The sequence below is a fragment of the Eretmochelys imbricata genome, chromosome 3, assembly GCF_965152235.1.
Source record: "Eretmochelys imbricata isolate rEreImb1 chromosome 3, rEreImb1.hap1, whole genome shotgun sequence".
NCBI classification, from domain to species: Eukaryota; Metazoa; Chordata; order Testudines; family Cheloniidae; genus Eretmochelys; species Eretmochelys imbricata.
In genome coordinates, this window is record NC_135574.1 from 3,786,900 (window position 1) to 3,891,936 (window position 105,037).

At 51.9% G+C, this 105,037-nt stretch overlaps 1 protein-coding gene and 1 pseudogene across 2 annotated transcripts; both read left to right on the top strand.

The window, feature by feature from the left end:
- The first annotated feature begins 24,870 nt into the window (after positions 1-24,870).
- LOC144261874 (uncharacterized) lies at positions 24,871-82,089 on the top strand (annotated as a pseudogene).
- Positions 82,090-83,125: 1,036 nt separating this feature from the next.
- On the top strand, positions 83,126-102,550 carry DRC1 (dynein regulatory complex subunit 1). Of its 2 annotated transcripts, XM_077811484.1 has the most exons (17): positions 83,126-83,271; positions 84,293-84,380; positions 86,144-86,256; positions 87,653-87,836; positions 88,827-88,964; positions 89,891-89,977; positions 91,826-91,948; positions 93,284-93,423; positions 95,000-95,134; positions 95,528-95,763; positions 96,403-96,545; positions 98,027-98,116; positions 99,044-99,130; positions 99,519-99,715; positions 100,311-100,454; positions 101,311-101,413; positions 102,383-102,550. In XM_077811484.1, exons 1-17 carry the CDS (start codon positions 83,126-83,128, stop codon positions 102,437-102,439), a joined length of 2,211 nt encoding a protein of 736 aa, XP_077667610.1. In that variant the 3' UTR covers positions 102,440-102,550. The 2 variants fall into 2 exon arrangements, with proteins under 2 accessions (XP_077667610.1, XP_077667611.1); XM_077811485.1 differs by lacking the exons at positions 83,126-83,271; positions 84,293-84,380; positions 86,144-86,256; positions 89,891-89,977 and having other exon boundaries at positions 87,545-87,836.
- The last annotated feature ends 2,487 nt before the right edge of the window (positions 102,551-105,037 follow it).

Below are 105,037 nucleotides of genomic sequence, written 5' to 3' on the forward strand. Positions count from 1 at the left end.
CGGAACATTCCCCACATGGGCTCCCCACCCCAGATCCGACGCTTCGGACACCAGCTCTACGGATGGGTGCCGGCCCCTGAATGGGACCCCATGGAGCATGTTCCCCAGGGAGGACCACCATCGCAGAGAGGCGATCACCGGTTCGGGCACAGTGACGACTTTGTCCATCCTGTCTCTGGACTGGGAGAACACTGAGGCCAACCAGAGCTGGAGGGGCTGCATCCTGAGTCTGGTGTGGTGAACCACATATGTGCATGCCGACATATGACCCAGGAGGTGGAGGCATGCTCTGGCTGTGGTCACGGGGAACCTTCTGACTGTGCTGATGAGCTCCCTTAGGGTCTCGAACCTGTCCGGTGCGAGGGAGGCCCTGGCCAATGTCACGTCCAGAACTGCCCCAATAAACTCTATGTGCTGCACTGGGACTAACGTGGACTTGGTGTTGTTTACCCACAGGCCCAGAGTGGCACATGTGGACAGGAGGAGTGCCACGTGATCCTGCACCTGCGACCTGGAGCTGCCCTCGATCAGCCAGTTGTCGAGATAGGGGAAGATCTGGATCCCCCGATGTCTGAAGTAGGCCGCTGCCACAGACATACACTTTGTGAATACCCTGGGACCAGTGGGCAGACCAGATGGGAGGACTGTAAATTGGTAGGTTTCCTGTCCAACCGTGAAATGGAGGAAATGTCTGTGTCCCTCCAATATATGAATGTGGAAGTTTGCGTCCTGCAGATTGAGGGCAGCATACCAGTCCCCGGGATCCAGGGAGGGGACGATGGAGGCCAGAGAAACCATGCGGAACTTGAGCTGCACCATGTACTGGTTCAGGCCTCGCAGGTCCAGGATGGGCCTGAGCCCCCCCTTTGGCCTTCGGGGTAAGGAAGTAGCGGGAGTAGAACCCCTTGCGCCTGAACTCCACTGGCACCACTTCCACCGCTCCTAGGCCAAGGAGCTGCCCCACCTCCTGCTTGAGCAGGGTCTCGTGAGAGGGGTCCCCCAGGAGGGAGGGTGGGTGGGCGGGCGGGGTAGAGGTAAACTGGAGGGTGTAGCCCCGGGAGAGGGTGTTGAGGACCCATCGGTCCGAGATCAGCTGCGACCACTCTGGGAGGGAAGCACACAACCGGCCGGTGAAGGGAAGCTTTATTGCGGGTGGATCCCTGGTGTGACCTGTTAAGTCGCCCCTGGGCATCCCGTCTAAACGGATGTTTTCCAGCCTGTTTACCCTTGGAGGGTCCAGGCTGGGGCGCAGACCGGGACTGCCTCTGCAGGCGTTTCTTGTAGTCCCTCGACTTTTTATAAGGGGGAATGGGTGGCCTGGGTGGGAGTCTGCTGTGGTTTAAACTTGGTCCTGGCTGGGACATAGAGAGCAAGGGTCTTAAGCGTCGTATGGGAATCTTTCAGGCTGTGCAGTTTCTCATCCGTTCTGCAAACAAAGCCATGCCATTGAGTGAAAGGTCCAGTAACGAGTTCTGCGCCTCGCTGGGCAACCCAGACAGCAGGAGCCACGACGCCCTCTTCATGGGCACCGCGGAGGCCATGGACCTTGCCGTGGTATCCGCAATATCGAAGGCTGCTTGAAGGGCAGCCCTGGCAGCAGCTGTACCCTTTTCCACTAGAGCCTTGAACTGCTTTTTGTCACGCTTTTGAGAAAAGTCCTTGAGTTTGGGCACACGGCCTGACAAATTGAACCCCAGGAGAGCTTGGTGGTTCGCCACCCTTAGTTGGAAACTGGAGGATGAATAAACTTTTTTCTACCAGATGGATCCAGCCTCCTTGAGCCTTTATTTTTAGGGGCTGGTTGGACCTGCCTTTCCCTGTGGTTGACCAGCTTGACCACCAGGGAGTTGAGGGCAGGGTGGGTGTGCAGGAATTCATGCCCCTTGGCGAGTACAAAGTATTTCCATTCTGCCCTCTTAGAAATGGGGGGCAAAGAAGCCAGGGTTTGCCACAATGTGTCGTAAACTTTTGCCACCCCTTCATGGAGTGGAAGAGCCGCCCTGCCCGGAGCCGAAGCTGAGAGGACGTTGAAGAGGGAGTCCCAGGGTTCCTCCACCTCCTCGGCTTGAAAGTTGAGGCTTGATGCCACCCTTTTCAGCGATTCTTGGGATTTAGAGTCCTCCTGTGGGACAGGTGGAGGAGGGACTGTGATTTCCTCATCCGGGGAGGATGAGGGTGCTGTACTCTCTACCCACTGGTGCCGCAGGTCCCACCACTGGGTCCCCTTCTGGGCATGGGACCAGGGATGAGCACCCGACCAACTCCTTCCTGGGAGACTGAGATAGAGAGGCCGTCAGCCTTTCCGAGGCTCTGGCCACAGAGTGAGCCACCACCAGGGGCTGCATCAGGGGCCACGGGGCCCAGTGGTACCACGGTGCTGGCCAAGGAGTCCAGTGCTACTGCACCAGGGGAGCAGGCTGTCCAGCCTGACTAGCCTGTCCCAATGACTGACTATTGCGAAGGGAGGCCGGGCTGGCATACGACCTGCTGCTATCCTGGGATCAGGAAGAGTGGTGGCATTGGGAACGGTGCCGACCATGATCCTGGCATGGAGGAGCGGGCGTACCGCTGGTAGCAGCTGCTCTGCGATCGGCTCCGGCGGGCAGATCCGCGATGGCGAGGTGCCGGCGATGGACGCCTGGGACTGCGGGAGCGGTGCCACAAGGGGGACCTCGAGCGAGATGAAGAACGGGAACGGTGTTGATGCCCATACCGTGATGGGCTATGGTAGCCTCCCAGAGACGAGGACCTCCGGTGCCGACTGTCCCGGTGTCGACAGGACATGCTCTTCTCACGAGGTCTATGGTCCCTCGAGGCAGAGCAGTGCCTGGAACCCCTGACAGTTGGTACCCAGCCAGACAACCTGGTGGGGATCGACAAGGACCGGCACAGACTGCGCACGGGGCGGTCGCTGAGCGGGGAACGATGTCGGGAACCTTCCCTAGACTGTGAGCGGTACCGACCAGGCGATGACTGCGGGGGTCTGAGCGGTGTTGCCTCTGGACCAGGGAGCCAACGGTGGCAGTGTCCCTGGTACCGGCAGAGACATAATGTCCCGGGCCGCCTGCAGGGCCTCCGGTGTGGAGGGCACACGGACATCCAGGGAGGTTGGCTCAGTGTGGGCCGGGCTACTCCGCTCAGCTTGAGTCAAAAGCTGGGAGGCCAGTGAGGACCAAGAACTGCCCAGCGTGGGTCTAGTCTCTTCCCTGGTCTTGCTCCGGTGTCTCGGCGGAGAAGACCTCTTCTTAGCCTTCTTGGAATGCCCTATGGACGGGGAGCGGTGCCGGCTGGTGGAGGGCACCGAAGGGTTGCCACGCACCAACGTTGTGGTGCTCGGTGCCGACTCGGAGTGATGCCGGAGTCAGGGCCGACTCCGTCAGAATAGCTCGGAGCCGAATGTCCCGCTCCTTCTTGATCCGAGGCTTGAAGGATCTGCAAATCTTGCAGCGATTGGTCTCTCCCAGACTGTGTAAACAGTCCACGTGCGGATCACTCACTGGCATTGGACGTTTGCACGTGTCGCACGACTTACAGCCCGGGGCGTACTAAACTAACCCTAAACTAACCCAAAACAACTTTGACTATAGGTACTACTAGCTATGAACTAGCAAAGTCCAAGAGGGAAGCTACAGCGAAGCTGGAGTAGAGCAGTCCCGACGCACCTTCGCCGGCGGCAAGAAGGAACTGAGGGTGCAGGGAGCACGCAGGGCCCCTTACTCCGCATCATGGCTGCGCCACTCCAGGGGTCTCTAGGGGCGCTCCCCTATGGGTACCTCTAGGGGAAAAACTTCCGGGACCACTGCACGTGGCGAGCACGCACACCTATTGTGGAACACACGTGATCAATCACTGGAAGAAGAACTGTCTGTTATGTGACATAATTCCACTCTTCCTGTTATCTTCACATGTGCGTAATGAGTCCCTAGTACATGGGGGAAAGTTATTACCTGACTCCTTCATGAGGACAATTGCTATTTGTCTTCTAAACACGGTATTAGCCTCTTGTGGTGTTCCTACCGTACTGACGTCTTTCTGCTGCAAAGACGTTTCTGCAAAGTAACGCTTGTCTTTAGAGAAAGGATCGTAGGAACCAGAGGTGAAAGTGGGCCGGTCCAGCATGCCGGTAAGAACCGGGCACCTGCCCGAACGCGTCTGACGTTACAGTGGTGCTATGGCAGTGCTTTATGCTTTAATATCGCTGCCCCCTCTACCTCCCCCTGCTTCAGCGGCCCTGCCATGGGGTCCGGCGGCGCTGCTGGATGATACTGGCAGGGCTGCCGACAGTGGGGGAGCAAAAGGGGCAACTGCTCTGGGGGCCGGCGATTTATAAGAGCTTGGTGCTCCTGGCCACCGCAGCAGCAGCTGTCAGGAAGGGCTGGCTGGGGGAATCTGGCCTCCCCGCACCTTCTGCCCGAGACCCCACCCTTTCTGGTGGCCCAGAGCCCACCCCACACACCTTGGCAAGGATGCCGGCGCAGGGCATACTGGTAATCTCCGGTATTTACTTTCACCCCTGATAATTACACAGAAATAACAAATGATAATGGCAATTTGGAATTCAATATCTTTAAGATGAGTGATCTGCAGTTGTGGTCATCGCTTTGTCTGGTATGCTGAATCTCCAATCAGATGAGGATTTGCTAATTAATCGTTGGATGAAGTATCTGAAATTCGTAAAGAGTACAGTAGTGGACTATATAAATGAGCTTTTCTTTCCTTTTTTTTATATTTTACAGTTTCTGTACGAGCTTAGAAATCCTTTCTCTCTCTATTTAATGAATGATTGCCATGTCTTATTGCTCATATATAAACACACTTGCTTTCATATTATTGTCTCGCTCTTACACTGTGTATCACCTGCTGTGCTGTGCCCCATGTTGCTAATAACACCTTCGCACTCATGCAACGTGCTACTGTTTCGTATCCGCATTCTGTGACGTCGTTAGCCAGACTCCGATCACACAAGTTCACTCAAAGTCCATTAGGAAGCATATTCAGTACCAGTACCCGCTGTTTTCGTTTTTCTTTGTAGCTAACAGGAAGGTATAAGTCTCACTGTTACATTTCCTGAAAATATTTTCACAGTAACCGTTATTAACAGTTCTTTTGTTTTCATCAGTGCTGTCTGTAAGTGTAAATATATGTACAAATTCTATTGGTAATGGGATGATTTCAACAATTTTACAATGATTTCTCCAAAAACATTCCATTGCCATATTCTCATTTCTAGTGTCTCACTAACACACCAGAGAAAAGCGTATTGTGAATTCATTGATCAAATCATTACGGCATTTCACAGTCTTCCCAGTAGCATTTTTTTTTTTTAAAACTCAGTTCTTGGCATGTCAGGAGTTACCTTCACATTCCACTTTCCTTTGCATGCGCGGAACTCTCTGAAAACCCACAAAACGGAAAATTATATCCCTGCTACCCACAGGGCCGGCCCACAACATTTTGGCACCTGAGGCGGGGAGCTCAAATGACGCCCCCATACCTCCTTGCTTGGGCCAAAGCTTTGAAAGTTCTCAATTCTGCCTTCTTCCTGTTCTACTCCTCTCATGGTAGGGCTCTGCTACCTGCCCCAGTAAAGGAGAACTAACCACTTCAAATGCCTTGTTCAAACATTTTAAGTAACACTTAACTTTCAAACGCCTGAAAAGCAAATATAACTTTTCTTGTCTGCATAGTAAACATTGGCATTTGTATCTGTTTGAATAATCAAAGTGGTGCTTTCCCTGCCTTCTTGGTTGCAAAGATTTGAACTGCTTCCTGCTGAAGGTCCACAGTCTGGGCCAGCTCATGCTCTGGTGAGATGGTTGCAAGGCCGACCACCCTCTCCTGTGTCACTGTGGAGTGTAGATGTGATTTTATTAACTTCAGCTTGGAGAAGCTGCGTTCTCCACTGGCAACTGTTACAGGAAGTGTTAGAAGTATGCAAAGAGCAACAAAAGAGGGTGGTCATCTTATTTGTGCACATATATTCCAGAACAGCCTTTGGAGTTGATCCTGCTGAAATGTGTCTTGAAAGGGCTTTCAGTTCATCACCTAAATCACTCGCATCAATATTGCCCATGTCATCAAGTGTCAACACTGTCTCTAGTGCCCTGCATTGCTGGTGTAGGTCATCTTCAGGGATAGTGATGAGTTTTGGAATATCATACAACATCCCAAATATACTGCTGTGTTCCTTGAGCTGCATGAAACGTTCTTCAACTGACTGTATTGCACAATCTAGCACCTGGTTAAAGAATTCAACTTTGAATTGTTGTTTGGGGTCTCTTATGGGATTATCCCGTGCCTCATAATCAAAATGTCGTCGTCTTCGGTGACTCTTGTATTCTTGAATGGGTTGGAAAATAGCTTCAGTGTGAAATTCCTCTGTCAATTGGTGTGCACTCTTCAGAATGTTTTGAAATCCCTCATCTGACCAGTAAGACCATAGGTGTGACTCTGCTCTGTCCAGTTGTTCCATTGCTCCAGATATATCAAGGTCAACACCTTGGAATCCCTTGCTTACAACATTTATTTCAAACAGTATGTAATGCCTCTACACTAGGCCTTTAGGTCGAATTTAGCAGTGTTAAATCGATGTAAACCTGCACCCATGCACACAGTGAAGCCCTTTATTTCGACTTAAAGGGCTCTTAAAATCGATTTCCTTACTCCACCCCTGACAAGTGGATTAGCGCTTAAATCGGCCTTGCCAGGTCGAATTTGGGGTATTGTGGACACAATTCAACGGTATTGGCCTCCGGGAGCTATCCCAGAGTGCTCCATTGTGACTGCTCTGGACAGCACTCTCAACTCAGATGCACTGGCCAGGTAGACAGGAAAAGAACTGCGAACTTTTGAATCTCATTTCCTGTTTGGCCAGCATGGCAAGCTGCAGGTGACCATGCAGAGCTCATCGGCAGAGGTGACCATGATGGAGTCCCAGAATCGCAAAAGAGCTCCAGCATGGACCGAACGGGAGGTACGGGATCTGATCGCTGTTTGGGGAGAGGAATCCGTGCTATCAGAACTCTGTTTCAGTTTTCGAAATGCCAAAACCTTTGTCAAAATCTCCCAGGGCATGAAGGACAGAGGCCATAACAGGGATCCGAAGCAGTGCTGCGTGAAACTTAAGGAGCTGAGGCAAGCCTACCAGAAAACCAGAGGGGCGAACGGCCGCTCCGGGTCAGAGCCCCAAACATGCCACTTCTATGATGAGCTGCATGCCATTTTAGGGGGTTCAGCCACCACTACCCCAGCCGTGTTGTTTGACTCCTTCAATGGAGATGGAGGCAACATGGAAGCAGGTTTTGGGGACGAAGGAGATGACGATGAGGATGATGATGAGGTTGTAGATAGCTCACAGCAAGCAAGCGGAGAAACCGGTTTTCCCGACAGCCAGGAACTGTTTCTCACCCTGGACCTGGAGCCAGTACCCCCCGAACCCACCCAAGGCTGCCTCCTGGACCCGGCAGGCGGAGAAGGGACCTCCGGTGAGTGTACCTTTTAAAATACTATACATGGTTTAAAAGCAAGCATGTGAAAGGATTAATTTGCCCTGGCATTTGCGGCTCTCCTGGATGTACTCCCAAAGCCTTTGCAAAAGGTTTCTGGGGAGGGCAGCCTTATTGCGTCCTTCATGGTAGGACACTTTACCACTCCAGGCCAGTAACACGTTCTCGGTAATCATTGTAGAACAAAGCATTGCAGTGTATGTTTGCTGGCATTCAAACAACATCCGTTCTTTATCTCTCTGTGTTATCCTCAGGAGAGTGAGATATCATTCATGGTCACCTAGTTGAAATAGGGTGCTTTTCTTCAGGGGACACTCAGAGGAGCCCGTTCCTGCTGGGCTGTTTGCCTGTGGCTGAACAGAAATGTTCCCCACTGTTAGCCACGGGGAGGGGGGAGGGTTGAGGGGAACAGAAATGTTCCCCGCTGTTAGCCACGCGGTGGGGGGAGGCAAAATGTGACCTTGTCACGAAAGCACATGTGCTATGTATGTGATGTTAACAGCAAGGTTTACCCTGAAAGAGTGTAGCCACTGTTTTATAAAATGTGTCTTTTTAAATACCGCTGTCCCTTTTTTTTTCTCCACCAGCTGCATGTGTTTCAATGATCACAGGATCTTCTCCTTCCCAGAGGCTAGTGAAGATTAGAAAGAAAAAAAAAACGCACTCGTGATGAAATGTTCTCTGAGCTCATGCTGTCCTCCCACACTGACAGAGCACAGACGAATGCGTGGAGGCAAATAATGTCAGAGTGCAGGAAAGCACAAAATGACCGGGAGGAGAGGTGGCGGGCTGAAGACAGGGCTGAAGCTCAAATGTGGCAGCAGCGTGATGAGGAGGCAGGATTCAATGCTGAGGCTGCTGAAGGACCAAACCAGTATGCTCCAGTGTATGGTTGAGCTGCAGCAAAGGTCTGGAGCACAGACTGCCACTACAGCTCCTGTGTAACCAACCGCCCTCCTCCCCAAGTTCCATAGCCTCCACACCCAGACGCCCAAGAACGCGGTGGGGGGGCCACCGGCCAACCAGCCACTCTGCCACAGGGGATTGCCACAAAAAAAGAAGGCTGGCATTCAATAAATTTTAAAGTTGTAAACTTTTAAAGTGCTGTGTGGCATTTTCCTTCCCTCCTCCACCACCCCTCCTGGGCTACCTTGGTAGTCATCCCCCTATTTGTGTGATGAATGAATAAAGAATGCATGAATGTGAAGCAACAATGACTTTATTGCCTCTGCAAGCGGTGATTGAAGGGAGGAGGGGCGGGTGGTTAGCTTACAGGGAAGTAGAGTGAACCAAGGGGCGGGGGGTTTCATCAAGGAGAAACAAACAGAACTTTCACACCGTAGCCTGGCCAGTCATGAAACTGGTTTTCAAAGCTTCCCTGATGCGTACCGCGCCCTCCTGTGCTCTTCTAACCGCCCTTGTGTCTGGCTGCGCGTAACCAGCAGCCAGGCGATTTGCCTCAACCTCCCACCCCGCCATAAACATCTCCCCCTTACTCTCACAGATATTGTGGAGCACACAGCAAGCAGTAATAACAGTGGGAATATTGGTTTCGCTGAGGTCTAAGCGAGTCAGTAAACTGCGCCAGCGTGCCTTTAAATGTCCAAATGCACATTCCACCACCATTCTGCACTTGCTCAGCCTGTAGTTGAACAGCTCCTGACTACTGTCCAGGCTGCCTGTGTACGGCTTCATGAGCCATGGCATTAAGGGGTAGGCTGGGTCCCCAAGGATACATATAGGCATTTCAACGTCCCCAACAGTTATTTTCTGGTCTGGGAATAAAGTCCCTTCCTGCAGCTTTTGAAACAGACCAGAGTTCCTGAAGATGCGAGCGTCATGTACCTTTCCCGGCCATCCCACGTTGATGTTGGTGAAACGTCCCTTGTGATCCACCAGAGTTTGCAGCACTATTGAAAAGTACCCCTTGCGGTTTATGTACTCGCCGGCTTGGTGCTCCGGTGCCAAGATAGGGATATGGGTTCCATCTATGGCCCCACCATAGTTAGGCAATCCCATTGCAGCAAAGCCATCCACTATGACCTGCACATTTCCCAGGGTCACTACCCTTGATACCAGCAGATCTTTGATTGCGTGGGCTATTTGCATCACAGCAGCCCCCACAATAGATTTGCTCACTCCAAATTGATTCCCAACTGACTGGTAGCTGTCTGGAGTTGCAAGCTTCCACAGGGCTATCGCCACTCGCTTCTCAACTGTGAGGGCTGCTCTCATCTTGGTATTCATGCGCTTCAGGGCAGGGGAAAGCAAGTCACAAAGTTCCATGAAAGTGCCCTTACACATGCGAAAGTTTCGTAGCCACTGGGAATCGTCCCAGACCTGCAACACTATGCGGTCCCACCAGTCTGTGCTTGTTTCCCGAGCCCAGAATCGGTGTTCCACAGAATGAACTTGCCCTTTTAGCACCATGATGCATGCATTGGCAGGGCCCATGCTTTCAGAGAAATCTGTGTCCATGTCCTGATCACTCATGTGACCGCGCTGACGTCACCTCCTCGCCCGGTATTGCTCTGCCAGGTTCTGGTGCTGCATATACTGCTGGATAAGGCGTGTGGTGTTTAATGTGCTCCTAATTGCCAAAGTGAGCTGAGCGGCCTCCATGGTTGCCTTGGTATGGCGTCTGCACAGAAAAAAGGCGCGGAACGATTGTCTGCCGTTGCTCTGATGGAGGGAGGGGCGACTGAGGACACGGCTTACAGGGTTGGCTTCAGGGAGCTAAAATCAACAAAGGGGGTGGCTTTATATCAAGGAGTATTTCAGGCAGGACTTCACGGAGGGTTCCAATGAGAAATGGTGCACCTAAGTTATTGTTCTTATTGGAACAAGGAGGTTAGTCTGGCCTCTGATTGATAACATGGCTAGATTTACCTCGCTGCACCTTCTCTGTGAGTGACTGCAGTGTGACCTAGAGGAATGAGTCCCCTAGACAGGGGATGGGGGGGGAAGCAAATGAGTACAAAACAAATCCGGTCTATTTCTTGTTTTGATCCACTCCATCTATCTTTTACATCTTTGGCTGGCAGCAGACGGTGCAGAAGGACTGCATGCCATCCACATCTCATGGCTGCCCGGCAGAAGATGATGCAATACGACTGCTAGCCATCCTCATCTCTTGCCTGCCCGGCAGAAGATGGTACAATACGACTGCTAGCCATTCTCATCACTTGCCTGCCCAGCAGAAGATGATGCAGTAGGACTGCTAGCAATCCGTATCGCCTGCCTGCTCACCATAAGATGGTTCAATAGGACTGACTGCAGGACGAAAGAGAACGACCTGGTCAAGTCACTCCAAATTTAGTCCCTGCGCCCATGTCTGCCCAGGCGCTCCTGGCCGATGTGGCCAGGAGCACCTCGGACATGACGATGACGGCTACCAGTCGTACTGTACCGTCTGCTGCCACAAGGCAAGGGGTTGCTGCTGCTGTGTAGCAATGCAGTACCACGTCTGCCAGCACCCAGGAGACATAGGGTGACGGTTACCTGAGCGGGCTCCATGCTTGCCGTGGTATGGCGTCTGCACAGGTAACTCAGGAAAAAAGGCGCGAAACGATTGTCTGCCCTTGCTTTCACGGAGGGAGGGAGGGAACGGGGGCCTGACGACATGTACCCAGAACCACCCGCAACAATGTTTTAGCCCCATCAGAGTGCTCCATTGTGACTGCTCTGGACAGCACTCTCAACTCAGATGCACGATTGTTTGCCGTTGCTCTGACGCAGGGCGGGCGACTGAGGACACGTCTTACAGGGTTGGCTTCAGGGAGCTAAAATCAACAAAGGGGGTGGCTTTACATCAAGGAGTATTTCAGGCAGGACTTCATGGAGGGTTCCAATAAGAAATGGTGCACCTAAGTTATTGTTCTTATTGGAACAAGGAGGTTAGTCTGGCCTCTGATTGATAACATGGCTAGATTTACCTCGCTGCACCTTCCCTGTGAGTGACTACAGTGTGACCTAGAGGAATGAGTCCCCTGGACGGGGGGGAAGCAAATAAGTACAAAACAAATCTGGTCTATTTCTTGTTTTGATCCACTCCATCTATCTTTTACATCTTTGGCTGGCAGCAGACGGTGCAGAAGAACTGCATGCCATCCACATCTCATGGCTGCCCGGCAGAAGATGATGCAATACGCCATCCTCATCTCTTGCCTGCCCGGCAGAAGATGGTACAATACGACTGCTAGCCATTCTCATCACTTGCCTGCCCAGCAGAAGATGATACAGTACGACTGCTAGCAATCCGTATCGCCTGCCTGCTCACCATAAGATGGTTCAATAGGACTGACTGCAGGACTAAAGAGAATGACCTGGTCAAGTCACTCCAAATTTAGTCCCTGCGCCCATGTCTGCCCAGGCGCTCCTGGCCAACATGGCCAGGAGCACCTCGGACATGACGATGACGGCTACCAGTCGTACTGTACCGTCTGCTGCCACAAGGCAAGGGGTTGCTGCTGCTGTGTAGCAATGCAGTACCACGTCTGCCAGCACCCAGGAGACATAGGGTGACGGTTACCTGAGCGGGCTCCATGCTTGCCGTGGTATGGCGTCTGCACAGGTAACTCAGGAAAAAAGGCGCGAAACGATTGTCTGCCCTTGCTTTCACGGAGGGAGGGAGGGAAGGGGGGGCCTGACGATATGTACCCAGAACCACCCGCAACAATGTTTTAGCCCCATCAGGCATTGGGATCTCAACCCAGAATTCCAATGGGCAGCGGAGACTGTGGGAACTGTGGGATAGCCACCCACAGTGCAACGCTCCGGAAGTCGACTCTAGCCTCGGTACTGTGGAAGCACTCCGCCGAGTTAATGCACTTAGAGCATTTTCTGTGGGGACACACACACTCGCATATATAAAACCGATTTCTAAAAAACCGACTTCTATAAATTCGACCTATTTCCGTAGTGTAGACATACCCTAAGCCACACAGAAATTTGAAATTGTTTGTTTCTGATGGTTCCATTTCCCTCTGCTACTGTTCTCCCACAAACAGTTCCTGTCCTAGCATTATCCTCCGTATTGGCAACTATGGCATCATCTAGCTTCCCAATTTGGTGTTCGATAGGCTTTATCGCCTCCACTCGACTTTCCCATCATGTGGCACTCAGTGGTTTCAGTGTCAGAGAGGATGTTCCCAGATGTTGCTTCAAAATTTGCCATTGATGAGTTGATGCAGAGAAGAATACAGAGATGCTTTGAATTACATTAGAAAATTCAGCAGCCTCATGAGAAGCTGATGCTGCATCACTGACCCCCAAGTTCAATGAATGAGAACTGCAAGGGACAAAAAAAGCTCAAGCATTTAACTCTTGTATCCATGTCTGCACTGCTCTGTTCTTTCCTCTCATGTTGGCACCGTTATCGTAGCCCTGACCTCTCCTGTCAGCGATCGCAATTCCCGTCTCTTCCGGCTTTTTAAGAAGCACATTTGTCATACCAGCTCCTGTAGTATCATCAATGTCAATAAAGTCTAGAAAATGCTCTCGGACCGTCACCATTGCAGGGACATTTTCACTAGGTTCTGTTGTTGTTACAAAATGCACCATTAAAGTCATTTGTTCCGTATGGCTGATGTCAGGTGTGCCGTCCAGAATAACAGAGTAATATCTTGCTGACTTCAGATCTGCCACAATCTGCTGTTTGACTTTTGTTGCCAGGAACGGTATGATCTCATTTTGAATTGTTTTTCCAAGGTAGTGGTGTGTGTACATTTCTTGGGTGGTGACTCTTCTTAGATGCTCCTGGAGTACAGCATCAAACTCAGCCATCAGCTCCACAGTTTTAAGGAAGTTTCCATTGTTTGGCACATACAGCTGATCTGAAGTGCCACGCAGGGCTAGGTTTTGGGTCGCAAGCATTCTCACCATGGCAACGAGCCTTTTCAGAACATTTTGCCAGGAAAGAGACTCTGAATCTTCTCTTGATGCTGATGATCTATGGTGGCCTTTAACCTTAGTCTCATCTCAAGCTCTTTCCACCTATGGAATGCGCTCTGGTGATTTTCTGCCTTCTCATGGCATGCCAGATTTCTAGCCAGATTTTTCGAGTCCTTTGTTCCTGTAGAACCCAATGTGGTGGGAACATTAGACTGGAAGAGTTTGCAACAAAAACAGTATGCAGCATTCTGGGTTTTTGAGTACATAAGCCATGGCCTCTCCACTTTGTCCCCATTGGGGATTTCACGCCAGTAATGTGTTGGATGGAAACTTCTGTTTTCATTGTCTTTGGGGAACATGAAGTTTTTCACTTGCTGTGGCCCGTTCAGTACAAGGAGGTGCCTCAGGCTACTGCTCAAGCGGGTCCACAGTCCTGGATCATCTAGACTTAAGGAACTAAACTCAGCAGCCGCTGTTTCTTGCACCTCCACCACACTCTTCTCTGATCTACACTCTTCTTCGGGAATGTGCATGGCTACATCCATTTGAGATGGAGATGTGGATGCTACAGTAGCTGCCAGGTCACCTGCACTCTGACTGACTGGAAGATCAGGCCTCTCCTCACCACTCACATCCTCCCTGGGGCGGGAAGGCTCACCGTGAACATTTGTGTCTGTGTCTCTCAGGAGAGCTCCTTCCTGCTTAGACAGGAAAGCTTCCTTTGCTTGCTTTCTTTTTCTGAATGCTGCTCCCGAGGGGCATTTTCTTCTTTCACTCCTGGCTGCTGTTCTGGGCCCGCGATAGTGGCTCTCAACACTCAGTTGAAGGGGACAAATAGGCAGGCTCGTAGCAGGGCCTGAGCGAGGGAAGATGTCAGCGTCTTAAGGGCCTAACTGGCTCCTACTACTTCAGCTGACGGCCTGTTCTCCTCAAGTGGGTCCAGGGAAGCAGCAGGACACAGGAAGCTCCCTGAGAACCTGGAGTTAACAGTCCAGGCTCCTGCAGGTGCTAGCGAGGTCCATAAGAGGCTCCTCCTCCTCTCTCTTCCTGCAGCTCCTGCTGCTTTCTGTGATTCCCTCTCCCCTTTTCTCCTGCCTGCCTGTTCTGGCTCTTGTGCCCTCCTTCCTCCAGCCCAGCAGTCCCCCCTCTCTGTGCATCTCCAGCAGAGAGAATCCAGATGCACCAGCAGCAAAGACAATTTTCTACATTCTGGGTGCTAGTGTGGCCCTTAGAGGTTTTTAAGGTCCGTCTTGACAAAGGCCTGGCTGGGATGATTTAGTTGGTGTTGGTCCTGCTTTGAGCAGGGGGTTGGACTAGATCAGGGGTCTCAAACACGCAGCCCGCGAGGCTATTTCCTGTGGCCCCCCCCCCCCACCGGCGGCCTGCGCGCCGCCCTCCCGGCCTACCTCCAAGCCAGGGGTGGGCAGCCCATGGGCCGCATCCGGCCAGCGGGATTGCCCCCCGTGGCCCCACGAGTCCTGCACCGCTCCCTGCAGCGGCTGGCATCACGTCCCTGTGGCCGGGGAGGGGCAGAGGACAGTTTGTGTGTTGCCCTGGTTTCCAGGCACCACCCCTCCCCCGCAGCTCCTGTTGGCCGGGAACGGGGAACCGTGGCCAATGGGAGCTTCGGGGAGGTACCTGGAGGAGCGGCAAGCAGCGCACGGAGCCCTGTGGCTCCCCGCCAGGAGCTGCAGGGACATGGTTCCAGCTGCTTCCCGGAGCGGCGTGGGGACAGAGCCAGGGCGGGCAGGCAGGGAGTCTGCCCTGGCCCTGGTGCACAGTGCTGCCACCCCAGAGCCACTCTAGGTAAGCAATGCCGGGGCAGAGCCCGAACCCCTCCTGCACCCTGCACCCCAACTCCCTGCCCTGAGCCCCCTGCTGCACCCTGACCTCCTGCCGCACCCCTCACCACACCCCAACCCCCTGCCCTGAGGCCCCTGCCGCACCTTGCACCTCAACTCCCTGCCCTGAGCCCCTGCCACACCCTGCACCCCTCCTGCACCCTCTGGGGGCTGGGGGGGCGCGGAGTTGAGGTGGGGACTTAGGGGAAGGGGTTGGAATGGGGGCAGGGAAGGGGTGGGAAGAGGCGGGGCGGGGTTAGGGCCTCATGGAAGGGGTGGAGTGGGGATGGGGCTGGGGGCAGCAATGGGGGGTGTCAGTGATGCGGCCCTCGGGCCAATGAACGAGTCCTCATGTGGCCCTCGTGGTCATTTGAGTTTCAGACCCCTGAACTAGATGACCTCCTGATGGTTCTTCCAACCCTAAACTTTTATGATTCTATGAAAACTTAGCCTTACTCAGAAATAATGCTATGGAAATGTAAGAAAGTTGTAAGAGACAAGAGTCTGAAACCCAGTAACACTACTTTGTTGTTCTCTGACTGCAGAGGTGTTAACAGGGCGTTGCACATGAAATGATCTTTAACAATATGTTCTGACTACTTCCATTAAAGAAATCCATTCCACCTTGGTTTAGGAGAGAGACCGCTGATTGACCAATAAGAATCTGGCGTTGCAGGTCCCCATAGTGCAGTCTATATTTGCTTCTCCATTGTCAGTGCAGGTTTTATTTTGGTGAGTTTTTCCTGCACAGATGCAGGAATGTGGGCTTGCGCAGCCAAAAGTTCTGTGGCCACTGCTCATGAGCCCAAGCCTTCATTGTTGCAGGAGATTTTTGCCCTGGGGAAGGATGTAAGATGACAGCAGATAGTACACTTACTGGATATTTGTGAATCCGCTTCTACACGCAAGCAATGACGTGTGAACATGGGACACTGAGGGCTGGATTCACAGGCAAGATAAGTGCAGCAAAATGCAGTCCTCATTGGTGGATCAAATGCAAAGGAATTGTTGAAAACAGGACAGGAAACCAGTCATACCGGAAGTCACATGACCCAACAAAATAAACTTGTGCTATAAAAAGCTTCTGGTCAATCTGTTCCGCTCCAGCTTTCTTTTCTCTCTCTGCAGCAGTTTGTCTTTGGTTTCTTCATGCACCGCTACAGACTAGGGACCGAATGGCTTGGCAGCAGTTCGGCAGAAAAGGACCTAGGGGTGACAGTGGACGAGAAGCTGGATATGAGTCAACAGTGTGCCCTTGTTGCCAAGAAGGCCAATGGCATTTTGGGGTGGATAAGTAGGGGCATTGCCAGCAGATCGAGGGACGTGATCGTTCCCCTCTATTCGACATTGGTGAGGCCTCATCTGGAGTACTGTGTCCAGTTTTGGGCCCCACACTACAAGAAGGATGTGGAAAAATTGGAAAGAGTCCAGCAGAGGGCAACAAAAGTGATTAGGAGACTGGAACACATGACTTGTGAGGAGAGGCTGAGGGAACTGGAATTGTTTAGTCTGCAGAAGAGAAGAATGAGGGGGGATTTGATAGCTGCTTTCAACTACCTGAGAGGTGGTTCCAGAGAGGATGGATCTAGACTGTTCTCAGTGGTGGCAGATGACAGAGCAAGGAGTAATGGTCTCAAGTTGCAGTGGGGGAGGTTTAGGTTGGATATTAGGAAAAACTTTTTCACTAGGAGGGTGGTGAAGCACTGGAATGGGTTCCCTAGGGAGGTGGTGGAATCGCCTTCCTTAGATATTTTTAAGGTCAGGCTTGACAAAGCCCTGGCTGGGATGATTTAATTGGGGATTGGTCCTGCTTTGAGCAGGGGGTTGGACTAGATGAGCTCCTGAGGTCCCTTCCGACCCTGAGATTCTATGATTCTATGATTCTCTTGCTGTCTCTTCCTGCACGGCTCCCTTCTTCTCAGATGCAGCTTCTGGACTCCAAAAGTGGTGCTGCCGGCAGCTGGCCTTTTCTCTCTCTCTCTGTACCTTCCTATAGCTGCGGTTACCTCACTCGCATGTGCGCCATCTTGACCATTACCTCAGCATTCTGATTGACAGGTCTGACCTTTAAAACAACGTGTGACTGGTATGAGTGGTTCTGACCAGCAAGAGGCTTAACTAGTGACCTGTCACCCCTTCCTTTACTGCAAATGCTCAGGAGTATTATACTGTTGGCTGTCAGGTCTTTGCCTGGGCATGTTCGAAACCGAAAGTGGTCTTTTAAAGCTTTTTAGCTCTGTGCACATGTGCACAGCAGAGGATTGCGCAACTGAGAGCCAATCATGCTCTCCGGTGGGAAATTATCGTTCGGTCTTTGCCAAGGGTTGCCAGGTCTCACAAGATAATAAAGCTGCACTGCCTTTCAAAACAAGCCAGTCCCATTTCAGTTGGTACCCTGTCCGCCCCGCCAGGTGAGACTCAGTGGGGAACCTTCTTCTCGTCCCCTTACTCCAGCATCGCTTGTTCTGGACCAAACAATCAGTGCTCCTCCGGCGATACCAGGCTTTTAAAAATACAAGAACATAGACGGTACCAAACAGCAATCCTTACCTATTTTGTGAAAATACTCTGACCCGTAGCTGAATTTTAATGCACTATTCCATAAACATAACGTCTATTAAATGTTTCAGTAAAGAATCTCTCTAAAAATCATAGTTGCCAAAGAAAATCCTGTACAAGCTTATGTTTAGACAGACTTTGATGGCTAACTGGGTCTTTAGGGAATCCATTTTAGCAAACAAGGTAGAGTACCAATCTTTAATATTCATTTCACATACCCTGGCCACCCCGCCAGGCAAGCCTCCCCCATCACTGCCCTTGGACTTTTCCCCCTTGCATGCTTGCACTGGGGTGTGCAGGAACCGCTTTGGCCTGGTGAATCATGAAGAGCTGGGCCGGGAAGGGAAAAGCAAACTATGGGAGATCAGCGAGGATGCGTAGAGTGATGGGACGCCAACTTCAGTTAAAGGACTTCCTCGTTCTCTTCATCGTCTGTTGCCTCACTGTGGTACATTCCCGTGTGAAACGGTTGAAGCATATCCTGGGTTGGAACAAAATCATTACAGTACGGCCCCAGGCTTCTTAACTGGTACCGGATATGCAGTATGCTGCTCAGAGTCTTGTGACCCATCCTGTTCCAGTGCTTGGACTTCACTATGTTCATCTAAGAGAACACTCGTTCCACATCAGCACTACTCAGAGGCATGACAAGTAGGGAAGGCACAAACAGGGCTAGCTCTTTAAAGCACCGTTTACTGCTGCTGGCTTCAAAATTGTAAACCTCCACCCAGAACTGCTCTCTGTGTGTTTGTCCTCCATTTCTGGCAGCTGATGGCTTGATACTGGTTATCAAAGGCCCCCAAGTGACCTTTGAAAATTTTCATCATGGAGATGTTCACTGCTTGCGGTTTTGCCAACGGATGGACTGAACACTGACATAGAGTTCCACAGATTAATATTTGCTGGTAGTCTCGACTGCACTTGTTTAGCAGCTTCAAGAAGGAAGTCTTGGCATCTAGTCTTTGTAGTCTCTTCAACAGCTTTGTCAACCTTTGCATCTCCTAAAGCGATAGTGAACATGGCGCCGAAGTTAACCGCACACAGCAGCAGGTGGCTGGCTGGGTCACTCAAATCGACTTCAAGGAGTTTAGCGTCCGATACAGCGATCCTTGTGGAAACAATACTCCAGATAAAAGAGTACGAAAGAAAGACTGGAGGGTGTCCAGCATCTTGAAGGCATTACCACGAGATTACAGTTGGAACAGTTTGTTGATTCTGGAGCAGGGGTCGGCAGCCTTTCAGAAGTGGTGTGCCAAGTCTTCATTTATTCACTGTAATTTAAGGTTTCACGTGCCAGTGATACATTTTAACCTTTTTAGAAGGTCTCTCTCTATAAACTACTGTTGTATGTAAAGTAAACAGGGCTTTGGAGCTGTGCTCCAGCTCCAGGCAAAAACCTGCAGCTCCACTGCTCCGGGCTCCAGCTCCGGGCTCTGCTCCAAAGCCCTGAAAGTAAACAAAGTTTTTAAAATATTTAAGAAGCTTCATTTAAAATTAAATTAAAATGCAGATCTTATCAGTTTAGTGTGATCCTTGCCCTTGCTTTTCCTTGCTGAGTTTTCTAGTGTCTGGCACATGTTTGGATACCTTAAGCTGCACACAGGCTTCTGAGTGATCAGTTGTTAACCGGCTCCAAGAGGGACAGAGGACAGATTTCATGTGTGAAAATACCTGTTCACACAGGTATGTGGATCCAAATGCTGAAAGCATTGCAAACGCAATTTTCTTCAAACAGTTAAATTTCACTGGCAGGGATGTCCAGCAGGTCAGAATAGAGGCCCCATGATCTCTCTCGGTAGCTTCACATGCACTCTGTCCACAATTGTGAGCTCTTTAACTGAATGAGCTGCATTTTGAAATCTTCAACACCCATCCACTGAAATAAAGTCGCTTTCGTTGAACTTTTCAGGTTAAATTAGAAAAGAAAGCATTGGGCCAAATTGCTGGAAATCTTGAACTCTGTCAGAAAATTCTGATTCCAGTTCTTGCACGTACATTCTAATCTCATCGACATGGACAGTGCAACGTGTCGATAGGACTTTTATGTGTTGGAAGTAGCGGAGAATTGAAGTTCGAATATCCCAAGAAAAAACTGCTAATTTTACAACAAATGCCTTCCAGGCTTCATAAAGATCCAGAACCGTTTGCCCTGCACCCTGGAGACAGAGGTTGAGTTCGTTTAGGTGAGCAGCGATGTCAGTTAGAAACATGAGCTTACACAGCCATTTGTCATCATCCAGTTCGGGGTAGTTTTGTCCCTTTTCTGACAAAAAAGCCTTGATTGCATCAAAACAGTTTACAAAGTGCACCAAAATCTTGCCATGACTTAGCCACCGACTGTTGCTGTGAAGTGGAATGTCATTGTCAGCACTGTCCATCTTTTCTAGGTGTGCTTGAAACTGTCTGGGAGTCAAAGCAGATCAAGCAACAAGGAAATTCACAATTTGCACCACTGTATTCATTACATTATTAAGCTCTGAATTAGAAATTTTAGCACACAGGTTTTCTTGATGGATGTATACAGTGAAATTTGACTGTCGGGCAGCCAATTTGATCTTCAAGTAACTTTACAAATCCCTTCTGTCACCCCACCATGGCCAGAGCACCATCTGTTGTCACACAAAATATTTTTCTGTCACCCCACCATGGCCAGAGCACCATCTGTTGTCACACAAAATATTTTTCTGATGTCAACTCCTTGTTCTTCAAAATGGTTTACAAAACTTTCCACTATATCTTCCCCCTTTGTTGTGCCATGCAGGGGTTTTAAGCAATAAAGTTCTTCTTAGATTTCATCGGAAGCACAATGTAACCTTTCTGCCTTTTTAAGGTAGGGGTGCTGAGTTGCGCCCCCTCTTGCCCCTGTCTTGACCCTTCACTGCTAGGGCCAGTGGCCCACAGCTGGGGGCGGCTGCAGAGCTCCGGGCTGAGGCCAGGAGCAGAACCCCTGGCTGGTATCCCAGGCTGGCAGCAGGCTGAGCAGGGCTGGCGGCCAGGACCCTGGCTGGCAGGGGGCTGGCGGCTGGTATCCCAGGCCGGCAGCGGGCTGAGCGGGGCTGGCGGCTGGGACTCCAGGCCAGCAGCAGGGCTGAGCAGGGCCAGCGGGGTGGCCGGGACCCTGGCTGGCAAGGGGCCGGCAGCCGGGACCCCAGACCAGCAGCAGAGTGCCACGGAAAATCAGCTTGCGTGCCACCTTTGGTACGTGTGCCATAGGTTGCTAACTCCTGTTCTAGAGAATTCCTGCAGAATTGGTTTTATAAACTGTAAATACAATTTATTCACAGGCCTGGGCGCCAGGTTTGTATCATATTTGGTGGTGCCCAGAACAGGGCCAAGTCCTGCCCCCCACACCTTCCTTGTAAACCTATATGTATTTTTTTAAATAATGTAAGAACGGACTGGAAACAGTAAGCGTGTAACAGTTTCTCTATATTGCACAATATCACTATCATAAGAAAACTTTATTTAACTAAGAATATCAACTGAAAGGGGAACTGTCAGGGTGAAGGGAGGTTACCAGTGGAGTTCCTCAGGGATCGGTTTTGGGACCAATCTTAGTTAATCTTTTTATTACTGACCTCGGCACAAAAAGTGGGAGTGTGCTAATAAAGTTTGTGGATGATACAAAGCTGGTAAGTATTGCCAATATAGAGAAGGACCGGGAGATCATACAGGAGGATCTGGATGACCTTGTCAACTGGAGTAATAGTAATAGGATGAAATTTAATAGTGAGAAGTGTAAGGTTATGCATTTAGGGATTAATAACAAGAATTTTTGTTATAAACTGGGGACTCGTCAGTTGGAAGTAACAGAGGAGGAGAAGGACCTCGGAGTATTGGTTTATCACAGGATGATTATGAGCCGCCAATTTGATATTGTAGGCATATTTTTAATATTTGTAATTCTGTTTATAATATTTGTAATTGTCCTATTTGAAATAATTGTAATTCTGCAATATTGATTTGCGGCTCTTCATAGGTGTTGACAGTGTCTGTGTTAAAGCTTGCAAACCATCAATTGACTCTAAGTACCTTGTAAGTTGTTAATTAACTCTAAGCGGTACTATGTAATTAAGATGGACACTTGCAAACCTAAACCGCTCAATTAACTCTACTCTCTCTCTAAACTGATACTTTTGTTTGTAAACTGATACCTTGTTACTGAGATTGACACTTATAAACGTAAACCGCTCAATTGACTCTACTCTCTCTGAGTTGATACTTTCTCTTGCTTGTTATTGAGATTGACGCTTATGAACGTAAACCACTCAATTAACTTTACTTTCTCAAATGGATCTGCTCAATGGACTGTACTCTGTAAACTGATACTTTGTAATGGAGATTGACGTGTTTTTTGTAACAACAACCGCGGAAAGCCGTTAATTGGCACGGCGCTCATAGAAATATCATATCAAGACTCCCACCCCCTATAGTTTGTATCAGGAATGTTAAAAAAGAATGTTAAAAGACAGGGAGTCACAAATAATATAACACCTCTATATTAGAAAGATTAAAGGAATGTTAAGAGACAGGGAGTTTCAAATAAATAACAATACTCAGTGAAATGATAAATGTGTTTTTATCAAAAGTAAAGAATGTATCTGAATGAATTATTGGTTTTGAATAATCAGGGAAGTGCTAGCCTAGGAATTTGGTGTCAATCGGCTGAAGAAGGCGCCAGGTGGAAACAACCAGAGAACCCCCGGAGGGCAAACTGGAATCCGCCCGAACGATTCAAAGGATGAAGAAGCTGATGAGCACCTGACAGCTGTCCTGGAGCCGTCATGACTAACAATGTGATGAAGCAATTTCCATGGACTGGCATAGGCATAAATTCCTATAAAAATGGACTCTAAGAACTGAGAACTTTGAGTCTCCAGTTCATAGAATATAGAATCTCAGGGTTGGAAGGGACCTCAGGAGGTCATCTAGTCCAACCCCCTGCTCAAAGCAGGACCAATCCCCAATTTTTGCCCCAGATCCCAAATGGATTGAACTCACAACCCTGGGTTTAGCAGGCCAATGCTCAAATCACTGAGCTATCCCTCCCCTCCCCAAAATATTATAAATAATGAGATTGGCCTAGAATATGACCTAGAATCATAGAATCTCAGGGTTGGAAGGGACCTCAGGAGGTCATCTAGTCCAACCCCCTGCTCAAAGCAGGACCAATCCCCACTTTTTGCCCCATAGCCCTAAATGGCCCCCTCAAGGATTGAACTCACAACCCTGGGTTTAGCAGGCGAAAGCTCAAACCACTAAGCTATCCCTCCCACCCAGTTCTGCCACCACCCTCCAGGAGCGTCGGATGCGCATCTGACACGGACTCGGCTCCACTCTCGTCTACAGGCTACCTGGCCAGTACTCTGTCATGAGCAACTTCTAGGCTGCTAACTATAACCCCTATGTAGAACTTGTATGAATGAATGTGTATATCTATAGATAAGTAAGGAATAAGTAGTGACACGACAGTGTGAGTTTTTTTTATATATATTTTTATTATATTTACAATAAATGTGGCATTTTGCCTTGTCCCTTTAATGAGATCCTGCTGGTTTTTATTTTCTTGGTATAACAATGTGGCCGTGAAAAAAGCGAATGAGGTCTTGGGATGCATCAGGCGAGGTATTTCCAGTGGAGATAAGGAGGTTTTAGTACCGTTATACAAGGCAGTGGTGAGACCTCATCTGGAATACTGTGTGCAGTTCTAGTCTCCCATGTTTAAGAAGGATGAATTCAAACTGGAACAGGAACAGAGAAGGGCAACTAGGATGATCCGAGGAATGGAAAACTTGTCTTATGAAAGGAGACTCAAGGAGCTTGGCTTGTTTAGCCTAACCAAAAGAAGGCTGAGGGGAGATATGATTGCTCTCTACAAATATATCAGAGGGATAAATACCAGGGAGGGAGAGGAATTATTCAAGCTCAGTACCAATGTGGACACAATAACAAATGGATATAAACTGGCCATCAGGAAGTTTAGACTTGAAATTAGACTAAGGTTTCTAACCATCAGAGGAGTGAAGTTTTGGAATAGCCTTCCAAGGGAAGCAGTGTGGGCAAAAGACCTATCTGGCTTTAAGATTAGACTCGATAAGTTTATGGAGGAGATGGTATGATGGGATGACATGATTTTGGCAATTAATTGATCTTTAAATATTCATGGTAAATAGGCCCAGTGGCCTATAATGGGATGTTAGATGGGGTGGGATCTGAGTTACCCAGGAAAGAATTCTCTGTAGTATCTAGCTCGTGAGTCTTGCCCACATGTTCAGGGTTTAGCTGATCGCCATATTTGGGGTCGGGAAGGAATTTTCCTCCAGGGCAGATTGGCAGAGGCCCTGGGGGTTTTTCGCCTTCCTCTGCAGCGTGGGGCACAGGGTCACTTGCTGGAGGATTCTCTGCACCTTGAAGTCTTTAAGCCATGATTTGAGGACTTCAGTTGCTCAGACATAGGTTAGGGGTTTATTACAGGAGTGGGTGGGTGAGATTCTGTGGCCTGTGTTGTGCAGGAGGTCAGACTAGGCGATCATAATGGTCCCTTCTGACCTTAAAGTCTATGACTGTATTGTTCCTGTCTATACATGATAATGACCCAGCTCTTTTGAATATGGAAACAACCAAGCACTCTTGGATCAATAACCCTCAAAAGCAAATATTTTCTAAAATTAAAACAAAATATAGCCCCTTCTTTTGCGATGTTCTTCTAAGGCCTGGTCTACACTACGAGTTTATGTCGGTTTTAGCAGCGTTAAATCCGAATTAACCCTGCACCCGTCCACACAATGAAGCCATTTTTTCGACATAAAGGGCTCTTAAAACAGATTCCTGTACTCCTCCTCAATGAGGGGATTAGCGCTGAAATCGACATTGCCGTTTTGAATTAGGGTTAGTGTGGACGCAATTCGAAGGTATGCAAGATAGCTATTGGCCTCCAGGAGCTATCCCACATTGTGACCGCTCTGGACAGCACCCCAAACTTGGATGCACTGGCCAGGTGTACAGGAAAAGCCCCGGGAACTTTTGAATCTCATTTCCTGTTTAGCCAGGCGAGCTCATCAGCACAGGTCACCATGCAGTCCCAGAATCGAAAAAGAGTTCCAGCATGGACCGAACGGGAGGTACTGGATCTGATCGCTGTATGGGGAGAGGAATCCGTGCTATCGAACTACGTTCCAAAAGATGAAATGCCAAAACAGTTCAAAAAATCTCCGAGGCCATGAGGGACAGAAGCTACAGCAGGGCCGCATCACAGTGCCGAGTGAAACCTAAGGAGCTCAGACAAGTGTACCAGAAAACCAAAGAATCAAACGGACGCTCCGGGACAGAGCCCTAGACATACTGCTTCTACGCTGAGTTGCATATGATTCTAGGGGGGGCGGCCACCACTACCCCACCCCCGTCCGTGGACTCCGATGATGGGGTACTCTCCGCCAGGCCTGAGGATTTTGAAGATGGGGAAGATGAGGAGGAGGAGGAGGATGAGCTTGGGGAGAGCACACAGCACACCGTTCTCCCTGACAGCCAGGATCTTTTTATCACCCTGACTGAAATACCCTCCCAACCCAACGAAGCTGGAGAAGGGACCTCTGGTGAGTGTACCTTTTTAAATATAATACATGTTATAAAAGCAAGTGTTTTTTAATGATTAAGTAGCCCTGAGGACTTGGGATATATTCGTGGCCATTAATACTACTGGAAAAGTCTGTTAACGTGTCTGGGAATGGAGCGGAAATCCTCCAGCGACATCTCCATGAAGCTCTCCTGGAGGTACTCTAAAAGGCTTTGCAGAAGGTTTCTGGGGAGAGCAGCCTTATTCCGTCCTCCATGGTAGGACACTTTACCATGCTATGCTAGTAGCAAGTAATCTGGTATCATTGCATGAGAAAGCCTGGCAGCGTATGGTCCCGGTGTTTGCTGGCATTCAAGCAACATCCGTTCTTTCTCTCTCTGTGTTTTCCTCAGGAGAGTGATATCATTCATGGTAACCTGGTTGAAATAGGGGAATTTGATTAAGGGGACATTCGGAGGTGCCCGTTCCTACTAAGCTGTTTGCCTGTGGCTGAAAAGAAATCTTCCCTGCAGTTAGCCATGCTGCGGGCGGTGGGGGGTGGGTGGGCATTGGCCCTGAGCTGTTCGTGTTTGGCTAGCAGGGATCTTCCCTGATACCAACCAGGTGATGGGGGGAGGGGAAGAGCGATCATCCCAGAGAATTGGATGGAGGGGGGTAGTTTGGTTTCTGCTGCTGCACGTTAACAGGAAAACTGCAGCTGTAAATGGCCAACTCAACGGGCTTTGCTTGGTATGGGAGAGGAGGGGGCTGCTGTTATGAAGGTTGCAGAAGCTGAAAGACTATGGCTTACCTTGGCCGCCTGCAAGCCAAATTCTGTTGCCCGGCCCTGCGTGTGTGATCTCTAACACCAAAGCTGCAGACACTCAATATAAGATGCAAAATCACATGTGCTCTGTAATGTGAATAGTGTTGTTCACCCTGAAAGAGTATAGCCATTGTTCTGTAAAATGTATCTTTTTAAACACTTCACTTCCTTTTTTTCTTCCCACAGCTGCAAATGTTTCAAGCCTCCCTCCTCCGTCCCAAAGGCTCTCTCAGATAAGGCGGCGAAAAAAACGCACGCGCGATGACATGTTCTCTGAGCTCATGCAGTCGTCCGGCACTGACAGAGCTCAGGAGAATGTGTGGAGGGACACAGTAGCAGAGTACAGGATGGTGGCCAATGAACGTGAGGAGAGGTGGTGGCAGGAAGATCAGAGGAGGCATGAGGCAATGCTGTGGCTACTGCGGGATCAAACGGACATGCTCTGGCGTCTGGTGGAGGTTCATGAACAGCAGCAGGATCACAGACTGCTGCTGCAGCCCCTGTTTAACCGCACTCCCTCCTCCCCAAGTTCCATAGCCTCCTCACCCAGACGCCCAAGAACACAGGGTGGGGGGAGGCTCTGGGCACCCAACCACTCCACCCCAGAAGGCTGGCATTCAACAAGTTTTAAAGTGCTCTTTTCCTTCCCTCCTACCCTCCTCCCACACCCCACCCAGGCTACCTTGTGAGTTATCTCCCTATTTTTATATATCAATTAATAAAAAATACATGTTTTTTAAACGATAGTGACTTTATTTCCTTTGCAAGCAAGCTGTGATCGAAGGGGGGAGGGTGGGTGGCTTACAGGGAATTTAGAGGCAACCAAGGAGGCGGGTTTTCATCAAGGAGAAACAAAACAGAAATGTCACACAGTACCCTGGCCAGTCATGAAACTGGTTTTCAGAGCTTCTCTGATGTGCAGTGCTTCCTGCTGTGCTCTTCTAACTGCCCTCGTGTCTGGCTGCACATATTCAGCGGCCAAGCGATTTGCATCAACCTCCCACTCCGCCATAAACGTCTCCCCCTTACTCTGGCAGAGATTGTGGAGCACACAGCAAGCAGCAATAACAATGGGAATATTGTTTTCGCTTAGGTCTGAGCAAGTCAGTAAACTGCGCTAGCGACCCTTTAAACGTCCAAATGCACACTCTACCACCATTCTGCACTTGCTCAGCCTATAGTTGAACAGCTCCTTACTACTGTCCAGGCTGCCTGTGTACGGCTTCATGAGTCAGGGCATTAAGGGATAGGCTGGGTCCCCAAGGATAACTATAGGCATTTCAACGTCCCCAACAGTTATTTTCTGGTCTGGGCAGTAAATCCCTTCCTGCAGCCGTTTAAACAGACCAGAGTTCCTGAAGACGTGAGCGGGCAATTCGACGTTAATGTTGGTGAAATGTCCCTTGTGATCCACCAGTGCTTGCAGCACCATTGAAAAGTACCCCTTGCGGTTTATGTACTGGCTGCCCTGGTGGTCCGGTCCCAAGATAGGGATATGTGTTCCATTTATAGCACCACCACGGTTAGGGAATCCCATTGCAGCAAAGCCATCCACTATGACCTGCACATTTCCCAAAGTCGCTACCTTTGATAGTAGCAGCTCAATGATTGCGTTGGCTGCTTGCATCACAGCAACCCCCACAGTAGATTTGCCAACTCCAATTTGATTCCCAACTGACCGGTAGCTGTCTGGTGTTGCAAGCTTCCTCAGGGCTATTGCCACTCGCTTGTGAACTCTGAGGGCTGCTCTCATCTTGGTATCCTTGGGCTTTAGGGCAGGGGAAAGCAAGTCACAAAGTTCCATGAAAGTGCCCTTATGCATGCGAAAGTTTTGCAGCCACTAGGAATCATCCCAGACCCGCAACATTATGCAGTCCCACCAGCCTGTGCTTGTTTCCCAGGCCCAGAATCGGCGTTCCACATCATGAGCCTGTCTCCAAATTGCGGGGGAACGCGGTTTTAGAGAAAAGTGTGTTCATGTCCTCATCACCGTGCTTCCATCGCCTCCTCGCCTGGTTTTTCAGGTGCTGGTTCTGCATAATCTGCACGGTAATGCGCAAGGTGTTTACAGTGGTCATAACTGCTGCGGTGAGCTGAACGGGCTCCATGCTTTCTGTGCTATGGCGTCTCCTCCTCCTTGGGCAATCCAGGGAAAAGGGCGCGAAACGATTGTTTGCCGTTGCTCTGACGGAGGGAGGGGTGACTGACAACATGGCTTACAGGGTTGCCTTACAGGGAATTAAAATCAACAAAGGGGGTGGCTTTGCGAGAAACAGAATGGACCCATCAAGGATAGAATTCTAAACCTCAAGGATAGAACTCAAAACTGGGTTTAGCAGGCCGTTGATTTCACGGAGGGATGGAGGAAGGGAGGAGAAAATGAATACAAAACAAATCTGGTCTATTTCTTGTTTTGATCCACTTCATCCATTTTTATACATCTTGCTGGCAGCAGACTGTGCAGTACGTCCGCTAGCCATCGTTATCTCCTGGGTGCTCAGCAGAAGACAGTTCAGTATGACTGCTGGCCATCGTCTTCTCCTGACTGCTCATTAAAAGTCGGTGCACTAGGACTGCCGATAGGACTGAATCGCCATGAGACGAAACTTAAAAGGGTAATGACCTGGCTGAGCCACTCCCATGTTTGCCCAGGCACCCCTGACCTCATCGAGGTCGGTTAAAAGAGCACCCTGGACTACGTTAATGTCAGCTACCAGTCATACCGCACTGTCTGCTGCCAAAAGGCAACGAGCTGCTGCTGTGTAGCAATGCAGTACCTCGTCTGCCAGCACCCAGGAGACATACGGTGACGGTGAGCTGAGCGGGCTCCATGCTTGCCGTGGTATGGTATCTGCACAGGGAACCCAGGAAAAAAGGCGTGAAAAAAGGCGTGCCGTTGCTTTCATGGAGGGAGGGAAGGAGGGAAGGGGGGGCCTGACGATATGTACCCAGAATCGCCCGCAAGAATGTTTTAGCCCCATCAGGCATTGGGATTTCTACCCAGAATTCAAATGGGCGGCAGAGACTGCAGGAACTGTGGGATAGCCACCCACAGTGCAACGCTCCAGTAGTGGACGGTTGCCTCGGTACTGTGGACACACTCCGCCGACTACATGCACTTGGAGCATTTGTGTGGGGACACACACAATCGACTGTATAAAAACGCTTTCTACAAAACCGACTTCAATAAATTCCACCTAAGTTCGTGTGTAGACAAGGCCTTTTAGTTTTCAGGTAAAATGACACAGTTCTGTGCCTGGCTGCACTGACTGTGCAAATACTGGATTTAAATAATTAAACTAGCATTTAAGTGCAAAACAACCAGGAGCATTAACAGTATTTAGAGCAGCAACAAAGACAGACCATGAAATGAATTATATGATATACAATAATGAATGGCAGTTATAGCCCCATAAATAAAAAGAATAAAAGCAATAAATAAAATGAATAATATGTGAATAAATAAAATGATCGACTGCATATAAACGTGGCATATGATCAGATACAGCTTGAAAGTGTACACCAAAAGAATTTAACTTGCATGCAGACAAAATTTTAACTCCAAAATGCACACTAATATTATAAAGCACATGAATAAAGCTCGTATATTTCAGCAGAAATCCATTTTAGCACTCGGGGCAGCAAACACTTTTCATCGTCGTTCGGTTCTTGAGATTTGCAATGTCCAATTCAGCGGTAGAGTTCTTATGAGTGTGCAGAAAGGTCAAGTGATCTATACGTTCTTGGCTCATTGTCGTTCGCAAACAAACTTTCAGTCTGCGCAGGCACCGGGGTGATGGCTCAGCGGTGTCGGTTGTCGTCGGAATTCTGTAAAACAGTTTCAGGGGAATCGTAACTTCTGACAACGTGTCACTCAGGCCTTTGGTTTTTTTTCAGAAATTGCTTCACTTCACTCACCCAATTAAGCTGGCCATTTCTCGATCTGCAAATATCACTCAGCATTTCTAAATGAAGAGAGAGCCTCTCCGTGTTAATGTCACCATGGAAAGCTTCACTTATTGGGACGATGTCCTGTGTCGAACTGTTTACTCCATTAGTTACATGCTTCTCCAGTTCTATGGCGAATGTACAGCTGTCAATTGAAAACCTCTGTTCAGTGGCAGCTTTGCAAGCATCAATGATCCCGACATACATTTGATGAAAATACTCTTTGGGGTCACTGTAGGTGTGAGAACGGCTTCCGCGGTCGAGCCGTCTCCGTGGCTTGCATTTTCTTGGGAGTGTAGGATCATCTAAATAAAGATTTCTTGCCTTCTCTACTCTACCATGGTGTCGGGGAGCTGAGCTGAGTGCACTGCACGCTTGCCGTGGTCTGGCGTCTGCACGAAGAAAAGGCATGAAACGATTGTCTGCCGTTGCTTGCACGGAGGGAGGGGCGACTGATGACATGTACACAAAACCACCCGCGACAATGTTTTTGCCCCATCAAGCATTGGGAGCTTAACCCAGAATTGCAGTGGGCAGCAGAGACTGCGGGAACTGTGGAATAGCTACCGATAGTGCACCGATCTGTAAGTCGATGCTAGCCAGGATAGTGAGGATGCACGCCGCCGACTTAATGCGCTTAGTATGGACATACGCAATCGACTGTATAAAATCGACTTCTAAAAATCGACTTCTGTAATATCGACCTAATTTCGTAGTGTAGACATACTCTGAGAATGTTTCTCCATCAATTGTTATAGAAATTTGCGCGCGCTGCACATCAGAAGTTTCACATGATAGAGAAGAAAACTCAGTTTTTGTTTTTACCCCTCTAATTGGAAGAAAATGGCTCACGAGAACAGGGAATAGCTTTTGGTCCTTTTGGTTTGATGCATCCACGCTAAGTGTGATAAACGAGCACTTCTCTACAGCACACTGCAGTTCTTCTGTTGATAATGGAGCTAATACATTGCAGATTATTCCCTCAATTTTTGTGTGCGCAGACGAAAACTTGGGTTGGTAAAGTTTTTTAATCAATTGTGAGGTACAATCACTAGATCTGAAACTGTGTCCTTGGTGCACAGAATGGTAAGTAAACAGTCCCTCACTTGCATGTATTTGATCAGCTTCTGTGTTTTGCTTAACAAAAAATTTGGAAACACTTGGAGTTGCACTTAGTTCGTTCGGCGCCCGTGTGTTTTTTTGTTTGGAGATGCTGAGTAATGTCATTACGGCTACCGTGAGCAATGGAAAACTCGGCTCCGCATGTCTGACCTATAACCTGACTGTTGTCAGCTACTGAAGTCTTTATTTCAAAGACGTGAATTGTTTTTGTAGGTCATCAGTAAAAGAACATACACACTTCTGTGACATTTCTGGAGTAAATATCGAACTAACTTCCCGTGGCTGCAGTCTAGCCCTGTTTCAGGTTGCTCAGAGCAATTGCCACCACCGCTCCCTGTCGTAAATTTGACTGCAGAAGAATGTTCTTGTGAGCACAGTAAGATTTTGTAGTGTACATGGGTTACAAAATCTTAATCTACCCCATGTTTACCTTTAGTTTTGTTTCAGAAAGAGAAGTCATTTGGAGAGGCAGGGGGGTAGGTAGGGGCTGTGTGCGGGCAGGGGGGTAGCTCAGGGTGCAGGCAGGGGGGCACCGAGGGGCTGTGTGCGGGCAGGGGGTAGCTCAGGGTGCAGGGAGAGGGGTCGCTAGGGGCTGTGTGCCAGGAGGGCTCTCCTGTGGTCCCTGTTCCCTGAGGGCTCTGCCAGCCCTGGAGCCGGGTCCCCCAACCCGGCAGCTCTTACCGGCTGCTTGAGCAAAGGGGCTGGGAGCTAGGAGCACCACGGCTGCCTGCTCCATGGCTCCAGCCAGAGGAGCAGCTACCCTGCACGCACAGCCTGGCACCAGCTTCTTGCCTCTGATCTGGTGGGTGGGGGGAGAGAAGGAGCAGTGTGTGTGTGTGGGGGGGTGGAGCTGCCCCCTGGACTTCCCTGCACTTGCAGTGCAGCTTGGGGGGTGAGCAATTCTGCCTGGGGGAGCACCAGGGATCCAAGATTTAGCCCTGGCTCTTGGCTTCGAGTCCCACCGCTCATGGCTTGGGTGGGGGGGTGGGGGCAAGGATCAGGGTTTCAGCCCCGGGATCTGGGCTTCAGCCGGCGGTGGGGGTGCTAGGGATGGGGATTCAGCCGGGGAGGCAGCGCTGGGCCTTCAACCCCGCAGCAGGCTGCAGGGATGGAGACTTCAACCTGAGGGGGTAGGGTGCAGGGGCTTCAGCGGGGGGTGGCGCCGGGGAAGGCCTTAGCCCCACATGCGGGAAGGGGCACCTGGGCTCGGGGCTTCAGCCCCACAGCCTGAAAGGGCTGGCAGTGGCGAACCCCGTTGAGAAACCCAGCTCTAGGTTTCACAGGGGGAGGGGTGACATACACCCCTTCCCTGCCCCCCTACAACCCCTTACCCCTCTATCCCACAGGGCTGCCTCTCCTACCTGGCATTGTGCCTTCCCGCCTCTGCACGTGGCCTGAGGATACCACGTGCTCACCCGCCAGCCAGCCGCAAACAGAAGGCAGCTGGTGCTGTGCAAACCGCTGACAGACCGGCAGGGGGAGCGGAAAATATGGGACAGCTTGCCCATTTTTTAAGAAGAGGCGGGGCCCTTGCAAGAGAGCTGAAATAAGGGACTGTCCCGTTAAAAACGAGACTGATGGTCACCCTCCCTCTGCCCACCCTTCTGCAAGGGGTGTGTGTGTGGGGGGGTGCTGCAAACTATTTCCCTGCACCAGCCCCCCGTGTTTCAGTGTCTGGTACACAGGGCAGTGTCACCAAGCCATTCGTTGTCCGTATGAAACTGTAGTTTGTAGAGACGTCACTCGAGCTTTCTGGGTAGCCTGTTGGAAAACGAGGCAGCCAGGCAGGCGCGCCAGCGTCTGGAGAGGCTGGACGGACCGAGCTGCGGGGGGGCGGGGGGCAGCTGCTCCAGCCCGGTAACTCCTCCGAAGCTGGGGTGCCCCTCCTCCCCCACTGCCCTGCTCCATTGCCGTCTGCAGCCCCCGCGGCTCCTGCCTCCCCGCAGCCCCTGGAGCCGCCCCCGGCTTCTGTCTGCTGTGCGGGGGTGGGGGTGCTGATGTTGGGGTGTCCCCCTCCCCCCACCCGTGGACCCGGTCTCTGCTGAGCTGGGGTGGGGGTCAGGGGGAGCATGTCTGTGCTGGTGCCTCTGGGTCTGGGGTGGGGGCTCCTGAATGCCCTTAAAGAGACAGCGCACTGACATGCTCACCCAGGTGCACACACACTCCCCCCAAACAGGGCCGGTGCAAGGATCTTTTGTGCCCTAGGCGTGTACGGTAACACCCATTGTTTCATGTTCTGTGTGTACATAAATCTCCTCACTGTATTTTCCACTGCATGCATCCGATGAAGTGAGCTGTAGCTCACGAAAGCTTATGCTCAAATAAATTGGTTAGTCTCTAAGGTGCCACAAGTACTCCTGTTCTTTTTGTATAGTCTCTGTTAAGCTAGCTTCTGCTTCTTCAGGATATTTGTACTGTTTTTGAGGTGCAGGATCCGGTGCGGTGATAAGAACCTCTGCCACAATTTTTCCACGCTCAATTTTACTGGTAGCCCAAACATCCTTGTGCTTTAGGCTATTTCTAATATTTCTGCAGGCCATTTGAGCCATTTTATTTCTTCAGCAGCCTTGAAGGCAGCTAACAAATACCCAGCTTCAGTAATAATCAGCTTCTTTACATAGTGTACTATAAAGATCTGGGGGCATTTTCCATAATACTTTATTTACTAAATTGACTGTTACTTAGAGGTCTTTTAGTACCTCCATTCCTACAATACCATTATCATTTACCTCTATTAGACCAGTGGCTCTCAACCTTTCCAAACTCCTGTCCCCCTTTCAGGAGTCTGATTTGTCTTGTATACCCCAAGTTTCACCTCATTTAAAAACTACTTACGAATAAACTGCTTACGAATAAAAATAGAAAAGTGTCTCAGCACACTATTCCTGGGAAATTGCTTTTACTTTCTCATTTTACCATATAATTATAAAATAAATCAGCTGGGATATAAATATTGTACTCACATTTCAGTGTATAGCGTATAGAGCAGTACAAACAAGTCACTGTCTGTATGACTTTTTAGTTTGTACTGACTTCAATAGTGCTTTTTATGTAGCCTGTTGTAAAACTAGGCAAATATCTAGATAAGGTGATGTACCCCCTGGACTACCTCTGTGGACCCCCAGGGGTACACGTACCCCTGGTTGAGAACCACTGTATTAGACCAAACTGCTCTATTCCTTGTTTTGTCCCTCTCCGAAATTGAATTGGAGGGCTAAATGGGACTTTGCTTTCTGCCTCATTAAATCCTTGCGACATTTTTGTTGTTGCAGATAGTCCAAACAAATTCTGGTTCTTAGTGCTAATTAATGAATACGTGGCACCTGTATCCACCATCTTTTGTCCCAATGCTCCCTTATTAAACTCCACATAAACTGTGGGTCTTCCCCAGGTATCTTGATCTAAATGTGTCATCAAACCAGCAGGATTTCGTGCTGATGCTGGGGAAACTGAGAGCGCTCAGCCTCCCTAATCTGAATCTTTGGGAGGTGCAGGAGCCCTAGGTACAGTCCCCTCATGACTTGCCAATTCTTGGAGCAGTTCTGTGGTAGGCAGCCGGTTCCCCTGATCCCTAGGCTCATATTGCAGCAATTCTCTCCACAGCCAATTCCTGCCTGGGTCAAAAGCTTTTCTCTGTTCATTGCGATAGGGGACAACATTGGTACCTTTCCCGTCCTCCTTATTTTGTCTGTCCCCTTTCTGTCTACCCCGCTGACCCCTTTTCCCTTTGGACCATCGCTCGAGACAGTCACTGCTGACGCCGTCTCAGGGTTTTTCTTTGGGGGTAGAGCTCGCTCTCTTTCTGTGTTTCGTAATCATGGGCGCCAACTCCGTGGGTGCTCAGGGACTGGGGGCAAACAGGGGTACAGGCAGCTTCTCTGGCTGCAGAGGGTGGGGGTGGGGCTGAGGCAGCTTCTCCGGCTGCAGGGGGCACAGAAAGTGCCCCCCTCCAAAAGCAGCCAAATTTCTGTGAGCATGGAGCTGCTCGGTGCTGCCTGGGTGGGGGCAGGTCTGTCCTTCCACACTGTGCCTCTCCCCCTGCATCTTTCTGGCTCACTCAGTCCCTCTCCCCTGCATGAGGGTCGCTGCCTCCTGCAGGGCTGGGGGGAAGTAGTGGGGAAGGGGGAAGCCATTTCTCTTCTCCCCCAGCCCCTTTGCTTTGGAGACCCACTGGATGGGTGAGGCCGGGGGGGGGGGGCAGCTCACTTTTATTTAAACCCTCACCATTCTCCAGCGAGGCAGAGGGATTGCAGGGCTACAAGGGGCAGAGAGATGGTATCTGCCAGGATCTGGGCTTGCCTTCCAGCTGTCACTCTCGCTTCAGCCTCTGAGCATCCATGGAGTCCGCGCTTACGATGCTGAAAATTGCAAAACTGGCAGAACCCCCCACCACCACACACCTCGCTCTTAAGGCAGGAGGGGGCAGAAAGGCGCGAGTAAGTGGGCAGGAGGCGTTCAGGGGAGAGGGGCTAGGGGGAGGGGCAGAGTGGTGGGCGGGAAGAGGTGGAGTGGGGACAGGGCCTCGGGGGAGGAGGCAGACCCGGGGTGGGACACCCGCAGGCAGAACCAAAAGTCAGCATTTATGTTTCGTATACGTTCTTTGCTTTCTCTACTGTGTCACGAAAAGAAGTAATAGGGTGATCAGAGCCTTTCTTATAACTGGATTGAATCCTACCTCTTAAACTGCCTCCATCATACACTTGTCTGCCTATCTGAGTGAGCCCCAAATGTTTATACACTAGATTTTTCCTGGTTCTGGTCGTTCCCCTGGTCCTTGTTTTTCCCTCTGAAACCACATTACAGGGTTTTCATTTGCAAAGAAAAGCCTGAACACCCTTTGTTCTATGTTATTATTAATTATTATTACTTTATTTCTTTCTCACCCAACCTGAATTGCATAGGGGAGTCTGGAAAAATCCCCTGGGCTCATTCACTCTTCAGTCATAGCTGCAGTATCTGCCCCTGGCATTCCAGGCGTACTGGGTGAGTTGCCAGCACTCACAAGATTAAAAAAAGTAAAATAAGCCCAAAAATCGTGCCCAAAATGAGCTTGCATCACCAACAACAAACAAGCCCCAAACAAGCCCATTCCCTTTTTGGTTGGCACTGCCCACTCCCAACAAACAAGCCCCAAACAAGCCCCACTTCAAAAGGGGTGTTTAAAAAAGATTCCGTAATTTATTTGTAACCCTTCTGCCTGTCAGAGTTGGCAGCAACAAGGGCCGGGTTCAGGATCTAGGGGTTCCATTCCAATAACACAAAGTAAAACCGTCTCGAGCCCCCACCCAGTGACCTGGGACAAATATATACCACCCCCGCCGGGCGCCTCCAGGAGGCAATACTTCCCCTCTCGCAAACACATAGTCTGAGTGTAGCAAAAAGCCTTTTAATAACAGAGAGAAACAATGTGGCATTATGCTGGGGAAACACCACCAACAGGATTCATAACACAACCATGAGCAAAAAACCCACCCCAAGCAAATTGGGGCATGTCCTTTCCCTTTAGTTCTTGAGTCCAGCAACCCAAAATCACCCAAAGTCCCAAAAGTCCAACGACCCAAAAGTCTCTGTCCCTGGTCAGGGTAGCCTCAGAGTTCAAAAGTTTACCTGCAGAGTTTTACCTCCCAACCTGGATGGAGATGGGGAGGGTTTCAGGGGCACCTTACGTGGTCTAAAGCTGATGGCCCCACCTCTCCATGGGACTCCGCTCTGCCAGCCGCCCCATGAGCTGCTCTAGGCATCCAAAAAACTGTTCTGCTCCCCCCAGCCGTTCTGCTCCACTCGCCGTCCCGCAAACTGCTCTGCTCCCCCAGCTGCTCTGCTCGCCGTCCCGCAAACTGCTCTGCTCCCGCAGCCGCTCCGCTCGCCATCCCGCAAACTGCTCTACCATATAGCTTCAGGCTCCCCCGCTGCTTAACACAAAGTGATTTCAGCTCTTAGTAAGTTTAGCTCTTTTGTGATTTCAGCTTGTAGTAGGGGAGCCTCAGTGCTGGTGCACCATTAGCCCAAAGTGAATTCAGCTCAGCAGCCTGTAACTAGACTCCTAACAGTGGAGAGAAGAGAGGCCTTAGCATGTAAGGCCCTCACTGGGGGGCCCATGCCACCAAATATTAATACCTGTCCCCAGCCTCTCTCAATTCACAGAGTTTTGGAACCCATGTCTATTGCCTAGCGAGTGTTACTTAGTTGATGGCGAGTCCCTCCATCATAACAAAAGGCCAAGTGCAGTTCCACTGTCCTAGATTCCCATAATCAGGGTAATAACAATTTATTCTTCCTTCCCCAATAACAGAGACACTGGGGATCCCACAGCAGCCAAAGTGACCATTTGGGCAGCTATGGCCTCATTCTAGGCGTGGTGGGTGTGCCTATGCAAATGAGATCAGCCCCTGAAGTTTTTTTCCACAACTTGCCACACCTCACCACCAGATGTCAGGGTGGAGCTCATCCTGACTCTGCTTACGTATTGTTAGCAATAATGTAGAGTACACACAACAAAAGGGTATATTATAACTTGTAACCGTGCCCGATAGAGACTGCAGAAAACAGGGACAGGTTTCAATCATAGAATATCAGGGTTGGAAGGGACCTCAGGAGGTCATCTAGTCCAACCCCCTGCTCAAAGCGGGACCAATCCCCAACTAAATCATCCCAGCCAGGGCTTTGTCAAGCCTGACCTTAAAAACTTCTAAGGAAGGATATTCTACCACCTCCCTAGGTAACCCGTTCCAGTGTTTCACCACCCTCCTAGTGAAAAAGTTTTTCCTAATATCCAACCTAAACCTCCCCCACTGCATCTTGAGACCATTACTCCTTGTCCTGTCATCTTCTACCACCGAGAATAATCTAGAACCATCCACTTTGGAACCACCTTTCAGGTAGTTGAAAGCAGCTATCAAATCCCCCCTCATTCTTCTCTTCCGCAGACTAAACAATCCCAGTTCCCTCAGCCTCTCCTCATAAGTCATGTGTTCGAGACCCCTAATCATTTTTGTTGTCCTCTGCTGGACATTTTCCAATTTTTCCACATCCTTCTTGTAGTGTGGGGCCCAAAACTGGACACACTACTCCAGATGAGGCCTCACCAATGTCGAATAGAGGGGAACGATCACGTCCCTCGATCTGCTCGCTATGCCCCTACTTATACATCCCAAAATGCCATTGGCCTTCTTGGCTACAAGGGCACACTGTTGACTCATATCCAGCTTCCCGTCCACTGTCACCCCTAGGTCCTTTTCCGCAGAACTGCTGCCTAGCCATTCGGTCCCTAGTCTGCAGCTGTGCATTGGATTCTTCCGTCCTAAGTGCAGGACTCTGCACTTGTCTTTGTTGAACCTCATCATATTTCTTTTGGCCCAATCCTCCAATTTGTCTAGGTTCCTCTGTATCCTATCCCTACCCTCCAGGGTATCTATCAGTCCTCCTAGTTTAGTATCATCCACAACTTTGCTGAGAGTGCAATCCACACCATTCTCCAGATCATTTATGAAGATATTGAACAAAACCGGCCCCAGGACCGACCCTTGGGGCACTCCACTTGATACTGGCTGCCATCTAGACATGGAGCCATTGATCACTACCCGTTGAGCCCGACAATCTAGCCAACTTTCTACCCACCTTATAGTGCATTCATCCAGCCCATACTTCCTTAACTTGCTGACAAGAATACTGTGGGAGACCGTGTCAAAAGCTTTGCTAAAGTCAAGATACAATACATCCACTGCTTTCCCTTCATCCACAGAACCAGTTATCTCATCATAGAAGGCGGTTAGATTAGTCAGGCATGACCTTCCCTTGGTGAATCCATGCTGACTGTTCCTGATCACTTTCCTCTCGTGTAAGTGCTTCAGGATTGATTCCTTGAGGACCTGCTCCATGATTTTTCCGGGGACTGAAGTGAGGCTGACTGGCCTGTAGTTCCCCGGATGCTCCTTCTTCCCTTTTTTAAAGATGGGCACTACATTAGCCTTTTTCCAGTTGTCTGGGACTTCCCCCGATCGCCATGAGTTTTCAAAGATAATGGCCAATGGCTCTGCAATCACAGCTGCCAACTCCTTTAGCACTCTCGGATGCAACGCATCCGGCCCCATGGACTTGTGCTCGTCCAGCTTTTCTAAATAGTCCCGAACCACTTTTTCCTCCACAGAGGGCTGGCCACCTACTCCCCATGCTGTGTTGTCCAGCGCAGCAGTCTGGGAGCTGACCTTGTTTGTGAAGACAGAGGCAAAAAAAGTATTGAGTACATTAGCTTTATCCACATCCTCTGGCAGTAGGTTGCCTCCCTCATTCAGTAAGGGGCCCACACTTTCCTTGGCTTTCTTCTTGTTGCCAACATACCTGAAGTAACCCTTCTTGTTACGCTTAACATCTCTTGCTAGCTGCAGCTCTAGGTGCGATTTGGCCCTCCTGATTTCATATCTGCATGCCCGAGCAACATTTTTATATTCTTCCCTGGTCATTTGTCCAATCTTCCACTTCTTGTAAGCTTCTTTTTTATGTTTAAGATCCGCAAGGATGTCACTGTTAAGCCAAGCTGGTCGCCTGCCATATTTACTATTCTTTCGACACATCGGGATGGTTTGTCCCTGTAACCTCAATAGGGATTCTGTGAAATACAGCCAGCTCTCCTGGACTCCTTTCCCCCTCATGTTATTCCCCCAGGGGATCCTACCCATCAGTTCCCTGAGGGAGTTGAAGTCTGCTTTCCTGAAGTCCAGGGTCTGTATTCTGCTGCTTTCCTTTCTTCCTTGTGTCAGGATCCTGAACTCGACCAACTCATGGTCACTGCCTCCCAGATTCCCGTCCACTTTGACTTCCCCCACTAATTCTTCCCAGTTTGTGAGCAGCAGGTCAAGAGAAGCTCTCCCCCTAGTTGGCTCCTCCAGCACTTGCACCAGGATATTGTCCCCTACGTTTTCCAAGAGCTTCCTGGATTGTCTGTGCACCGCTGTATTGCTCTCCCAGCAGATATCAGGATGATTAAAGTTGCCCATGAGAACCAGGGTGTGCGATCTAGTAGCTTCTGCGAGTTGCCAGAAGAAAGCCTCATCTACCTCATCCCCCTGGTCCGGTGGTCTATAGCAGACTCCCACCACTACCTCACTCTTGTTGCTCACACTTCTAAACTTAATCCAGAGACTCTCAGGTTTTTCTGCAGTTTCGTACCGGAGCTCTGAGCAGTCATACTGCTCTCTTACATACAGTGCTGCTCCCCCACCTTTTCTGCCCTGCCTGTCCTTCCTGAACCGTTTATAACCATCCATGATGGTACTCCAGTCATGTGAGTTATCCCACCAAGTCTCTGTTATTCCAATCACGTCATAATTCCTTGTCTTCACCAGGACCTCCAGTTCTCCCTGCTTGTTTCCCGGGCTTTGTGCATTTGTATATAGGCACTTGAGATAACCCGCTGATCACCCCTCTTTCTCAGTATGAGGCAGGAGCCCTCCCGTCTCACACACTCCTGCTCGTGATTCCTCCCGGTATCCTGCTTGCCCACTTACCTCAGGGCTTTGGTCTCCTTCCCCCAGTGAACCTAGTTTAAAGCCCTTCTCACTAGGTTAGCCATCCTGCTCGCAAAGATGCTCTTCCCTCTCTTCGTTAGGTGGAGCCCGTCTCTGCCCAGCACTCCTCCCTCATGGAGCACCATCCCATGGTCAAAGAATCCAAAGCCTTCTCTCTGACACCACCTGCGTAGCCATTGGTTGACTTCCACGATTCGACGGTCCCTACCCCGGCTTTATCCTTTCACGGGGAGGATGGACGAGAAGACCACTTGCGCCTCAAATTCCTTTATCCTTCTTCCCAGAGCCACGTAGTCCTCAGTGATCCGCTCAAGGTCATTCTTGGCAGTATCATTGGTGCCCACATGGAGAAGCAGGAAGGGGTAGCGATCCGAGGGCTTGATGAGTCTTGGCAGTCTCTCCATCACATCGCGAATCTTAGCCCCTGGCAAGCAGCAGACTTCTCTGTTTTCCTGGTCAGGGCGGCAGATAGATGACTAAGTCCCCCTGAGGAGAGAGTCCCCGACCACCATCACCCACCTCCTTCTCTTGGGAGTGGTGGTCGTGGAACCCCCAACCTCAGGACAGCGCATCTCATGCCTTCCAATGAGCGGAGTCTCCTTCTGCTTTCTCCCCCTAGACGTATTGTCTGGTCCACTCTCCGCAATGGTACCTGTGGAGAGAACATGAAAACGGTTACTTATCTGTGTCTGCGTTGCTGGTACCCGGACATTCCTCCTTCTTCTTCTGGAGGTCACATGTTGCCAAGCTTCTTCACTGGTCTCTTGGGTCCGCTGCGCAATCTGCTCTACATCTTTAGAGCTTTGTTCCTGTAGAAGCATATCCTGACTTCTGTCCAGGAAATCCTCAGATTCTCATATGCAAGGCAGGGTCGATATCTGTTGCTCCAGACCTTCAATCTTGTCTTCCAATCTGGATACCAGCTTGCACTTTGTACAGACAAAGTCGCTTCTGTCCTGTGGAAGAAAGACAAACATGGCACATCCAGTGCAGGTCACAATAGCTGAACACCCCCCCTCCATATCACCTTGCTACTGTGAGGTTCCTCAGCGAAGCTGGAAAATGTAAGCCTCACTGGGCTCAGCCCAGGCGAACTCCCAGGCAAACTCCTGCTGTGTGCTGCTCAGCTGGTTCCCTGTCGCTCAGCTGGTTCGCGGATCTCTGGCTATTTTTAAACAGCCAGGCTTCCCTGAAACATACAAACAGAGACCCCCAATATCCGCCCCCTGCAGGCTACCACCCAATCAGGCACCTGCTCAGGCTTTCAAACTGCCCTCCCAGCAAACACACACTCGGATCCTCACTCAGCAATCACACACTCGGATACTCACCAATCCCAGGCAAACTCCTGCTGTGTGCTGCTCTGCTGTTCCCCGCTGCTCAGCTGGTTCGCGGAGCAATATATAGGGTTATTTTTTTCCTTCAACAACACTTATGGTGGGAAATTATACATCTATATGTATAAAATAAAACATTTTGAGTGAGTTTCAAGGATTTACAGAGAAAAACCCAACCCTTTAAGAGACTGGCTGTGAGATTGCTCTAGCTTTTCTACAACATCCAGCTCCGCCACCCCCACCATCACTTCCAATTACACAAAGGCAGAAGATAAGTTTTCTCAAATGTAAGATGACGAGTAACGCACTGAAGTCTCAGGTCACAAATTCAAGGAGTTCATAAAATAACCAAGAGGAGCTGGAGCTTATGCTGAATGATGGAGACTAAAACCATGTGGCCATGACAGTGAGAGGTTGATTTTAACAACTGATTGTTAATATAGATGTGCAATTTATACAGCAGTGACCGGGGCGGTGAGTTATATGGGCCCGTGGTGCCCGGTCTCCAGCAATATTCAGGGTCCGAGGGCCCGGCTCCACCAATGTTTGGGGCTGGGTCTCTCCCCCGGCCCCGCCTGCCGCCCCCATGCGCCTCCCCCATGTGTTCCCTTGTAACGATGCTGGTTCTGGTGGGACCCCACTGAGAGTGCCAATTGAGGACAAATTGCTTAAAGCAGGGCAGTTACAGCCCAAGGCTGCGGTTTCTGTGCACACCAAGGCAAACCAAACCAGCCCAACAGAGAAGACTTTGGTTTTACCCCACTGGCTGACCACAAGTCACACAAGCAATTCCCTTAAACACTCCAGTTTCCCAGAATCACTACCAGAGCCACTCGTTATGGGGATGAATAGTTATGAAAAGCAATACCCCAGTAGAAGAGAAAAGGTTCTCTCAATCCCAAAGGACCAAACCCCAGACCCAGGTCAATAAACAAACCAGATCTCACCCACAGATCACGCTGTTGCCAATCCTTTAGAATCTAAAATCTAAAGGTTTATTCATAAAAGGAAAAGATAGAGATGAGAGCTAGAATGGGTTCAGTGGAATCAATGACACACAGCAATGGCAAAGTTCTTGGTTCAGGCCTGTAGCAGGGATGGAATAAGCTGCAGGTTCAGATCAAGTCTCTGGAGAACATCCCCAGCTGGGAGGGGTCATTCAGTCCTTGGTTCAGAGCTTCAGTGTAGCCAAGTCTCTCCAGAGGTAGGAAGCAGGACTGAAGACAAGATGGAGGAGCTGCAGTAGCTTTCTATAGTCTCTTGCCATGTGGCGTCTCTTTCTTTGTCCCAAGGACAAGCTGCCCCTCACATGGCCTGGAAACACCTCAGCGTTCGGTCCCCAGGCAGGTCCCTGCACACCTGGCTGAGTCCCCAGGCATGTCTGCCTTCTCTCAGTGGGTCAGTTGTGTCGCTGATGGGCCTTAATGGGCTAGGCAGAGCTGACACCAACTTGTCTGGGGTGTCCCCCAGAAGCAGAGCACAAGTTTGAAATACAGACAGTCTAGAGCCAATACTTATAACTTTAAATACAAAAATGGTACATGCCCAGAGACAGCCTAATCCTAACCAGCAAACCAGAACCTCGTCTGAGACGCCTTATTTGACCCCCTTTATACAAGATTTGGTGCCACTACAGGACCTTGGTTGCAACAATGATCTATATGGTCCCAGTTTATGTCAGTAACGTCACACCCCGGCCCCCACTTGCTACCCCCTGAGCGCCTCCCCCTGGCCCCGGAGCATCCCTGCCTCAAGCTGGTGGCTGCCCCCTGCAGCCCCACGCTGCCTCTGCTCTGCTGGCTCCTGGCATCAGCTGCCACCGCAGGGTCCTAGTGTCCCCCCTCTCATCCACTAATGCCAGGGCAGGCTGACCCAGCCCCTGCCGTTGCATCTGGGACCCTTCCCTTTTCTGGCGGGATCCTCCACCAGCTCAGGGCCCCCCCAGCCCGCAGTCACTGCTCCCGCCCCACGCTGGGCAAGGGGCAGCCCCAGCCCCCACCGCCAGCGAGGTTACAGTGAGGGGCAGCAGCAGGGCAGGAGGCGCGCGTGTGATGGTAGCCGCCCCCCCGGCACCCGCCGCCCGGGACAGGGCCGTCCTTTGACATAGTGGTGCCCTGCGCAGCCCCCCGACGGGGAGGCAGGCTGGCCCCAGGCCTCCGCGGGGAGGGAGTGTCCCCAGGGCTCCAAGGTCTGTGGGGGGGGGCAGGAGCAGGCTTGCGGGGAGGGGCCCGACCCCTGCTGCAGTCCCCTGGGACGTAGCTCGGGGAAGGGGTGGAGTGGGGGTGGGGCCGGGGCGGAGCAGGGGCGGGGGCTATGGGGAAGAGGCAGAGCAGGGGCGGGGGCAGCTTTCCTGGCCGGCTCAGCCCCAAATTTTCTGGTGCCCTGCTCAGCTGTGTAGTTTGCGTGTGGGTAAGGACGGCCCTGGCAGGGGAGGTGAGGGGGCTTCCTCGACCTGAGGGGGCCCGAGGAGCTTGTGCAGTGACAGTGATGAGAGGTGAGCGTGCTGCCCCTCCCCCGGAAGTCGCTGCTGCTGGCGGGGAGAGGCCCCGGGGCAGCCTGCCTGCACCCCAAACTCCTCATCCCCAGCCCCACCGCACCCCAGAGCCCACACCCCCAGCCAGAGCCCTCACCCCCCCCCGCACCACAGCCCTCTGCCTTAGCCCTGAGCCCCTCCCACACTCCAAACCCCTCATCCCCAGCCAGAGCCGTCACATTTTTACATTATTTAAAAATATATATGCATCCGTTTACAAGGCAGGTGTGGGTGGGTGGGAGGAGACGGGGACTTGGACCTGGTCTGGGCACGACCAAAAATTATACAAACCTGCGGCCCCTGGCAGTGGCAGAAAGGGAAGAGGAGATGGAGGAGGGTCGCGCTTTACAACAAAGGAATCTATAATGTCCGCAAGGTGCAATTTGACAGTGAAGTGTGCATTGTCAGAGTTCTATAAATGACATTTTATAGCCAGCCAGCCAGTCAATTACTGTGCTCTTATTTAAGGGATCCATGGATTTACCCAGATGCTCTAATTCGCTCTGGAATGTAAGGTTTTTCCTCTGTCCTTTCCTCTTGTCCACCTTGATTGACCTCCACAGTCGTTTTAGTGACTGTGGTGGTGGTTATTGGAGCCGTGAGAGGTGGTCTTTGTAATTCCTCTAATTGTTCTCTACGCAAACCATAAGAGCCTAAGGGAAACTCCTTGGAATATTCGTAACAAGGGGGATCCAGATCTAGTAGATTCTCATCACCTGTCCCCATTTCTTTACTAATTCAATGACTGTTTCCAGATTTTACAGCTGCTATCACTGCCTTGCTTAGTTTTAACTGAGTTTTTAAGGCACATATCTGGCACCTGTCCCCTGTGTCCGTAGGTACAGCCCTCACTTCAGCTTGCCCATCTGATGCCTTTTGCTTCCATTCTACTACTTCTTGAGTTACCTTTTCCCGTTCTCTTTTCTCTTCATCTACCTCCTTCTGTGAATCAACAATTTGAGCTGCCTGTGTCAGATTGACAGCTCTTAAACTGTCCTCCCTGCCTTCCCATTAATTAATCCCTTGTCCCTCTCTTCTTTTTCTTCTTTTAACCTTTGCACCCCTGCTTTTAGCCTATCTGTTTCTGTATCCAGAACAATTACTACCATTTGCAAGCCCTGCAAAGCAGCCTGCTTCTTTGCCTTTTCACATGGAACCACTAAAAAAATTCGTTTTTCTTTAGGCTGAATCCGTTGTTCCCATTGCTTTGCAGGCTGTAATAGACGCTGTAACAAAGGTAAAGAGATTTTACCGGACAGCTGGTACCCAGTGAATTGCAAAGTGGATGTACTGTTTCCTCCATTGAAGAGACAGTCGTATCAGTGGAGCTGTCATCCCCTGCACCAGATGCTGAACTCTACGGCATCATGGGACGGGGATGTAGCTGAAGTACCCACAGTCTCCTCTGGAGAAGTTTGAAAAACGGTTGTTCTTTGAGATGTGTTGCTCAAATCCATTCCCATGTGTGTGCGTGCCGTGTGCACCATCGCCGGAAGGTTTTTCCCTCAGTGGTGTCTGTCGGGTCGGCTCCGGTGCCCCCTGGAGTCACGCTCTCAGGGTGCTGAATATAGGGGCCTGCCGATCCACTGCCCCTTCAGTTCCTTCTTTCCGGCAACTCCCAACAGGAGGGCGGGTTTGGAAACGGACATGAGAAACACATCTCGAAGAACAGCAGTTACGGAAAAGTTAGTAACTGGTTTTTCTTTTTCGAGTGCTTGCTTCATGTCCATTCCCATGGAGGTGGTTCCCAAGTCAAATCAGGAGGTGGTTCAGAGTTCAATGACAAGCAATTTTAATACTGCTCTGCCAAAACCCGCATTGTCCCTGGCCTGCTGAGTGACGGTGTAATGGGTTGCGAATGTGTGTAGCGAAGGCTGTCTTGCCACTCTACAGATATCCTGGATGGGGATCCGTGCTGTGAAAGCTGCTGAAGACACCTGAGACCTTGTGTAATGTGCCTTCAAAGCCGATGCTGGGATTCCCGCTAGGTCATAACACGTGCGAGTCCAAGAAGTAATCCAGGAGGAAATGCTCTGTGTTGAGACCAGGAGGCCCTTCGTCGTATCAGCAATTGCTACAAAGAGCTGCGTAGTCTTCCTGAGTGGTTTGTTCCTTTCGACGTAGAGAGCCAGCGCTCACCTGATGTCTAGCAAATGAAGTCTTTGCTCCCGGTCAGTCTCATGCGGCTTTGGGAAGAAGACAGGGAGGAAAATGTCCTGGTTGTTGTGGAATTGTGACACCACCTTAGGAGGAAGGTTGGGTGAGGGCACAGCTGGACCTTGTCCTTGAAGAAGACGGTGTATGGGGGTTCTGAAGTAAGAGCCCTGATTTCTTGTGACTGTCGCATCTCCCTTCTGCACTGAATGTGTTTGTTATAGGGCTACATTAACCAAACACCCAGGGATGTTACCCCAAAAACAGGCTTTGGGGTGCCCTAAAATAACCTGCCTATCGCCCCCTTAATCTGTCCCTCCTTGGGTATGGGTCTCCAGGGTAGTTAAGGAATACTTCAAGGACACAGATACACCTTCCAATAAGTGACTGACACAGGCAGTATTCTTTCCAAAACAAAGTATCTTTTTATTAATGTAACTAATAATCCCTAATACAATATAATCCAAAAACACGAATTAGACACAAATCCCTTATTATAAATTAAACAGCACTTGATAGTATATTGCCTTATACAGGCAGTCCTCAGACTTCCAACACAATTGGTTCCTGAAAATTGCATCTTAAGTCAAAATGTCACAACTCGATTTTCCCCTAGGAACAATGTCGGATCGAGTATCGTAAAGTCAAAACCAACGTTGTAAACTTTTTCACTAGGAGGGTGGTGAAGCGCTGGAATGTGTTACCTAGGGAGGTGGTGGAATCTCCTTCCTTGGAGGTTTTTAAGGTCAGGCTTGATAAAGCCCTGGCTGGGATGATTTAGTTGGGGATCGGTCCTGCTTTGAGCAGGGGGTTGGACTAGATGACCTCCTGAGGTCCCTTCCAGCCCTGATCTTCTATGATTCTAAAGTTAAAACCGATGTCATAAAGTCGAAACAGGATGTCAATGTATAAACATCGTAAGTACCGTTCATCGTAACTCGAACGCCATAAAGTTGAGGGCTACCTCTAGTTCAAAATGATTGTAAGTGGTTGCGGTCTATTACAGGTGGCCAGTCTGCAACAGGTTGCTGACAGCACTTCTTAAATTATACTTCGTTTTACACAGGTAAATTACAATTAACACACACATCTCAAACATACACGTACTATACTGTAGTATAATGAGGCGTAGCAGGCTTCTGCTGTCTGTTGGTTGTTGTCGTTGGTTGCTGGTGTTGCTTCTGTCGGCGCTCAGCTTGGTCAGGTCTCTTCAGCAGCTGTACGCGTCTTCTGTCCTCTCGGAACTGTCCCTCTCAGCTTCCTTAACTGCCTGTCTTTTATAGCTGTCCTGTTGGCTCTTACGCCTCTACTGAGCGTGTTCGCTTTCTGCTAAACATTACCTCATCCTTCGCTACCAGAAAAAAACGCCTTAAACCGGCCCAGGCCGGAGCTGTTTGACTTCTCCTTACCCTTGTATCACACGTGTTCACTTGCGTTGTTTTACCTCAAAGTCATGATTACCTCATCCGACCTTACTGCCCGTGCTCCAGATCTGACCTACTTCATGGCTGTATCTCATTTTACTCCTACTCTGTGGGGTTACCCCCAGGGGCGTAGCTAGGAGTGGAAATTTGGCCCCGACTTTCAGGTGGACGGGCAATGACAGACTGTGCTAGCTCATAGACGCCGACTTCTGCTGGCGCCCGTGGGTGCTCGACCCCCCTCTGCCCCCGGCCCCGCCCCTACTCCACCCCTGCCCAGGGAACTTGTAACCATTCTGCCCAATAGAGAGTGCAGCAAACAGGGACAGGTTAAATATGGAGGGGTTTTTTTCTTCAGCAGCGCTTTGGTGGAAAACTATAAATATATCTGTATAAAATAAAACATTTTGAGTGCATTTGAAGGATTTACAGAGACACAATCCCCCCCCTGCCCCCCAACCTCAACCCCTCCCCAAACCAACAGGCCACCCCCCCTGTACCAGAGGCAGGGGCACACCACGTGGCAAGCTGAGGCACAGGGGCAGGCAGCTGTCAGCAAGAAAACACGCAATCCCCCCCCCCCCCCAAAAAAAACCAAACCCTGGCCTGTATCCACCAAACCAGCCCCCCCCATCACAACCCCCCTCCCCCCCACTTCACCTAGTAATAATAGTAGCTCCCCAGGCAGGAGAGAAGGAGCATGGGACCTAACAGATAGCTCTTCTTACTGGCACAATTCCTCACCATCCTTGATTCTCACTGAGGTCACACTTCCTTGTCTGCCATTACAGTGTCTCTTAAGGTTTGGGGACGGTACATGCTTTAGTTGCCTAAGTTTCTGCCTAATCCAGCGTACCAAGACAAAAAGCATAATTTGCCATTACAACTTGAAATGCCAAGACTATCACAACAGGTTGTAAAATTGTATTAAAGAATCCTGTCGCTGTAGGAGACCATCTCACCAACTATGTTTCGTGTCACCTTTTATACGCTCAGTTGTTTGCTCAGTTTTCTTAGTGGAGTGGTGAACAGTAATCATAACCTTTTGTGCATTTTCCTGAGCTTTTTGCAGTTGTCTTTGCCATTCAGGATGATACATCAATTGCTTAACTAAACTTATATTTAGTCCCAAAGGTATTAGGTCAATCTTTGTAGATATTTGATACAGAACTCTAATTTCTTCATTACCAATTTCTGGTAGCATGAATTTGAAATCTCAACCAATCATTGAGGAAATATTAAAAAAAACATTTGTTTTCAGAAGGATTATGAGTTACGTTGAACATGTGATTAACTTTAAATAATTTACACCAACTTCTAACACATTAACACTTCATACACATTTATTTCCAATATATACAACAACTGATCCATTAAATGGGAAAGGATCTAATTGATAATGGCATTTTTCTCTTTCCTCATTTAAAGATAGATTTTATGGCAGGTTTGCATCACTATTACAAATATATCAAATTCCATGTTCTTCCATACAAGCCTCAAGTTGCAGTTTTCCATGTAAAGTTTTGTCTTATGGCCCATAGTTTATGTTCTATTGGTTGCATTACACGGTTGTTAACATTTAAACCCTGTACTACAATAGGAGATATCCATTCACTTTGGGCATCAGACATTGTGACTGTGTATGTGGGAATTCGATTTAGTTGAGGATTGTATGTGAAATTTACCATTTTCCACCAGGATTATAACTTTTGTTCAGCCCTAGTGGCATGTTTCCACATGATACTTAGAATCATAGAATATCAGGGTTGGAAGGGACCTCAGGACGTCATCTAGTCCAACCCCCTGCTCAAAGCAGGACCGATCCCCAGTTAAATCATCCCAGCCAGGGCTTTGTCAAGCCTGACCTTAAAAACTTCTAAGGAAGGAGATTCCACCACCTCCCTAGGTAACGCATTCCAGTGTTTCACCACCCTCCTAGTGAAAAAGTTTTTCCTAATATCCAACCTAAATCTCTCCCACTGCAACTTGAGACCATTACTCCCTGTCCTGTCATCCGCTACCACTGAGAATAGCCTAGATCCGTCCTCTTTGGAACCCCCTTTCAAGTAGTTGAAAGCAGCTATCAAATCCCCCCTCATTCTTCTCTTCTGCAGACTAAACAATCCCAGTTCCCTCAGCCTCTCCTTATAAGTCATGTGTTCCAGTCTCCTAATCATTTTTGTTGCCCTCCGCTGGACGTTTTCCAATTTTTCCACATCCTTCTTGTAGTGTGGGGCCCAAAACTGGACACAGTACTCCAGATGAGGCCTCACCAATGCCAAATAGAGGGGAATGATCACGTCCCTCGATCTGCTGGCAATATCCCTACGTATACATCCCAAAATGCCATTGGCCATCTTGGCTACAAGGGCACACTGTTGACTCATATCCAGCTTCTCGTCCACTGTCACCCCTAGGTCCTTTTCTGCCAAACTGCTGCCTAGCCATTCGGTCCCTAGTCTGTAGCGGTGCATCAGATTCTTCTGTCCTAAGTGCAGGACCCTGCACTTATCCTTGTTGAACCTCATCAGATTTCTTTTGGTCCAGTCCTCCAGTTTGTCTAGGTCCCTCTGTATCCTATCCCTACCTGCCACCATATCTACCACTCCTCCAAGTTTAGTATCATCCGCAAATTTGCTGACAGTGCAATCCACACCATCCTCCAGATCATTTATGAAGATATTGAACAAAACCGGCCCCAGGACCGACCCTTGGGGCACTCCACTTGATACTGGCTGCCATCTAGACATGGAGCCATTGATCACTACCCGTTGAGCCCGACTATCTAGCCAACTTTCTACCCACCTTATAGTGCATTCATCCAGCCCATACTTCTTTAACTTGCTGACAAGAATACTGTGGGAGACCGTGTCAAAAGCTTTGCTAAAGTCAAGAAACAATACATCCGCTGCTTTCCCTTCATCCACAGAACCAGTAATCTCATCAAAGAAGGCGATTAGATTAGTCAGGCATGCCCTTCCCTTGGTGAATCCATGCTGACTGTTCCTGATCACTTTCCTCTCATGTAAGTGCTTCAGGATTGATTCCCTGAGGACTTGCTCCATGATTTTTCCGGGGACTGAGGTGAGGCTGACTGGCCCGGATGCTCCTTCTTCCCTTTTTGAAAGATGGGCACTACATTAGCCTTTTTCAAGTCGTCCGGGAATTCCCCCAATTGCCATGAGTTTTCTAAGATAATGCCCAATGGCTCTGCAATCACAGCTGCCAACTCCTTTAGCACTTTCGGATGCAACGCATCCGGCCCCATGGACTTGTGCTCGTCCAGCTTTTCTAAATAGTCCCTAACCACTTCTTTCTTCACAGAGGGCTGGTCACCTCCTCCCCATGCTGTGTTGCCCAGCGCAGCAGTCTGGGAGCTGACCTTGTTTGTGAAGACAGAGGCAAAAAAAGCATTGAGTACCTTAGCTTTTTCCACATCCTCTGTCAGTAGGTTGCCTCCCTCATTCAGTAAGGCGCCCACACTTTCCTTGACCTTCTTCTTGTTGCCAACGTACCTGAAGAAACCCTTCTTGTTACTCTTAACATCTCTTGCTAGCTGCAGCTCCAGGTGCGATTTGGCCCTCCTGATTTTATTCCTACATGCCCGAGCAACATTTTTATATTCTTCCCTGGTCATTTGTCCAATCTTCCACTTCTTGTTAGCTTCTTTTTTATGTTTAAGATCCGCAAGGATGTCACTGTTAAGCCAAGCTGGTCGCCTGCCATATTTACTATTCTTTCGACACATCGGTATGGTTTGTCCCTGTAACCTCAATAGGGATTCTTTGAAATACAGCCAGCTCTCCTGGACTCCTTTCCCCCTCATGTTATTCCCCCAGGGGATCCTACCCATCAGTTCCCTGAGGGAGTCGAAGTCTGCTTTCCTGAAGTCCAGGGTCTGTATTCTGCTGCTTTCCTTTCTTCCTTGTGTCAGGATCCTGAAGTCGACCAACTCATGGTCACTGCCTCCCAGATTCCCGTCCACTTCTGCTTCCCCCACTAATTCTTCCCGGTTTGTGTGCAGCAGGTCAAGAAGAGCTCTGCCCCTAGTTGGCTCCTCCAGCACTTGCACCAGGATATTGTCCCCTACGTTTTCCAAGAACTTCCTGGATTGTCTGTGCACCGCTGTATTGCTCTCCCAGCAGATATCAGGATGATTAAAGTCTCCCATGAGAACCAGGGCGTGCGATCTAGTAGCTTCTGCGAGTTGCCAGAAGAAAGCCTCATCCACCTCATTCCCCTGGTCCGGTGGTCTATAGCAGACTCCCACCACTACCTCACTCTTGTTGCTCACACTTCTAAACTTAATCCAGAGACTCTCAGGTTTTTCTGCAGTTTCGTACCGGAGCTCTGAGCAGTCATACTGCTCTCTTACATACAGTGCTACTCCCCCACCTTTTCTGCCCTGCCTGTCCTTCCTGAACCGTTTATAACCATCCATGATAGTACTCCAGTCATGTGAGTTATCCCGCCAAGTCTCTGTTATTCCAATCACGTCATAATTCCTTGCCTTCACCAGGACCTCCAGTTGTCCCTGCTTGTTTCCCGGGCTTTGTGCATTTGTATATAGGCACTTGAGATAACCTGCTGATTGCCCCTCATTCTCAGTATGAGGCAGGAGCCCTCCCGTCTCACACACTCCTGCTCGTGCTTCCTCCCGGTATCCTGCTTGCCCACTTACCTCAGGGCTTTGGTCTCCTTCCCCCGGTGAACCTAGTTTAAAGCCCTTCTCACTAGGTTAGCCAGCCTGCTCGCAAAGATGCTCTTCCCTCTCTTTGTTAGGTAGAGCCCGTCTCTGCCCAGCACTCCTCCTTCATGGAACACCATCCCATGGTCGAAGAATCCAAAGCCTTCTCTCCGACACCACCTGCGTAACCATTGGTTGACTTCCATGATTCGACGGTCCCTACCCCGGCTTTTTCCTTCCATGGGGAGGATGGACGAGAAGACCACTTGCACCTCAAACTCCTTTATCTTTCTTCCCAGAGCCACGTAGTCCTCAGTGATCCGCTCAAGGTCATTCTTGGCAGTATCATTGGTGCCCACGTGGAGAAGCAGGAAGGGGTAGCGATCCGAGGGCTTGATGAGTCTTGGCAGTCTCTCCATCACATCGCGAATCTTAGCCCATGGTAAGCAGCAGACTTCTCTGTTTTCCTGGTCAGGGTGGCAGATAGATGACTCAGTCCCCCTGAGGAGAGAGTCCCTGACCACCACCACCTGCCTCCTTCTCTTGGGAGTGGTGGTCGTGGAACCCCCAACCTCAGGACAGCGCATCTCATGCCTTCCAACCAACGGAGTCTCCTTCTGCTTTCTCCCCCCAGACGTATCATCTGGTCCACTCTCCGCAATGATACCTGAGGAGAGAACATGAAAACGGTTACTTATCTGTGTCTGCATTGCTGGTACCCGGACATTCCTCCTTCTTCTTCTGGAGGTCACATGTTGCCAAGCTTCTTCACTGGTCTCTTGACTCCGCTGCGCAATCTGCTCTAAATCTTTAGAGCTTTGTTCCTGTAGAAGCATATCCTGACTTCTGTCAAGGAAATCCTCAGATTCTCATATGCAACGCAGGGTCGATATCTGTTGCTCCAGACCTTCAATCTTCTCTTCCAGTCTGGATACCAGCTTGCACTTTGTACAGACAAAGTCGCTTCTGTCCTGTGGAAGAAAGACAAACATGGCACATCCAGTGCAGGTCACAATAGCTGAACACCCCCCCTCCATATCACCTTGCTACTATGAGGTTCCTCAGCGAAGCTGGAAGATGTAAGCCTCACTGGGCTCAGCCCAGGCGAACTCCCAGGCAAACTCCTGCTGTGTGCTGCTCAGCTGGTTCCCCGCCGCTCAGCTGGTTCGCGGATCTCTGGCTATTTTTAAACAGCCAGGCTTCCCTGAAACAAACAAACAGACACCCCCAATATCCGCCCCCTGCAGGCTACCACCCAATCAGGCACTTGCTCAGGCTTTCAAACTGCCCTCCCAGCAAACACACAGTCGGATCCTCATTCAGCAAACACACACTCGGATACTCACCAATCCCAGGCAAACTCCTGCTGTGTGCTGCTCTGCTGTTCCTCGCTGCTCAGCTGGTCCGCCGCCGCTGAGTAAATTAATGATTACATTTATTTGTTCGCTTCCCTCCTTTTGTTCTCGTCAGTTTTTCTAACTTTTACTCATGTGCATTCCACAGTACCCTACTATTTATTTAATCAGTCAGACATTCCGGCATTTTTTTGACATCTATCCTGATAACTCCCTGGCTATTAACCTATAAATTTACTAGGTCAAGCCTTACATGATTTTCCTGTCTTATACCTATATTTATGGATAGAGGGACCCTTAACAGAATGTGTATTTATTCCCCCAATACTCCTGTAGTTACATACGTATCTTCTGATAAATACTGTATGATATCTGCATCTGTTGCTGTATTTAACAATGAAATTGTAGATTCAGTATCTACATAGCAGAGCATTTCAGTTTCTGCTGTATTAATACGGACCGGGACTAACAGTCTTTTATATTGATCAAGAAATATTTGAGATATCATTATTGAGGTGGGGGTTTCTCCCTCAAGCTCCTCAATTCCATTGTTTCTTCCTCTGCTCAGCTAATCTTATGAGCTCATCTTTTGGCATATCTATACTCATTACATTTCTTATCTCCCTTTCATCCATTAAATTTTCCATTTCCTCTTCATCCATATCTGGCATTTCCTCCAATCACGCTGCCACCTTATTTCTCTATTCTTTTTTCCCTTTTCTGTTTCTATTGAATTTGAAAATAAAAGCAGTTTAAAATTCTATTGAATTTGAAAATAAAAGCAGGGGACAATTTCCTGGCACAAGTGCTAGAGGAGCCAACTAGGGGGGGCGCTTTTCTTGACCTGCTGCTCACAAACCGGGTAGAATTAGTGGGGGAAGCAAAAGTGGATGGGAATCTGGGAGGCAGTGACCATGAGTTGGTTGAGTTCAGGATCCTGACACAGGGAAGAAAGGTAAGCAGCAGGATACGGACCCTGGACTTCAGGAAAGCAGACTTCGACTCCCTCAGGGAACGGATGGCCAGGATCCCCTGGGGGACTAACTTGAAGGGGAAAGGAGTCCAGGAGAGCTGGCTGTATTTCAAGGAATCCCTGTTGAGGTTACAGGGACAAACCATCCCAATGAGTCGAAAGAATAGTAAATATGGCAGGCGACCAGCTTGGCTTAACGGTGAAATCCTAGCGGATCTTAAACATAAAAAAGAAGCATACAAGAAGTGGAAGGTTGGACATATGACCAGGGAAGAGTATAAAAATATTGCTCGGGCATGTAGGAATGAAATCAGGAGGGCCAAATCGCACCTGGAGCTGCAGCTAGCGAGAGATGTCAAGAGTAACAGGAAGGGTTTCTTCAGGTATGTTGGCAACAAGAAGAAAGCCAAGGAAAGTGTGGGCCCCTTACTGAATGAGGGAGGCAACCTAGTGACAGAGGATGTGGAAAAAGCTAATGTACTCAATGCTTTTTTTGCCTCTGTTTTCACTAACAAGGTCAGCTCCCAGACTGCTACGTTGGGCATCACAAAATGGGGAAGAGATGGCCAGCCCTCTGTGGAGATAGAGGTGGTTAGGGACTATTTAGAAAAGCTGGACGTGCACAAGTCCATGGGGCCGGACGAGTTGCATCCGAGAGTGCTGAAGGAATTGGCGGCTGTGATTGCAGAGCCATTGGCCATTATCTTTGAAAACTCATGGCGAACCGGGGAAGTCCCGGATGACTGGAAAAAGGCTAATGTAGTGCCAATCTTTAAAAAAGGGAAGAAGGAGGATCCTGGGAACTACAGGCCAGTCAGCCTCACCTCAGTCCCTGGAAAAATCATGGAGCAGGTCCTCAAAGAATCAATCTTGAAGTACTTGCATGAGAGGAAAGTGATCAGGAACAGCCAGCATGGATTCACCAAGGGAAGGTCATGCCTGACTAATCTAATCGCCTTTTATCATGAGATTACTGGTTCTGTGGATGAAGGGAAAGCAGCGGATGTATTGTTTCTTGACTTTAGCAAAGCTTTTGACACGGTCTCCCACAGTATTCTTGTCAGCAAGTTAAGGAAGTATGGGCTGGATGAATGTACTATAGGGTGGGTAGAAAGCTGGCTAGATTGTCGGGCTCAACGGGTAGTGATCAATGGCTCCATGTCTAGTTGGCAGCCGGTGTCAAGTGGAGTGCCCCAGGGGTCAGTCCTGGGGCCGGTTTTGTTCAATATCTTCATAAATGATCTGGAGGATGGTGTGGATTGCACTCTCAGCAAATTTGCGGATGATACTAAACTGGGAGGAGTGGTAGATACGCTGGAGGAGAGGGATAGGATACAGAAGGACCTAGACAAATAGGAGGATTGGGCCAAAAGAAATCTGATGAGGTTCAATAAGGATAAGTGCAGGGTCCTGCACTTAGGACGGAAGAATCCAATGCACCGCTACAGACTAGGGACCGAATGGCTAGGCAGCAGTTCTGCGGAAAAGGACCTAGGGGTGACAGTGGACGAGAAGCTGGATATGAGTCAGCAGTGTGCCCTTGTTGCCAAGAAGGCCAATGGCATTTTGGGATGTATAAGTAGGGGCATAGCGAGCAGATCGAGGGACGTGATCGTCCCCCTCTATTCGACATTGGTGAGGCCTCATCTGGAGTACTGTGTCCAGTTTTGGGCCCCACACTACAAGAAGGATGTGGATAAATTGGAGAGAGTCCAGCGAAGGGCAACAAAAATGATTAGGGGTCTAGAACACATGACTTATGAGGAGAGGCTGAGGGAGCTGGGATTGTTTAGCCTGCAGAAGAGAAGAATGAGGGGGGATTTGATAGCTGCTTTCAACTACCTGAAAGGGGGTTCCAAAGAGGATGGCTCTAGACTGTTCTCAATGGTAGCAGATGACAGAACGAGGAGTAATGGTCTCAAGTTGCAGTGGGGGAGGTTTAGATTGGATATTAGGAAAAACTTTTTCACTAAGAGGGTGGTGAAACACTGGAATGCGTTGCCTAGGGAGGTGGTGGAATCTCCTTCCTTGGAAGTTTTTAAGGTCAGGCTTGACAAAGCCCTGGCTGGGATGATTTAACCGGCACAGGGGGCCGGGCGGTGGGGGGACCTTGGTTGGTTGGTAGTTGACAAAGCCCTGGCTGGGATGATTTAACTGGGAATTGGTCCTGCTTCGAGCAGGGGGTTGGACTAGATGACCTTCAGGGGTCCCTTCCAACCCTGATATTCTATGATTCTATGATTCTATGTTTATACACACACACACACATATGTGTGTATTTATCCTAATGCCCACAAGATGTTTCTTTCAAGATCTGTTGAGCATCGTAATACCTTGGGAATATCTACCCCTACTATCCCAAGTCCATTTACCCCTAGTTCCATCATTCCGAACTACACATACTTCACTTCTTCATTTCCTATGTCAACGATTAGTGGAATACTTAGTGGAATTTTGCTTCTAATTCCCTGCACTCCCCATATTTCTGCTGTTTCTTGAGAGATATATGGGAGAAAGTCTGTCGGATTATTATATATTATTCATACGACTACATTTTAGTCATGGGTAATTTTAGTAAAAGTCCTGGACAGGTCAGGGGCAGTAAACAAAAATTCACATCCCGTGACCTGTCCATGACTTGTACTATACCCCTGACTAAATAGGGGGAGAGCTGCAGTTGGGGGGGGGGGCGGGGGACAGGTGCTTGGGGGGGGTGGCGCCCCGGGGGGCACTGCAGGTGCTTGGGGGGACGCACAGGTGCTTGAGGGGATAGTCCGGGGGCGCCATGGCTACTCGGGTGGGAGCAGCCCGGGACCTCTGCTGATACTGGGGGCGGGGGTGTTGGTGGGGCTGGCAGGCTCCCTACCTGGCTTCTCAGAAGTGGCGACATATCTCTCCCTTAGCCAATGGGAGCTGCGGGGGTGGTGTCTATGGGCGGAGACAGCGCACGGAGCTGGGAGCTGAGGGAGCGACATGTTGTCACTTCCAGGGAGCCCGCCAAGGTAAGTGCGACCCAGAGTCTTCACCCCTTCCAGCGCCCCAGCCCTGAGTCCCCCACCCAAACTCCTGCTACTGTTGCAGTGGTGGGGAGAGCGGTGGCCCGAGACTGCTTGGGCAGCCCCAGAGCCAGCCGCACTGGATGCTGCAGAAGTCACGGAGGTCACACAAAGCACAGAATCCGTTACTTCCGTGACAGATTTGCAGCCTTAATTATTCAGTACTGAATATGTGTATCCCATGTTTAAATAGCATAGTTAACAGATCTTTCCATTATCTATGCTTATGTTAGCTATTGGTCTTCCATATTAGTCCTTCCATAAAGGAGTTATCATTTACGGTGGTTTCTCCACTATCTGATTGATGGGTGCTATTGTTTGAGATGGTTGGTCCACCACTGGATTTAGGTTAGTTGTTTCCACAACAGGTAGACTTTCAGAGAAGTCATTGAGATCTTGTTCTGTAAACTTTGGGAGTTCATACCGTGCTCTTTCATCCCATATTTCTTTTTGCACTCCTCCTTTCTGCATTTTTCTATCGGATTCTTTTTTTTTCCTGTGAGAGAGACACTATTATTACTATTTTGATTCTCCCTTCCACGTTTTTAATAGTGACAAATGGAACCACTTGGATATCTTTCTTTTCCCTTGTCAGATAGCTAATTGATACACGGTAGGACTCACGTTATGAACTGTTCTTACTGGTCCTATCCATATTGGGCTAAGCACATGACCCTTCTTTTTAACTTGTCTGTACATCACCTATTTGCCATTCTTGTGGGTGCAGGATTGGTCCCATTTTCCTATCCATTTGCTGGTTATTTGCTTTAAGTCCAAGTGCGACTTGTCTGTGCGTCTCAGCAATGGATCTTAACAATTGTTGCATCCATTGATCGGTTAGCACTTCAGGTTGCAACCAGGGATGAGCTGCCAGAAGCTGAAGAACCGGTTCCTTGAGTCGCTCCGGGTCTTCGGCGGCTGTTTGGCGGCATGTCCTTCAGTCACTCTGGGTCTTCGGCGGCTGTTCGGCAGCATGTCCTTCAGTCGCTCCGGGTCGTCGGCGGCATGTCCTTCAGTCGCTCCGGGTCTTCGGCAGCTGTTCGGCGGCATGTCCTTCGGTCGCTCTGGGCCTTCGGCGGCTCTTTGGCGGCATGTCCTTCAGTCGCTCCAGGTCTTCAGCGGCACTGAAGACCCAGAGCGAGTGAATGACGTGCCGCCGAAGTGCCGCCAAAGACCTGGAGCGACCTGGAGTAACTGAAGGACCTGCCGCCGAAGTGCTGCCGAAGGACTGCAGGGCCGCCCGGTGAGTAGAAATTCTCAGGGGAGCCTCCCCAGCTGAGAGCTCAGGCGGGACAGACAGGACGGTCCCGTGGGGTGCATGTGGCCCACGGGCCGGAGTTTGCCGAACCCCTTTAACAACCGGTTCTAAACCAGCTGCAAAATTTAACAACCAGTTTGTGTGAGCCGGTGCGAACTGGCTCCCGCTCACCACTGGTTGCAACCCATCTGGAGGTTTTCCAACCACCCACCATTATCCAGGCAATCTCAGATCTTGCCCAGTCATGACTTTATATTGAGTTACTCCATGTGATGCTACCCTCAGAGGGTCAGGTGGCAACCTGGAAGTATAAAAGCTCGCCCTCAGAGCTCACTGGGGGGCCCAGCCGCCGGGGAGGCCAGATGCCTCCAGCCTGGCTCGCGACCGGGGGCCCCCCACAGCCCAAGGTGCCCGCCAGGACTGGCCCTACTTGCCCTGCGGCCGCTACCCTGAGGAGTAGCCGGACCTGCCGTGCGCCTGCTACCCTGAGGAACCCATGGTGCTGGACGCCCCAGAGGACGCAGCCTGGACCTAGGTCCTCCAAGAGGGGGAATCAGGGAGTAGCCCGGGGGCAGCCGACCATCGTCTGTAACAGTGCCGGAGCCCATGTCAGTGCGTTGCGGCCAGGAGCCCCACTGACACAGCAGCGGGTCCTCTACCGCTGCTAGGGCCCCGGGCTGGGACGCAGTGGAGTGGGAGGGCCTGCGTCCCCCCTGCCACCCAACTCGTGGTGGCTGTCTGCCCCTCCCCCAGGTCCTTTAGAGGTCTGGGCCTGCTAACATTGAACCGTTTGCTCAGCCCCTGCCTGAGGGCCTGAGCTACTGATCTGGTTGTCCCGCCCTGACCCCGGGCCTGGGCCTATTTCTGTACACTGCTTGCTAGTGCTCAGCCCTTGCCGGAGGGCCTGAGCACCTGACTTATTGTTGCCCGGCCCTGACCTAGGGCCCGGGCTTACAGTGCTTGTTTCAGTTGCCACAAGGGCCGCCGAGGGAGACTCCCGCGACTGGACTAATTTCGCCAAACGTTATCTGTGTGTCGTGAGCCGGTGCGGCTCCCCACCGCCCCGGAGAGGGTCGAGCTCCGGCTAGCCGCTTTAAGGTTTAGTTTTTTCTACTTGTCTGAACTCTGGGGATGTCCAGCTACATGCAGTCTTTGCTTGATACCAAAATCTTGACATAATCCCTTTGTAATTTCCCCTTTAAAGTGTGGCCCCTGATCTAAATCTCTCTCTTTAGGGGTCGCCCACCTTGTAATAGCCTGATCAGCCAAACCTCTGGCTGTAGCTAAGGCAGCAATATTTCTCGTGGGCATTACCTCGACCCATTTAGTAAAAGGCTTTACTATCACCAGGCAATATTGATTTCCCTTTGCAGTTTTTGCAAGGGGACCAATGAAATCAGCGTGCAACCTGCCCCATGGACCCTCTATCAATTGGTGCCCTAATGGTCCTTTCACTACTTTAGTATCTGCATTGTTAGCTGCACGGGGTAAGCAATGGTTCACATGTTGTTCCACATCTGCTCTTAGATTTGGTCACCATCCTGCCATTTGTAGCCTATTAAGAGTTTTGTCTACTCTGAAATGTCCATTATCATGAACTAAAGGTAAAGCTGTCATTTCAGATCTAATCTCTGTTGGAAGCACCTAAACAGACACCTTATTATCCGTTTTAGTAGCTAACGCCAATCCTGTCTCATGCTGCCAAATTTTCCATCCCTGGTACCTTTCTTTCGACACTGACTTCTTTATCTGAGGGCTGGTCTTCACTATGGGGAGATTGTCACTGTTGCAGTTGATGCAGCAGGGATCGGTTTAGCAGCTCTAGTGAAGATCTGCTAAATCGACGGCAGAGCGCTCTCCAGTTGACCCTGGTACTCCAGCTCTCTGAGAAGAGTAAGGGAAGTCGACTAGAGAGTGTCTCCCATCGACGCAGCGTAGTGAAGACACCGGGGTAAGTTAACCTAAGCTACGTCGACTCCAGCTATTTCTGTAGTGGGAGTAGCGTAACTTAGGGCGACTTACCCCCGCAGTGCGGACAAGTCCTCAGGATCTTTTCTATGTCACGCTACTAAATCAATGTGTTCTATCTTACCTTCCTCTACTGTAGTTATTGGGGCTGATTGAAATTGTGGTCGCCATACTGTCCCCTCCTTGGCTCCTTTTTCATCCTGTTCATCGGCCTTACTGTTCTCCTGAGCTCCTGCTGCATTTTTGTTATGAGCTTTTACTTTGCCCATCAATAGAGGCTGTGCTCTTCGCAGGACTGGTGCAAGGATGTTTTGCGTCCTAGGCGAAACTTCTACCTTGCGCCGCCCCGCCCCCCGGAGCCCTGCGGCAGCTCCTCACCCCCCCCTTCCTCCCTGAGGCCCCCCCCCCCGCGGCAGCTCCCAGCTGCCACCCCCTCCGCTCCCCTCTCTTCGGCCCAGGGAGCCACGTTTGGCCACTTCCTGCCGTTCCCTCCCTCCCCTTGGCCCGGGGAGCTGCGTATGGCAACTCCCCGCCATGCGGCAGCTCCTCTCCCCTCGGCCCGGGGAGCTGTGCGGCAGCTCCCCGCCCCGGCTCACCTCTGCTCCGCCTCCTCCCCGAGCATGCCACCGCTTCTCCCGCCTCCCAGGCTTACGGCGCCAATCAGCTGGTTGGCGCCGCAAGCCTGGGAGGGAGAGAAGCAGAGCGGGGCGGTGCTCAGGGGAGGAGGCGGAGCAGAGGTGAGCTGGGGCGGGGAGCGGTTCCCCTGCGCGCCCCCCTCCCCTCCGTTACTTGCTGCAGTCGGCCCTCCCCGCGCCCCCCTGCCCCAGCTCACCTCCACTCCACCGACTCTCCGGAGCACGCTTTTGGCCGCCCCCAACCACTTTGCGCCCTAAGCGACCGCTGTCGAACTGATTTGTAATTGTTCATTTATTAATATCTTATGAGACTTCATTCATTCATAAAACCAGGTACCCCAATAACTGACTAATTGACAATTAAGCTGCTTTTTAAGAACCAGAGCTGTTCAAGCAGCTGCCCTTGTAAGTTTCACTTTCAATCCTATTGCTGCCTAAAGTGCTGAAATTTACACTGCGTCAATATTGTAACTTCTGCTCACTGTTTATCGTTCCTTATGCTTGTCCACATTGTAACTCAAACTCCATTTTGAAATGCTCACTCCATTTTGTAAAAGCTCACTGCAGCCTTCTGTGACGCAGCAGGGAGGGGGGAGTGTTGACCTGGGAATGTGGCAGGGGAGTTTCACTGGGGATGGGAGACCTGAGAGCCTGTCACCTGAGCCAGGAGCGGGAGGGGGAGGTGACACCTCTGCCCGGGAAACTGGACAAAGGCTGCAGGTGGGAGCCTGCTGGGGGGGGTTCGGTTTCAGTTTTGTGCTGGGGTGGTGGAACGCAGGGAACCCCAGGGCTGGGGTCTAAGTTCTCTGCCCCCCAGAAGGACTTGACTGAGGGGTCCTGGTTGTACCCACAAGCTCTGTTTTAGACTGTGTTCCTATTGTCCAATAAACCTTCTGTTTTACTGGCTGAGAGTCGCGGTGAATCCCAGGAAGAGGGGTATAGGGCCCGGACTCCCCCACACTCCATGACACCTTCATTTTTGCAAAACCCTGCTGTAATCTTATTAGTTTGGTTTAAATGTGTGAATGAGGTATGTATGGTGTGACAGGGTCGGGCCAGATGGCTACAGGAGAATAATAGAAGGCAGATATATTAGCCCCAGGTTAAGTAGGTCCCTTTTCCCTGGGTAAGGTAACAGGGAAGGTTCCAGAACAATCAGGAACCTTCTGGAGACAGTTAAGACAGGCTGATTAGAACACCTGCAGCCAATCAAGAAGCTGTTAGAATCAATTAAGGCGGGCTAATCAGGGCACTTGGGTTTAAAAAGGAGCTCACTTCAGTTTGTGGTGCACGTGTAAGGAGCTGGGAGCAAGAGGCACTAGGAGCTGAGAGTGAGAACGTGGACTGTTGGAGGACTGAGGTGTACAAGCATTATCAGGCACCAGGAGGAAGGTCCTGTGGTGAGGATAAAGAAGGTGTTGGGAGGAGGCCATGGGGAAGTAGCCCAGGGAGTTGTAGCTGTCGCCCAGCTGTTCCAGGAGGCACTCTAGACAGCTGCATTCCACAGGGCCCTGGGCTGGAACCCGGAGTAGAGGGCGGGCCCGGGTTCCCCCCAAACCTCCCAACTCCTGGTCAGACACAGGAGGAGTCGACCTGGACTGTGAATTCAGAAAAACGTCCAAGCTGAGGGCTGCCGTGGAGCTCCAAGGCGAGCAAATCCGCCAATAAGTGCAAGACCCACCAAGATAGAGGAGGAACTTTGTCACAATGGATAATGGAATCAACCTCCAGCTCCAGCCTGTCCTGATGAAATAAAGTTCAAACACCAACGGCTGAAGATGCAGACAACAGCCCTAACCAAGTAAGAAGGGTCCACCCTAAAAAGAAAAGAATAACAAAAGTACAATGGAAGGAAGATCAAAGTCAGGTTCCAGGCTGAAAGCCATCTCTGCAATTGATGGGTGATCAATCACACTGAACCCAGAGGCAGCATGACACGGCAAAACCTATAGACTTTGGATTCAAACTAAAAACCTATAAAAAAGATGGGTGAGATGGAAGACTTTGGGTAATGTTCTGCTTCCAGCATCAAGGGGCATCGGTGCGCGCCCGACAGAGACCCAGCCCTTCCTCGTGCCCGGCTTTCCTGGCCAGTTAGCTACCACGAGCTATGATCCCAAGCTGCAAAATCAAGGCACGAACTCAAGCTACGTTCAGGACGGATAACTATCTAGCAGCTGCAGAACACTGTGTGTGGGGGCGGGTGTGTGTGTGTGTGTAGGTACTAGGTATTAGTTATTGGTCTTAAATCAAATTATGTTATTCTAATAAACGTGACGTCTTGTCCCCTGAAAGGATCCTGTGTAGTTTTATCTGTGTAACACCGCCTAGTTCGCCTAGTGGTTGCACTGGCCTTGGCTCTTTGCTGTGCTGAATCCCACAAATAAAATCATTTTTCAGCATGCACAATGAGTTTACCATCTGCTGATTTCATCCCCCTCTTTTCCCATTGAGGCATCCAGTCTACTATAGCTTATCAGACCCATTCGGGGTCTGTGAAAATAGCCACGGTCTCATCTATTGGCGTATTTTCCAGTGCCGAATGTGGTTAGCATTGTCCCTTAAAACCCTTCGCATCGGAGATCCTCACGGCTGCACATCCAGTAGATGGTTTACCTTCCTCTGCTAACCAAACTACATCTGCATTTTCTGCTGTGTCATTTAATATTTCTCCATCTTGGAACAATATAAGTCCTTCAGGAGGAATTTCTGGTAAGGGACACTCGTGCTGTTCTCCTTCAATGATGAGACCGTAAGGGACTGGGGATAAACTTGGGACCTTTTCCATTATCACATTTTTATTTAGTTAAGGCTAATGTCCCTTTTGCTAACCTAGGACTATAGATATGCCCATCATCAATTTTCCCTGTCAATACATATTTTACAGGGGAATGGGAGTTTTTAGGAGCACTGGGGATAGTCCCACTAAATATTCCCAGTGTTGCAAAGCCCAAACCAAGGCTAACGCCTCGTTTTCACAAGGAGTGAACCATTGTTCTACCCTATTTAAAATTCTAGAAGCATACGCCACTGATCGAAGACCTGTACCATGATCTTGACTAAGGACAGTGTTCATTCCAGTACTGGTGGTAGCTAGTTGATGTACAAAGGTTGTCCTGCCTTTGGGTATGCTAAGGCTGGGGCCTGTGCTAATGCTTGTTACTCTTGTTACTCTGTGCTAATATTGTTACTCTAATCCCCATTCCCATTTATTAACTTTCTTTAATACCTTAAATAGTGGACTGGCTTTTTCTGCTTAATATTCTATAAAATCTCTTGAGAAATTAATCAGTCCTCAAAATGACGTTAAAGTTGATATATCTGTGGGGGCTGGTAATTTTTGCAGTAGTTCTTCCCTTTGTTTATCTGGTGACCGTCCTTCCTGCCCTAATGTTACTCCTAAGTAATTTACTTGTTGCTGACATATCTGGGCCTTTTCCAGGCTAATCTTAAATCCTGTTTCCTTTATTTTTTCTAGAACCTGGTATAATATTTCCAGATTTTCTTACTTTGTTTTTGTACTCATAAGGTGATCATCTACATATGATATGATGTTGTCCTTATTGGGCATTTTGTCCCACTTTTTAATCATATGCATATGACCAATAGCAGGGCTCAAGAAGGGTTTCTTCAAGTATGTTGGCAACAAGAAGAAAGCCAAGGAAAGTGTGGGCCCCTTCATGGATGAGGGAGGCAACCTAGTGACGGAGGATGTGGAAAAAGCTAATGTACTCAATGCTTTTTTTGCCTCTGTCTTCACGAACAAGGTCAGCTCCCAGACTGCTGTGCTGGGCATCACAACATGGGGAATAGATGGCCAGCCCTCTGTGGAGAAAGAGGTGGTTCGGGACTATTTAGAAAAACTGGACGTGCACAAGTCCATGGGGCCGGATGCGTTGCATCCGAGAGTGCTAAAGGAACTGGCGGCTGTGATTGCAGAGCCATTGGCCATTATCTTTGAAAACTCGTGGCAAACGGGGGAAGTCCTGGATGACTGGAAAAAGGCTAATGTAGTGCCAATCTTTAAAAAAGGGAAGAAGGAGGATCCTGGGAACTACAGGCCAGTAAGCCTCACTTCAGTCCCCGGAAAAATCATGGAGCAGGTCCTCAAAGAATCAATCCTGAATCACTTACATGAGAGGAAAGTGATCAGGAACAGTCAGCATGGATTCACCAAGGGAAGGTCATGCCTGACTAATCTAATCACCTTCTATGATGAGATTACTGGTTCTGTGGATGAAGGGAAAGCAGTGGATGTATTGTATCTTGACTTTAGCAAAGCTTTTGACACGGTCTCCCATAGTATTCTTGTCAGCAAGTTAAGGAAGTATGGGCTGGATGAATGCACCATAAGGTGGGTAGAAAATTGGCTAGATTGTCGGGCTCAACAGGTAGTGATCAATGGCTCCATGTCTAGTTGGCAGCCGGTGTCAAGTGGAGTGCCCCAGGGGTCGGTCCTGGGGCCGGTTTTGTTCAATATCTTCATAAATGATCTGGAGGATGGTGTGGATTGCACTCTCAGCAAATTTGCGGATGATACTAAACTGGGAGGAGTGGTAGATACGCTGGAGGGCAGGGATAGGATACAGAGGGACCTAGACAAATTGGAGGATTGGGCCAAAAGAAATCTGATGAGGTTCAGTAAGGATAAGTGCAGGGTCCTGCACTTAGGACAGAAGAACCCAATGCACAGCTACAGACTAGGGACCGAATGGCTAGGCAGCAGTTCTGCGGAAAAGGACCTAGGGGTGACAGTGGACGAGAAGCTGGATATGAGCCAGCAGTGTGCCCTTGTTGCCAAGAAGGCCAATGGCATTTTGGGATGTATAAGTAGGGGCATAGGGAGCAGATCGAGGGACGTGATCGTCCCCCTCTATTCGACATTGGTGAGGCCTCATCTGGAGTACTGTGGTCCAGTGTTGGGCCCCACACTACAAGAAGGATGTGGATAAATTGGAAAGAGTCCACCGAAGGGCAACAAAAATGATTAGGGGTCTGGAATACATGAGTTATGAGGAGAGGCTGAGGGAACTGGGATTGTTTAGTCTGCAGAAGAGAAGAATGAGGGGGGATTTGATAGCTGCTTTCAACTACCTGAGAGGTAGTTCCAGAGAGGATGGTTCTAGACTATTCTCAGTGGTGGAAGAGGACAGGACAAGGAGTAATGGTCTCAAGTTGCAGTGGGGGAGGTTCAGGTTGGATATTAGGAAAAACCTTTTCACTAGGAGGGTGGTGAAACACTGGAATGCATTGCCTAGGGAGGTGGTGGAATCGCCTTCCTTAGAAGTTTTTAAGGTCAGGCTTGATAAAGCCTTGGCTGGGATGATTTAATTGGGTATGGGTCCTGCTTTTGAGCAGGGGGTTGGACTAGATGACCTCCTGAGGTCCCTTCCAACCCTGATATTCTATGATTCTTACAGAAACCTTGTGGAGTTCTGGTGAAGACATACTGCCCTACTTGAAACCTAAATGCACATTTATACCAAGAGTCTGGATGTAAAGGCATAGCAAAGAATGCATTTGCTAAATCCAAAACTGTAAACCACTGAGCTCTTCCCATAATAGAGGCTATTGCTTCTGGATATTTAGCTGCCACTGGAGCAGTCATTGGAGTTACCTTGTTGGGTGGTCTGAAATCAGTTGTTAACCTCCAGGTTTTACCATCTGCTTTCAGAACCGGCCAAATGGCTGCATTATTTGTGCTCTGTTGTTATGTTATGACCCCTTGCTCCAAAAGACCTTGAATGGTTTTCATTAGACTAGGTTCTGCGTCTTTGGGGTATTTATGTTGCTTTTCTGGTGGGGGATCAGGTCCAGTAATTAGCATTTCTGCATCAGTTTTCCCACATTCTACTTTATACATAGCCCAAATATAACCCTTCTGCCTGTCAGAGTTGGCAGCAACAAGGGCCGGGTTCAGTATCTAGGGATCCCATTCCAATAACACAAAGCAAAACCGTCTCGAGCCCCCACCCAGTGACCTGGGACAAATATATACTACCCCCGCTGGGCGCCTCCAGGAGGCAATACTTCCCCTCTCGCAAGCACAGAGTCTGAGTGTAGCAAAAAGCCTTTTAATAACAGAGAGAAACCATGTGGCATTGTGTTGGGGAAACACCACCAACAGGATTCATAACACAACCCATGAGCAAAAAACCCACCCCAAGCAAATTGGGGCTTGTCCTTTCCCTTTGGTTCTTGAGTCCAGCAACCCAAAATCACCCAAAGTCCCAAAAGTCCAACGACCCAAAAGTCTCTGTCCCTGGTCAGGGTAGCCCCAGAGTTCGAAAGTTTATCTGCAGAATTTTACCTCCCAACCTGGATGGAGATGGGGGTGGGGGGTTGAGGGGCACCTTACGTGGTCCAAAGCTGATGGCCCCACCTCTCTATGGGGCTCCGCTCTACCAGCCACCCTATGGGCTGCTCTAGGCATCCAACAAACTGCTCTGCTCCACCAGCCGCTCTGCTCCCCCAGCCGCTCCGCTCCGCTCGCCGTCCCGCAAACTGCTGTGCTCCCCCAGCCGCTCCGTTCCGCTCGCCGTCCCGCAAACTGCTCTGCTCCCCCAGCCGCTCCGCTCGCCGTCCCGCAAACTGCTCTGCTCCCCCAGCCGCTCCGCTCGCCGTCCCGCAAACTGCTCTGCTCTCCAAGCCGCTCCGCTCCGCTCGCCGTCCCGCAAACTGCTCTGCTTCCCCAGCTGCTCCGCTCCGCTTGTCGTCCTGCAAACTGCTCTGCTCCCCCAGCCACTCTGCTCTGCTCTGCTCGCCATCCCGCAAACTGCTCTGCTCCACCAGCCGCTCCGCTCCGCTCGCCGTCCCGCAAACTGCTCTGCTCCCCCAGCCTCTCCGCTCCGCTCGCCGTCCCGCAAACTGCTCCCCCAGCCGCTCCGCTCCGCTCGCCGTCCCGCAAACTGCTCTGCTCCCCCAGCCGCTCCGCTCGCCGTCCCGCAAACTGCTCTGCTCCCCCAGCCGCTCCGCTCCGCTCGCCGTCCCGCAAACTGCTCCGCTCCCCCAGCCGCTCCGCTCCGCTTGTCGTCCCGCAAACTGCTCTGCTCCACCAGCCGCTCCGCTCCGCTCGCTGTCCCACAAACTGCTCTGCTCCCCCAGCTGCTCCGCTCCGCTTGTCGTCCCGCAAACTGCTCTGCTCCCCCAGCCGCTCCGCTCGCCGTCCCGCAAACTGCTCTGCTCCCCCAGCCGCTCCGCTCCGCTCGCCGTCCCGCAAACTGCTCCGCTCCCCCAGCCGCTCCGCTCCGCTTGTCGTCCCGCAAACTGCTCTGCTCCACCAGCCGCTCCGCTCCGCTCGCTGTCCCACAAACTGCTCTGCTCCCCCAGCTGCTCCGCTCCGCTTGTCGTCCCGCAAACTGCTCTGCTCCCCCAGCCGCTCTGCTCTGCTCGCCGTCCCGCAAACTGCTCTGCTCCACCAGCCGCTCCGCTCCGCTCGCCGTCCCGCAAACTGCTCTGCTCCCTTAGCTGCTCCGCTCGCCGTCCCGCAAACTGCTCTGCTCCACCAGCCGCTCCGCTCGCCGTCCCGCAAACTGCTCTGCTCCACCAGCCACTCCGCTCGCCGTCCCGCAAAGTGCTCTGCTCCACCAGGTGCTCCCCCATATATCTTCAGGCCCCCCCCACTACTTAACACAACACTCAGTGATTTCAGCTTGTACTAGGGGAGCCTCAGTGCTGGTGCACCGTTAGCCCAAAGTGAAGTCAGCTCAGCAGCCTGTAACTAGACTCCTAATAGAATCAAAATTAGCTCTGATATTCCACAGTGGAGAGAGGAAGAAGTGCAATTAGCATGTAAGGCCCTCACCAGGGAGCCCATGCCACCAAGTATCAATACATGTTCTCAGTCTCTCTCAATTCACAGAGTTTTGCAACCCATGATCCATGGCTAGCGAGTGCTACTTAGTTCATGGCGAGTCCCTCCATCATAACAAAAGGCCAAGTACAGTTCCACTATCCTTGATTCCCATAATCAGGGTAATAACAATTTATTCTTCCTTCCCCAATAACAGAGACACTGGGGATCCCACAGCAGCCAAAGTGACCATTTGGGCAGCTATGGGCTCATGCTAGGAGGGATGGGTGTGCCTATGCAAATGAGATCAGCCCCTGAAGTTGTTTTCCACAACTTGTCACAACTCACCACCAGATGTCAGGGTGGAGCTCATCCTGACTCTGCTTACACAAACCTCTTTATGCTTCTTTGCAGTTTCTAGTCCCTCTGCTGGCCAGTTGGGCCATTTTATTTTCTCAGCAGCCTTAAGAATGGCTAGCATGTGTGCTGCTCCAATAACAACTAGGTGATCTAAGATCTTTGTTTCCAATAACACTTTATTTACCAAATCTATTGTTAGTTGAAAGTTTTTCAATATATCTAGACCTATTATTCCATGCCATCTGAATTCATCACAGCAGAGGCGCCGACTCCATGGGTGCTCTGGGGCTGGAGCACCCACTGAAAAAAAACGGGGTGCTCAGCACCCACCAGCACCAATCAGCTGTTTATGGAGTCCCGTGGGCCCCATCAGGTGTTTCGGCGGGGCCGCAGGGAGGGCTGATCAGCTGTCTTGGCAAGGCCAGGAGCCGCTGATCAGCTGTTTTCAGCAGCGTGGCCAAAGCAGCTGTTTCTGGCCGTGCTGATCGGCTGTTTTGGCCACCAGCCAATCAGCTGTTTCAGCGACCGGGACCCAAGTAAAGGCGGCAGCAGCAGCTGGCAAGTGTATTTCAGCCAGGCCTCCGTGGGGGAGGCAGGAGCCTGCTTGGGGGGCAGGAGGAAACCCGCCCCCCCCAACACGAGCTGGCAGAGCGGAGCGGGTTGGGGCCGGGTTCATAGGCGCTGACTTCTACTGGCGCCATTGGGTGCTCGACCCCTCTCTGCCCCGGGCCCCACCTCGGCTCCACCCTTTCCCCGCCCCCTCCTGTCCCCACTCCAACCCCTTCCCCAAAGTCTCCGCCCCTCCCTGCCAAATCTCCACCCCAGCCCCGCCTCTTCCCCTGAGCGCACCATGTTCCCGCTCCTCCCCCCTCCCTCCCGGAGCTTGCTACAGCTGTTTGGCGGTGGCAACTGCTGGGAGGCGGTGGAGGAGCGGGGATGCAGTATGATCGGGCGAGGAGGCGGAGGTGAGGTGAGGCAAGGTGCAGGACCGGCTCTAGGTTTTTTGCCGCCCCAAGCAAAAAAATGGCTTTTTTTTTTTTTTGGCTGCCCCCCCCTTTTTTTTGGCTTTTACATGTTTGCACTTTGCAATGTTTTTTGTTTTGTTTTGTTTTGGCTGTTTAAAATTTAAAAAAAAGGAGAACAGAGAATTTGTAGGTAGTGAACTAAAACGATTTCCCACTCGTGTACTCATTTAATTTTAGCAACGTCACAATTACAAACAATTTGGGTTCAGCTAGACACTGTAATGAAAAACGTTAGTGTCTTCCGGTGCCAGCAGTTTTTCCTAAATGAAAGAAACGTCTATGCACTGAATGTTTCTGGGTTTTCTACTTGTGTCGTCTTTTAATAATTCAGTGAAATCTAAATTTTTTGCAGTGGTCCTTTCAACTGAAATGAACGCGAGAACTGACAAACTATTTTGAGACATTTTTGAGTAATTTCAGCTTTGAGACACTGCGCTCACCAGAAGCCACTCGTCCTGGTAATGTTAAACAAATGCATAATGCTAGAGCGGTGTTTGGAGTGAGGTGCTGGGGGCTGTACATCCCGCCCAGGGGCCCCTAGCCCGATCTCAGACCTGTCCCCACCCCCGCAGAGGGGACAGTAACCGACAGAGCGGCTGGGGGGCGGCTCAGCCGCGGGGAGGGGGGCGGACCAAGGACGCCCGCCCAGTGCCGAGCCGCCCGGGGCAGCGGGTCTCTTACTGGCCTCAGGTCCTGCCCCGATCCCGGGTTTTGGGCTTCTCCACCGCTTGTGACACGTGCGGCAGGGGCAGGCGGGGGGGAGGAGCCGCATCGCCCAACTGCCCCGGCGGCGGGAGGCCAAGGCAGGGACCGCCCCGAGGCTGGGACCCCTGTGCTGAGCCTGCTGGCCCGCCCCACGCAGGGGCTCATTGGTTGAGTGAGCAGGGCCGGAGGAAAAGAAAGGGTGACTGGAACACCGCCCCTGGAAATGTGGAGCCCCAAGCACATGCTTGCTTTGCTGGTGCCTAGAGCTGGTCCGGGCGGGGCGGGGAGCTTGGCTGCCAGTGGTTGCAGAGTACCCACTAATTTTTCCTCGTGGGTGCTCCAGCACCTATGGCCGGGTTGCTCCTCTTCTTGCCGCCCGGTGATTGCGGGGCGGCCTCAACCCTGCGCTCACGGGGCAGCAGGAAGTGGAGTGACCCGGCCCCAGCCTGCTCCGCTCTGCTCCCCTGGCTTCCAGCCTTGTGACTTGGGAGGCAAGGGGGAACCGCCCCCCAGCACTCACCGGTGGCACGGTTGGGAGCAGGCTGGGGCCGGGATGCTTCACTTCCCGCCGCCCGGTAAGTGCAGGGCACGCCCGACCCCTGCTGCAGTCCCCTGGGATGTAGCTCAGGGGAAGGGGTGGAGTGGGGGCGGGGTTGGGGCAGAGCAGGGGTGGGGGCTTTGGGGAAGAGGCGGGGGCAGCTTTCCTGGCCAGCTGAGCCGGCCAAGGGATCGGGCTGGGCAATGGCATTGTGTGTGGATCAGCCCAGCGGTATGCCTAGCTGGTGGTTTTTTCATGCCCATATGTCTGCAGCTTCAAGTGGCAGGAATGTGTGTCTCTGCTTCTCCACCCCCCACCTCCCCGGCGTCTGGGGAGGGGCGCGGGATGCTTCCTGCCCCTACCTAGCATCGCCTCTGGTCTTCACTCGGCTTCAAGATTTCTTCCTCTAGCATATCTTTATGTCTTTGACCTCCATCCTGTATTTCATAGGGAAATCCAGCAAATTCTTCTGGATTTATGCATTCTTTTATTAAAGCTGAGTGGTCACTCCCTGTTAACCCAGCATTCCTGATGCCTGGGCTAACCATCCAACCACTGGACTTCTCTTTAAAAAAACCATGGATTTTCCTAAGGCCCTAATTTGTTCCAGGGTATACGGTCTTTCTTCTCTTTATTCCTCTCATCCTTCCTGATTTCCTTGTGCAGTGCTTTTAGTCACTGTAGTGGTAATGATTGGAGCCAGAGGAGATGGTCTTTGTAATTTTTCTAATTCTTTTCTTAATGAACTAGAACAGGGGAGGGAAAACTACGCTCCCTGCAGCTCCCATTGGCCGGGAACAGGGAACCGTGGCCAATGGGAGCTCTGGGGGAGGTACCCGCAGGCAAGGGCAGCGTGTGGAGCCCTCTGCTCACCACCCCGCCCCCGGGCCACAGAGACGTGGTGCTGGAGGGCCAGGGCAGGCAGGGCGCCTGCCCTGGCCCCTGTGCATGCTGCTGCCGCCCCAGAGCCACTCCAGGTAAGTGACGCCGGGCAGGAGCCCCCACCCCGACCCCTTCCTGCACCCTGCACCCCGCACCCCAATCCCCTGCCCTGAGCCACTTCCTGCACACCGCACCCCCTCCCACACCCCAACCCCCTGCCCTGAGCCTCCTAGCCCTCTGCCGTGTCCTTCCTGCACCCCAACCCCTTGCCCTGAGCCCCTTCCTGCACACCGCACCCCCTCCCACACCCCACACTCCCTCCCGCACCCCAGTCCCCTGCCCCAGCCCTACATTCATGGCCTTGCATGCAATTTCCCCACCCAGATGCGGTCCTTGGGCCAAAAAGTTTGCCCCCCCCTGAACTGTAAGGTCATGGGAGAAGTTCCTTAGACTACTCATAACAACAAGGAGAATCTAGATCCTCCTCATCTGACTCCACTTCTTCACCACTCCCAGACTTTACTGTTGCTATTTACCCCTGTACTTGCTCTTAATTCCTCTTGTAGTGCACCTAGTTGTCTTTTACAGGCTGCATGAGGTATATCTTTTTTTCATCTGCATCTGAGATGCAGCTCTCATTGCAGCTTGCTTAGCTTTTGTTTTTTTGTGTCCATTCTTCTGTTTCTTGAACCAATTTCTCCTGTTCTCTTTTTATTTCATTCAGCTCACTTTGTGAATCAGTAATAGTCACTCTTAATATATCAGCTTCTGCTTTTAAAGTAACTACATCTTTATCCTTTGTCCTTTGTCTCCTTTTCCTGTCTTAATTCCTGTATTTCTTTTATTAATTGATCTATTTCTACATCCAGGGTCTTGGCTAGAAACTATAGCCCTTATAAAGCAGCTTGCTTTTTTTACTTTTTACTGGGTTCTCCTGAGAAAATTCCTTTTTTCTTAGGTTGGACCCATTGTTTACACAGTTGCTGGTAAGCACCAGGCCCAATGAACGTGCCTCCTTTCCAAGGACCATGTCCTGTCTTTTTAATAAAATCTTCTAAGTTGTTTCTCAACGTTATTTCTAAAGTGCTATCCTGCCTCAATTTCCCTTTTGCTGGCATATTAATTTCTATTTAAACCACTTTCGCTAGGTGGAAATCTAGGTTGCAATCCTTGATTTACACCGTCTACAAAGCATTTTTATTCTAAAGTTCCTACAGAAAATTTTTTTTTCCCTCTTGGGATAAAATCTGCCTCCCTCTAGCCTCTGCCTTTGGTGCCCGATTCTGTTTCCCATGGACCTCCTTCTTTGTTTAATCCTAAGGATGTTTTTTTTTTAAATTACTGACCCTTCCACCAGTCCTAATTATTATTCTAGGCTCCCTAATTTTATTAGAGTGATCGGCTCCGGCCTCAGTTACCCTACTGACCCTTCTACCAGCTTTCAGCCATTTATCTGGGCTTCCTAATTTCTTTTAGGATTATGGTTCCAGCGTCAGTATAAATAGCAGAAATACCTCTTTAAATCGTATAGCAAAAGTTCTCACCTTGAGTTACTTCCCCTTCGCGTGCTTTATGAAACTGGTTTTCAAAATAATTCATTAAAATACTGTAAATAAAACCACAAATTTTACTGCTTAGTGTCAATCGTTCTCTTATCCAGTGGGGGAACTATACCTTCCTTTAGGCTTTAAATAGCGCCTCGAGCCCACCCAGGGACACCAAGCCGTTACCCCAAAAATTGCACCCAAGGCACCCCAATAAGGGCCAGCCTATAACTGTAAAGTAATTGTCAATTTGGCCCATTTCAGTGGGAAACAAGGGGTGGCCCGCCTTTGAGGAATTGCCCGCGTTTTACTAGGGAATTTGTCTCTGAACCTCAGAGGACTCCCCAGAACAGACTATTTCTGTTAACCCGTGAGAGGGCACGGATACAGCCTTCCGCTCAAACGAGCCTTCCGCTCAAACGCTCAAACAGTAATTCTTTGAAAACAAAATAATCTTTATTTAAAGGAAATAATCAGTTACAAAATGTTCAATAATCAAGAAAGACTACACTGTAATACGTGACATGTAGCAGAATTGCTTTGCATTTAGGAATCATATATTAAGGCGATGCAATAGACTACACAGACTACTGCCGGAGACCAGGATCAGGGTGCCAGGGCTTCCCCTGCCTGGTGCTTTTGACAGTGTACGGGTCGGGGCGCGGGGGTTTCCCCCACCGTGCCCACATGGCGCTACTTCCAGGAAGCAGGGGCTTCCAGGCCACGGTGCTTGTCTGCTGGGGGTGGGGTGCCCATTTTTCCAGGGCCCCCCAATTGACCAGGGCCCCTGGGCATGGGTCCCGTGGGCCCATTGTCTAATCTGTCACTGGTCACGCCTAGTTTTGTGGGAGAGCCCCATGCTGGCTTCCTTCAGGAAACCCAACTGAAACCTTCTTGGTCTCTTGCAACCTGTGGTGTCTCATGGACCCGTATGGCCAGCGTTCCCCTTTCCCTTGGACCACCATGTTTGAAAGGACGTTCAGCAAGGTCTTTTGGCAATTTGGCCTTTTGTAGGAGTCAGGAGTTCTGCATGGTCTGCCAGTAAGTGATACAGAGTAAGTCACCTCCCCTTTCTGTTCCTTGGTTGTACTGTCTGTAGAACAGGGATGAGGATACTGACCTACCTCACAGGGGTGTTGTAAGGTCTAATTAACCAACGTGTATTTCATCTTTTGGTGAAAGCTGCTCTAAAAGTGCGAAGTCCTGTATTATTAATTATTATTTATTTGTTGTTATTTATTCATCCCTGTTTTATTTCATTATATGCCTGTAGTCTGATGGGGAAATCCTTCCAGAATCGAAGGACCAAACTCAGCCCCCACTGAAGTCAATGGGAGTTACTACCACTTACGCTGAGGCTAAATACAGCCCTAAATGAGAAGGGATTTAAGCATTTAAACCTACCACCATATCATGGAAAAATGTTAAAATCCGAAACACTTGCTGCTACTTTGGGATCCTCTCCCACCAGTGCAGACTACTCTGTCCCCTGCACGGTGTGTTTGGGAGAGTTATAGTCTGGCAATCTGAGCACAGGACTGGGAGCCGGGAATGCCTGCCATCTGATCTCAGCTCTGTCACTGGCTCTGCGTGTCCCTGGGAAAGCCATTTTTGCTGCTCTGTGCCTCAGTTTCCTTGTCTGTACAGTAGGAATAACAGTGACATCACTCCAAGGGGTGGATGTAATGACTGATGGTTTGTTTGTAAAGCAGAAGAGGAAAAGCAGATTGTGCCTTTGCCATGGCACGTGTGGGCACAGTCCCTGCTGTACCCCGTTCTCCAGGCTGGCGGGCCTTGCCATTAGCCATGGTGCAGCTTTTAGGTTGGCTGGCTGACAGACATCCTTTGGGCTCTTTTACAGTCTAGGTCAGAGGTGGGCAAACTACGGCCTGCGAGCCACATCTGGCCCGCGGAACCGTCCTGCCCGGCCCTTGAGCTCCCAGCTGGGGAGGCTCGCCCCCCCCGCTCTCCCCCGTCCCTCGCCGCCTCAGCTCGCCATGCCGCCAGCGTTCTGGGCAGCGGGACAGCGCGGCGGTGGCTGGCTCTGGCCGGGGAGCGCGGTTGCCAGTCCTGGTGCTCTGAGCAGCATGGTAAGGGGGCGGGGAGCGGGGAGGTTGGATAAGGGGCAGGGAGTCCTGGGGGGCAGTCAGGGAACAGGGGGCGGTTGGATAGGCGTGGGAGTCCCGCGGGGGCCTGTTGGTGGGCGGGGGTTTGGATACGGGTCGGGGCAGTCAGGGGACAGGGAGCGGGGGGGGGGAGATTTGGGGAGGGGGTGGGGAGGGGGCAGGGGCCAGGCTGTTTGGGGGGCACAGCCTTCCCTACCGGGCTCTCCATACAGTTTTGCAACCCCAGTGTGGCCCTCGGGCCAAAAAGTTTGCCCACCCCTGAGCTGGGTGCTCCCAGCATCGCCCCACACTTTGCCGGGTGCGGTACTCGGTTTATCGTGGTGCCAGGGGCACCATGATGCCGGGCTCATGCTCGAAAGGGGCCCTGGCCTGGCCAGGCGCTGGTGCTGCAGCCGAGCCGGGGTGCTGGTTCCTCTTCACCCCGTCCCCTCCCTCCCTCCCTTCCCCGCTCCTCTCTCGGCAGGCCAGCCCAGGGCTTCCCCCTGGCCTGCCCCCTCAGCCCGGGCACCCAGCGCTCCCTCCCCGCCGCCCGCCTCGGGTCCGGGGGAGCCGGGGCTGGGCACGGGGCTGGCATCTACAGGGGGAGAGGCGGTGGGAGAGCGATCAGCGCGGGGGGGGCGACCCCAAGCCCGGCCCCCCTCCACCCGGCCGCCTCCCACCTGCGAGCTCGTCGCCGCTCGACCGGCTGGAGCCCTTTTTGGCCCCCCCAAATCTTGGCGCCCTAGGCGGCCGCCGCGTGGTTCCACCGGCCTGGGGCGCCCCCAGCCAGGATTTTCACTCCTGCCCCATCTCCGCCACCAGCACCCACCCATGGGGGAGACCCAGTGCCCCCTGCCCCTTCCTCCCACCAGCACCCCTGGGGAAGGCTTGAGCACCCCGGCCCACCTGTGGTTCAGGCCCAGTGGGGAGCTGCACCTGTCAAGCTGCAGCCAGGTGTGACCTGGCCCAGTTCGGTTTGGAGAACAGGAGCAGATGGACAGCAGGGGTTGGCTCTGGGGTGGGGGGCCCGAGAGTGGTCTGGCGGCAGATTCGGGGGGAGGGGTCTGGTTCAGGAATAGAGGTCCAGGAAGAGCCCTGTTCTGGTAGGCGGTGGGGAGGTTCAGGTTGAGAGGGGCCAGTTCAGAGAGGGGTCTGATCCAGTTTGGGCTGGAAGGGGGGTTTGGTCCAGTTTGGGGGCTTTGGTCTGCAGAGGGATGCTGGTCCAGTTTGGGGGTTCAGTCTGGGGAAGGACGTGGGTCTGGTCCATTTTGGCCTGGGGAGGGACGTGGGTCTGGTTCAGTTTGGTCTGGAGGGGGACACAGGTGTGGCCTGATTTGGCGGGTTGGTCCAGTCTTTTGGGGGCGCAGCTGGTCCTGATCCTAGTCTCTGTGCCTCTCTGCCTGGAGGGAAGGAAGGACTAGCACGACTAGTATGAATAATGAATAATGCTGTAAATAAAATGTATTACAAGTTTTTTGTATTTTTATTGTTGAAATGTTTGAAACAGTTTTTTAAATTGGCCTTAATTTCATCCAATAATTAAATTCAAGCCCTGGTAGTTCATACGAGAAACATGAAGGATGAGCTAGTCTGACGGTTCCCTCTTAGTGGGAGCAGCACATAGCTCGTGGTTTGCCCAGCTTTGGCTTTTGTTCGCTCTTTGTACCCTCTGTGTTTTATTTTGTATTTTTTTCTTTTAGAATTTATTTGATGTGCACTTCTGTGTATGTGTTTGTCTTGGGGCTGCCATTGCTGGTACCCTAACGGCAGCTACCTCCACCTGCAACTTAAACTTGTAAATAAAATTTGTGCAGCTGTGTGTTGTGTCAAAGACAACTCCCATGTCAATCTCCCGTCTTCTATGCCTGTTCCCCAGGGGGGCCCACAAATATATTTGGAGCTGGGCCCACAAAAAGTTAATCCGGCTGTGATAAATGAAGGGAAGGAGGGGTAGCTCCCTTTTATGGACACCCAGCCAGCCAGTTAGCTATCAAATCCCTGTTAGTAGCTATTCTCTACTCGCTTTACCTATAAAGGGGTAACAAGTCCACAGGTAAAAGGAAGGGACTGGGCACCTGACCAAAAGAACCAATGGGAGGGCTAGAACTTCTTAAAATTGGGAAAAAACTTTCCCTTTGTCTGTCTGTTGTTGTTCTCCGGAGAGAGGAGACAGAGCAGCAATGCTGTAAGAAGCTAAACCAGGTATGAAAAACCATGAAATCATACCTAGGAATTGCTTATCTGAAACCCCAGATATGTAAGTAAATCAGGGAATTTCTAGGAAGATGCGATTAGGGTTATTTCTTTTATTTCTTATTGGCTTGTGGACTCCTCTGTGCTGTGCCTGGAGGATCTGAGGGTGGCAGTGGGTGAGGGGCTTCTGAAAATATTCCGGTTCAATGAGGCAGCCACCCACTGCCACTGCTGCCTTGGCAGGCTGGTGAAGCCAACCTGGTCTGGATACAATTAACTTAGGCTTGAATAGAGACTGGGAGTGGCTTAGTCATTATGCAAGGTAGCCTATTTCCCCTTGTTTTTTCCTAACCCCCCCCCCCCTCCCGACCATCTTGTTAAACCCTGGATTTGTGCTGGAAATGGCCCACCTTGATTATCATACACATTGTAAGGAGAGTGATCACTTTAGATAAGCTATTACCAGCAGGAGAGTGGAGTGGGAGGAAGTATTTTTTCATGCTTTGTGTGTATATAATAAGATCTTCTACACTTCCCACAGTATGCATCGGATGAAGTGAGCTGTAGCTCACGAAAGCTTATGCTCAAATAAATTGGTTAGTCTCTAAGGTGCCACAAGTACTCCTTTTCTTTTTGGTTAAAAGATAGGAAACAAAGGGTAGGAATAAATGGTCATTTCTCAGAATGGAGAGAGGTAAATAGTGGTGTCCTCCAGGGGTCTGTGCTGGGCCCAGTCCTATTCAACATATTCATAAATGATCTGGAAAAAGGGGTAAACAGCAAGGTGGCAAAATTTGCAGATGATACAAAACTACTCATATAGTTAAGTCCCAGGCAGACTGTGAAGAGCTACAAAAGGATAAAATGGCATCCGATGAAGTGAGCTGTAGCTCACGAAAGCTTATGCTCAAATAAATTTGTTAGTCTCTAAGGTGCCACAAGTCCTCCTTTTCTTTTTGCGGATACAGACTAACACGGCTGCTATTCTGAAAAATGGCAGATGAAATTCAATGTTGATAAATGCGGAATGCACATTGGAAAACATAATCCCAGCTATATATATAAAATGATGGGGTCTAAATGAGCTGTTACCATTCAAGAAAGAGATCTTGGAGTCATTGTGGATAGTTCTCTGAAAACATCCACTCAGTGTGCAGCGGCCGTCAAAAAGCGAACAGAATGTTGGGCATCATTAAGAAAGGGAGAGATAATAAGACAGAAAATACTATGTTGCCTCTATATAAATCCATGGGATGCCCACATCTTGAATACTGCGTGCAGATGTGGTCGCCCCATCTCAAAAAAGATACATTGGAATTGGAAAAGGTACAGAAAGGGCAACAAAAATGATTAGGGGTATGGAACAGCTGCTGTATGAGGAGAGATTAATAAGACTGGGACTTCTCAATTTTGAAAAGAGACTAAAGGGGGATATGATAGAGGTCTATAAAATCATGACTGGTATAGAGAAAGTAGATAGAGAAGTGTGGTTTACTCCTGTTCATAACACATTAACTAGAGGTCACCAAATGAAATAAATAGGCAGCAGGTTTAAAACAAGCAAAGGGAAGTATTTTTTCACACAATGTAAAGTCAACCTGTGGAACTCCTTGCCAGAGGATGTTGTGAAGGCCAAGACTATAGCAGGGTTCAAAAAAGAACTAGATAAGTTCATGGAGGATAGGTCCATCAGTGGCTATTAGCCAGGCTGGGCAGGGATGGTGTCCCTAGCCTCTGTTTGGCAGGAGCTGGGAATGGGGAACAGGAGATGGATTACTGGATGATTCTCTGTTCTGTTCATTCCCTCTGGGGCACCTGGCACTGGCCGCTGTGGGAAGACCGGACCCTGGGCTAGATGGACCTTTGACCCCGTATGGCTTTTCGCATGAGTTGTTGGGGTAGGGGAAGTTTGCAGTTGTGTCGCAGGGCCAGGCAACTGGGGCTTATGGTGCCGCCACCACCAGACAGGAGTGGGGCGCAGCAGAGGGTTCCCGAGTAGATGCCTTGGGCATGCACGATTCGGTTTAGCGTGAGCCGCTGCCTTGCTGACTCCACTAAGGCGCGCCACAGACTCCCTGGCGCATTGGCTGTGCCATGGGAGGCTTGGGCTGCAGCACTCAGGTGCTGTCCAGCCGGCTGCTGTTCTACGCTCACGTGCTCTCGGTTCCCCCGTACGCTGGTGAGCGCCGGTTGTGGCGAGCGGGGCAGAGAGGAACCTGAGTGCCAGCTCACCAGGGTGCAGCGTTACTAAGGGCGGCATGGATGCGTTCCCTGGCGCTTTGGAATCCGTGACTCCCCCTCCTGCTGGACTCGCCGACGGAAGGGCTGCAGAAGGGCCTGTCCGGGAACTCTGAGGAGCAGGAGGAGCGGATCACGGCCTGGAGCCTCTGCATCGCAGCCTGGCGGGAGGCCAAGCGCCCTTTGCCATGGACCCCAGCCAGTTTGTAGGGGCAGGGAGTGAAGAGGGAGCAGGAGCCATGCAGCTCTCTCTGCTCCCACTGCGCCGCTTCCTTTTGCACACGCATGCACGCTGGCCATGGCTGGGACGCGGTGCCTTAGAGCAGTGGTCTCCAAAGTGGGGTGCGCCAGAGGATCCCAGGGGGTGCACGGACGGCACTCCGCCATTTTGTTTCTTCGGTGGCAGCTCTGCAGGCCTGCAGCAGGTCTTCCCTCCTTCTTCCTTCAGCGGCACGCCTGCGGTAAGTCTTCCCCTCTCCTTTCTTCGGCAGTATCGTGGGGGTGCACGATCCAAAAACTTCGGAGACCACTGCCCACTGCCGTAGAGAGTTGGGATCCTGAAGAAAGAGTGGGATGTTGCAGGTGAGGTCGAGAGAAGGGGTGCGTTGAGGAGCAGGGAGATGTCAGATGGGAGGGAGGAGGGCTGCTGGGGGAAGAGTGAGGAACGAGCTGGCTGATGGGGGGAGGAGGGAGCAGGGACTGTGGGTGGGGAAGAAAGGATCAGGGGTGAGGGCTGGAATTAACTGGGAGTTGGTTGGGCCACTGGCCCAAGTCAGGTTCTGGGGAGGCCAGAAGGAAGGGGCTGGAGCCTGCTGGAGAGAACAGACCTGACCCTTGCGTGGGGCCTCTGAATACAGCCGGAACCTCACTACAAACCGTCTTGGGGCCAGTGTAAGGACACACTACCGGGCTTCTGGATAGATTTGATGTGAGCAGGCGGTCCCAGTAGAGACCAGAAAAAATGATCAAGCTCGAAGTAGGTGGGAGAGAGAGGCTGATTCTGAGCAGCGATGCTGGGTGGGCGCTGGGCAGGGCAGCGACGTGGACCCTGGACCCCTAGGCCAAAGCAGGGGTAGAGGGAAGGGCCAGGAGCTGCAGCGGGGGCAGGCTAGGTGCAAGGAGCCTGGGGCTGGGCAGGTAGCCTGGCATGGACCCCGGACCCCGAGGGCAGGTGCAGGGAGACGCAGGGAGGCTGGGTGTCCAGAGCAGGGGTAGAGGGAAGGGCCGGGAGCTGCAGCGGGGGCTGGGGAGGTGCAACCAGCCAGGCCCCTGGAGCTGCAGCGAGGCCGAGGGGGATTTGCAGGGTGCGTGGGGCAGGCCACGGAACCGGGATCCAGGCAGCTGCAGGGAGGCTGGGGGCAGCGCGCGGGGGTGTGCAGGGGGCGGGGCCGGGCGCGGGCGGGGGTGTGCAGGGGGCAGGGCTGGGGCGGGGCCGGGCGCGCGCGCGGGTGTGCAGGGGGCGGGGCTGGGGCGGGGCCGGGCGCGCGCGCGGGAGTGCAGGGGGCGGGGCTGGGGCGCACACTCCCGAGCTCGCGCTCCGCCCCCGAGGCCGCGCGCCGCGTTGCTTAGCGACGCTGCGGCCTGGCCCAAGGTCGCCATGAGCCGGGCGGCGCTGGCCGAGAGGGAGCCCGAGGGGCCGGGGCAGCCGCGGGCGCGGCTCCCGTCGCTGAACTCGGAGGAGCAGGAGGAGCGGATCGCGGCCCGGCGCCTCCGTATCGCGGCTCGGGTGGAGGCCAAGCGCCGGTGAGAGCGGGGGGCTGGGTCCCCCGAACCGGCCCCGCCCCCCCTGAACCCCGAACCGGGCCGAACCCCGAACGGCCCCCCCCCCGAACCGGCCCCGCCCCCCGAACCGGGCCGAACCCCGAACTAGCCCCGCCCCCCCAAACCAGCCCCCCAAACCTGGCCGAACCCCGAACCAGCCCCGCCCCCCAAACTCTGAACCAGCCCCCTCCGAACCGCGACCCGCCTCCCCGAACCCGGACGAACCCCGAACCAGCCCCCCCCCCACCGGGCTGAACCCCGAACTGCCCCCCAACTCTGAACCAGCCCCCTGCAAACCGCCCCTCCTGAACCCGGCCGAACCCTGAACCGGGCTGAACCCCGAACTGCCCCCCTAAACGCCGAACCACCCCCCCAAACCGGGCTCAGGCGTAACCGCGAACCATCCCCCAAATTTTTCTTGTCTGAAAGTCAGTAGGAGCGGGAAGGGGGCAGCCTGGGTACCCGACTGTGGGTCGTGGGTGGTGGAGCCGGCCTATCCCTGGGAACCCAGGGGCGGATTCTTCCCCCTCCCGGAGCCAAATTATTGCTCGCGTCCATGTGACACGGGCTGTGGGAGCAACAGCCTTAGAATATGGGGACGGATCCAATCGAAGACCAGCCTTCTTCTCTGCATGGGGTCAGATGAGCCGGTGCTCCTCTGAAATCACTGCCAACCGTCTTGCAAATGAGATCTGGACCCAAACACGGAGCAGTCCGCTGGAGCTCACTAGGCAGGAGCCTCCTTACCGGGCACTGATGTGTTCCACCATGGCAGTAACCCTGTCGTCCTTGCTAACCTCCCATGTCATGATGGGGGGACCCAGCTATCTCCCGTCAGAGTCTGAGAGCATCTGGGTCCCTCTTCCATCCGAGCACTGCACTGACTCACCCTTGTGGGATCTTACAGGATTACAGAACCAGGTGTTATGGCTCCTTGGAGATCTTTAAGCTATAGAAGATGGCATGTTACTAAAGAGTTTCTCTTCCCCATGTGCCCACACAGGGAGGCCCTTGGAGAAGATCCAGATGCGAAGAAGGCTGAGGCAGAAGAACTGAGCAGGAGCCACAAGCAGATAGAAGAAAGCAGACAGGTTAGAACTAAGCTATGGCGATATAGATCAACATAGGCAAGTCGATTAGGGCGTCTGAATCACATATTTGGCTCTGGAGTCCTTTTCAGGTAGCCTTTGATGTCACAGCCCAGAGTAAACCAATGGATCTGTGTGTTTTGACATAGCCTGATCACACAGGCTGCTCAGTTGGGGACTAATGTAATGTTTGAAAAATATGTCCATATGTCAGGGAGATCTACAACCATAAGCTCATGAGAATTGTTGCGTCTTAAGCACCCAGCTGCTTCTACCTCTTCACCTTTAGGAGCTCCTGAAAACAGCCTCCTATTTTCAGCTCTGCAGCTAAAGCCTGGCCAACACACAGTATACTGAGCTTCCAAGTACAGCACGTGTTGTGTGGTGCCCTCTCATCACACTAAGGGCGCAGCGAAGCTAGGACGCACTGTGAAGGAAGGGTCCTCCTGGTGGTCACAATGATTCTTCGAGATGATGGCCTGCGTAGAGCTGCCCTGCGGGTGACACGCAGGCCTCGGACACATCTGGTTCTTTCCTGTATAGTGAGAATCTGTTGTAAGGCTCTGACCTAGAGAGGAAGGAGGGTGGGGCATGTGGGTCCATGCTGGGAGTCATCTCAAAGACCCACAGTCACCAGGGGACGTGAATCTTTTTTTCTTCTTCAGTGGAAGCAGCAGGTGCACAGACTACGTGTATTTAGGTACCTAAATATGAATGTAGGAGCCAGACTTTAGACACCCTAGCTTGAAAAATGCTAGCCAAGTAGTCCTCCAGCGTAACGAGTTTGGGCCCCTGTCATAAATATAAGGGGAAGGGTAAACCCCTTTGAAATTCCTCCTGGCCAGGGGAAAGCTCCTCTCACCTGTAAAGGGTTAAGAAGCTAAAGGTAACCTCGCTGGCACCTGACCAAAATGACCAATGAGGAGACAAGATACTTTCAAAAGCTGGGAGGAGGGAGAGAAACAAAGGGTCTGTGTCTGTCTGTATGCTGCTTTTGCCAGGGACAGAACAGGAATGGAGTCTTAGAACTTTTAGTAAGTAATCTAGCTAGGTATGTGTTAGATTATGATTTCTTTAAATGGCTGAGAAAAGAATTGTGCTGAATAGAATAACTATTTCTGTCTGTGTATCTTTTTTGTAACTTAAGGTTTTGCCTAGAGGGGTTCTCTATGTTTTCTAATCTAATTACCCTGTAAGATATCTACCATCCTGATTTTACAGGGGGAATTTCTTCATTTCTATTTACTTCTATTTTCTATTAAAAGTCTTCTTGTAAAAGACTGAATGCTTTTTCATTGTTCTCAGATCCAAGGGTTTGGGTCTGTGGTCACCTATGCAAATTGGTGAGGCTTTTTATCCAACATTTCCCAGGAAAGGGGGGGTGCAAGTGTTGGGAGGATTGTTCATTGTTCTTAAGATCCAAGGGTCTGGGTCTGTAGTCACCTAGGCAAATTGGTGAGGCTTTTTACCAAACCTTGTCCAGGAAGTGGGGTGCAGGGTTTTGGGAAGTATTTTGGGGGGAAAGACGCGTCCAAACAGCTCTTCCCCAGTAACCAGTATTAGTTTGGTGGTGGTAGCGGCCATTCCAAGGACCACGGGTGGAATACTTTGTACCTTGGGGAAGTTTTGACCTAAGCTGGTAAAGATAAGCTTAGGAGGTTTTTCATGCAGGTCCCCACATCTGTACCCTAGAGTTCAGAGTGGGGGAGGAACCTTGACAGCCCCTTTGCCTATCATTTTGCTCTGTCATTTTGCTGCATTCACAGAGGCTAGCTAAGCTGCTGAATGACGGCACACAGCTAGTGACAAATATCCAGGTGGCTGCAGACGCAAGGGAAACCCAGAGGAGGGCTGAAGAAGATGAACTGAAGCGACAGAGGTAAGAGATCCCATAGCTCTGCTGTGTCACTGGCAGGAAGATCTTTGCTCCCGTGCTAGGCCCTAAGCATCCCCTGAAAGCACCAGCTTGGGCCGCCCACATGCCGATCAACTGGGGGCTGCTTTGGCAACTCACTGGCAGGCGAGAACTGCGCTTAATTTACATAAACGAGCAAATTGCAGCCGCCCTCTTCTGTAATATGCAGAGGTGGCGTGGAGAAGCTGCAGGTCCCTGCATGCAATGCGGCCTGCCTGATTGGATCTGGATGGAGCATTGCATGCTGGTGTGTATAGCTTCCCCAGCCCGCACTCGGGCACAGAAGGTGATGGTGATTCCTTGTGAGAACCCTGTGGCCTGCAGGTTCTCATTTAGCCACCACCCCTGGTTTAGAGCAGCCAGCACTGGCCTCTCCTCTTTGGGATTGCAGTAGAGAAGCCTGGGTGTTCAGCCCCATCTCCCTGCTGTCGGACTTAGCAGTTGTCATGAGCAAACAAGTCCAGCGTTGCTGAATGGACCCGTGCCTCTTAAGAGCCCCCAGTTATTTTCATGGCACTCCACAGGAACATAGTGGGACCAGAGAGCAAGGGGACTGCTATGAAATTGTGAGCCTTTCACTTGTGGGTCACTTTTGGAGGGGACTGAGTGCAATGGTTTTGTTCTGGGCTAGTTCTTAGGTGACCTGTGTCCATCTCTCTGCTGGCAGCCTTGCTGGAAGTCTCATTAGGAAAAGCAAGCCCCCTCAGTCCCTGGTGATGGCCCACTGGCAGGGCATGTGTGTGAGGGAAGCACGTGCTGCTGCTGTGTGTACTGTACCTGCTCCCTGGATGAATGGAGGTCTTGGGTCCCTAGTGCTGCAGATCCAGCACCTTCTGCTAATGCTAACCTTACTGGATCGGTGACTGCTGCTGGAGCTAGGCTTCCTGGGCCAAGCCCACTGTCAGCAGTGGTAATGGTGCGGGGTGTCTGTGATGCTGGCCTCCTGACAGACCCAGCTTGCCAGACGAGCGTTTCCACAGCCAGTTTGTTCTGATCAATTTTTGCTTGTGTAATGTGCTCCCTTTGAATCCAGTGTATTCCCAGGGCTCTGATACAGAGACCAGTCCTGCAGCCATGTTTGTAGTGTCCTGTACATACTGGCTGCGGAGTCATCTCTCTTAGTGCATGGAGTCTTTTCAGATCGGAAGATGGAGCCTATCATTAGGGCTACAGAAAACCTTGTTGCCCCACTAAGATCTTGTCTACCCTTTGGTTTAAAACGGATTTAATCCCTAAAGCTGGTTGTCCATGAAGACACTAACATGGCTGGAAATCTCAGTGTGGATGGGCCAAGGGCAGCTGCCAAACCCTCCACCAGCCCCAGTTCTGTTATCTGCCTTGTGCTGGCTGCTCTCTGCAGGCTCGAGAAACTGGAGAATGAATCCAAGACTAATCAGGACAAGTTTGAAGAGATCACCTCAAAATGGGGCTCGGCCAAAGAGAAAACCATCCCGCAGGACCTGTGGGACGTGCTCAACCAGCAGCAGCAACAGTGTGCTCTGCTCATCGAAGAGAAGAACAAGCTCATCAGTGAACTGCAGCAGGTAGATTGCCAGAGCGTGTGTGTGTGTGTGTGTACGTACACAGCTGTGGGGCACAAAGGGTCTTGTTGGAGAATGTTAATATTAGAGGGACACTGTCTGAGAGTAAGTGACCCAGAACTGGCTGGCTGTTTTTCCAGGGCACTGTGCTACCCTACAATAACAAACCCATATACAGACTCAGCATTCACTCATGTCCTGGCAGTAACAGACCAGGACCCAAAAAATCCTGTTCCATACTTTTCCCACCCATATGCAACAACGCTCCAAGTTCACACCCAGGCTCCTTCCGAGCAATTTACTTCCCTCTCCCTCAGCTCCTCCGTTACCCCTGACTCCCCCAAGCCTTTGTGCTGCTGCTGAGGGGTGTGGGAAATATGGTTCTGGATTGTAGCTTAAATGAATTATTATTCAGAGCTCTGTATTTAGATGCCTAGTAAGGAATCTATTTGTCAAAAAACATTTACTGAGTCTTTTTTTTTGTCTATATTGTTACGGACATACTTACTGACAAGTACTTTGGAATAACTGACCAAAAATAATTGAAACTGATTTGATTATATTGTGTTATTTTGACAAATAAAATATGTAAAATTTTGCAGAACTTAAAAAGATTGCATGCAGAATTTTAAATTTTTTGTTGCAGAATTGATGTTTTTGGCACAGAATTCCCCCAGGAGTAATCTCCCTGCCAATGCATGATTGTTCCTATAGTTTACTCTTGGGGCTTTCTAGTCCTGCCACCTTTAGTCCGGACAAGGGTTAAATAGCTCAAGCATTGGGGCTTCCTCCTCCTTGCTAGCAAGTGTAGTAGATCTTCCCATCATCTCTTCTCTCTCCTAACCACTGTTCTGTTCCTCAGTTCTCTTCCCTAGTCACCTTCCATAACGTCTGAAGGGGCAGATGCAGGGTATTGATTATTAGGTTCTCTGGCTTGTGATGAACCTGTGTAGAGCAGCATTTATCAGTTCAGTGTCTGCTCTTCTCCTGCAGGAGCTGAAAAGCAAAGATGACCATTATGTGAAGGATCTCAAGAAGCAGTCAGACGACATTAACCTGCTGGTGGAGAGAATGGAGGAGCAGATCAGAAACCTAATGAAAACTTACCGTCGGGAACTCACGCAGATTGAGGTAGCAAATGGCTTCATAGCAGGATGGGAGCAAGCAGTGAATTATTCCCACAATAAATCCACCAGGGAGTTCTCCTTAATGGAATTATCTCCGGCAAAGGGGTCTTTTGCTCATTACACTGGCATTTCAGCAGCGCTGGGTTGTGGGCTGCAGTCAGATGTTTATGTGGACCAGAGCTCTCACTTTGCCAGGTAGAAATAAAAATGGAGATGAACTGAGCACTGCGGGTCCAGGTTATGTGATTATGGGGTCTTTTCCTCTCTTAAGTTACTGGGGATCCAGTGCAGTCCAGGTCAGTAGAGACTGAAAGTCGCTTCTGTTGATGGCTGTTCATTCCCAGATGTTTAAGGCCAGAAGGGACCATTCTGATTATCTAGTCCAACCTCCTGTAGAATGCAGGCCAGAGAATTTCACTCAATGGCCCATAAGTTTTGGTTGAGCTAGAGCGTTTCTTTCAGTTTAATGTAGTGGCTTGTTGTGTGAACTAGATTTCATCCTTGCACCCATGCTAAACTGTTCAAAGCCATCTTCCTACAAACTGAGAGCCAACAGCCTGCTTAACCCCAGACCCAGTAACGCCAGCCTTTATACCTGGCAACTGCTGGGTCTGTGTTGCTGTCGGGGCAATAGGAAGCGCACGTTGTCTCATGGTTAGAGCAGCGCACTTAAGAGTCCCGAGGACTGGTTCTCTTTCCAGCCCTGCCACTGATCCCTGGTGTGACCTCGGGCACAGGGAGAGGATGCTGTGTCTGGGTGGCACCTGGCGGCGATCTGGAGCTGGCTTCTGTCACAGAAGCCTCTTGCCATTGCTCCCAGAGCTTGGCCTGGTAAACAAGGCTCGTCCAGCATGGCAGAGCTGGCAGCAAGCAGGGAGTGGGCCTTGCGCTGTGCACAGCAACCCGCTCACTGCACTGTCTCCTTGTCAGAAAGCTTTCGAGCTGGAACGGCGAGAGCTGCTGAGCAGCAATAAGAAGAAATGGGAGCAAGCCATGCAGGACCACAACGCACAGGAGGTAAGGGCCTCAGGGGGAATTGTGATCTGCGAAGGAAGGCTCCTGGGCCAGCAGCTGCTCCTAGGCACTGAGCAGTAGCACGTCTCAGTCCCTGTGCTCGCTCTTGACATTGAAGAGCCTGGGGTCAGAAGGGGCCAGGTGTGGGCAGAGAGTAGGTGGGCCGAAGCCCAGTCCTTGGCAGGGTAATGAATGCTTCACTCTGCCCCCCTCTTGTAGGGTTCATGCTTGCTACAGGGCAGGCGTAACTCAGCAGCCCAGCAACGCAGGATCAGGCTGCCCTGCACTCCTTGTCCGTATTGCTCTGTACCTTGAAAAAGACACGGGAGGCAATTGTCCTGCTCTGCTCAGCGCTGGTGAGACCTCAGCTGGAGCACTGTGTCCACTGGGCGCCATACGTTAGGAAAGATGTGGGCAAACTGGAGAGTCCAGAGGAGAGAGACAAAACTGATCAAAGGTTTCGAAAACCTGCCCTGTAGGGAAAGGTTAATAAAAGTGGGCCTGTTTAGTCTTAAGAAAAGAAGACTGGGGGGGGGTGGAAACGACTGGGGGACTTGATAAGTCCTCAGATCTGTTCAGGGCTGTTATAAAGAGGATGGGGATCGATTGTTCTCCATGGCCACTGAAGGAAGGACAAGAAGTGACGGGCTTTATCTGCAGAAGGAGATTCATGTTAGTTTTTAGGAAAACACTCTGTCTGCGTAGCTAAGCTCTGAAATAGGCTTCCCAGGGAGGTTGTGGAATTCCCGTGACTGGAGGTTTGTAAGAACAGGTTGGACAAACCCCTGTGGGGGATGGTCTAGGTTCACTTGGTCCTGCCTCAGCACAGGGGGCTGGACTAGATGACCTCTCGAGGTCCTTTCCAGCCCTACGTTGCTATGACTCTGTGATTCTATAATCTCCGAAAGGTCGGGCTGGAAGGGAGATCAAGAGGGCATCTAGTCCAGCCCCCAACGCTGAGGTAGGATGAAATATACCTCAGTGTGAGGAGGAGTATTGGACTACGTTGTGTTAGTACACACAGGATTCCCACTTCCTTCTGCCCTGCCCCCAGTCACTTCTGCCCCTTCAGCCAGGGCTGGTTGCTTGCTCTTACTATGGAGGCCAGGAAGTTGGGAGAGCCACCTTGGAGCTTGGAGTCTGTGCAGAGGCAGCGAGATACCTCGGTGATGTGCAGACTAAAAATGAATGAACAGAAGGGGGATCCCGTATATGGTTGGTCTTTTTTCCACTCGTTTTTTGTTTGATTGACTGTTAGGCCACATCCTCAGCTGGTGTAGATCTGCTGAGCTCCCACAGACTTCAGCGGAGCTGTGCAAATTCACACCAGCTAAGCTCTGGTCCCGGTTTTGTACACGAACTCTTTGCTGCACTGGGGCTTCTTGGTGGCTGTGATGTGCCTGGTAAAGAATCACAGTGGAGCAGGAACAGCCGGCGTCACTTCAGAGGCCTGAAAGGAAAGGGATGGAATGGGTATCCAATTAGCCTGGCTAACAGCACATACCGGGTGAGCAGGCATTCAGGGACAAGAGCAGGTGGCTGGTCCTGTACCGCCTATTCCAGTCACACCCACATTACACCCCGCATGCACGGTGTGTAAGGGAAAGACCTAGTGATGGTGTCTGAAGTAAAGACTGTCCGGAGTTGGGCACAGGGAGTGACACTCCTGCCTGGTTCGTTGATAGCCCAAGGAACATTGTCCCCACTAGGCTGCTGCCTGGGAATGATCCATATCCCTCCTTGCTTTTGACTTGCCAGGGCAGCTGGGATCAAGAAGGCTGAGCAGCCAATCAGAACCGTGGCGATTCTCTGCGGTCGTTTGACTCTCCTCTGGTCTCCTTCTGCCCTCAGCTGGAGAACTTGATCACCCGCATGCAGACTGTGGAGGAGTACGAGAAGCAGCTGAATCAGCTGCAGGTGAAGGATGCCGAGGAATACACTACCATCAAAATCCAGCTGGAGAACGATGTACAGGTGTGGAGAGCAGGGCTCCGGGGGAGCAGAGACACAGGACCCCACTGAGTGCATAGAGTGACAAGGAGAACACAGCGACAGCTCTGTGGCTGTCAAGGGGAAGGGCTAAGCTAAATGGCTTTTTAGGAGGTCTAAGCTAAATGGCTACATTTCCGCAAACCGCACAGCTTGTACTGAGAGGGGAGAGAAGGGCAGCAGAATCAAACACTCTCAGCCTTTCTGGGGCTTGGCTTCAGGGTACAAAAGTTAACAGTAGCAACCGTCCCCCCCTCGTCCCCCCAAGCTGGGCTACTCCTAGGATTCCTCCCTCATGATTGCTCAACCTGCCCCCTAGATCCTCTCAGACAGTCACTTCCAGCTCTCTTATATCCAGATGGAGTAATGAGCCACATGTATTAGTGAGTTAGCAGTGCTTACTTGCGATCAGCACCTGCTAATAGGGTGGGGGTTTCAGGCAAACACTGCCTGCTTGTTACAAGGATAGAAACCTTCATGCATGTTACCTTTTATCTAACTAGGCTCAGGAAGGCACTTCCCTCTGGATAGATTATTCCAGAATTATCCGTGATTGTGGCTTCCTGTGAAGCCACTGGTACTGGCCACTCAGCCGAGGGACTGAACTAGCTGGATCCCTGGTCTGCCCGGCACAGCAATTTCTGTCTTCCTAAGTAACCACCGTTCATATTGCAGACCTTGTGACTGAGATGTAAAATAACCCTCTTCCTACCGATATGTCTTCAAGTGCTTGAATAACAATGTGTCCAACAGGAGGGAGGTAGAGAGATTCTCACACCTGCACCTGGATTGTGCGGCTTTAGCTCAGACAGTAGATGCTGCCTCTTCCCGTGTGCTGCCATGACAGCTGAGGGCCCCTTAACACTCGCGCTGACATCGCTTGGCTGGGGGCTGCTGGCAGGGAGTTTGGAGCCTGTGACTCTCCTTGCCAGCTGATGGAACAGGACCTACAGGGCCTGGGGCACGCCTGTCCATGCTGCCGCCTGAGGGGTTGGCATGGGGGTGAGGAAGGTGATGCACTCTTTCTCCATGGCACTGAGTCAGTGGGTGACAGGTTAAATTAGGGGTTCTATAGCATGTCAGTACAGTGAATGTTTGTAGCCCCTTTCTATCAAGGAGGGCTTCGTACAGGGCTCGTCCTTTAGAGGAGCTTCACTGTAAGACTTCTGCACTGTCTGCTAGAGCCTGGGGAGTCCGTTCTAGGCCCCCTCTTTTGAGAGCCCCAGGGCCAGCCGTGGGATGGCAGGGAGGGGCTCTGTACTTGCAAACCTTCCCTTGGATACAACAGAGGATGGCTTTTTATTTTGTTTGGAATCACAGATCCTGGAGCAGCAGCTGCAGCAAATGAAAGCCATTTACCAGCTGAACCAGGAGAAGCTGGAATACAACTTCCAGGTGCTAAAGAAACGGGATGAGGAAAACACCATCATAAAATCCCAGCAGAAAAGGAAACTCAACCGGTAAAAGATCAACCCAGTTCGTGTGGGGTTGGGGCAACGCCTGCAGCCATACTCAGCATTCTCTGGGTCACTGTCCATGTTCTCACTGCAGGCCACAGCCCTCTCCCTTCCCCCACAAAGGCTGAATATAATCCAGCTTTGCACAGGGGCTCTGTGAACAGAGTCCTTCCCACTCCAGGGGTGCTGCAGCCACTGGGCTGGGACGGGGGTGAGGAGTGGCCCACGTTCAGGTGCTAGGACATGCTTGCCCTTGTATGTCCGGCTCTGGATGTGTGTATGGATTTATTTACTCCTGGGGAAATTCTGCACAGGTACATAATTTATGTCCCCTGCAGATTTCTTTGCTTCCCCACAGAAAAATGACTTTCTGACGGGGAAGCAAAGGGAAGCCACAAGAGCGGTCATGCAACCTTCCCAAGCAGTATGTTTCGGGTGCCAGGGTAGCCGGCAGAGAGGTAAATCACTTGGGGCAGAGGGTGGGAATGGGGAAGACCCGGCTGGTGGCTCCTACCCTGCGCCGGACTCAGCTGCTAGTCCTGACTGGGCTGGGGAGGACAGGACTTCCTCTTCCCCTGCACGGCATCCGGGGCTGGGTCAGACCCACCCCCAGATTTCTCCCCCGGCTGCAGGAAACTCTGCAAACTCCCCTCCCCCCACATTTCCTGCACCCATCACTCCTCAGCTGCAGTGGGAGGGATCCCTGTACAGGGAGCTGCTACCCCATCCGCCCAACTCTCGTGCATCCAGACCCCTTCATACCCAGACTCTCCCACTGAGCCTCACCCCCCTGCACTCAGAAGCCCCACCTGATGAGCCCCACTCCCCCTGCACCTGGAACACCCCGATGAGCCAGCCACACCTGGATCCCCACCCCACCGAGCCCCAACCAGATGCACCTGGATCCCCACCCCATTGAGTCCCACTCCCTCAGTATCTAGACCTCCACTGAGCCTCTCCACACCCAGACCCCCCTGTCAAGCTCTATCTTCCCCCATACCCAGACCCCCCCTGCTGAGTCCCACCCATCTTCACCGGGACCCCTCTGCAGAGTCTCATTACCATTGCACCCAGAACCCGCCAATGAGCCCCTGTGCATCCAGATCCCGCCCTGCACCTGGATCCCCCACTAAGATGCTCACGCCAAGATTGCCCCACAGAGAACCCTCTCAACCCACACCTGGATCCCCCTATGCTACGCCCCTCCAGGCTTGGATCTTGCCTTGCTGAGCCTGCCTGCCCACACCTGGCACAGAGGGGCAGGGCTCTGGGGTGTTTCTGGGCAGACCCGGTCCTTGCGCTGTGTCACAGTTGGGTGCAGCCTCACTGCTGAGTCTGTGTTCCAGGGTGCGGGGGGGAGCTGCACAGTGATCTCCCACCTCTGTGCAGCCTGTGGCCTGTGCTCCCCAGAGTCATGCTGGAGCCCCCACATTTATTTGACAAAATTTGCAGAATTTTGCAGGATTTTAAAATATTGTGCACAGAATTTTAATCTTTTTGGCACAGAATTTTTAATTTTTTGGCACAGAGTGCCCTCAGAAGTAATTTATTGTTGTTAACAGCCTGCTCTCCTCCTCAGGCTGCATGATGTGCTCAATAACTTGAGAATAAAACTGGCCAAACAGATAAAGCAATTCCAGGAGGAGAACCAGAACCTGACGGCCGATTACAAGCGCATAGTGGAGCAGTACAAGGACCTGCAGGGAACGATGAGGTATGGTGTGTCCCAGAGACACAGCCTCTCTTTGAGCAGGACGAATTCACTTGGGCACTGGAGGGCAGCTTGGCGGGACCCCCAGGGCCTCATCAATTAGTCCAAAGAGAGCAGATAGCAGCCACCCTTGCCTGGCTGCTTGGCTCAAAGTGGAGCATTGCTGGGGGGCCAGTAGTCTCTGGGATCTGCTCCACTGTCTTAAAGTTAAAGGTAGCTGCAGGCCCCATTGTGGCCCTCACCGGGCAGCTGTGGGGAGAGAGGTTACTCTCCGAAGCCTGTGACTGAGCACTGTCGGGGGCTTCTGACCCACAGAGGCACCCCATTGCTCCAGAGCATGGAATGCGGCATGGCACAAGCCTGACTCACAGGCAGGGGTCTTCCCCCTCTCGGCAGACACTTTGCCGTCGTTGATGCCCAGAAGTTCCTGGAGATCTGGCTGATGAACGAGGAGGAAGCCAAAGGGCTGATGTGGAAAGCTCTCGAGGCTGATCGCGTCATTCACACCCAGCAGCTGGGGCTCCCCTGGGTGGAGCCTGACTACTGGTTCCTGGACAACGTGGGCCCCATCGTGCACCGCAAGGCAATCAAATCTGCCAGCAAGCTGGCCCAGGAGGTGATGGCATTAACAGGTGGGACTCATGGAGGCTGTAATTCCCCGAGGATCTCAAAGCCCTTTCCATGCTCTCACTGCTGACGCCTCCCTGCACCCCATCTCGGAGGAGGAGGAGGCTGAGGCCCAAAGGGGTTCAGCGACTTTCCAGGAGGGCTCAGTGAGTCCTTACTAGGTGGGGATAAACCCACTAGCTCCCAAATCTCAGTGCCCTGCTCTGCTTTGCCTCTCCGGGGTGTGGCGGGAAAGCAAAGGGACTTGTTGTCATTGTAAAACCCCTGGGACCGCCAGACCAGATCTCTTTCTAATGACATGCACCTCTGCCCGCTGGCTGAGGCTGGGGTGGTGTCCGAGCCAGCCCTGCACGTTCTCTGCAAATCCAGGTTTAAAATGGAAACTCCTCTGCTCCCAACCACCCCATACCCACCTGCTCCTCGTTGTCTCCAGCTCCTAGAGGCCAGTGCAACATCAGATGCACTCGCTGCTTGCCAAGGTTTGCATCAGCTGCTGAAGTGGTAACCACACGAGGTGGCCTCCAAGCATCTCCCCTTTCACAGCCCTCTGACTAGATTCCTGTGCTGATTCCCTGGGGGTGGTTACCTGTGCCAGGTGAGGAGTGCAGCAGGCGATGGGTCTTCCCTCTCCCCTTGTGCTTCAGAAAGCAGCCAGCAGGAAGAGGAGGAGGAGGCTGCGGAGGAAGGAAGACAAGAGGTGGCGGAGGCTGGAGAGGAAGTTAAACCTCCCCGGCACGTCTTGGTGAAGTCTGTCAAACACATCCTGGAGCTCCTGTGCGACGAGTCGGTGAGTTGGGCCGTCCTGGCCAGCTCCGACCGCAGAGGGCTCTGTGCTGCAGAGGATGTTGGCCCTTAGCCGGGCCGCTCCTTCGCAGAACAGCTCCTTGGATCTGAGGATTGTCTTCTTTTCCTGCCCCCGCACTCTGGCTTCCAATGGGTTCAAACATCATCTGAGCCAGGGTCAGGTCCCCGTGCTTTCTACAGCAGCACCTGGCACAGTGAGTCGCTGACCCTCTTGGTGCTACTTTAATGCTCCTAATCATCCAGCTGTCTCAGTGGAGGGGTCACCCTTCAGGGCGACTGAGACCCATTCAGCCGGGCGTTCACGTGGGGAACAGACAGGAGTGTGAGTGCTGTTGTGTTGCCAATGTCTCTTAGCCCCTTGCGGGGCTTTCCGGGTCTGAACTGCCACCTGCCCGTGCAGCATCTCTTGCTGCAGAATGTGTGTGTGAGAGGAGATGCTGGTATGTGTTTGGTGCCGCCTGCCTGCCACACCTCGGGGGAGGGGGTAGAATGGGGCTGGCGCAATATGGGATACACCGAAATAGCAATTGGCTAAGCTGCATTCGCAAGAGCTTGTAGGGATCTAAAAACGTCCTTCCAGGGAGCGTCCTATGGATCGGCAGGGTCAGACAGCTGTCGCGCCATGGCACGAGCCCCATGAGACCCTCTGCCAGGGTAAACGCAGCCCTGCAGCCCGACGCCCTCAGCTCTGCCAGGTGTCAACAGCAACTCAGCGCGAGCCCTGCTGGAGACAGCACGAAGCTGCAAAGCCAGGGGTCCGCATACCTCTGAGTCGGTGACACCTTGCACATCAAACAGCTGCTGGACGGGGTGTCACAGCTGTCACGTGCCAGACGTGGCCTGCTTAGAGCTTCCTCCCCAGAGGGATACACGGGAGGTTTTCCCCTAAGTGTGTGTTAATACACTGCCCGCTGTGGCTGTCACCAGCTCCGGTGGAGAGGGTTATACCTGGTGCCACCTACTGGCTGAACAGTGTAATTCAGTTCGGCATTCTCTTACATCCTGTCCCAGCTGACAGCCATCAGACACACTAGAAAGTGATTTCCAAGTGCAGGGGGGACGTGATTTCTGAGGTAACCAGGCCCAGTGCCCCACACTTGTCCTGCTGTTGTGTGAACTCTAACCCACCGTGAGATTGGGCTTTTCCACACCCCAGTCTGCAGCAGGTTAGGGTGTGTGCAGTGGGATTCAAATCACCATTGCAAAAGTTATTTAAAAACCTCTCTTAGTATGCCCAGGGCAGGAGGTTCTGAGCTGGGAGCTGTGCTACATTCTAGACCCAGATGAGAAATGGTCCCATCCCTCCAGATCACTTGAGTCCCCGTTATTTGAGCGTGGAGGTTAGCACAGAGTAACTGTGCTGTGGCTGGTTCTGCCTGTTGGGTGAGTTAGCAGCTCTGGGATCCTAGTGTGAATTGAAACACTCGCTCCTGCGAACTCAGCGTCTTGTGATTTCCTTCCAAGGGCTTCCTGATAGAGAGCAAGCTGCTGGGACTCCTGCAGCCCCTGGAGAGGCACGAGCGCTCCCTGATGAGGCTGGATGCAATCTTTGCGGTTAGTGGGGTGTCTTGCACAAAGCACATAGGTTAGGGGCACTGCAGGAACACACCCCAAAACCAGCCCCAGTGCCCGCGGGCTGAGAGCTGCTGGTGGATGATGCAGCTCCACAAGGGCGGACCTGCTGAGACGCTGCCTTTAGAAGCTTGTCACCTGCAAGGGGGGGAAGGGAGGAGGGGCATGGTCCATGCACATGTGACTTCCCGTAGGACTCAGCGGGGTGATCTCGTGTGCTCTGTTCCGGGAGTTTAGCTGGGGAAGGTGGCGGGGGAGGCTCCCTTCCCAAGGGGGATTGCAAGGCAGAAGGAGTAAGGGAGATGGGATGTGGCTGAAGCCAGTTCCTCCCTTTGCCACCCCTAGTGCCATCAGCTCCCACTCCCCTGGCACTCGCTCCCACTGATCCCCCAACCCCAACACACTCCTGGGCCTTCCGGCTCCCACCCTGTCCTGTGTCATTCCCAATAGAGCCCTCCATCCCCCCTGCAGATATCCCTGCTGCTGCCACTAAGACTCCACGTCTCACATCCCCTTCCCCCCGGGGCCTACCCTCTTGAGGTCCTTTGTGGCCACCACCCTTTTGCCCGAAGAGAGCTGGGCTCCTCTCCCCTTCTTTGGGAGGAGGGATGGGTTTGGAGCCGTGTGACTTCCCCAGGGAAAGAGGGTAAGCATGTACTGCTGCAGGGCTCCCAGCGTCTGACATCCCACTGAGAAAGACCAAGAGCTTGACCTGAACCTGGTCTTTCACTTGCCCCAGCTGAGCTCTCCTGCTGGTCCCACGCCAGCCCCCTTCGCATTGGGAAGGGAAGGGCTGTGAATTTAGCTCAGGCCCATGGGCCGCTCCTCTAAAGGAAGCGGGAAGGGACCAGAGCAACATCTCGGAGTCCCAGCTGCCACCCGATCTGCTGTTTCTCTGCCTTTCTCCAGGCCCTCGAAATTGACAATGAAGACGACGTGTATACGCTGGTGGATTTCTTCTTGAAGTTCAAAGCCCAGCAGGTCGTCTCCAGCCCGGTACGATGAACGTGGGCATCGCGGGATGAGACCCAGCAGCCCCGGGAGGAGATGGGGCTTGTAAAGCCCCGCGGAGGGGAGGGAGTTGGTGTTGCTCTTACCAAGAGAACCAGCGTGGTCCAGAGGCTGCAGCCATGACACCATTGAAATGGGTGAAGTCTGAGTTTCCACCAGTGCTGAATTTGGCCCCCAGGCCCCTGTGCTTTGTGCCCAGTGAATACAGATGTCAGTCATAGACACTAAACCAGGGCTCCGGATGGCTGGAAGCCTCCCGGGTTTGCAGGTTAGGGTAGAGGTGCTGTGGGCTGGGAGGAGCATTACCGGGTTAGCTGTAGTTGGAGCCCTGTGTGGCTGGAGTTCACTCCCGGTGCGTGTGGCTGCCGTGCAGAGTAAGGAGTGGGCAGTGGAGGAGGGCCCTGAAGAATTCGCTGTGGATGCAGTGAAGGACGACGGGGGATCCGCTGCCCCGAAGGAGGAAGGCACGGCCCATCAGAGCTCGGCAACGTCACTGTCCTCTTTGCTCTTCCATCACGATGACGTCCTCAAGGCCCTCAAAGCATTTGTCCGGGACTTCCAGAAGTCGAGGTGAGCAGAGCTCGTTAGCTGGGAATGGGGAGGGGGGCTGGGCCTCGTAGGCTGGTTGCGAGTACGAGAGAACGGGCTGCAGGAGTAGCCCCGTGATCCGAGCGTGTGAGCTGGAGGAGGGGCAAGGCACGGGAACTGCGGGAGTGAGGCTGGGGAGAGCGGGAGGTGCATCTGGGCTGGGGATTGGCTGCGAATGCACTGGACGGGTGTGCTGGGCTACGGAGGCTGCGCTGATCTGCCCAGCAGTGGAAAGGTCCCCGCCGTCTCCCCCGGGCACAACTGGTTTCTGCAGGCAACGTTGACGAGGGGGGGTAGGGCAGGTTCCCCACAGTGAGTGGGGTTCATTCTGCCTGGGACAGCTGTGCAGTGGGGAGCAGGTTGGATTGGGTGGGGTGAACATGGTGGGGCAGGGAGGGGCAGGCAGACGTGGATGAACAGTTGTGGTGGAGAGGAGCCAGTCGCTGGCAGCAGGGAGCTGTGAGGCTAATGCCAGCGCTGCCCCAAGCTATGGCCCCTCCTTTCAGACCTGGCTGGGTGACCGGAAGGGTGGGCCGAGCAGTGCCGTGAGCCCAGGGCTCCTCTCTCTGTCCCTTAGGGACAAGCGGCCGCAGGTGAAGAAGGTGATGGAGGAACGGGACAACTCCAAGGATTCTGAGTATTGGGAGGCCCTGGCTCACGTCATCCCAGAGTCAAAGCTGAAGGTTTGGGACGCGCTGGAGGCGGCATTGGAGAAATACTAGTAAGTGCCCCAGCCAGGGGCCCCCAGCCATCCCACCCTTGGGTGTGAACACACCAGGCCTGGTAGTGCTGACGGGGTTTGTCATTAGACGTGCGACAGAGCCCAGTGGCTTGCTGGGACATTCCTCTGGGCTGCTTGCCCCCAGCTGCCAGTGCACACGTGGGGGGCTTGTCTTCATGTGTTCTGAGGGCTCAGCCTGGGGGAACCTGCAGACAGTGCCTGTACAAAGGGTTATCTGGCCATTAATGAACTCCAGGGGAGTCCGGCTCCCAGTGGGGAAGCGCTGGTTCCTGGCCTGAGAGAGCCCTTGCTGGGCCGTGGCTGGAGGTCGGGTGACCCCTGGTGGTGGGATAGTAGAAGATCAGTTTCTTGTATCTGGTTGGTTCATGTTAGGCTCCTGCCCATCCTTGAGTGCCCTGTAAGTGACCTGAGCATGACTCTTCAGCGCTGCCTCCTTCAACGGAGGTTTTCCACCAGTGACATTCACAGCATCAGCCGCTCGAGCACACCGAACGCTCCCCCCAGCTGAGCTTCCCAGCCTCTGGGCCCCCTGCAGTCAGGAGGGACTGTGCTATGTCAGTGGCGTTCTCCAGGGTGCACTCAGTCGCTCCTGTGCGCCTGCGGAAGGCGAGCTGGGAGGAACACAGGATCTAACTGAAACGCCAGGGGCCATTTGTTGGCAACACAATCAATTTAGCCAGGCTGGGGCATCGCTCATCCTCCGCTCTTGAGAAAAGCGGGACCACAGCTATACGTGTGAAATACAAAGGGCCTGTTAAAAGCCAAGCCCCCAGACCCACGGGGAGGAGGCTTTGCCGTCGGGAGGTTTGACCCATTTCCCTTCCTCTTTGTGAAGCTACGTTCTGAGCCAGCGGTCGAAGCTGCTCACCGATCTTGATGGGCTCCAGCAGCAGAACACGGAGCTGCACATGCTGCTGCATCAGTACCTCACCTCCAAGGTGAGTGGGAGCTGGTACCTCGCTGGGCCCAGGGCCGCTGGGCAGCTGCACTCGCTGGCCGGCAGAGAGCTACGTGAATGCTTATTGCTAAGGCTGCCAGACGCCCTGCATGGCAGCTGCCCCCATGGCCCTGTGGCAGTGGGCAAGGATGAGGGGAGGTGATGCAGGGTGTAACCGGCCCGGCTGACACCTCACAGGCTGCAGGCAAGCAGAAGAGGTGATTTCTGAGCTGTGGGAGGTGGAACAGGCTGGTCCTTGGGGCTGCAGCCAGGGCCTACCCATGCATCCTCTGCCAGCCAGGGTGGGCAAGTGGAGGGGTGGAGAGATGCCAGGGGGATGGGCATAGGGCCAGGAGGGGCTCTGAGGGCCAGCAGAGGGTTGGGTAGTGGGGTGGACCCAGTAGAGACCTCTTCAGGGGGGTGAAGTGATGGTGTGCGTGCAGAGAGAGGATGCCATTGGGACAGATGAGCAGAGCAGGAGGAGAGAGAAACCAACCCTGCAGCGTTTGGACTGAAATGGGCAAAGGGTCCTAGGTCCCCGGTGTGCATGTTCCCCCCCCCCCACACACCCCGTCTCCCAGCTGACAGCAGGTTGGGGGGCCGGGAGGGACATGCAGTACGTCCCATATTGTTCCAGGACGTGAGTATTCAGGGCTGGGAATCCGGCGCCTTCCCAGACACAGCACTTGCTGTACCCGGAGAGGAAAGGTGGGAATGGGCAGGGGACACTCACTGTCCCTGAGCCCCGCTGAGCGGCAGTACTAGGGTCAGCCTGGACCCAGCCAGGGAACAGCGTAGCTCTTCTCCCCATCGCGGCTCGGAACCGGAGTGTAACGCCAGCGGGCAGAGCGTAGTGGCACCTCGTCCCCTCCCAGAGTGAGGCCCCCGGGGCCTCTTCCAAGCCGGTGGGTGTGGTGTGCCCCCGAGAGCACCGTCACCCTCACTGTGGCCTCGGCTTGTCCCGGCGCAGGTGAACCAGGAGCTACTGATTCCACCCACCCACGTGGTAGAGCTGATGACGCCGTGACGGTCAGGAGGCCAGGAGTGCCGGCAGCCAGCATGAGGTCCCTGCCGTACGCCCCTCCCCATGAGCCTGCGGTGCTGGATCCGGGGCATTCGCTGGATGGCAGTGGCTGGAATAAACGCCCCTTTAAAACAACCGGGCTGCAGGTGTGTGATTGCTGAGGAGAGATGCTGCCCTCTGGGATGATGCCAGGGCTGGCTGCCCTCTGTCACAGAGCAGCAGGGCTCAGGCTGGCAGCAAGGTGCCTCTCCCTGTCTCTGCTACCTTGACGCTGTGTGACCTGGGTTGGCCCATTTCCCTCCCTGCCGTCTCCCATCTGTTTTATGGTGGGGTGGTCAGCGGCTGCCGGGGTACTCACACAGGGAAGATAAGGCTGATTACGTCTGGCTCCCCAAAACCCTGCCCAGCCTTAGCCCACCAAGCACCCAGCCCATCACCCACCCTTCTCTGCCTCTTTTGATCAGGCCTGCCCCCCATGCAGCAGTTACTATAAGCCTCCCCCCATCCCGCCCAGCCCTGGGGTCAGCCCTGGGGTCAGCCCTGGTCTCCCTCAGTGGGGCTGGGAGGTGTTATTAGAGACTGTTAGGCTGGGTGGGGGGCCGTGCAGCGGACGCTAAAGGTCATGTAGGAACAGTGTGCGGACAACACCCCTCAGCCCCCCGCATGAAGTAACAACCGCAACCTGGAGCCACACACGCTGCCCGGGCATGTGCTGTGCAAAGCGAGGCACGGCTCTGCAGGCAGGACATGACGCACGTGCATTGCATGGCTGGGGAGAGCACGTCCCTGCTTCGCTAACTGACACGGCTCAGTCCTGTGGGGGCCCCTCCCACACAAGAGCTGAAAGGGCACCATGCACACCAGTGACCAGGGCAGTGTGGGTGGGTGCTCCTGTGCTTAGCTCCTACTGGGCGCGCGAGAGCATGATCAGCTGGGGAAACTGAGGCACTGAGCGTTTGTGACATGTCCAAGCTCACGCGCAAGGGCAGCAGCAGAGCCAGTTCTAGCGCCAGGCCCTGGCTGGGTCTGAGAGCTAAACTCCCCCTGCCCTTTAAACTAAGACCTGCTGGACGCGCCTCTTCCCAAAGCATGGGCCTGCCTGCTTTGCAGAGCCACCAGGCCAGGGCTACCCCCACGCGCTGTGCTGGTTAACGGGCCCTGCTCAAATTAGACTGGTACCCCCGCCCCCCGCTGCCTCCCCGGGGGGACGTAGGTCGTTCTAGCTGCCTGGTATAGCTGGGCCTGCAGGGAACGGGGGCCTACGCTATACCTGTGCTTTATGTATTAAGCTGTGTCCGTGCCAGGGGGCGCCCCGGGCTAACTGTGTCAATCAGATCACCCCCACCCCCATGCTGCAGGACACTGGTACAAAGTGTGTGGGGGGGTGGGTTACATGCAGGCCGCAGCCTGGGGACCAGGCACATGGGCCTAGTTGGGTCATTAACTGCGTGAGCCCCATGACTTGTGACTTCCTGCCTAAACAGCCGTCTGGCTCTCGGAGATCCGGGCACTGGGGCGGGGGCACCTTGGACTCACTTGACATGCTACAGCAGCACTTCAGTGTAGACGCTACCTAGGCTGACAGGAGGCAGGAGCCGGTCCCCACAGGTAACCCACTTCCCGGGTGGAAGCCTGCGTCTCTCACCCTAGGGCTGGCTCCACCGGGGTTAGCTTGGCATAAACATGTCAGGGCTGGCGTCTTCCCCCCACCCCTGCACGATGGCGCTACGGCACCCGGCCGAGTTAGTGGCGCCCAGGCCCTAGCCTTCTGCAGTAGGCGATGGAGACGCAGCCGGGCCCGGTGCTGAGCCAGCTCCAGCCCCCAAGACCAGCTGCGGCAGGGCCTGCCCGGTGCCCTGCTCTCGAATGGTTCCCATTCATCGGCAGGGCCAGGGCCCAGTGCCTGCTGCAGGGGCCAGGGTTCAGGGCTGGGTCATGCGCTGCTCACTGACCCCCACCCCCGCCAGGTAACCATGGAGCTGCTGTGCTGAAAGGAAGGGGGGAGTGAGCCCCACCAGCACATTGTGCAGGGGGTCCCCTTTCCCCCTTCCTCTCCCCCCGGTCCATTGAGGCAACCAATCTGGGCATGGGGAGGGAGCATGAAGTAGGATCCTGTCTCCCAGGCCTGTCCTGACCACTAGGCCATGCTGCCCCCCCCCACCCCCCTGGTGCACGGTGCAGTTGCGTTGCTGGAATTTGGGGGCCACCCTTCCGCCACCAAGCCTATGCAGTGAGCGGCTAAGCCACGCTCCAAAGGGCAGCCGGCGCCTTAGGCATGGGCCCTGGGATGCCCCCAGCTCCAGCACCAGGCCCACAACTGGGGTGTTTCGATTTTCTTTCCTCTTTTTTATTGACAGATAAAACACAAACATCATAAAAACAAACGAAAGAGGCTCCCCCCCAACCTTGAAATGGCCCCTGGGCCGGCTGCTCTCATCCCAGCAGCGAGCTGGCTCAGCCCCAGGACCAGAAATCAGTGAACACCAGACGCACGCGTTCTCGTGCCCAGGTGGGAAGGGCTGAGGGGGCCGGGGGGGAAGGGCGGGGGGAATAGCTGTAACACATCAGGCCAAGCGTTAGCAGGGCTTGGGGCCAGCAGGG

What these genes read in the sequence shown, in the direction of transcription:
- DRC1 (XM_077811484.1), top strand. Translation starts at nt 83,126, where the DNA reads ATGAGCCGGGCGGCGCTGGCCGAGAGGGAGCCCGAGGGGCCGGGGCAG. An exon ending in AGGACCACAACGCACAGGAG is followed by an intron (nt 89,978 to 91,825) that starts GTAAGGGCCTCA and finishes TTCTGCCCTCAG; the next exon opens with CTGGAGAACTTGATCACCCG. An exon ending in ATCAGTACCTCACCTCCAAG is followed by an intron (nt 101,414 to 102,382) that starts GTGAGTGGGAGC and finishes GTCCCGGCGCAG; the next exon opens with GTGAACCAGGAGCTACTGAT.